We start from the raw sequence: 101,707 nt of genomic DNA, 5'->3' as shown, positions 1-101,707 counted from the left end.
GAGTGAGGACTGCATTCGACGTTGTGATTTTTTTCTAAAAGTGTGGAGGACGTCAAATGCAGTCAGTGTCCGTCAGTGGGTTAATACATCACAATAATATGATTACGTACTATAAATTTAGATCTGAATTGAAATCCAAAATATGTGTTTACAGCATAATTAATTTAAACAAATCGTGCTTATGCTTAACCTATAGTATAACTAAGCAACTAAAAGACTAACACTAAATAACAAAAATGGTTGAACGAAACCAGAAATGGAGAAAAAAAAAAGAAGAAAATAATAATAAAATTAAAGGTATTTGTTTCTATTTAGTCTATGCGTCTGAGCGCATCTGCCAAGGATCCCTTAAATTTAATATAGTTCGCAACATAAATATCTATATTAGAGTCTATTGACACAATGCTGTTGTAGAGTCTGCACATTCGCACAATAGGGTTGTAAAACGAGGTGTTGTTAATATAGGATCTAAGGGCAAACGGTTTAAAAGCTCGAGTTCTATTATTTGTGTTGAAAGACAGTAGTGACAAAAGATAGCTGGAGTCAATACCATTGTGTATGATTTTATAAAGATATAGTAAGTCACTTTGATTACGACGATATTTTAATGACACCATGTTAAACTTTTCTAACCTTTCCTAACTACTTCTTGACCGACCAGCTTTACACTTATAACTTAAGAATCTTGTGAATTTGCGCTGTATTCGCTCAATATTATCTATATGTACCACATAGTATGGCGACCATATCACAGATCCATATTCCAATATAGGACGAACCAGGCTTTGAAATAAATATATGGAACTTCTGTACTTTTTAAAGTGTTTGGAGGCTCTTATAATGAAACCTAGTAATTTATTCGCCTTACCAGTAATATTTTCATAATGATAGCGGAAGGTCAATTGCTCATCAAAATATATTCCCAAGTCCCGTACAACCGACTGTCTTTGTAGCAAATGACCCGATAACTGGTAACTATACATTAATTTGGTTTTTTTATTTGTGAAAGACACCACAAAACATTTTTTAACGTTAAGAGACATCATATTGTTTGAACACCAGTTAGCTATTTTATTGATGTCGTTTTGTATGGAAAGGCAATCATTTACATCATTTACCTTGCGAAAGACTTTTAAGTCATCGGCGTATAAAAGACAAGGATTTTCAAGACATTCCGCAAGGTCGTTAATAAACAGAATAAAAAGTAATGGCCCCAAATGTGATCCCTGGGGTACACCAGAACTTACAAATAATGGCTTTGATGTATAGCCCTTCACAGCAACTAATTGACTTCTTTGGCCAAGGTAAGAGGTTATCCACCTATGCAGGCTCCCGTGTATTCCGTATTCCATTACTTTATGTACTAACAGAGAATGGCTCACTTTGTCAAAGGCCTTGCTAAAGTCAGTGTATATACTATCCACCTGGCCTCTTACGGCAAAAGATTGACACAGGTAGTTTTTATATTCTAGTAGGTTACTTATGGTAGACTTACCCTTTACAAAACCATGCTGTTTGTCAGAAATAAGAGGTTGCAGATGATTAAATAAATATTTGTAAACCAGAGATTCAAAGAGTTTAGCCATGCAGGACAATATACTAATGGGTCGATAGTTTTCACAGTTGCTTTTGTCACCGGACTTGTGAATTGGAATGATATGTGCCAGTTTCCAACTGTGTGGAAAAATACCAGACTTCAAAGATTTATTGAAAATTATACTAAGTGGATAACATAATTCCTTGCCACAAGCTTTAACAAATAAAGGTGGAATTTCATCAGGGCCAGCGCCTTTATTAGAGTCTAACTGCTTTATTTTGAACTCTATTTCCCCTGGAGAAATTTCTATGCCGGATAAAATATTTTGACTTTGAACAGGTGAAGGTAATGTGCCATGAGGGAAATTTGTTTGAGTCTCAAATACGGAGCTGAAATAAGCGGAAAAGAGTTCACAAACTCCTAATCCGTCAGATGCGGTTTGTGAACCATAAGTCATGGTTTGGGGTATGGATGAGAAGCCTTTTTTGTTATGTACGAATCGCCAGAATGACCGAATATCTCCTTCAAGTGAATCCTCGACAGAAGATACAAACTCTTTGTAACAAGACTCTGTTAAAGATTTACACCTTGACCTTAACAATGAAAAAACATCATAATCTCTCGGATTGCCGAACTTTTTATATCGTCTATGGAATTTATTCTTCTCTTTCAGGCACCTCTTCAGACCATAGCTGTACCAAATGGGATACTTATGAGAGTCGTCCCTTATTAGTGGAGTATGTTTCTTTATTATATCATAAAGATGCCGGTAGAAGAGATCGAGGCAAATATTGACATCGTCTGAGCTTAAAATACATAGCCAGTCGAGATTACACAGCTCCTCTTTTATTTTATCAAAGTTGCTTTTGTAGAAGTTATAACGTTTCTTTCCTTGATTAGGTTTTAAAGCGGTGGGCTTACATATATTTGGCATCTCTATCGCCAACGCAGGGTGATGCTTATCCATACGAGACATAGGATCAGCACCGTAAACTTTGATCATATTCACCGTAGAGAACACCAAATCGAGGTAGCGGTTGTTTTCATTAGAAATATTATTGAACTGGGATAGGTTACAAATTTTAGCATTATCAATTAGTAGAGTGGCTTTTGTGTCCGATGGATTATTAGGCGAAAGTTCTGAACTATTTAAAGAATGTGACCATGTTATATTTGGAGTGTTGAAGTCCCCTACCAACAAAAACTCATCAGTTTCCTTGGCCTTTAAAACAATGGATTGATAATGTGCGTAAAAACTAGACATGTCGTGGGTGGGCATATCGGGTCTTAGGTATACCAGACAAATATGTAACGTAGGCATATTAGGGTTACTTGGCAGAATGCTGACCCAGATATCCTCATATTTACTTTCCCATGTTGCTTGACGGATAACATTCCAATCTTTTCGAGTTGCAATCAATACGCCTCCACCATCTTTTTTATGCGATATAATTGACGTCTCACTTCGGTCTCTACGAAAAACATTGTAACGCGTATCAAACAATTCACCGTCAAAAACCCCAATATTTAGGTTAGTTTCCGTCAAGCATAGGGCATCATAATTAGTATTTAACAGATTTAAGTAAAATTCTGAAGTCTTAGTTCTGATTCTGTTGACATTTTGGTAGAATATGATAGACATTTTTAATAACGGGAAATTCACAGAATAAATACAATTTTAGTTTTATATAAAAGAAGAAAAGAATACAATTAACTAACTTAAATTAACGTAAATTGGCGAGAGTGTCCAGATTTCTTACTAGTATTGCATCTGAGTCATCCGCTTTTCGTAAATAAATGCGTCCAAATCGCACCCATACATAACGATAATTTAGCTCTTTTGCTGTTTTTCTAGCGGCGGCATGAAGCTGTTTGGTCTCTGCTGAGAGATGCTCTGAAACATAGATCCTGCGCGCTGTTCCTGTTAAACCAATGTGTGTAGAGTTGAGCTTGTCGTTGGTGTGTTGCTTGTTGTAGCGCAGCATCGCGGATATAATTGTGTCGCGTTGCCTGGGAGAGGCCAGTGTCACAACTATATTGCGCGGTCGGTCAGAGGCAGGATTTAATTTAGCGACTCTACGATAGGCTTTGACATCGGCTTCATTCAGAGGGGTATCAATGACTTTACATAGATTTTGCAAGATGGTTAAAAGATTTTCTGACTTGCTCTCTGGAACTTCATGAATCTCTATATTGCAATCGCGCGAGATTTTTTCCATAATAGCTAGCCGCGTACCAAGTTTTGACACTTCAGCGTTTGATTTTATTAGCTCCGCTTCTAATTGTTGTATTTTATGGCACTTTTCTTTAAGCTCACTTTTAATGTCCACTTGCTCAGACACGATAAAATCCGTAGTCTCAGTAAACTCATCTTTCAGTTGTTCTACGGCCATTGTAATTTTTGAAGAGATGATTTTCTCTATATCCTCTTTAAGTGAAGAGCGCAAGTTCGTCATGAATGATGAGGAAGGAGCCAACTTGTTGTCTAACAGCTTACTCATGTCTTCTAATATTTGTTGGCTATCAAGAGATTTTTTTGTCGATTGTGAAGTAGATGGCGACTTGGTACTAGGTTTTGGCTGGACTGACGACGCATGCATAGGGGAACCCTTTGCCAAGGGAAAAGCACCCACTGGTGTATCTGCTGTGTTTCTACGCCGGGTAACATTGGTACAAGACGGGCACTTCAAGGAGGCAAGACTTTCCTTACTTAACTTCAATAGGTTTTCCGGCGAGATATTCAGGCATTGGTAGCAATAAGTTGATTTGCATACATTGCATGAGAGTACATTGTTGGGTCCCTCGCTTTTAGCAGTAACACCACATCCATGACAGTTCATATTTCTAGGTAGGTAATTATACAAGTTACGTAGGCGAGTTAGAAATGGATCGATATTTTCGAAGCCCAGCGCAACTCCAATCTGGTGTAAGCGTTAAGGCGGCCGCCCTGTGATCCAAGAGACGCTGGTTCGATCCCACGTCGCGCAACCGTCACTTTTGTGATTTATTAAGATGTTTCAACTCACGTCTTCAGTAGATCAGGGTATTAGCGACGACGTCACAACACAGGAAAGAGAAGTCCGACACTCTTCAAGATGGCCGCTGGCTCTTACGGCGGTTGCCTCAGGAAGAACAAGGAGCCACCGATAAATCAGTGGCAGCGAAACAAATATGAACAATTTAAAATCAAATTTAAAATTAATAATCAGCAGCAAAAAGCACGTCCGCACAGTTGAAATCCGAGGGAGGAAAAAAAAAAAAAAAAACGTATGTATTAAACGTTTGTATGTATTAAACGTGCCGATTGCACGACAGCTCTCGTTCGTTCGTTTCTCATCAGTATAGAGTAACGCTCCTGTACTTACCGTGCGTCACCATTCCCATGAGCAGTCCAATGATCTTTAGGCAGTTTAGAACAAAAGCTGCATTAGACAGTTTCTTCAGCAGAGACATCGAAATAAAAAAAAAAAAAAAATATTGCACAACTATCCCCAGGAGCAGTCTACAGGTCACTCAGAAGAAAGCTGCTTTAACAGAATACCCTACCTCAGTGGAGGCATAAAATTGAAGTGCTATAACACTTTTAGAAGCGGTGCACGTTACCCGATTTGTCGTCATCCATGCCGATGCGGCTACGGCGACTGCAGGTGGTTACTCAGGCTTCGTTGGTGTGCCCTTGTATGGCTAACATGACCAACCTTGGCAGTAAACGTTCGTCTGCATATGCCAAAATCACTGATGAATAGCGCACGTTACTCGATACCTTCTAAATAAGTCACTCATAATGATGGCTGATGATGATGATGATGACCGTGCTAGCAATAGTGCAGGCGGTTCTGCTGAGCATAAAATCTCTTCCCAGACAGGGGGCGTTTGGATCTGGCAACCAGAACAGGAGTGCCAGGTGTGCGCAGCGATGCAGGTGGGACAACACAGCCGCCAGGGCAGGAGTACATGGCTGGGTCTATGCAGCGATGCAGGTAGTACAAACCGGTGGCCAGGGCCAGGACCGGGTGTACGCTGCGATGCAGGTGGCACAAAACGGTGGCCAGGGCCAGGACCGGGTGTACAGCCGCCAGGGCAGGAGTGCATGGCTGGGTCTATGCAGCGATGCAGGTACCACAAACCGGTGGCCAGGGCCAGGACCGGGTGTACGCTGCGATGTAGGTGGCACGAGACGGCGGCCAGCGCAGGAGCACAGGGCCGGGTGTATGCTGCGATGCAGGTGGCACGAACCGGTGGCCAGGGCAGGAGCGCAGGGCCGGGTGTACGCTGCGATGCAGGTGCCACGAGCCAGCGCAGGAGCACAGGCCCGGGTGCAGGTTACACGAAACTTCAATTTCACCGAATCGGCCTGCCTACCCTCAGCGGGTAGGTACCGGCGGATCAAATTACTCGCCGCACATGCCACAATGTCCCAACATACTGAAACTCGGAGCCACGTGCTTCCTGTAAAAAATCCTATGACGGTCCTGGAAAGCTCCTGTTTGTAAAGCCTTACATAAGCTATAATCAAGTGCATTATTGTAATAGCAAAGTTTTTATCAACTGTTTTCTAAAAATATTAGAAATTGAGGGTAGAAAAATATATTTTTATAATTTTTTCCTGTATAAAATTAACATATGCTTTACTTAAAGCGGTCATTCATGTAAGTATCTAGCTCAAGCGCCACTAGTAGGACCGGAATATGTGATCAATCATCACCATGACTATTGAATCGGACCCTACTGCGTGGTATAAAAACCCCAAGCGCCGGAGCATTATGACCAGTGGCTGAGCTTTTAAAAGCAGTAAATAATAGCATTTTACTCACGGCTTATCAACTCAAACCTTCGTTGCGAAATCCTCAGCCATTGCTACAGCTCCCGGCAGCGAAGACTCCGCAAATTCAATATTATATTTTTCCCCGTCGGAGCGAAGCCGACGAGAACCGTGGCTACATTGAGCCATTTTGCCGAAGTGTTCACTTCAAAAATCAAAAACCAACTGAGGCGCGCGGGCGACTCACTCTATTTATATAGGCACCCGCACCTTGCAAATTAAAGGTGGAGAGAAAAATTGACTTTATTTAACTGTCACTGTGACCCTTATGATGCCGAACACGGAGAAAGTCGAAACGCCATATCTCACAATGTTTAACTAGGTTTCAGATAGGCTCAGACTACATAATAATTATTTTTATGATCGTCATCATAGTGCTTCGGCAAAGAATCCATCAATCTCGGCAGACGTTGACTCATCGTGGGTGGCCATTGCTAACAACCTATCTCAGGCCGTCACTGAATCTCTCACCCCACCATCTAAGAAACACCAAGATTGGTTTGATGAGAATGACCCTGAAATTAAAACGCTGCTAGCAGAGCATAGACGCTTTCTTAGGAACCCAACTATCACAACATCTGAGAAACATAATGTCCAAAGGACTCTAAAACAGAAGCTTCGGAGCCTAAAAGATAAATGGTGGCTTGAAAGAGCTGAAGAGCTTCAACGTTGGGCTGATACTAAGCAGATTGGAAAGTTTTATCAGAGTCTACAAACATCTTCGGACCAAAAATTAAAAAGGTTGTTCCTATGCGCACGGCTGATAAATCCAGACGTCTTAGTAACAAACAAGACATCCTGTTCAGATGGACCGAGCACTTCCAAAGCGTTTTTAACCCTCCAAGCTACACCTATAATGTATCTTGTCTGGACGGTGTACCCCAGAGGCTAGAAATCGCCGAACTTGACGAACCCCCCACCATAGAAGAGATGCGAAAATCCATCCACCGGCTTCAGAATGGAAAGGCACCTGGAGCTGATGGCCTACCTCCAGAAGTATTTAAGTACGGTGGTCCAGCAATCCATAACAGTCTGCACCAACTTATTCTCAAGATCTGGGCTGAAGAAAACGTTCCGCAAGCATGGAAAGATGCCTCCATTTGTACACTGTACAAAGGCAAGGGTGACGCATCCGAATGCGGCTCATATCGGGGAATCTCCCTTCTTTCGGTGGCGGGAAAGATACTTGCCCATATAATTAACACGCGGCTGAGTGCTGTAGCCGAAGAAATCCTACCTGAGAGTCAATGTGGTTTCCGGCCAAACAGGGGAACAATCGACGCGATATTTGTAGTAAAGCAGATTCAGGAAAAGAGCCTTGAGCAACACCGACCCCTATACCTCTGCTTTATAGACCTTGAGAAAGCCTTTGACCGTGTTCCCCGGGAGCTACTCTGGGAAGTTCTGAGGCGATCCGGCTGCCCATCTAAGTTTGTGAATATTATACGCCAATTTCATGACTCAATGCTGGGAAGGGTGCAGTTTGATGACTGCCTTTCTGAAGGGTTTCCTGTGGTTTGCGGCGTCAAACAGGGTTGCGTTATGGCTCCAACACTTTTTGGAATATTCTTTGGAGCTGTGGTTACTGATGCTCTTCAGCGGTGCGACGACTCCATCTCTATAACCACACGAACAGATAAAGGGATCTTCAATTTATCTAGATTCCGGGCAAAGGGAAAATGTCGCCAGCTCAGAATTCTTGACGCACTCTATGCAGATGACGCCTGCTTCATGGCCGACAGCCACACCGCACTTCAGTCATACCTAACAAACCTCCATAACTCCTGCAAAAAATTTGGTTTGACAATCAGCAATTCCAAAACCCAGATACTAGTTCAACCTCCGCGTGGAAGCCCAGCTGAAGCACCCAACATCTTCTTGGGAGATGGTGCCCTGGACGTGGTATCTCACTTCCGTTACCTTGGAAGTGAGATCAGAAACGACAATCGTCTAGACACCGAGATTCCGGTGCGAATTGCCAGAGCTGCTTCTGCTTTTGGAAAACTAAACCAACGGGTGTGGAAATCTCATGATTTAAAACTGATGACTAAGTTGGCTGTATACAAGGCGACGGTCCTTCCCATTTTGCTGTATGCCTCCGAAACCTGGTGCCTCTATAGAAGAAATATAAAGCAGCTTGACATCTTCCACATGAAGTGCCTGCGTACTATCTTGAGGATAAACTGGGAAGACCGAGTGACAAACACGGAAGTGCTAAGGCGTGCACAAATGCAGGGTATGGAAGCCATGCTCATGAAAGCGCAGCTAAGGTGGTGTGGTCATGTATGGTATGGAGGACGATCGACTACCAAAAGCCGTCTTCTACTCCCAGCTCTCAAAAGGTGCGCGAACAGTTGGCGGACAGCACTTGCGATACAAGGATGTTCTGAAAAGGCATATAACTGCTTCTGGCATTCCACCTGACAGCTGGGAAAAAGCAGCCCACAATCGCAACGAATGGCGCTCCACAGTCCACTCCAGAGTAAATGAGTTCGAAAAAGCCCGACTAGAAACTCTTGACTCCAACCGCCTGCAGCGCAAGACTCGTCCGAAGCCCACTTACAACTACACCTACAACGGCCGTGGCGAACTATTCTGCAATGCTTGTAACCGGACCTTTGCCACGAAGCTGGGTTTCGCGAGTCACATTCGCGCCCACCGCCGAAGAAGTCCTACTAGCCCCTGAGGTCGCCGTCATCGGATCACGATGAGGAGGACATCATGCTGATTAAAATCTAAGTTCAAAAATAATTTCCCAACGCCAAACATGTGCACAACTGCACATACTGTACTAATTGATTTTGGCATTTGACATAGCAAATTTAACTGAAAATTAACTTAGGTAGGTTAGGTACCTACTTACATAAAATATTTTTAATACAGTAGAGGTGTAAATCTTTACTGGACATAAATTCCACAAAGCGTGATGTGATGCGATGCAATGCACGACTGAACTTCGACCAGATTTGCATATAAAGTATCTTTCAGCGATATCGCTAGAGATCGCGAATGTAATTAAAATTCCACTATCTTTTAAGCTTAAATGGAAGACTATGGAAATGAAAAAAACAGGGTTTTTTCGTATAACATGAAATAGGTACTTAGGTATATAAGTAATTGAATCCTTCTTTCTTCTTCTCAGCAGTGCTAATAGTCATGATCGTTTGTTTGTTTACGTCCCCGCTTAATATAACCTACCATTAGTGTCGTTTGAGTTTAAGATATTTTGTATTATAGAGAAACTTTAATGTTTTCTCTTCCTAAAGATGAGAATTAAAATACAAATGTTACAAATATTACGGTTAGTCAACGGAATAGCTCATATTTATGTCAATTAATAAAACAAAACACTGATATAGAAAGCCATCCTCGCTTACATTGAGTCGTAAAAATTTATTACTCTTATATTTCAGTTATTTTTCCAAACATTGATCGTAATTCCTGCAGGAACACAAAACTCAGCCAAAATATTTGAACTAAAAAAAAAGTAGAAACGAAACATATAAAATATGGGGAGAGAGAGAACGTTTACACCTACATACAGTTGCGAGCTATAAAACAGTTCCAGTGTCGTACTGTTTTCGATATACTTACTTACATTTAATAATAGCGCATAAGAGCATTATGATACCAACTAAAAAAAATTGAAAAAAATAGTTTTGTTTGGTATCGGCATTTTTAGAGTGGAACTTTTTCATTCCGCGCGTGAGTGTATATTTGTGCAAAAACAAAGGTGATAAATCAATAAGAAAAACTGTCTAAAACAATAATTGTAAGCTTCAATTTCTGTGTTAACTTGCCAGGGGTTAAACTTTAAATTATAAATTGCCAGAAGCAGTAAGGTAATGAAACTCTTTTCAAGAGAGTTTTTAATTTTCATTAAAACAATGATACAAGTTTAATTTAATATAAAACAGAAACGCTGTTAGAAGGAAGCGTTTAAAAACATTTTTATTAAATGTTCCTTTGATACGAGACTTCTGAAGCAATTAGTAAGATTGCGCTATGTTTTAGCGGAAAGAAAATAATAATAATAAAAACGTTTATTCAAATAAATACAAAATGTGTACACGATCTGTGTAACACAGCGAAGATTGAACTGTCCAAACAGAGTAGAGTTTTACCAGTTAACTTCGCGAAGGTAGGTTATTGTTCCGAAAACCCGTCACCCTCTGAAAATACGTGAAGAATTACAAGTGTAGGTACTTACTAACGTGCGAGCAATGTAAAAGTTCCACCCACTGTGTAGGTAAGTTGCTATGACATTGGAACTTTTTGATGTTAAGTTGAATCAATTTTTTTCACGAGATATTTACCTGTATTGTATGCAGCAGCGATACAACTTACTATAGACTACTTTTTATCAATGAGCGAATATCTTAGTTACGGAATCTCTTAGCAAAGATTTTTGTATTTCAAAGGCTTTTGGTTGGTTTCGGATCCGAATTTTGTGTATTTAATCATTATTAGCCTGGAAATGTCATAAAATAAAATAGGAACTCGTAATAAATCATTTTATTATTTACAAATTACTTCCAAACTTACACATTAGGTACAGAAAAGATTAGTACTTATTTAATTTGGCACAGATATAGCCCGGTATTTTTTTATTGAAATTTCTTACTTATCTATTTCAAGTTATAATATAAAATATGTTTCAGAAGTATGGTCTTTTTCTATTTAGATACATAGATAACCTATTATTCTAATTGTAGCCTTTATTTTACGAATCTTAACATTTCTATGATTGCTTTTAGAGATATAATTCTTTACTAGACAAGATTGTTAAATTAATAACAAGACATTTTGGCAGTATATAGTAGCTATTTCAAAAGTTGTCAAATCAATTTTAAAATGTTAGTGCCATAGGTATGTAAATAACCATCAAACATAATATATTATGTAGTTTTATTCAATAGGGACTCAACATTATGAGCTTTACAATAATTCATTTATAATTATTTCCTAGTAAATTATATTAATTAAATTGATAAAAATATCTAAGTACTACAACATCGTCCCGTATTGGCACTTATTAACAAATTGGCACATTATATACAGTCTGATAAAATAAAATTTATGTACTATATTAGCTTTAACAAATCAGTTAATGGTAACACAAAAAAACTGCTATTTTCGAATCCACTGAAATTATTGTAAGTAAAGTAGGTACGATGAGATATTATGCAGCTATTTACAATAATTTACGTTAAATATAAATTAGCACAACAAGAATCTCCATAGAACAATATCCAAAACAAAACAGTCCCAATTCGCGTTAAATTCAACAGATCACTTACAAAAAGTCATATCGTGAATTTCATCACAAAGTCCATAGATCGATGAGAATTTAGACACGGCAGCGGCCTACACATCGCTCGGTGGCGAGGAGGCGCAACTCGGGCGTTAGTGTAGCTGGCTCTTAGTGTTGAACCCGTAGTGCAGGTAGGGGGAGCCAGCGCCGTCGCGCGCCCCCCCCGCGCCCCCGTTGCTGCCCCCGCTGCTCGGGCACTTCAGTGCAGATCGCAGCTCCGACGCCATCTCGGAACACAACGACGCCTGAACACAAAGGCTCAATAGGTAGAATTGCAAAGGAAATCACAAATTTAGATGGGTATTAGAAAAATTGTACCTCTTCCTTCTGTTGTTGTTGTTTCGTGGTGGCAATGGAAAAAAATATTTAAAGTTTCATTATAATAATGGTATTATAAACATTTATAAATAAAACCTGATGGCTGAGCTTACTGAAAAAAACAATTTCACAATGGCAGCTAACTCTCACTCTAGCATAAATACCAAACATTGTATAAAAACCAAACGAATACCTGATTCAAAAATAAACCTAGAAAAAAAGATAACTTTAGTTCAGAACATTTGTTGACAAAAAAATAATAATAAAAAAAGTTTTTTTTTTAAATATTATAATAACGTACCCGCTCATCAACAGCGACCTTACGCGACTTCCACACGAACTCGCACACGGCGATGACGCAGGCCACGCCCATGCCGCCCATCAGCACCACGAACACGCCGCCCACGTTGGCCAGGCCCAGCTCGTTGGCAGTTGACGAGGATTTCGATGTGTCATCCTGTGATAATGAGACATATCTGTACAGGGGGTTGCAAAAAAGGTAAGCCGAAAGGGGTGACTCAGGGGGTCATTTTGAACAACTGAAAGCTTCCCTAAAATAAAAAAAATTAAATAAACTTTTGTTCTACAAGATTTGAACATTCACAAAAAATACTTTTCTGCAACACTCTGTATAAACAGGTATATGACCATGACATATGGTATATTAAAATGATTTGAAATATAATAAACCATGTCCAGTCTACGCGTCAGTTTATCCTATGGCAATAATCGTTTCGCCCTACTATTAACATTCCAGTCATACGGATTAACGCTAAACGTATTTGATATTGAAACTAAAAGGGATATTATTCAGCTGAAGATCTCTCGATCATTTGACTTTCAAGTGATGTAAATGAACACTGTTTGTAGAGTCTCCTTGCCAAAGCACTTTAGACCTCAACACTCAGGGCTGAAACACGAATCTGCTTTGAGCATACTAATTAAACGCAAATAGGGACTAAAGTTGTTCTTACCCTGCAGGATCCTCCGCCGCGCTTTTCTTTCCACCATTTTGTTTTCAAGATGTGGAGTTTTCCTTCTTCTTGCAGTTTTAATACGGCCCCGCTTATGGCCGTTCGGTACGGAGAGTCTAAGGAAACATGAAAGCAGCTCGGGTTACTGCTAATTAAACGACGAACTTATTGTTGTTAACGTCTTTGAAAATAGGTATTGTTACCTGTGTAAACAGTATGGTTCTGATTAAGAACAAAAGGAATCATCCTGCCTACGTAAAAAGCAAAACAGGGCTCATAAATCTGATACTACTATGAAAATATTTTCTAGTCATTTTCCAACATACATTCGTTTGAGCAAAAAATGCACCTGAAACACTATGTATTTACCGCTGAACAGGCTATTTACCGCTTTCTTTAGAAAGCTTAGGTATTGATCAGAGTGTCAGATCATTGAAAAAGTTAATAAACTTAAACTTTCCACAAAAAAATAAATCAATACTCACTTGGCGGCATAGCGATTCCGTATCCCTTCGAGTCCAACATGCCCCCAACCTGCGTCAGGTCGCAATTCCTTTCAACCACATACTCTATGGTCGTAGACTCCATGAGGTATGCATACGCTCCCTTCCCCCGCATCACCCGCTCCTCGCCCTCCTTGTTGCTGCTGGTGAACACTGACGGTCGGGCTGACTCCATGAAGGACCACATGCGCTGGTAGGTTGAGAAGTTTGAGTCCTGTTAACAATGGAGGGAAATAATTTAATATAGGTGTTTCGAAAAGGGTATACTAAACTAAGGAAACTTTGTTGGTCACGTGACTTTTTACTATGGGAGATATGATAAGTATCATGTTTTTACCCTTTTTGCAACACCCTGTATAATCTTTTATGGGCACTTATATTGTGTTCCAAAAATGATATAGAATTTTGAAAAGGGACTGGTAAAACTAAAATATGGAGTATAAAAATATAGTACAGTTAATTTAGATTCAAAATAAAATAAAAACTACCTATAAGAAACTTTATCTTCGGGGAGTGTTTTACGTCACTACAAGGACGCAACTAAGAAACAACAACCACAATAACTTAGATCCTCGAGTGGGTAGTCATCTAGATAGGCTAGACTGTGAAATGAATACTTTTTTTCTTTTTATAGATTGCTTTGACAAAGATAAGCTCAATGCCAGACAAGGTTGCTTTAAATAGTATTTTATTTTTCTATGTTACATTTAAAAGACGTAGGTATAATTTGTATTATAAAACGAAATTGCTTTTAGTCACAATATACGAGTATATTTAATATTTCATATTATGAACCTTTGATAACATAGAAAATATTATAACTGTATTTACAAGAACATTATTCAGAATTTTCACAAAGTGTATAAGTATACCTAGCTCCACACAAATTGGCTATGTTTGAATGAATGAATAGGTGGTTTGTCGAGTTTGCCAAGGTACAAAAGTACCTATTTACTTATGAAACTGACCGTACGCTGCGTATAAAATGTATCCTATGAAAACTCCGGTATTTACCTATACTTCTAATGCCGCAACGAAAACAACATGGCTAGCTGGGGTACAAAAATCCATGTATGAAGTGTGTCCCCATTATATAATACACTCACGGGCAATAAAAAGGTTCCAATGAGAAAAAACACCAAATTACTCTTTAACGGAAAAGGCTAGCTAAAGGCCTTCTGCAACATTGAAGTACATTTAACAGAGCATCAGGATATTACCAAAAAAATACGTTAAGATTTTGTAAAAAAAATTAATTAAATGTTTGAAAAAATTGGGGTCGTTTGGTGTCGGCATTTTGTGAGTGGAACTATTTCATTGCCCGTGAGTGTAATAACTTTTAAAAATAACCATACCCTGAAGAAAGCCGCCGTAGATCCTCCTTTCAGAGCTCCGTACTTGATCTTGGTCTGCTTGGCCAAGTCTTCAGCACTCTCAATGGGTGAGTCCATGCGCTCTACCGTCAGGAAGGCGGCGAGGTTGGCGGTGTACGAGGAGATCATGATCAGGGTGAAGAACCACCACATACCGGCCACCATCCGGGTGGAGACCGCCCTGGGGGGTGGCAGGCATTAGTGAGGGGACTTTGAAGTTCTGGAGTTATTTGGTAGCGACATGGGGTTGGAGGTCTTAGTGAGGGAACTTTGAAGTTAAGATGTTATTTGGTAGTAGACGACATAAGGTTTCAGCAGACAATACAATTGTGTCGCCATGACACTAGTAGTTCAATAGAATTCATTAGGCAGCTATTGAAGCTCGGCGTCACGCGTCCTTTACTGAAACCTCATGTCTAGGTCATTTTGGTGCAAAAACTTAATGTGGCTGTCCATAACTATTGCGGAGCTGATTTTAAATCAACCAAAGTATGACAAGAGTGTTGGTATATTCCGACATGGTATATAATTTAAATTTGATTGTTTTAAAATTGCTCGCTATACCTCCGATTAAAACCGTCTTTAAAATTGCTTTTAAACTCTTTATTCTGTCACGATAAACATGTACAAAAGAGAAATTAAAAATACGTTCATAAGTGTGATTAAAGAGGGTTTCAACTCTTTTCTAAGTAAAGTGTAGTCGTACTATAATTATTACTTGTGATTAAATTGATTGTGACATGAACGTGACAACTTAAATTCTAAGTGATTTAGTAGCAGAGTTCAACATTATGTTGAGTATTTTAGTTAGGTAATAAAACTAGGAGTAAACTTATAAACTTTATACTCATAGAAAATGTTCATAAATTTCATGGAACGTGTGAAACTGGCGTCAAACTTATCCTACAACAATATCAAACTTTGATGCAGCAAGCTATGGATACTAGGCAAGCAATAGTCATTGAACAGTCTCCAAGTGAATTACTGAAACACTCATCTAGCTAGAGAATCAATCAGCGAATTAAACTACCAAGTCGTTAGCCAACTAGAGAAACCAAGCTAGGTTAAAATTTCCGTCTCGTCTTCATTGAAATAGTGAAACAGTATGGTCGAGCTCTACCAATGCTTGAACACACAAAGGGTCGTAACCACTTCCAAACTAATTAGCCAAAGGTTCTCCGTCAAAACGGCGTAACTGTAACAGAAGGCTACATTTCCCTCCGCAGTTTAAACAATCGAAAACAAACCTACGGCCCGGTCTAATTGGGCCCTTACTTCCTGGAAGTGATCGCACGAGTGGAATTGTAGCCCTCGGTTGTCTCGGACGGGACTTACTTCGGTGCGATATCCGAACCTTGCTGCATCAAGGATCCGATAGTGAACCACAGCGAGTTCAACAGGGTGAACTGGTTCTCCAGAACCGGCGGCTCGTCAATACAGTTCCTCGGACTGTCCCACTCGTACGGACTGAACCTGCGCGCAAACACGCCCGAATCACTCACACAATAGAGGCCATGTCGACAGTCGCTGGGGTTCCTATGCGCACGGAACCCGACACACTCCATCGCATCCGCTGACACAGAGCTTCTTCAACAACCCAATTTGTTCCCGAATAGGCATCGAAATTGATGCTTCCCGATTTTCCATAAATGTTCCACTTCGAGATTTCTATCATTTGACCCGGAAGTTAAATGGAGCAGAGGCAATATACGGTGAGCAGATTAGCTGCTAAAAGTTACATTGTAACGGAAGATTTGCGATGTTTGGCAAAATGCTGCAATTTTATGGCAGTTTTGGATTTTCGTTTTGTATTTTATAGCTGGTATGTCGGCAGAGGGCAAAGAGTGTGTCAGATTCCTTGAATTTAGAACTAGGTATAGAAATAAAAGTTTGGTAGTAGCATTCCTGCAAGTTCTAAATCCTCTTACTTGGGCAAAAAGTCGCAGCTCTGCTGCATTAGGGATCCGATGGCAAACCACAAACAGTTGGCAAGAGAAAAAATGTTGACCATTTTTTCGCCGTCGGCCGATTGCGTCTGGTGCCATTCGTACGGGGTAAACCTATTGGATTCATTCATTTAGATAAAGTTAATATAAGAATGGGAAACTGAAAATAAATACTTGTTAGCACATATTGGATACAGAGGATGAGTCACACAGTTGGGTACCCAAGATTAAAAGAAAAAAACGGTAGTTAGATAACTACCTATAAGTACATAGAAATACAGATAAGTAGGTGTACTTTTTCTCCACTCCAACATCATCCACATGCATTGCCAAAGGGTATTACTATTACGTAATTAAGTATTGCTCTTGCTTATCATCCCCGAACACAATTTACAAAACAACACTTACCGAGCGAGAATGAACAGAAGCACGGAAACCCCCAAGTATGCGGTGGCCATATAAATCCATACGTCCAATGACAATGGAGATAGGAAGGAGAACAGGTTGGGGGGCTGCTTGATGGGCTTGCGGTAGAGGACTGAGATGCCGAGGTTCATGAATGGCATCGTGAAGTCCACTACTTGCTCTCTGGGGGTAGAAAAGGCATGTTTTATTGGCAGTTCAGACTTACAATAAAATTACACATAGGTTCAGTCAGCTGCATAAGTAGCTATACACTTTTGTACCTTATCAATCTGAAACCGCCTATCCATTCATTGAAATATTGACGGTTCATCAGTTTGACAAGGTACAAAAGTATATAACGACTTATGCAGCTGACCGTACGTGTACATACATAGGTATAGTGTGTTAAAATTCAATCATACAGGAAAATTACTAACTCTCTACTTCGTTGTCCTACTTTGTTGTAGTTGTATCGGCTTTGAACTAAGAAGTTAGCGATTAATAATGAACTATCACACAGTTTGATAACTGTTTGCGTTATGTACTCCAGAGCTAACCTCATTAGATTTTTTTTTGCCTATGCTAGACTAATCGTAAATTTATATTTTATTCAACATCATGTAATTGTACTAAGGGAAAAAAACAATGCCTTCTTTAATTCTCTCCTCTTCTTAGAATCAAAGTATAATCTCTCAACAACTGTTAATAATTCAATTCAACCCTCCCAAGTTTCCCAAACCTGTCCCCAATCGCATTGAAACTTGTAATCTGCGATCTGCCTCAATAACTCCTGGCCGAACACCGGCCACAGTCCGTGCTTAAATCATTACCTGTCATAAGTGATGGTGAGATCGGCGATCGCTAGGTCAGCTCTTTGCTCCAACAGTTCTCGTATCATGCCATCCCACTCTCTTGTTTCTCTGTTGTAGGAGCCGTATCGACCGTCGGGTGCTAGTTTGAAGGTGTAGTTGAAGCCGAGGATCTTGGATATCTCGTGGATGAGGTCGATGGCGTATCCTTCGAACTGAGCGTTGCCTGTCAGCTTCTCGCTTGCTTCCTTCCGCATGCAGTAGGGTGAGCTCTGTTGGTTGACAGGAATGATGTAGTTGGTGGGTTTTGAGAGTTGTTTCGCATAATATTCTTTATGTGTGTATCTCTTTAAGGACACTGTGTAGATAAAATAATAGTGTTCAGTTTAGTTTATTGCTAATAATATACAGCTACATGAATACAGCATATGTGTATGATCGATTCACTGAATAGCATTTTAATTTTAATCTGAACTTTAACGAGAGTTTACAAATATATTTTCAAGCTATAAAAAAATGCCTTTTATACATAGTGGAACTCATTGATATTTAGTAGGTACCTAGCCGTTTGAATAAACGCACGGACGAAGTACGGACGGCTTAGTCTGTCCTAGCACTACGTAGAAAAACTACTGATTTGAATTGTTAAACTACCACTCAACATTATCTCGGCTTCCTCCATCCCTTTTATCGAGCCTACGTGAGCATAAAACTTATATCCCCATTCACGGTGTATATTGAAATAGTAGTCGTAAACGTAAAAATAAAAATACAGGGCCTAATTTATCTTTTGTGGCTCACGGGAGAGTAGTAAAATGCTCAGCGTGAATGCCTCTGTCTCTGGAGGGTTACTCTATACTGACGAAAAACGAACTAACTAGAGCTGTCATGCAAACGGCACGTTTAATACAACGAGATAGAGTTTTGGCTCGCACAGCAAAGCTCCAAAACTTAGTTTTTCGTCATATAGAGTGACCCCTCTATGCCTCCTGGTTTTGTTATCGTCTACTCATCTCGTTACTTTTTTTTATAATCCTCCCGTTTGTTCCGTCGGCTCGCGGCTTGCTCTATCTTGTATGAACTAGACAGATGGTAGGGCCGTAATATTCTTGAGGTACGAGCGTATGACGTAAAAGCTACAAAGGGTATTCAGCTTAGCGCTGTATTATGCTGCAGTGTTTAGCTTATAGTATACTTAGAATTTAGGTTTAGCTATCTGTTCATAATCTTCATTGTTATGTTTAATGAAAGTCCTGAAACTTTAGCATAACTAGGTACAATCCAAATAAACAACACTCACCAAAATAGTAGTAACAATCAAGGTCTTGTTCTGCAAAATCTCAACAATCTGCTTCTGGTTTTCCCCGTAAGACCTGGTGTAGTTGACCCCCTCCGAAGAGTTCCAGGTGCCAGCCTTCTGCAGGCCTTCGCGGGTCAGCTCGATGATGTCCAGGGAGAAGTCGCTACGGAACCCCTGGTGGTCGAACTTGATCACGCCGGTCAGACCTTTGATCTCCACCTGGTTGAAGAAGATGAGATGGATTTTGTTAGTGGAAATTAGGGGTGGCCCTATTGAAAATCTGCGCTGTGGCTTTGGCCATCACAATCGATTTTCTTTTATATTTATATTTGTATTGTGCGGATTGTACCCATGTGTACTTATTACATAGTTAATAATGGTAATGTTATATTTGTACTGTTATTGATATGTTACTGTCATAAAAAATATATTTCATTTTGAAAATAATGTAGAGCTAGTTAAACCCAGTCACGAGGATCGTCGGTTCCGAGATTTTCCCAATTTGTTACAGGTAACTCAATAACATTAACACCTAGTTCTTGAGAACTCAAGTTTCAATCAAGATTATAAACTTGCGCAAAGTCTCTAACTTTAGACGGACATAATCTAGGGAGTTGTGCTCTGCCTCAAATGAAATCTTCCTTAAGTTTGCCTAGATAGTTTATTCAGTATTCAGTGAGGATTTGGTATGTGTATTTTGTAAATAATAAAATATGAAAATTATCAAAATCACTTAAAAATAACAAATGAAGTTACAAGATAACTTCCCTATATGGAGGTTCATCTTGGATGAAATATAGTATTCATGCATATCTTTATATTTTTCCTTATTCCACATGGCCTTGGTACGCTTGGAGAGAGCCTATTCTTATCAAATTTTAAAGTTTTTTGGGATCAAAAAAATTACTCTATATATCTAAGAAGGCACAATAACAACATAAAGAGAATATACATAAGAACAAAACTATAGTTACGCCAACCAATAACGCAAGATGGTCTTGCCCTGTCACAACTCAGATACGCTGAAACCAAATGACGCAACTACGCTCAACGCTCAATAGCTGCGGCTGAAATGAACAACAATGTAAGCTTCAGAACTACACAGTTTCTCTACAAGTTTATCCGATAGGCCTTGTTCCACAGACTGTGGCAACCAGTCCTGTACTATTCCCACTGTTAATCCGTTAGCTTTGCAAAGTACAATCTCGTTTATACACTTAATCCTTCTGTTAATTGCCGCTTCCCCATTTATTAATTGCCTTATAAACGTTACTTTGCAACTTAATAGCTTTACTGTGCTCTAGGCTTTCAGCGAATATTTTTGAGCCATCAATTAGGGCGAAATTAAAGGGTTCGTAATGGAATTTTTGTTCCAGTGCAAATTGGTTTGCGGTAGCAAGCTACGATTAATGAGACCGCCTCGGCTGGTTTGTGCTTCTCGGCGCATGCGAAATGGTCAAATTTACATAAACATTAAGGATGTTGAGAAGGCTTTTAAATTTAGAACTGCCAAAATGTTCTTTCTTTATATTCTAGACGAATAAAAAACCCTGGGTACACGAATAGAAACAACTATACTGGAAGCAAAATTTAGAGTAGAAATTAATTCAAAATAGGCAGAAATCGTCCTGTCAGAAACAGGTTTACTTTGTGTTTTGCTTGTTTCCATTATTACTTAGCGCTAGTTACTTATTATTGTATTTCTAGAAATCGTTAACCGGGCTGAGTTATCTTTAGCTCAAATTTCACAATAGTCGGTTAAATCGTAACCAGGGAAGAGTTGATCAATTATACGTCATGTCCATATTAAATTCTTGACAGATGTGTCAAAAGTCAAGCAATAATCCCTGGTTATGCTCTTACCCACAATGGGGAAATTAGCACTTAATACTTGTTTACGGAACAGTCAAACTAGAGAAAATCTTCGTAAAGAAAGATTCAGACGCAGGGAAGAGTTGACCAATTATACGTCATCTCCATATTAAATTCTTGACAGATGTGTCAAAAGTCAAGCAATAATCCCTGGTTATGCTCTTACCCACTATGGGGAAATTAGCACTTAATACTTGTTTACGGAACAGTCAAACTAGAGAAAATCTTCGTAAAGAAAGATTCAGACGCAGTCTGTGGTTGTGTTCCAGACGAATATGAGGTACAGTTGATACGTCACTCGATCAAACACCTTGTATGTACCCCAGAGTGACCTCGGTTAAAAACAAAACACTCACGATCTTCATATAGTTGATGAGGCTGTATCCGTGAGGCCACGTGTCCTCGGCCTCGCAGGACAGCGGGCGCACGTCGATCTGCTGCGACGTGTCCAGGTCGTGGAGCGCCTTCAAACGAACGAAGCGAACGCAACGAAGCGAACAGATGCACCGCGTCGTACATCAACGCCGTCGTACATAACCTAACCTAACCTAACTTAAACTTACCAACGTAAAAAACCCACGACATTCAACACTAAAAGTAGTATAACTTTTGAACGGCTTAGCCGATTTTGATTAAATATGGCTAAGATCACTCGGGGTAACATTAGCTATGTCACAAAAGAAACAAATCGAAAATAGTGTGAATCGTTTGGGAGCTACGCTTCCACACACAGATACACAAACAAGTTAAACTTATAACACCCCTCTTCCCTCACCCCTATTTTAGTCGGAGGTTAAAAACAAAACACTCACGATCTTCATATAGTTGATGAGGCTGTATCCGTGAGGCCACGTGTCCTCGGCCTCGCAGGACAGCGGGCGCACGTCGATCTGCTGCGACGTGTCCAGGTCGTGGAGCGCCTTCGCGAACAGGTGCACCGCGTCGTACATTAGCGCTGTCTCTGTCTGTGGGACGAAGCGTCGTGAGAGAGAGAGAGAGAGAAATCATCATAATCATCATCATAACCCATGACGTCCTCACTGCTGGGGCACGGGTCTCCTTCCAATGAAGGAAGGGTTTTAGGAAAAAGAGAGATACATGGAGAGAAACAAAGTTTTTTTAAAATATAGTGCGTGGTATTACGAACAGAGCTGACTCTAAATAAGGAAAAGGCTAGGAAGAAGAAGAAAGAATAAATAAATAACATAGGTAAATATTTTTTTCCTTGTTAAATGAAATCAGTTAAATAAACTACTCCTAATTCGGAAAGGGCCTTTTCGTAAAGTGAGGGTTTCATGGAAAGTTTTCAGTGGATAAAAAAGCTGGCCCTTAGGTACTAAAATAATGTCTCTTTGCTTACCTTTATAAACGTCATATTTTCCTGCAACAAAAAATTTACTCTTAGATTTTAGGTATTAAAAGAGTTTACGCCCTCCATCTCTTTCCACTAATTGAGCTATTCCAGTCGTCAGTTTCACTCCGAGTTATGGTACGTAATAATAATAATAATGTTTCAAGTAATTACTCCAAAACAACTTCCATAATCTCAGTACAACTTCAGTAATACTAATGTTGTCCCAGAAATTGCCTGTACAGATGTGTGACCCAGTTGCCATGTTTACCCTCGTGTTGAGGCCAGAGGAAGCAGCTCTACGGAAATGAATCCTAACTGGTAATTTAACACGTTTACTCCAGCATTTATGCCATTTATGTATTATGTAGATGCTTGAGTGCGATAACGCTAACTTTGCCATAGAATCCATTAATGTCAACAACAAAAAAATTGATATCAAAATTATTCTTTGTCATTTCTGACACCAAGTTAATGCACAGTGCACAGTATAAATCATGGTCATCATAATCATTGGCCACAACATCTTGAGCAGCGTCATGCAGTGCATTGGGAAGAGGTTTGTGCGCTGTTGGAGTGATGTTTATGAGCTATGTCTTCTTCTTTTTTTTCATTAATATAGGGATAACTACCCAATGCATCTATTTAATAACTTTTATTAAATATAGCAAGGTGAGTCAGGTGAGATTTCATAATGGTTATCTTATAAATCCATAGTAATGAATTGGATTGTTATAAAATGTGTATGTTCACTTACCTTGGCAGATGTATGGGCGAGCTGTAGTTTCCGTCCTTTTCTCGCTTCATCGTACACCCAATCTCTTATCACCCTCTGCACGTCAGTCCGCTCTGGGTCCAACAGCCGTAGAGCTGTTATGTTGGTACCGCCGTACTTGAACTCTTCTAAGTCTACGCTATGGAGATCCTGGTGAAAAAGAGGTTTAGAGTGAAGTGTAAGGCCATAACTTCCGTTTGAAAGCATTTTTCCCAAAACTACCACGTTTCACGCACTTGTTATGCTAAATCCATGCTAAATCAAATTTTTAGAACCTCCCAATATCCAGTAGGTACCTAGAATGTAGAATTCAATGTAAAACACGCTAAAGACGACTGTTTCTAGCTGAAATTACATTAACTTCTACTTGTGTTCTAGGTGTGCCTACATAATCGATTTTTAATTTCAAGTTTATTAATGATTATAATTGAATATATTTTGCTTATAAAGTTTACATTGAATAATAAGTAAAACAATGTAACTGGAAATTCCAACAGGATTAAAGATTAAGAATAGCGGAACAAACTCCCTACTTTAATTTTAATATAACAGTTCCAAGAAAAACGTTTGGGAAATCCTTTTGTGAAAGTTACAGAGTTCAACTTATTACTGAAAGAGTTTCTTGGAATATTTTACTCGGCTTCTTAAACGTCAGCAATTTGTTTATTTTTTTGAACGTCTTTTAAATTACGCTGGTAATATATCTGGATATTTTAAATGGGCAGTTAATGTAATTACACAAATTAACTAGCTTGGAATGGATTTAGCACTTAGGCTGCGTCCCCAGTAGGCAAAGGCGCGCTTATCTCTGCATATAGGCTCGCATCCACCTTTCGGCAACTTACGCGACGGACGCATCGCATTCAGTATTCTTTGCACTTATAGAAATATTCTTTATTAGTATTCTTTTCTGTAGAAATTCACACAGGTGCGTCCACATCATCGGCATTGTCGACGCCGTTTCACCATACATTTGTAACAATCCGTTTGGTGCGATGCGTACGATACCGATAGGTGGAGTCTTACCTAACAGCGTATATTTAAAACCAATGTCACTAACTCACTCGGCAGCAAACAGTTTGCGAACAGCCTTATGTCTACCAGTTCTATTACTTAGCTCACGCTTCTAGTGCCAAATTATACTTCGTTTCTCTCTCGAAGATGATTACGATATTACATGCAGCACGCGAGATGATGCTATCCTAATCACACTTTTAAAGCCCTAAAAATAGTTTTATTTTTAGCACTAACAAATTTGTGCCTGTGTAGCAGGGCCTTATATTTGTCTATGGCCCTCACCATTTCCGTTGTCTATGGTGCCGCCGTTTTGTTCGCCATTACTCGATTTTGTGTTATCCGAGTCACGTCGCACAAGGAAAATTAATAATTAAAAAAGCTAGATAAGAATGGGGAAAAGAAAAAGAAGTAAAAATGAAAGTGAATTACTGGAAAAGGTAATGAAAAAAGTGAAGAAACTTGTCAGGAAGAAAAGAAGAATTTCCTCCTCGTCGTCGGATGGATGTGAGACACCTTCACAAGGTGTGTGTCTATCTCCTGCGCAATCGCCAGCAAGCATGAATCTCTGTGATTATGTCCCTGATGAAGGCAATGAAGGTAAGTTTCAAGTGCATATCGGGTCCAGATGTTAAATACAAATTGTGAAATCTTCTTGTTAGAACTTGGTTAGAACACGTGGTTGACTGATCTTTCCTTCATAATATCTCGACGTTTATCGTGTGTAGATATATGGATTTCATGTCATGATAACCATGTATAATGAGCGTAATAAAATAACGCAAATAGGTATTTTCTTTCCCGGCGTATATCGCGTGTGGAAAAGTTAACCTACAAATGTGAAACTGACCGGTTGTTTTTCTGTACAATTACAGATGTTACCACAGCTACCGAAAATGTGAATCTGGTTACGGAAGAAGAAAATAGCCAGCTGGACCCCGAGGTGCTGGAGTTACTTGGCTCTGACCCCACTCAAATTAAGGAATTCGGTGACGACTTGCACAAGGAAGTCGCAAATAGATGGAAGCACATTCTGCTAAACGGGCTCACAAAGGAGGAGAAATCAGAGTTATCTAAACATTACTTACCAGCAGAAAACTGTGCATTTATCAGGCCACCTAAACTCAACCCAGAGGTGAAGTCGGCGCTACATGACCTTAATATAAAGAAGGATGCCTACTCTGAGAAGAAACAAGATGTCATGGCTAGTTGCCTCTCAGCAATTGGAAAGCTTTAAATATGACACTAACAGAGAGGCATAGTGATCCAGAACTTATAAAAATTCTAAGTGATGCCGGCCGCCTATTATGTGATATCCATCACAGGGAGTCTGTATCGAGGCGGTTTGCCATTATCAATGCTGTTAACAAATCTAAAAGAGACACTATAAAGAACACTAAAATAGACCATAACCTATTTGGGTCCAACCTGACTGAACACCTGAAGACTTCAAAGGCCATATCTGTATCAGCTTCCGAGTTGAGATACAATTCTAGCAACCATCAACATCGTGCACAGCTGAACACTACCATGCCTCGTAGCCAACCAGCTTTAAACGTACGGGGGGCACCTCGGGCACCAGTCGCCGAGCCGCGAGCGTACCCCCGCCAGCCTCGGCGACCACCGCCACCGCCGCCGCCAGCGCCCGCGCAGTGGGAATACCGCCGTGCGCCGCCGCCGCCGCCGCAGGTGACTCGTCCACGGAACTACAGCCGCCCACCGCAGAACCGACGCCGTTAAATACTCTATCACAGGTACACAAACCTATACCTACTGCAGGCAGGCTCCAGTATTACATTAATGAATGGATTAATATTACCAATGACACAACTATCCTGTCTTGGGTTAAGGGATACCAAATACCATTTGATAATGAACCATATCAAACAGTTTCAAGTCAAAGTAAATGTTATAGTACCGAAGAGACTCTAATTATCAATGACTGTATTAATGACCTGTTAGAGTCGGGTTTCATATCTCCATGTAGTACATGCGAAAATCAATTTATTTCACCAATTTTCACAGTACCCAAGTCTAATGGAAAGCATAGGTTTATCTTAAATTTAAAGGAACTTAATAAATTCATTAATCCCACCCATTTTAAAATGGAAGACTATCGCACAGCTCTAAAGCTTATTGATTTTAACTCTTACATGGCAACCCTAGATTTAAAGGATGCATATTTTTTACTGCCCATCTCTCCAAGTGATAGAGTTTATCTTCGTTTTACCTGGAAAGGTGAATTGTTTGAATTTAATGTCCTACCCTTTGGTCTCTGTACAGCCCCATATGTATTTACCAAATTATTAAGGCCCGTCTTACACTACTTACGTTCATTAGGATACCTGTCTGTCAATTTCTTGGACGATTTTATGCTTATTGGAAACACATTCAAAGACTGTCTTGACAATTTAAAAACAACCAGAGATATACTTTTAAAACTAGGTTTTTTGATTAATGAGGAAAAAAGCCAGACATACCCCAGGAAAGAATGTACCTTCCTAGGCTTCATATTTAATTCGGTTAACATGTGCATATCGTTGCCAGAGGAAAAGAAAAGTCGTATTAAAGCTCAAGCAACAAAATTTTTAAATATTAAAAAATGCTCGGTCAGGGAGTTTGCTAAGTTTTTAGGCTTGTTAACATCAGCATGCCCAGCTGTTAAGTATGGCTGGGTGTACACTAAACAATTTGAGAGAGAAAAGTTTGTAGCTCTCAAATACTCAAATAATTACAACAAAGCAATGGTTTTGCCTGCGCATTTAAATAATGATTTAATTTGGTGGAGAGACAATACTGATTCTTCATATTGCTCATTTCAAACAAATAACTATGATATTGTAATATTTAGTGATGCTTCAACGACAGGCTGGGGCGCTGTCTGTAATGATAAAACAGCTCATGGGCACTGGAACGGTTCCCAATTATCACAGCACATCAACACCTTAGAATTGCTAGCAGCATTTTATGGACTTAAAATCTTTGCATCACACCTTAATAATTCCAATATCCTGTTAAGAATAGATAATACCACAGCTATTGCCTATATCAATAGAATGGGTGGAGTACAGTTCCCACATTTAAACAATATTGCACGGGATATATGGCAATGGTGTGAGGTGCGCAATATTAATATATTTGCATCATACATACAGTCTAGTAACAACAAGGAAGCTGATTTTGAATCTCGTCAGGCAATTAATATAGACACGGAGTGGGAATTGGCTGACTATGCTTTTAACCAGTTGACAGTTGCATTTGGTACCCCTGAATTTGACCTGTTTGCTAGTATTCAAAATCACAAATGTATTAGATATGCATCATGGAAATTAGATCCGAACTCAGAAATAGTTGATGCTTTCACATTTAACTGGGAGGGATTAAGATTTTATGCTTTCCCACCCTTCAGCTTAATTTCTAAAGTTCTACATAAGATAAAATTCGATAAAGCAGAAGGAGTTTTAGTTGTGCCACTTTGGCCAACTCAATCATGGTTCCCAGTTTGGTCAAAGTTACTCATATCAGAAGTTTTATACTTCAAGCCTAATAAAAATTTGCTATTTTCCCCTTTCAGGGAGTCACATCCGCTCCATGCATAGCTAACCCTGATGGCCGGGAGATTATCAGGCAGGCACTGATGAAGCGTGGGATCCCCATCACCTCACTTAACATTATGATGGCTTCATTTTCTCACAATACACTGAAGCAATACAATGCGTCACTCAAAGCGTGGTGGGCATATTGCAGTATTAAAGGTATAGATTATTGCAATTCCAATACTAGCCAAGTAATAGAATATCTGACAGAAAAATTTAATTCTGGAGCTAATTATAGTACACTTAATAGCCACCGCTCAGCACTGTCAATTTTATTAGGCCAGGAGGTCACCTGTAATGAATCCGTAAAGAGATTTTTTAAGGGCGTTTATCGTTTAAAACCACCAGCGCCAAAATACAATAACACTTGGAACCCTAATGTAGTATTAACCTATATTACTAATAATTTACCCAATGATTCAATCTCAATTAAAGATTTATCACATAAAACAATTACTTTGCTGGCTTTAGCATCCGCACAAAGAATGCAAACATTAAGTTTGATTAAAATTGATAATATTACATTTGATTTAGATAAAATTATTATTAAAATTGATGACTTAATTAAAACATCTAAACCAGGATCGTCTCAACCATTGATTATGTTGCCATACATTAAAGAAAACCCAACAGTTTGCCCAGCCCTTTGCCTTAAATCATACATGGATAGGACAGCTCATTTAAGACTCCAAGAAAAATATCTTTTTATTAGCTATCAGAAGCCTCACAAAAGAGTTGTTACCCAAACACTATCCCACTGGGTCAAATTTATGTTACAGAAGAGTGGCATAGACGTTAAAGTCTATGGCTCTCATAGTACTCGCCATGCGTCTACATCAGCAGCTCATAGAGCTGGGGTCAACTTAGAAGTAATTCGGAAAGCCGCAGGCTGGACTAAGGATTCCAAGGTATTCTTAAGATACTATAATAAAGACGTTTGTAACTCAACAGACACTGATTTTGTTTTTTATTTTGTTCTGATTTTAACATTCTCCATAGAACATGTTGATTTTGGATTTATATGAGTAAGTAGGTAATTAAGTACTTATTGTGGTACATAATTTGAATATGTTAAGTAATAGACTTAAGTTTATTTTAACTTTTATAACATTTATCGATTGAATTCTCACTATGAGAAGATGTTAAGTTTAATTAATATAAGCTATGTTAAATTGAATGAATAATAATTTTTTGGATAATTGTTGATTATTCATGTGTTTATTTTTATTTTATTTTTCGATGCTCTGAACATCTGCATGTAATATCGTAATCATCTTCGAGAGAGAAACGAAGTATAATTAAGAATCAAACGAACTTACCTTGTGAAGTTTGATGTCTAATTATACGAGTCTCTCGAACGAAGATGATTACAATCCCGCCCTGCCCTATTAGGTACCCAATGCTTAAAAAATAAAATAAAAAGTTGCTCTGAAATAATGGCGAACAAAACGGCGGCACCATAGACAACGGAAATGGTGAGGGCCATAGACAAATATAAGGCCCTGCTACACAGGCACAAATTTGTTAGTGCTAAAAATAAAACTATTTTTAGGGCTTTAAAAGTGTGATTAGGATAGTATCATCTCGCGTGCTGCATGTAATATCGTAATCATCTTCGTTCGAGAGACTCGTATAATTAGACATCAAACTTCACAAGGTAAGTTCGTTTGATTCTTAATTATTCTTACCAATGACGTGATGAGGTAGCTGTGGTAGTCAGACATCATGCCGATCTGCTGCGCCTGTTGCAACACGTCGCGTATCCTGTCCGTGGCACAGTCCAGCACTATGTGGGACTCCGCTGAATTCTTGATCTGTTTCAGTAATGGCCTGAAACAATATATTTTGGTACTAGGATGGAAATAAGGGCCGAGAAGAATAATTAAAGGCAAATCGTTTACCATTCGCTTACATTCAATGCAGCTTTAATTATATCAAGAAATAAAGGACAGTATATTTTAAATACATTTCAAAGTTTAGGTATAACGCAAACATCATAACACCCCCACCTTTTACGTGCTTAAATATATAACAAAATTTTCTTATTTACATCATGTGCTAAGATAAATGTGTGGTAACCGGATATTCCTAGGCCTAGCCATCAAATTGGATAGTTAATTAGAAACTAGAGTCATATAATTGCTCACCTGTAGTCATGTGAATCAGGTAGTTGTCTCACGGAGACGGGCAGTTCCGAGGGTCCATGTGCCTTCAGCAGTTCCTGAAGCCTCACGAGCCCATCGCTGTTCTCGTAAACTATCGTAAATGACTTCCAGCCCCAAGCCCTCACCAAATCCACGTAAGCCTAGAAAAAGAGCCACTTTGAATATGAAGCGATATAGCTGAAACGGTCAGGTAAGCCAGTATACCTACTTTATATCATTTTACGGAATCATTTTAAGGGATTCCAAGAATACATGATTACATTCTAGGGAACCTTTTGCACAAAATTATGACGACGTAAAACGCCAATTTATACAAAAGGCACCTAAGCGCGAAAACCTACGTTTTTCACTTACTCAATTCAGCGAATATTTCGAGACAATAACGTAACAGTTTCCGCTACATTCTCTGCTGGTTTTACGTTTCGAGCTTCAACCTGAACTAACTTATTATTCTTTCATCATAAAGTTCAAAATAGCGTATGGTGGAGAGGAACAGAGGGGTCACTCTATTATGATAATAAACGATGTTTCCAGAAGCCACGACTCTATCTCCCTGTGATAGCCGATTGCACGTCAGTCCCATTTTTTGTCAGTATAGAGTAATCTTCCAGCATTATCCTAGAATATTCTATGCACTTACTCGGCTCAACGCTGCCGGATGTGGGTACAGGTTCACCAGACAGGATTCCCTCCTCGTGCGGTAGTCCCAGCGAGTCTCCAGGTGAGGGAGCTCCATGGTGTCGCAGATGGACTGCACGTGCGCCGCGGCCGGCGCCGACTGCGGCCCGAAGATGGCTGCTACCCCGCTTCGGAGTAGGTGACATACTGGGAGAAACATTGTGTTTTTATATACTATTCGTGCGAATTAACTGTGCACCTGGCCAACAAGAACCAGTGGTCACGCCGGGTACGTCAAAGCTAGTTAATATGACATCTGGCCACTTTTGTCAGTCAGGTGCACAGTAGTAGAAGTGCTTTCTTAGGTAATTTGTGGTCGTAGCACGCTACGAAACTCGTAGGTAGTTAATAAGACGGTTTATATTAGCCAAATTAAAGACAATATAAGAAAAAGGGTACAGCAATATGCCTAGTTTGCATAATATAAAAAAATGGAATCAGCAATGATACTTTTGAAAGTGTTATACTATATATAGGTAATTTTTTTAAACGTATTATAGATTTTAACAATTACCTATTTGTTAAAATCTATAATACGTTTAAAAAAATCGAAATTATCTTTGTTAGATTTGAGTTATGTGTCTTTAAGCAGATATCAAGATTCACATTGATACAAGATAGACTATGATCCAATACGACACGGGTTCAACAACCTGCGGCATATTCTAATCACGCAACATCACCGCCAACATAATTGATTCAATGTGTCTGTCCTGAAAGCACGAGTAAGCAAACGTACCCACCTGTACAAGATTACGTGTCAAACATAGAGACGTTTCCCATTTGGCAGGTTATTGTTCTGGGAAAATGTATTAACCGTACTTAGATGTTACGGCGACCTACATCATCGTAAGTTAATACTTAGTATGATTCCACATTAAGCCGGCGTTTCCAACCTTATAAGTAATTACTGGCGTCGGTAGCCCTGCAGATAGGCGGTTTTGATGAGCGGATAAGACGATGGGAGGGAGTGTAATAATTTTGCATGTTGTAGTATCAGACTTCCGAGAGTGTGGACTGAATGAGGATATGACAGAGGATAGGGTAAAATGGCGTGACATGAAGCACAAAGCCGACCCTGAATAAGAGAAAGGCCAGGAAGAAGAAGAAGAAGTATCAGACTTCCGTTATTTCACACTCGCTTCAAGCTCATCTTACAGTTTGTATGTGGAAAGTTTTTTTTTTATCCAGCTTAATTGGGAAAGACGGAGTCTTTGAATATGACTTGTGACGTGGACGTATAATAGCATCGCTTTATAAAACAAAGCTGATATTCTGAGCCATACTACGTAAAAACGGCTCACTATATCGACTTTATGTCACTATATATATATATATACGATTTTACTCTTTATGAAGCTTCTCATTCTTGTATCAATATATTATTATATGTTTTAACTTGACCGCGACTGTATGTTTAGTAAATAATCCTGGTTCCAGCCACAATATTGCGAGTCCTTGCAACGCATCTCACTTGTATGGTTTGATTGAAGACCGCAGACTGAGTAGGGTAAGTCGTATAATGTTTCCTCCTTGCTGTCCTTGGTATTTCATATTTCCTTATTGCTTGATGATAATTAATGCGCTTTTCCAACCAGTCAGGAAAATAAGTCAACATCGTGAATATATTTTTGATATTAGTTGTTGTATAAATATATTTTTTGGAACCCTGATCACTTTGTTGTCCGTCTGTCTGTAAATACTTTTCTAGTGAATTCATAACAATATTTACACAATAACTACGAAGCTACTTTACCAACAAAATAATCCTGCCGAAGTGAGACCCAAAATAAATATGTATAAGCAGGTACCTATATATCTACGCGACACAAATAAGCAGCAATATCATAATAAAAGAATAACAACTAAATTTGTCACACTCTCGCTTAGTAAAACACGCGATATCACTCAACTAAGCCCGTCGAGTCTAAGCACATTACGTTCCTCACACAAAGGAGACCTAGACGGATAACAACCCAACAATAACACCTTTATATTCATGTGTTTTTTTTATCCGACGCGAAGATCTAGGCCTTACACAGAGATCTCTAAGTACGTGTTAGGTTCTTAGTACTAGTATTGTTAGAATAAGTCGCGGATTATCTTACTGTAAACATTGGAAATGGAACGGTCAGCTCTCAAGTACGAGCTTTAAGTAATTTATTTTCTTTTCGCATTGCATAATACATTAAAATAGCGCTGATGCCTGAAAAACAGGTCTTTGGCCTAGTTCAGGCACAGAGGCATAATGTAATTAGTAATAAGCTTATTTTATGAATAAACATATTTATTATAATTACCAACCTATATCCTTAAAGCAAGGATAAACAAGACGATAGAATATAATTATTATAATTTCCAGCAATCAAAAAAGATTCTAGCTCAGAACCACCAGATTTTTCAGGAAACTTTTTATGCACCTTTTATAGCAGCCACAATATATTATCCCTTACATTATCTAAGGGATGTTTATTTATAAGCAGTTCGATAAACGGATAGGTATAAGTATGCTCTAAAATAATTGGTTTTACCATAGAACAAGGGCTAATTTTACACAGAAAATGTTATGTCTAATACAGACAAATTATTCACCAGAAAACTCTTATTGGACCATTGAAACATCAGCCCTTAAACGTTTTTTTTTTCCTGTAGCCAATCACAGACCACAGATAAGCTAAAACTCCTCACCTCTCTTGGACGCGTGGAAGCTGTCCTGTGCCGATATCGTCTCGACCTGTGCCAGAAGCTTGGCGCGCGGCAGAATAGCCCTGTCCGCGTTCACGCGTTCTACCGCGTACCGGAACGCCACTTCTTGCTTGTCATCTTCGGGGTGGAATAGCCCACCTGATTGGAAGAAGTTAAACTGTAGTTGGTGTCTGCTGCCGCTGCACGGGTTTGTTATCGACGAAGATAAACGTCACTTTAGCGTGATTCAACATAAATACAGCGCAATGATTGATGGAACGCGATTAAATAGAGTTTATCGACGTCGATAACAAACCTGAACAGCCGCAGGGATGTTAAACAAGTATGATAGTTTATTTAAGTTATGTGAGGAGGAGCTCATGACTTTTGCAAATGAATAAAAACTTTGTGTAACTTATAAAGATTAAATCGTCTTATTTATATTTGAGTGAGCTTTCGGTGTGCATACACACTCATTAAATTGACGCTTAAAATTGGGACCTTGATGAAAAATTTTTTTATAAATTAGGTATGAGAATATTTTTCTAAACATCTAAAAGACTTGAGATAGCTTTCAGAATTTAAATAAACATTAAAGTAGACTCCAGCAAGCGAGACTAGCTTTTTTAACTCGCTAAGCTTACGGAATTTTATAATGCAATCTGCATATTCATTGCAGACTGCAAACACAATGTCCTGAGATAACGGGATGTAGTTATAAATAGAGCACATACCTATTCTTATCGTATCCGGCAGAGCGGAAAGATGTCCGAAGAACAAAATAAGGAAGAACGCCCACTCGCCCATCCTGCAACAAAGTACGCCATCTTTAAAAACTTTTACAATATCGCCAAGTTTCTATTATTTGCCCCATCAATGGTTCAAAGTAAAGCGGAGTGGAGCAACTATTCGCCGCTCTTCTTTGTTTAAAACGTAACAGATTAATATTAGAGTCGGTGACTCGGTTACATTTTCTAAGTTCGCTTTGTTGTTGAAAATAGAATTCCGTTCCGATCTACAAAAAGGTAATTTGGGAACCTGTACAGATTTTCCAGTAGTTTTCAAAATACTTTGCTAAATGAAGGTTTCTAATTTTATAATAATACCAAGTGATTTATCACACCAATCATCGCCAAAAATAACCACTTTCTCAAACTTCAAAATACATAAAAAAACTCTCCGTCGGCGTCGCCTTCCGAACAAAACCTTTATTCGTGATAGCTTTGACTCAGCCCTCGTTAAGGACTCCAGAGAGGCGAAGTTAGCAGGCGGTTGCAGGGGTGGCTTTAGTTGCAGAATACGCAGCAATTGCTTTTCACGAACACAAGATCTGTTCTGTAGTGGAGACCGCGACCGGGCAAATGAAGTGTAGGACGCCCTCCGGTTAGATGGGGTGACGACTTGCGAAAGGTACGTCGTGCCGGTAATGATTGCATACGGAAAGCTATACGCATCCAGTGGCGTGCTTTAGGAGAAGCCTACGTGTAGTGAAATGATTAGGCTAATGATGAACGCAAGATGATTAAGAAAACTAGACATGTATTGCAAAAGCGGAGTAGCCGCAAGGCGGTGGCCCAGGGTCTCGTTCTTGCCAACTTTTGGAGCATTACTGTGGCAATTATGTGTGTAACTTTTGGAGCCTGTGGCAACTAAGTGCAAATTATGGATCAACATCATCCGAATTCGCGGGAGACTCCAAGAAACGACATAACACTCTGATGACAAAAAATATAGGTAAATCTACTCTCTTACCTGTTGTGGTTAAAATCGGAACGCGCAATTATGAAATGCAAAGAACTAAGACCAGAATCTACCACTTACTACCTAGTCAGTTTGCCGGAAACTTTGAAAGTCAAGAGAGCTATTTAAATGCTCTTAGTTATAAGGTGCAATAATTATTTATAGTTCGCTATGCATATTTTTGGCAGTCATGATAAAATGAAACATAACCTCATATAAATACATAGAATCCATTGTAATATTGTAGTCTATAAATACTCGTAAATTTGTTTTACCACAGTTTGGCAGTTAATTAGAATAAAACAATACTCGTAAATGTTAATTGGCTAAGAAGGGATGATGATTTGATTAATTTTATCTGTTCATATTTTAATGTAAACTATAACTAAGGGTGGCTTGCACAACAAAGTTACTCAAAATTAAATTGTTTGTCTCTAGCTCTGACAGTATAATGTCAGAGCAAGAGGTCATAGATTTAATTTTGATTAACTTTGTTATGCAAGTCACCCTAAATCTACATTCTGAATGACAAGTATAATATCTGAAAAATACCTTTACTGATAGAAAAGAACTAGCGCACTAGCAGAAACTACGATGAGGCAAAAGTACGCGTGAAGTGAGTGGAACGCCCCTTGACTCATCTGGACAACAGCCTTGGACAAGAAGCCGGTAGTGGCTGGAGAAGGGCTGCCGATGACAGAGTGTTGTACCACTCTCTGCGAGTACCAGACGAATCAAAGTTGCTTCTCCTGGTTCAGTGATTGACTGGTATACTGATGAAATGAGAGCCGATTCTGAAAACACTAATTTTTATTCTAGCATTTTAGAATCGATACCAATATCTATAAAATATTTACAGTCTATTCTGAAACTGTCATTATTACTTAAAGCCAGGTATGTTTATAACCTTAAATTTCATGGGGAAAAGATTTTAAATATGTACATCTCTATAATTATCTTAAGGTGTAGGTACTCATTATCATTTCAAAATCGTAAGTACTCATTTGACCAACAGAATATTTGGTTCATGGATTAACGGAAGCCTTATAAATGCACTCAATAACACCGAGAAAGTATGCGTGAACCGCGGAGCTAAGTAGTTACAGTTTCATGCGTTTATTACTCTTAGCATTAGAAGATACATTTCTATATTTTAATGTATGTATGAATATTTGATTACAGCTCTTAAAAGGTATTTAACTTAATAATTGAACTTGAATTTATCAGTTACTTTTCCTTCAGCATCCCAGAGCCCTACTGAAGTATTCCCAACGGAATATTGCAAGCTAATTAACATACTCTCCTCATGAAACTTAACGACAGTCTGACTAATTGATATAAATTACGTATACTACTCAAAACGTACCTGAAAATCATTCACAGCTCACGCACACACATCTAGAGCACTCATTATCACACAAACATCACTCCATACGCACAGAACTTAATGAAAATCACATGGTGTATTTGTGGCTGGCCGTTAACAATGGCTCGGTTTTAAAAACAAGGGTTCTAAATTCAATTTTGGCACAAAAAGTTGTCGTATCGATTTGTGTTTTTGAATTTGGAATGCGGGTGGGGGCGCGACGGCGGCCGCTCGCGGGCTCGGCGACATACAGCCTGAGCCGAGCGGGGAAGGCTTTGGGTGATCGGGAGCGCGCATGCGTCGTCCCACCGACACCCCGATCATAGTCCAGTCGTTGGGATAAAAGTGTTGGCCGAAATTGTATTTTTGCGAATAAGTATACTATTATTATGTTTACCCTGCCCAATGCTTGAATAATAATAATTATCAGTCCAATTTTAGTCAAAGCAAAACAAACATGAATTACTTACCTATAATTAAGTATTTAATAGATAGATAGATAGATAGAGTACTCTTTATTTGTACACCAAGAAATGATTAACAATTTTACATAGACACTTAACTAGGGTACAAAAGGCGGTCTTATCGCTTATAGCGATCTCTTCCAGACAACCTTTGGATGGATGGACTAGAGATATAAAAGGGGTACAGTTTAATATGATTGATAAAAAATAATTTCTGTTCTTTTTTAGTCTATTATTAATAATAATTAATTGACTTATTAATTCTACCTCTATCTAATATCCTTTCCAATCCATCCCTTAGATTTTTTTGTTTTTAATGCTTTTTTGAAGCCTGAGTTTTAAATAAAAGATTTCACCGTTAAATTTCCCCCAGCGCCTGGACTACTATCCAGCGTTCACAGCGTCCGTAGCCGGCGTCCGATGAACCCGGGCATTTCGCAACGCACACAAATTGTCTTTTCATTATTCACGCGGCAATTCTTCTCGCCTCCATCATTCCTCAATGATAGGCCACTTCGTAAAAAATAAAGAGTGCACGCTTAATCAGAGGACAGTGAAATAGGCCTCCGTGAAGTCTCCATTTGTCCCCCTCAAGTCGAGAACTGTGTCCGGGTCAAACGAAATGAAAAATGCGGGGTCGGACGCTACATTTCACACACCTTTGATAAGGGGCTTAAATAGAAGTGAAAAAAGATACCTTTTTCAGCTCTTGCTTCTTAGCTGTATTAATGGCCGACGTCTAAATATTTCTGAAAGCTGAAACGGATAGGGTTGTCTTTTACATAAATTAGGAGATTTGCTTTATAAAGGCGCCTATTATAACGAGGCGAGAAAGTTGGAAAATTCTTGAGTTTGTAGAATCATTTATTTATGTTCTCATGACTTTTGACTATAGTTGTGTTGTGATGAAGTTGCTAGGTTCGGATACCGGCCGGCATTAGTTGGATCTCCTAATATAGTATATTATACGTATACATAGATTCTGCCAACGTCCAGCAGATATTCATTCATGCTACTCCACGCTCTTTGATTCACGCTGTTTGCTGGCCAGGCCGTGCAAAGAATACAAAAAAGTGGGCCGGTATAACATGAACGAAGGCCCGGTCGTGACACAGTGTAACGTAAATCATCCTTTACAGTGTTCTACCTATATAGGTGTTGGTTTAGATAATGATGCAGCATTCATACACATAATACGAGTATGAACTAATGGTACAGTCCTTTGTCTCCGTATAGCAGGTATTCTCCAGGCATGATTCGATTTGAAGCGACAATGCGGAGCGCCATCCAATGTGATACGGCTTATTTGGCTAATGTCTCCATTTGGGCCGCTGATGTTTGAGTAGCCTTGGTAATTAATGCATCGGATATCATGGGGAAATGGGGTCGTGAATCAAGTTACCTATAGGCAGAGTACACAGAGTAGTTAAATGTGTGTTGCGGATAGAGAATCATTATTATCTGTCTGACCAACAGAACTGTAGGTGTAGTGAAGTTTCGTGCCGGCTCGTTACTAACTTGTTATACAATAATTTTCCAAGAGCAACATAAAGCACCAATTAATAAGATAGAAAGTTAGAAACTTATTATAAATTTTAAAGTACCTATTGATATCCAATTTTAATGATGGATGGATGTGGGATGGGAGGTATAGGTACCTAGCATCTTTCTATATAACTTTTATTACCGACTTATACGATTTTTCCAACTCTTAACACCACTTGTAGTGGATGCCCAGTATATGGCCTCTATTAGATTTATGACAAAACGATAAATATTTTACCAAATAATAACTAAGTACGAATCGTTTTAATTGTTTACGTTACAGTCCTCGTGTTTGCGGTCGGCAAGTGGCTTGCGCTTCGGCGGAACCGCGCTTGGACCTCGTCCAACAGATAAAAGTCAAGTTGGCCTCAGTATGACAACATAAAGAAGCGTTTTATCAATTCCTTGGAAAATTCTTAAACTTCGAGGATACTCAATTTATGAGGTCCATGAGCTTTGCCGATGCCGATGTAAGAATTTAAACACAGTTCGATTCTTCTTTGAAATATCGTATTGTGTTTTAAAATGAGATCGCTGAGGTTGTTGATATAATAAAAATGTTAATACTTCGTCGCTTATTAGTCAACATGATGCCAATAAAATATACAAAAAATACTTAATACAAAATAAACGAACGAGTATCCTAACCAAAAACTAAAACAACAGACAGCACAAAAATATTATTTATTAATATTATTAGTAAACTTAACTCCTTTTCATCGAAATATCCTCCCCACCCAAAGGTTGCCTGTAAGAAATCGCTTTTAGTATCAAAGCAGAGTTGGGGTAGAGGAAAATGCTCCCCATAAATTGCACTTCCTAAACTCCGCAACGTTTGTATATGTCGCAGGCAACTGGTTTAATCTCCTGTTTGATTGAACCACTAGCCCGTTCATTGGATGGCGCTGTTCAGTTGTATGACTAGGCCGAACGTTGATTGTACAAGCGTCACAAAACGTCCAACTAGTTAGCTGACTTAAAATCAGTCAGGTGGTGAATAAAACAAATATGGCACCTAACAGCTAACAGCTGACACAAAAAGCACCTATATTGTTAGTTTTTGCAAATAAATTAGCTTTAAAATGCGTTATTTGTGTTAAAATAGTGTGACAACATAGATTTACCTATTATTACGCCGCGGGCGAATAGTTTCAAAGAAAAAAAATGGCGAAACTGGATAATTATGAACAACAATATGAAGGTAGGTACGTTTATTGTTATTTTTTAGTTAATTTGTGAGATAAGAGCTTTGTAACATAGTCTTTTTGTTGACTCTTGTCTGGTGATGTTCACCCTAACCAGACATTACAAAGTTGCTATACTATATCCCATTCAACGACTTCGCTGAATGACGTTCAGTCAAGACGTCGAACGTTACATTCAACGACTTGACGAGTTGTCCTTTAGTCATACAACTGAATAGCGCCATCCAATGAACGGGCTAGTGGTTCAATCAAACAGGAGATTAAACCAGTTGCCTGCGACATATACATTTTCAAAACTGATACACTCCCGAGCAATGAATAAGTTCCAGTGACAAAAGCTCCTAAACGGTAAAGACTAGCTTAATGACGCCGTCTGCAATTGATTTTCATTTAACAGCGCATCAGAATATTATCAAATATATAGGTAAGATCTGAAATATTTTGTCTGAATTCTAATTTTTGACAAATTGAATTGTTTATATGTTTATATGTTTATATGTTTATTGAGAACACCAACAGCGTAACAATATAATTTTAACAAAACTTAAATCTTAATAGTAAGGCCAATAACAGGTATCCCTAAATTAACTTAGTGCATTTCAACTAGGTAAATAATAGAAATAACTATAACTATCTAACCAAAGAAATTAATACTACTTACAAACAAAATGCTAGAAAGAACTTAATAGGAATCTACCATTGATGATAACAGTTACTGAGGTTACACTACATCGAAATAAATCTAAAATACATATTTTCATGCACATACACACATATACCATACATACGCGTACATATCATAATAAACGTATATACCTAATACAAATCCAAGAACGCTGAAGAAAATCACTGCAATTATTTATTTAGAGAGGTCGCAAGATAAAATAATATTATTTTATTGTATTAAGTAATTTGTGTATAATAAGTCTTTTAAATGTGTCTTTTGAGTTGTGAAACATATCTATCTCACTGAAAAGCTTGTTGTATGTGGCGGCTGCACGCGTGAGAGGCTCGTTACTGGCGTAGTTGGTGGCATGCGGCGGCACGTGCAGCAGCGGCGTGTGGCGCGTGCGGCGGCGCGGCGCGCGGTACGTCACCGAGCCCACCAGCGAGCCGCAGTCCACGCGACCGAGCATCAGATCGTATAGGAACCCCATATCCAACAGAATACGGCGTTCTTCTAACGTAGGGATATTATTTTTACGGCATCCATCCAAATATGTATTTACAGAGTAGCGCTGTCGGTAGTTTAGGTGGTTTATAAAAGTTTTTTGTATATTTTCTAATCGGTGTTTATATATCAAGTAATTAGGAGACCAAACAGGGCTTGCATATTCTAAAACGCTACGGACATATGCATAATAAACGGATTTTATTGCACTTATGTCCGTAAAAGGCTTGCAGGAACGAATGACAAAACCAAGACCTCTGTATGCTTTGGTAGTGATGTAGTCAACGTGGTCAGAAAATAAACATTTAGAGTCCATTAATACCCCGAGATCTCTAATATTATTTACTCTTTGTATTGCAGATCCGTTGAAGTTATAGTGGTAGTGAATGGGTTTGGGCTTCCGCGTAAAACTAACACACGCGCATTTACTGACATTGACAGTGATTCTGTTCCTGACATAATAATCGCATAACGAGTTTAAATCTGCCTGAACAGCATCACATTCCTGTTGATTTCGCACTTTAAAATATACCTTTTTATCGTCTGCGTATAGAAGGTGATTAGATGTGGCCAAGGCCTTATTTATATCATATATATAAGCATTATAGAATAAAGGACCCAAATGTGAACCTTGGGGTACGCCTGTTGGAATGGAAACCACATCTGACCTGTAGCCACCCAGTACCACAGCCTGCGAGCGATTTGACAAATATGATTTGACCCATCGAAGAAGGTCACCATGGATTCCTAGCTGCTGAAGTTTCTGCAACAGGATGGCGTGATCCACCCGGTCGAAAGCTTTTTCGAAGTCCGTGTAGATCACGTCAACCTGCCCACCGCGTTCCATGTTACACAACAAGAACTTCGTGAAGCAAACTAGGTTAGTAACAGTCGATCTTCTCCTCAGGAATCCATGCTGCTGTTCAGGTATCTGTCGAGAAATGAGCGTATAAATCCCATTATATACCATTTTTTCAAATATCTTTCCGACTATGTTTAATATTGATATTCCCCTGTAATGTTCGACTCGTGTTTTGGTGCCCTTTTTATGTATAGGTACTATGTTTGCTTCTTTCCATTTAGATGGAAATGTGCCTTCGACAAGAGACCTATTAAAAATTATGGCAATCGGTGGTGCAAGGGAAGCTGCGCATTTTACCCAGAATACGGGTGGGAGGCCATCACTTCCAGCACCCTTGTTTATATTGATAGCACCAAGATATGTCTCCACTGTTGACGCAGAGAACGATAGCCTCGATATCGAGTCACTGTGGACCTCAAACTCCGGAGACGGGATATCATCGCCTAAGGGGACCCCAAATACACTCGAGAAGTAGCTGTTAAATGCATCACAAATGTCCTTGCCGTCTGTAAATTTGTCATTATTGTAAGTTAGCATTTTGGGGTAATTCGAGCCTCCACGCATTGATTTTATGTAGGACCAAAAAGCTTTAGGCTGATCTTTTACAATTTGTTGTATTCGACTTATGTATTTTTTATAACACTCATTTTGAACACGACGCTGTCTCGTTCTTAGTAACGAAAATTCATCGTAGTCGAGCAAATTATTATGTTTTTTCCATCGTGCATGAGCTTTCGACTTTTCTTTAATTATTTTTATAAGCGCATCACTGTACCAGGATGGATAATTATGCCTTGTAGATCTTTTTGCGAGGGGGACGTGTTTACTAATGATTTCGTTTATTACGCTGTATAATGCATCGACACACTCATCCACCGTGTTGGAATCGCTTAATATTATTTTCCAGTCGATTTCGTTAAACTCGCTATTCATGCTAATATAATCACCGCGGAAATAGTTGCGTTTAGATGTCAACGCTTCCCTAAGGGGGGTTATTTTTAAGTCTAAAACTTCAAACGTGAATTGGCAAAGGCCTCCCCTTTTTCCTTCCACATCGTTCGATCCTGCTATTTGTGCACTCTCAGCCCAGTTATTATTATTAAATTTGTCCAGGTCGTCTAAATTACTTACTTTTTTTTAAGTTGGTTATTTGGTGTCGACATTTTGTAAGTGGAACTTTTTCATTGCTTAGGATATATTCAGCACTCTAGTTAAAATAAAAATTACTCGCGAATAGACGGATGACACAAGTGACTTCCTAAGCTCACAACTCACATGCAACTTGCAAAGTAAACTGCAAGCTTCAAGTGAGTTGCTAATTGCTTTTCGACACTCCAGTCGACAGTTTCAGTAGCAGCTTGCTGTTGATACAGACAGATATAGGATTATAGATACTTTAATAGTACTAGGTATCTCCTTTTTAGGATGCATGGAAATGACTCTTGATTAAGAATCTAAGTAGAAGTGAGTTGAGAGTAAAGTTAAGCGATTGAGTTTGTATCAGACGTATACGTTTTTGATAACTATTTTTTACACGAAAGCGAGTACTTACCTAATTCTTGGACTTACTATTTTCTACGTTTGAAGCGTTGTCTTTTTAAACACCGAATACCTACTTAAATACTATTACGACATATAATCATTATCTCGTCGATGTTTACCCTTGTTAATCTATAGTTGAATATGGGTAACACATTCACTTTGTCACATTACTCACATAGCTACGAAACTCGTAAAGTACATACTTATCACTTAGAAGTTCAGTGCTCACAAAGGAGTAATGGCGGACTAAGTTGTAAGAATATGTATAAATTCTTCAACTTGCGTTGCGACAAGTAGCTTTTCAGAGTATTTACTAACAAGCGGGGATCGTATTTCAAAGCCTTCGCTCTGACTGTAACAAATGACGGCGATGTTTAGTCGAAGACAAATCGACGTAACGCTATCGCTGTATCGCTTCGATCTTATCAACCCGCTCTTCAGAGCTCTGATTGTAAAGGGAATAAGGTACCTATAGCATTTGTGTTGGGTTATCATCATCAGCCATCACAAGGGAAGTCCCTGTCTTCTTCATAACTTCGTACCGTCAGGCTACGTTTATTTATTGTCATCTTCACCGTTATGTAGAAAGTGCCTATGTTAACCGTTTCAGTTCGGTTTGCATACTTCCACAGCATGGAAGCCGTGGTATCTATTTTCATAATATTCAAATACATATTTCACTTCACCTGTGTTATATAATAACCATGCTGTAACCTGCAGTTTTGATTAAAATCTTTATTATTATCATACCGGAATGGGTTTGCCGAGCTGAGAGCTAAAAGGATTCCAAAACTCATAAAGATTTATGGACTCTGCCAATTCTTAGACGCAGTAGCATGTCATCCATAACCCAGGTATAGCCCAACTATTTAATGCATCCATCTCCCCTATATTCCTGTAATAAATGCTGGAAGTATCCGAATCTGTGCCAAGTTTCAATAAGATGCGAGTATAATTTAGAAGTGGTTGCATGAAACTCGTGTTCAGTGCCATTGCCATATCGGCCGACACAAACTGCAGTGCGCTAAGCGAAATCCACTAAATTTTATGCTCTTTTCTTACTTAGGTCATTCTAGCATGCTGGGTTTAATGCCTAATTCTGTAGATGAAAGTTTTTAGCTTGAATCTGCTAAATGGTTGCGGATGTTTGGCTAGAATAACACATTTTGTGCAAGACCTTTGTCTTGAAATTATACGGGTATATGTACTAGTTCATTTGTTAAAGTCAAAAATACTTTATAGGAGTTACATATTATTATGTGCATAAAATATTGTTACACAAAGGTGAATTCTCATTGTCCTTGCTAAATAGTACCTACATGGAACACGGAACTAACAAAGTATTCATGTAAGCTCTCAAAGGCAGTCGGAATTAGATGGCTGAATATTTGATTATTATCCGCCATTGGGGATAAGTGCTGGATATTTCTACGTTGTTTTGTTTTGACCACTTAGCCATAATCATCGATATCCTTTGTTTGGATTCTGTATTATATGACACGATTTCACCTAGTTCTCACTACCCCTGCTCTTTCTATAACAGTGTTTTTTATAATTGAATCATGACATTGCTTATAAATACCTAGTATTATACACACATAATGGGAAAAAATATGTAATATAAACTATGTTGAAAGTAAGAAAATAGTCACCAACAAGCCATGGGACCACTATATCTAAAACGAGGTCGTAGGAAGGTTAAATTCTCTTTCAAAGTTATTTGTTTGAATTGAAATTAAAGGAAGACTGCAATAATATTGGCCACTATGAATCGCTAAACAATAAACGATGGCACTGGTGTTGATGTCCAAAGAAATTAGACTCGCCAAGCTTACCAGAATCCGTCCATTGAACATCAATACAAGAATAGTTCGGCCCGGAATGTGGACCTTTATAAAGTTGGTGTGGTCACTAGATAAGGGTATACGTACAGGCGAGCATTAATTAATACGGGCTTGACCCATATAACCTAGTCGAATGCTCGGGTTTCTTTGAAGTTGGAAAGGTTTACTTGATATTTACAAATATAGGTACGGATACGGTAAGCTGAGGTACGTTTATTTAATTAGGATGTGTCGCTAAATATTCCAATTGTTATATTTGGATGTAAATATTTAAATGCGTTATAAAGAATTGTGTTCCATTTGTTATCATCGATTTAAATATCAATTATGGAAGCTAAGACCTGGTTTCTCATGATTCTGTTAGTTACAGTCTCAATAACGGATTTGCTGACGACGCGTTTAAGGATTATTACCCTTGTTAATTGCATGAGTCCCATGACGAAAATCTAATAGACCATTCATAAATCAAGCATTATGTGAATCATTCACTCACACTTCATTCAATATTCTGTCATATTCATTGAAATTGGTGTCTATGTCTCTATAATGTCAAACAACCTCAAACAACCAAACTTTTTGGTTTTGAGGTTGCCATGGTTACTATTTCTATCGAGGTTGTTTTTTGACATCCGTCATTGAAAATAATATCATTACGCCATGCCCTTTGAAAAACAATACAACGAACTAGATGGAGTGTCAGTGCAAAAGAAAGGACTCAACAAATAACACCTCAATTTCTAAGTAAGGTCTTATTTTAAAATATTTTGTTAGAAGATTTTTCACTTAATTCAATAGTTCTCATTAAGTCATTAGGTTTAACTTCTTATATCTACTTCTGTGGTCTAGTGGTAGAAGCTCAGTTTCATCACCCAGGGATCCCGGGTTCGATTTCCAGGTAGGGCCATCAATTTGTGTTTCTATATTGCGGTTCCAAGTTAGGTTAGGACATTAAATTAAAACTTTTATCTCGGTTTGACATTATATAAAACCCAGACAGTATTTCGCTTCATTTTTTATGTCACACAACATCTAGTTCGTATATTGTTTATCAAAGGCTCTGTTCATTTTTCCATCTTGAATTCTTGACAGGTGTGTCAAAAGTCAACAACTCGTTGCCTGGTTACCGGTCTTAACCAAGTCTTAGCGGAACCCCACAGCAGCAATTAAGTTTATCACCCGATCAAGGGTGTTAACCCCTAGATTTGGCATGGTGGCGGACACTCACTATCCTTAACGGTCCATGATGTAACCAAACCGAGGTATTTTTAACCTAACCGAATGGTGTGAAATTAGGCCTAGCCTTCTAAACAAGTTCATAGAGAATAAAAAATGAAATTATCTCATCTGCTCATGAAATTAAACATTTCAGTTCTGGGATGATTGTCCAGACTATCCAGATCACTGGGTCATTTTTAGGCGCTTGTACTTCGCATGAATTCCCAGATAACTACATTTACTGCCAGTTTCGGGGTCAAAAAAATTGTAAAACTTAATCATCATCATCATCACAAATCACTTTTGATTAAAAAAACCCTGTTACATGGATCATCCCATTTTATCACTTCACACATAAATCCGCCGTCACACGCGCACTTGTAAAAATGTACATTGAGCACAAAACGTGATAATGTCATAACTCCGTTTTATCTAGGGCTGCTCGAAAGCATACATCTGTAACTTAACTACCTATCGATAGATTATGATGAATGTTAAAGTAGATATAGAATTTCTTCAAAATAACGCTTCTTAAAATTGGAATCTAATAATGTTTCCATTGGTACTTAAAAGATTCGTTTTAAACTTATTTCTGAATATAAACATGATAAAAATTTAATTTAGTTATTTTATCAATAATCTTGTGATATAGTTACAAAAACCAACACTTTGCTATGATTTTTACGATTTCACGCTACTAATTACGAATGAAAAAGTAGGCATAATAGGTATAAAGTTGTTGCTTCAAAAATTATTAATCGGAAGTTTCAGTGAGTTTTATATCCTGTCAGTTGACTGATGACGATCTACATCAATAATGTAAGTACATGCATATTAATTAGAATATTATATCTATCTATCTAATTAGGTATTTCATCATTTAGATACACAAATATTAATTCCGATGTAACGATAATAAACGACACAGAAAGTTCGCGTCACTAGCCCGGACACCGCGCTAGCACAATTCTCTGCGCTACATAAATTCGTTGAATCTTGCGAAAGAAGACAAGTTAATATGACTTTTCATATTTCATCTCAGTAACGCAACGGGGTCTGTCGGATAATGAATAGATACATTACTTGCAAGCTTGCATTTGTCTGAATTAACTTTGTTTATTTATAGGAGCTTTTGTTTCAGCCACAAATTGAATAAGTTTCTCTGAAATATGATTGCATACCTAATTGAAATAAAATGTGACTGTCTTATTTTGTAGCGGTTGCCGTATGATTTAAAACTGTAATAATTGTAACAAATATCAGCGGCAGACTTTTAATGAAACGTTGCCGTTAGAGCTAATATTTTATCAAGCGTTGTTTTACTTCAGTGAGGGAGCCGTTTACATGTGTGGTACATTATGTACTTACGTAGTGAAGCAGAATGAACACGAATAATACCAGACAATGTAGGGAATGTATTTTTCACAGAACACATCGCATGCACTGGGCACAGAGCTGCGTAAATGTAAACACTGTTGTCCCTAAGCTGCCTATCCTATTGTCATCGTAATATGATACCGGAAGTTAAATAAAGTAGGTCCCAAGTTAAGTATTTTGTTAAATAAAATACATACTTCTAGGGTCGGAAGGGGCGGAAAAAAATAGTTTTAACATAAGTACTTATTTCTTTTTTTGTATCCCCGGACGGAACCTCTTAACTGTGGGGAGGCTGTGGTTTAGAGAGGCACAAAATATAACATAATACTATTGTCATACTTATAAGAAAGCCTATACAGCATACTCACATAATTGTCACGGACACATAGATGTACCTACGGCATTAAAATATGTATGATGGTGATGTTTATGAACATGGTTAAGAACTGACCGGGATTATCTATTCTGTGAAAAAAAAACATTGCTGTATTTTATACTCTTCATACATTCACTACTGAACATTTAAGGCCTAACAAAGCGCCAAGGGCACTAGCGCTCTCAATCGCTTAAAAATCTGTAAAATTTTGTTTTAAACACTTGCTCAACAATATTTAAAGTTTGTTCTGGTAATAAGTACAGATTATGTTTCCTGTGAAAGCAATCAAAACATACAAAATCTGTATCAGCAATCTCACGAACCTCAGTAGTACGATGTGCGCGGCCGGGTCACGTCCGGTGCACTAGCAGCAGTATCTCTCGGCTTGCAATCGTAACCACTGTCGCACAGCTGCTCTCCTGGTACCTTATGTTTTATTTCAAACAGCTTTTCCTTGGATTTTTTTTATTTTGCTTCCGATCATGCAAGATATTTCAGTACCTCTGAAAAATGTTAAGCTGTACATTAGGAAAATTTGGTTACACGTATAATTTTGTTTTATATGGTTAGCATTTTAGACGGCTTTTACTGAAGAGTTTGTAAATAAAATGGCTCATTTTAAAAGCCACTCTAACAAACTTGACTTTCAAAGTACAAAGCAAGCGGAACTGAAACGCTGTTTAAACATTTCCTGTGAACAAAGACCCTTGATAATAGAATCAGAGGTGAAAAGATTGAAAAATAAACAGCTAGAGTGCACGTTACTCTTCGATCCTTGGAGATTTCCTTTTATTTCCATATCAATTTATGCTAAACATGTGATGTATTGGGGTTCGGGCGATCGCTCCAGTGCGCCCGAGACATTCGTATGTAAAACGGGACGTCATATGTCGAGAGTCCCACCTTTGTTTTTCGTATTTATTGCGTGTCCCTTGTTCTGCTTCTCTTGGTTTTTTGAGGCACGACCGGGGTTTACAAAGCGATTTTTTGTTTGTCTTGAATGTTGCCTAATATAGAGGTAACGTTGTATTGCTGTATTAGATGAATGGTTCATCGATTGTTTTTCTGTCTATTAAACAAAATCTTACCGTTATCAACGCAAGGAAAAAAGAATTATCAAATCTATCAGGTAATTATAGGTACTAATAAAATTTTTGACTTGATCCAATCATTCTTATGGATCCCATGCATGAAAACGAAAGGAACAAAGTACCAAGATACCTCCTAACACATTTTAAAATAAAAATACGAAGAGAAGTTTGAACACATTCTCTGGACACAAAGAAAATAGCACATTACGAGTAAAGGCACAATCATACATTCTAATTTCAATGTTGGCGTGCCCACAAAACCCCTCTTATTCCAAACTTTATGTTAAGGCGACGGAACAAAATCTTAGGACTCGAGCCAAGAACTCTTTAAAATATGTATTGAAAATTTGACACAGCTAAATATTTTCAAAAGTGGGTGCAGCAATGCACCTCTGCCTACCCCGCAAGGGAGTACATTAGTACAAGGCGTGAGTGCGTGTTTTTTATTTTTTTATTTTCAATTAGTATGAAACTCCCATTTCATAAGCTAAATTATATTTTTTTGTTATCTTCCTTCACAAACAACTTTATACGAATTTGAACACATAATAAATATTATTGTTACGCATAGGTTGTCGCGCAGTCTTTGGTATGAAGTTAAACGACAGAGAAACTCGTACTTGACTGCACAAAATAAATACAAATGTGTATAAATAAATAAACCAAGGTAAAAAATGTGGGTACTAGAAGTCGACATGTTTCAGCGAAGTCGGTGATCATTAATCATTGTTTTTGTCTCAGGTTTCTTGCCGACTATCACAACGTAAGTGCGTATGTGATAAATCAACAGGAACTCACAGACCTAATAATAATATATTAGATTAAGTAGTACATAACAAAAAAATTATAAAATTATTAGTCAGATTCTACTTACATAAGTTACCTAATAACGCAAAATTCGTATAGATAATTGACACAATGAGAATGATCAATTTCCAGACGATATCAAATCTTGTTCTAAAATTCAAGTCAAGTGAGAGAAATTAATATATTAGAAAAAAGAAAGAATGATAACATTCAGCGCCATCTACTTATTTCACTCTCAAGCACTGCCATTGCTCTGAAACCAGCAGTCTCTTGGCACGTTGTGGGGAAAACATAACGTTGCGGTGGAAAATATCCGAGACTTTCCAAAGGGTGCGCTACAAGTTCTCAGCTTCCTTCATTTTAATAAAGATGTCGCTAACCAAATGATGCAATGATTAAAAAGTATTTGGATGTATGTGAGTACCTATAGATAGTCATACTACATATTAAAGGTCTAATAGAACTTTTAAATACAGTTGCACTACATAGAAATTTGAATATTTATGTCAGTTTTACAGATATTATGTCTGTCTACTCACTGTAATAAAATTTGCCTAACATTTAATTTACCCAGCGTTTATTTCTCTTATTCGGTAGTTTCAATTTTACGGTGATACAGTCATATTAGAATGAACTCACGCCACAGTAGTTGTCACCGCTCTCTGTGATGCATGCAGAACACAGAATCAAATCAGATTACTGAAAACCAGAACACAAGTCTATTTCTGGCTGATACTAACTGTACCACTGTAGATTGGAGCTTCGCTCGACGGGCAAAACTTAACTCTAAACCCTGCGTTATAAGAGTTAAAATTGCCGAAGAAAATATAGAAACGAAGTCGAATTGTATGGTCTGCACTCGTGACACATATTGTGTTCTAAGTGCATTTGATACAGCATAACTGCCTCCAGTTTCTAAATCAAACATTAATCGGAATATAAATCTGGATAATTAGTCATTTTAATGGAATTATGTTATCGCATACCGTAGCTGATTAATGAGGTGGAATACAATCATGCTAATTTGTGAAAATGAGATTTTGGTAAACGACACCGATTGAAACAAACGGTTAATAGCATTATGCAGTGGACATTGAAATTAAATCGATTGTGCGTATTAATAGTTGCATTTTTCTACTGTTTTGTTGTGGGAGATAAAAATATTGGTGAGTTTATTACTCTTCTTCTTGCTCTTATGATGTTGAATGCCTCACTTACTTTGTTAATATACTCACGGGTAATGGAAAAGTTCTACCTGCTACAGGAAAGTTTTCATTGCTCGGATAAATATTATGGCAATTAAATCTTCATGTTTGTAATAGGTGCAATATTCGATGACGGTACTTTTCTGGTACAAGCGGCTTTCAAAGTGGCTTTAACGGATGCCTCTAAAGATCAAGAGAATCCATTTGTGGAAAATGTTGCGCAGACGCCACCTGGCGACGTGTATGAAGCGGAAAAAGGAGTTTGTCAACTCTTAGAGGTAAAGTACCTAAAAGATCTACTTATCTTGTTTTATTAACATAATAATAATAAAAAAAACATCTTATAAATAGACAATTAGACATGCTTAAAACTATATTATAAAACTTCTAATTATAGTTCCTATCAAAGTAAATAGAAGATATATGAGCCAGATCTTGTTTTAGCTTACGGCATAGTTTTCTTGAACTATTAATTACCTACATACTTATACTTAGATCAATATTGTTATAAATAAATAAAATATACGACAGCTTAATAATCTGTTTAACAAATTAAAACATACCTAAACACTTTCTGTGATCCTCATGAAATTCTTTAATTTCAGAATGGTTTACTCGGAATCTTCGGTCCGTCGAACCGCGCGTCGCTGACGCATGTACAGTCGGTGGCAGACTACCTCGAGGTGCCCCACGTCATCGTGGAGCCGATGATACTGCAGACTCGGAACTGGTCCGTCATCAACCTGTATCCTCATCATGATGCTTATTCACAGGTACAAGTGATATCCTTTCTGATGATGTTTTTTTCTCTTACTCATGCCAGTAAATCCCATACGACGGACTAGGGTGTGGGATGAATATAGGAGATTCGCACCCCAGGCACCAAAACCACAGTTTTGGAACCTTTGCAAAAAACTTAGGTAACAATGTCAGAAAGATGTATTGTTTCCTAGCAAAATACGAGGAGAACTAGATTCATTTGATAAACTTTTTAAAATATAAATTACAGGTGTTTGCTGACATAATAGTCATGAAAGGATGGTCCGAGTTTACCATAATTTACGAAGGAGCTGAAATCTTGCCGTTTCTTACAAACGTCTTGACTATTCAAGACTTAGATTCTGATGATGATATCCTAATGAACGTAGTGCAGCTACCAGACAATGATGACTTTCGGTAATTATTTCTTAATTAATTATAATACCCTAATTATAGTACCTTAATTTGAAGAAGGTCAAAAAATATAAGTACATGATTATATTATTATATACTTATGTGTATCGCCAGTGCTACACTGACGTTGATTCGTTTTCTGTTCATATGTGTGTTACTCGGTTCTACCTTTTTTGGCCTAAGATTTATTTGCCTAATCTCGTATTGCATAGTAACGTTTGGTCAAAATCTCGTTTCGCCGAAAATCGTATGGCATAAATCTCTTTAAGTAAAAAGTTATTTCGCATAATCTTGTTTAGCCTAATAATGGTATAGCCAAATCTTAAAATCAAAGCTATGGCATAGGTTATATAAAGTAATCATATTCGTTTGGCTTTAACTTTGATGGAGCGTCTCCCTACATAGCGCAAACTGGTGCCTTGTATTTGTGGCCGCTATGTGGGAAACGCTCCGCTCCGCTTCGCTGCGCTCCGCTTTGCTTTTGATGATAATGTGCACCTAACACGCTCCTCCTCGCTTTGCTCGTCGTCGCACCTATCTTTAGGTTTCGATCCCATGGGGTTTAATGGCGTTTGTAATAATTATAATGGTTATTCACTTTTGATATTTTGATCATTTAATATCGTGATTTTCGGGATGTAGGAGAAAAATACCACAATTTGTACATTTAAAACATACTTAATTTAGTATTTGTAAAGATAATATTAGGAGAAACAAGATTATACCAATACGAACAATTAGAGCAAACGAGACTTAGGTGTTTCAAGTTTGTGCCAAAAGAGTTTTAGACGAAACGAGTCTTATGCCACATAAGTCTTGACGAAGTGATGATTCTACCAAAAAAGTTTAGACCTTACGAGTTATGCGAAACGAGTTTAGGGCAATAAAGATTAGGCCAGATGAGGGGAACCGGTGTTACTCACATGAAGTTCATTTTCAGGTCTTTCTTACAAACGATAAAGAAATCTGGATCAGTAAACTACCTGGTGGCCTGCACAATAGCGAAGCTCCCAACATTTTTACTGCAAGCTCAACAGGTCGGAATCATGTCTGATGATCACAGCTATCTCATCATGAATCCTGACTTCCAGACTATAGACATTGAACCATTTAAGCACGGAGGATCCAATATCACAGGTTTGTGTATTATTTTTAAGTAAAACCATAGCAGCGTCACAAATTTCAATTGCTATCACCAGTTAACTTTGCAGATAGGTAGGTTACACACATTTAAATAATTTTCAGGTGTGCGGCTCTTCGACCCAAGTTTAGAAGAAATACAGACATTCGTCAAAGCAATTAACGAATACGTAACTGAGCTATCTGAAGGGCAAATAGAGAATGCTGTGACGGAAGCTACGTTGAATCTTAATTTAGCTCTAACCTATGATGCTGTGATCCTGTACACAGCAGCGTTGACTGCTCTGGGTCTTGAGGAAGGTGCTGCGGTATCATGCACCAAAGATGACAGTTGGAGCTATGGATCTAGTGTTATCAATTATATCAGAACGGTGGGTAAATACACTCACGAGTAATGAAAAAGTTCCAGTGATGAAATGACCAAATTATATTCCTAAACGAAAAAGGTTTGCTTAATTACGCCCAACAAAAAAAGTAAGTAAATAATAAAATCTTAAAACGTGAATATTTTGATCAAATTGTAAACGTTTAAAAGTTAGAGTCTTTGGTGGAACTTTTTCATTGCTCGTGAGTATATTTATAAACGAGCATAAAATTAATAAGTAGTACATAGTAAGTAAGTAAGTATAGTAAGTACATAAAATGAACTAAACAAATTTTCATGTTTGCAGATGGAATTGGACAGTCTGACTGGATTAATAAAATTCGATGAAGATGGCTTTCGGTCAGATTTTGAAATGGAAATCGTGGAACTCATGCCTCATGGGCTCGAAAAGGTATTAATCATTGATACGACAGATTTGTGTAATATAACGATACAATATTTTTTTCTGAAAGTTTTATATAGGCGATTACCTACCTGAATTCCATATGTTTTAGGTTGGACAATGGAGCGAAGAAGATGGATACTTACAGACCCGAAACATAATACCACCAGCAGACCTTGAAGGATCTGATGCTATGAAAGGAAAACATTTCATAGTATTGATATCTTTGGTAAACGAAATACAAACTTACATTTTATTATGGTAAGAGTGATGAATACCGTAGTAAGGCTCATGATTTTACTATACTTTACAGACAGCTCCCTATGGTATGCTGAAAGAATCTGCGGACAAATTAGAAGGTAATGCTCGATACGAGGGTTTCGGTGTTGAGTTGATCGACGAATTGTCTAAGATGAACGAGTTCAATTATACTTTCGAAATACAAACGGATGGTGTGTACGGCTCTCTGGATAAAACTACTGGAAAATGGAACGGCATGATGGAAAAAGTCATGGATGGAGTAATTATTATTGTTTATTTTGTTTTCACATTTTATTAATAATATCAAACGTTTAACCTTTTAATTAAATTGGCTTCTGATATTCAAGTGGCCATTGAAATTTGCCTATGAGAATATTGGAAAATGTAATTAAGGCTGCCCTACAACATACTTTTGATTAATTTTGTTAAGTGTCTTATTTTGTTTCAGCGAGTCGACTTCGCTATAACAGACTTAACTATAACGGCAGCTCGACAAAAGGCCGTGGATTTCACCAGCCCTTTCATGAATCTCGGAATAACAATTTTGTATAAAAAGCCCACCAAACAACCACCGGATTTGTTCTCATTTATATCGCCATTTTCTTTAGAGGTAATATCAACCAATGATAAATCTAACCAACAATTTTTTTATTCCCTAATATTTATGCTTTAATATTACTGTTTATATTTTAGGTCTGGGGTTGGGTAGCTGGTGCATATTTTGGTGTATCAGTTTTGCTATTCATTCTTGGAAGATTTGCAGCGGATGAATGGCAGAATCCATACCCATGTATTGAGGAGCCTGAAACCTTGGATAACCAGTTTACTATGGCCAATTCATTTTGGTTTACTTTAGGAAGTCTCTTGACTCAGGGATCTGAAATCGCCCCAATGTAAGTCAAGCAAGATCTATAGGCATATTTTTTTTTATATTAACTATCTAATTTACACTGTATAATTTTTATTTACTTTCAGAGCTGTATCTACACGTATGGCAGGCAGTATGTGGTGGTTTTTTACATTGATCATGGTATCGTCTTACACTGCTAATCTAGCCGCCTTCCTAACGGTTGAATCAAAGTTTTATGCAATCAAAAGTGTTACAGATCTTGCAGCTAATCCTTATGACATAACGTATGGAGCTAAAAAAGGAGGTGCTACCTTCAGTTTTTTTAAGGTGAGTATTCTCTATGATCTTAATTAAAGAGGAGCCTACCCAGGTCACGTAGATGAAAAATCTACACAAAAAACAGATTTGATACTTAGCTCCATTTCACAGGAATCTGATAACTTACTGTACCAAAAAATGTATCAGTATATGGAAGATCATCCTGAGTACCAAACTGCTAGTAACGAAGAAGGTTTAGAAAGGTAAAATCTTATTTATTAAACATAGATTCTTACAAAATATAGCAAGGAGTAACTAAGATTAACATTTAAAATATTATAGGGTTAAATCTGATGATGAGAACTACGCATTTCTGATGGAATCTACATCCATTGAGTACATGGTAGAGAGGAACTGTGATGTAGCCCAAGTTGGTGGACTATTGGACAGTAAAGGATATGGAATCGCTATGAAAAAAAGTAAAGTACTTTTCCATATTATAATTAATTTTTATTTTAGCTTTGAAGATTGACATTATAGTAAAAATTTAATATTTTTTAACTACAGATTCTCCATACCGTCAGCCTATGAGTGAATCTATTCTTCAACTGCAGGAACAAGGGACCATTACGAGGATGAAAGACAAATGGTGGAAGGAAAAAAGAGGTGGCGGTGCCTGTGCGGTAATTAAGTTGTCTTTATTACACTCACGAGCAATGAAAAATTTCCATTGACATATGAAACTGCAATGGCAGATGGAACTTTATCATGCTCGAGACCGTGAAGATGTGTGTATGTACTGTGTTGATAAATTATTAATGATTTTGGAGAAACTTTGAACAAAATATTTTCTTTAAATCTAGGATGATGATACTGGTAGCGGTGAAGCTCAACCGCTGGTGTTAGCAAACGTTGGTGGAGTGTTCATTGTGCTAGCGGGAGGATCCGGTATGGCCGCCATTTGTGCGGTGTTTGAAATGCTCTTCGATGTCTGGGCTACTTCTAGACGAGAAAAGGTAAGATTTCTTCTTACAATCAATGAATTATTAAGGCTTGTCTTTCCCGATCAAATCATATTGTTAAACCTTCTTCACTAATTATTACTTACTTGATTGGATTACAAATATTTTGTCCTTAGTAAAGCAAACCCATCTGTTAAAAATATTACCTTCCGCTTTAGATTTTAAGACCCTTTTATAGTTGTTTTATTTCCTTTTACCAGAATTGTTGCATGATCCAGTGTGACCCTTGCTGCATTATATTCATTACGCTGATGATCAACCTACAAACCAAAGGTAAATGAAGCAGAATAAATCAACTTGTATCCGCACAATAACTACAACACAAATTTTATTGGATAATGCGGCCACAAATTTGCAAAGAAGAAAGAAAAACTCATCTAGGCAAAACTTACAAATATCAAATAATAATTGTACCATTGAAAGTCCCTTATGTTCAAGTACTTTTAATTTTGTTTCATTAACAGGTGCCGTTCAAAGATGAGCTAATAGCCGAGCTTAAGTTCATCCTGAGCTTCAGCGGTGACATCAAACCAGTGCGTCATCCACGCGAGTCCACCGGCAGCGGATCCTCCAAGAAAGAGAAAGAAGAAGAAGACGCAGAGGAACCCGATGAAACAGAAGACCATCGCGACAGAATGCCAACGCCAGCTAGATCTGAAAAATCTACGCATTCTCATCACACTCTCCACAGCAGAAGGCAGAGCAACAGCCTGCACATGGCCCGAAGTCGCAAGTTCAGTCGACCGTAACAAATCTGACGGGAAAAGTGTCACGAGAGACGTCGTCAGATATATTTCATGTCGAAACCCTAATCTTGATTGAATTGAAATAGATGATTTCACTGCTCCGTTGGCTGAAGTTTTTATCTTCACATCTTTTGCTGATTTTATTTTTTATTAAATTTTGACAGCAAGTATTTTTTCGTTGCAAAACTTAATGTTTCGTTTGTTTTCGATATCTTTGTGCCTCGTTTCTATATAGGGAGGTATGCGTATATATAAGTAGGTCATGAATTTTATCCACGAAAAATGACCACTTTATTACCTTTCTATGATACGTTTCATACGCCGGTGCAATGCACTTATGCTAGGATCCCAGTAGGCAAACTATCCGCCCGTTACTGGACCGTAAATTACGTAGACTGAGCGCAAAACTATATAGCAAACTGTGACCACTATTTGCATACTAAACCAATACACCGCCGCGCCGGTAACTCAGTCGGTGGCGAACAATCTGCCTACTGGGGACGCAAATTATAGCTTTTACGTATACTATCATGAACTTTTTGTCAGAAAATCTATGCAGATGACAAACAGAACAATATTGTATTTGAATTTAGTTTTTTATAAAGTATAAAACCTGTAGTAACCATACAGCTCTGAAAATGCAGAATGAATAAACTCTGGTAAACCGACACATGATGTTTTATTATCCATCAATCCCCGGCGACCCTCGCCGCGTGGACTCGTGTCAAAGCTTAATTAGTGGCGTTCGAGTGAAAAATGGACGCTCACGAAATTAACAGACAAAATAAGATGTAGCCTGACTGAAAATAAAAATAAGTCCTGGCCTGGCTTGGGCGGCTTGGCCTTTTATCCAAAAATATTGGATAGAATTTAAAATAGTTTGTTTTTGTAGCACTGAAATGAAAGGGAACTATTGCTAGCTAGCACATCTGTGGCACTGTCACAGCATGTATGTTATGTGGACAGATACAAGCAACTAGGGTCATGTTTAATTAAATTTAACGATTCTGGGACTGTATTGGGTTAGATTTTGGTCCTTACACGATATACATACCATACGATATACCTACATATAATAATGCTGGCATACACAATATACATATGTATATCTAATGTTTAAGTTTATTTGAATTTGGAAATATTTCTAACATTTATACGATGATTAGAATTCCGTTTCAATTTGTCTGCATTAAATTCGCACCATTAGGTCTTAACGACTGGTTGCTAGTCATGAACAAACACCCCATGATTTGTGCCTTCTTGCTTAGTGGGAAGGACCTAAGTCAACAAAATAAGTTTCAGGGAAACCCTGGTAGACGATCTATTGAGGCTATTCTAAGAAGAAACCTAGGAAACATCCTGTGATCTACATTCAAGATTAATGTCTAAGAAATTTGATCACTCCCACGCTACTATAAGGTTTCCGCGCTTTTATGTGTAGGTAGATACTTGAATAATAATCAACAGCCAAATAAAAACATAATACTGGGTATTTTCGTTTTTGTAGCCACATATCACTGTAATTATACACATTATACATACATATACATATGCACTCACGACTGTAATTCCTGAAGGGGTAGTCAGAGGTGGCTCACAAAGCGAGCCACCCACTTTTCGCAGCACATTTGTACTCATGTGATAGGTTGCGAATCATATCGCCCCGTTTTGGGATAAGTACAATGCGTGGTATTATTGTACTTAAACTGCTTAATTGAAAATACAATTCAAAGAATTCATTTGCAACGGCCAGGATTTGAACCCACGGCCTCTATATTGAGAGGACGAGGCCTTATACATTACGCTATCACTGCTCCTTTATACATTCTCGGTATCTACAACATAGAGTTACCTATAAGGGTAAAGGAAGCTTTCAAAATATAACTAATGCTTTCCAATATCTCTCATAAATAGGGTATCGTTAACTGCGCCCGTCCTGAAAGGATACCTCCCTTCTGGAGCCTGCAAGATTCCATTAATTGATACACTTTGATTCACGGAACATGACCAAAATTCCGTCACAATATTGTCAATAGCAATTCGTTAGACTAATACCTAATACATAGATTGTTTGTGTCCAAATAGTGTCCATGGCACGTTCCGTTTTATGCATATATCTGCTGCTGTCGGCTAACTTTGCTGGAAAATGTGGTCAACTTACGTGTATCGAGCTCTACATCGGCGATACAAAGTTAAGAGTCAAAGTTCACACTCAGTAAATCTGCTGTGTTGGTAACTCAAGCTCAGATAAGACTAATTTACAAAGTCTCATAGCTTAGTTTATGGACGGACATTATTTTGCTACAATGTTTTGTGTAAACTGTAGTGTGGACATGCACCAGTAAGGTCCAAGTTTTAGTTGTATGATTTACATATTATCCATACGCGAATTCGCCCAAGTCCTTTACGGAGACCGGTATAGAGTCTATTGGCCTGTCCTAGGTAGGTAGGTAGGTACCGAGTTATGAGATTATGTGCTTTAGTGTGGTGATATCTACTTGAAACCCGTTTTCGTAACTATAGTATAGGTAGTGCGCTGAAAAAAAATACAACATAAGAATACGGTATCATTTAAAATGTTAAATCCAAGTGTAACTTTTCATACATATATATGTTTATTTTTTGTTTGGTAAAATTACTTTTAATAACGAAATTCACATTTATTAGTGAATTACTCTATTCTACATAAGTATTAGCATATTTCGTACGTCTTTATGGGCCATGTAAATAAATACTACCTACATTTAACCCAAAAATACACTTAAAAGATAATGTGAGTGCTAAAATATTTCTTATTGATTATTCAACCCCAAATAGAAGGCGGTCGACATTTCTCATATTATTTAACTATAACAATATTTCTTTTAGTACACGGCAGTAAGTGGAAAAATATAAATATTTATTGGGCCTGTGAAAATCTTTCGTTCTTTACGCAAACCTTGACCTTATATAACTTGGAAATTGTGATTATTTTGTCAGTGATATCTATAATATATTTTTCACAATATATTAAATAACAATACTAATTTAATTATTATTAAATACACTTGCTTGACCGTGCTTGACTAGAAACACCTTGTAGACTATAATTTGGCACGTACAAACCTCATTTATCGTGAAAACAACTTAGGTAAGAATATAAAAAATCATGATTTAGGGACGTTAATAAATACGTCTAGTCTAAACTAAATTAATTCTATTAAAACCTAAACTTAGCCCAAGTTAATTCCCACATACTAAAAAAACTTTTACCCTTACAACAAATAATGCCTCTCCAATAATAAAACAAACTATTAATCTTACAATAAAAACAAGAGCTCCTCTAATCATAACTCCTCATCCGTGCAAATGCCACACTCTGGCTCCTAGACGAATGCCTCGAGCTATGCGAGTGTGAGTGGTGGGTCCGGTGGGTGTCCGACGACCGCACAGACCTCAGCGACTTCAGCTCGTCCTTCGCCTCTGGGTCGTCAGCTAGAGCCTCGGACGAACCTTCCGTGAGACGCCGTCGGACCGGCTTCACGTCGCCGCTGAATGTCAGCGCGAATTTCAGCTCTTCCACTAGCTCGTATTGGAACGTTGTCTGGAAAGTTGGAGATGTGTCAATGAATGGGAAATATAGGACGACCAGGAATTTTTAAATAGCTGCATGCAAATTAGTTTTTTTACTTTAATACCTTCTTCTAGGATGTCTGTAACACTATACATAAATATAGAAATAGATTAGGGTTTATCATAGTGTTAAAAGGATCAGACAACCAGATTATCATCTGCCGCTGCCTGTCCATGGTGCGCAGGACGTATGGCAGTTCCATACATTCGGTAGGTATACTCGAGCAGGCTTCTTTTTTAAACTATTACCTGGTACTTCAGCGATCTCTTGAAGACCCCCCACAGCATGTCCAGTGTGGAAATCAGCAGCCCCAGCAGGCACCCCACTCCGAGCACCACGAATGCTCCCACCATGTTCCTGAGTGTCAGCTGTTTCTGTTCTTCATCTCTTTTCACCTGAAACAATGCCAAAAATTCACCCAAGGGTTGCCTGGAAGAGATCGCTTTTAGCGATAAGGTCGCCTACTGTACTCTCTTACTTTGTTATGTGATTTATGTAGGTAGTTTGTTTTTCAATTTAGTCATATTGAATTGTATTGCAATGTCTTCATATCATTCAGGACTCGTTGTTCTAGAAAGATGCTTACTTACGATTATTAGGTATATCATTATCTCTTAAATCTCAATCTCTGATGGAATGAAGATAATAAGCAGCATTTTCTGCTTTGTATTTCCATTACGGACCCACCCCATACCCACCCCAGGTGGGGGTGACACATGTGTATCAATGACTTAAATGGCTTCCATACCAAAATATATATTTTTAACTATCTTTACCACTGGGCATATAAAATTTTAGATATTTACCCCACATTTGCCGCCACCACGTTTCTCTTTCCACCAAATGTCTTTCAGTTTCTGTATGTCTCCTCTTTCTTTCAGTGTCAGCAGCGCATCATCAATATGCTTCTTGTACTCCGATCCTGTATTAATGTATTAAATTTAATTATAAGAACCAATTAATATATTAATATATTCGGGGTGGCCTTTTTGAGTGATTTTTGACGAGTCATATTGCTGATAACATTTGTTATATAGGTTAATGAAGAAGCTATTTGTGGATCGTAGATTTTGAATTGATTTTGATTTATGACTTTCTAGGAGCTCAGAACAATAATTAAACCATTAATATATTTAAAATATGTACTTTTATTTATATTACACTCGCAAGCAATGAAATAGTTCTACTTAAATAATATCGACAACCATGGACCCCAATTTTTTAAATATTTTTTTTTAGAATTTGATTTAAGTAATAATTTGTTGCTTGTGACACTTGAACTTTTTCATTGCTCGCGAGTGTATTAAATAATTGAGTAAACTTTACCTTTCTTCATGCCAATACCATAACTCTTGGTATCCAGCAGCTCTCCGATCTGTAGTAAATCACAATGTCTCTCTTTGTAATATTCTATTGATGTCGACTCCATAAATGCAGCATAGTTTTTCTCTTCGGCTCTAGAAATAATTTTAAATTTTTATATTAATGAACTTAAGTAGTATTTATCATTAGGTATATTGTTTCACAACGTTGTCAAGTCGTCGACACATTGTATTTCTTTTATTCAATTTATCACAACGGGAAATGCTATTTAGAAACCCTTATTTTTTTTCTCGATCTACGAAGATGGACTGGCGATAACGATGGAATACAAATGAGTATTGGGCCTCGTAAGGGCTTTGTACTGTAGTAAGAAAAAATATAAAACTAGGTATTTGACTGATATACAAAAAAACAAATCGATAATCGGTTCACACAGTCAGATATAAACACACACAGATACACAGACACGTTAAATTTTATAACACCCCTCTTTTTTGCCAGGGGTTAAATTTGCACTCACATGGACACGGCAATGTCGTTGTGCGTCACGAGCCAGCCGGGGTTGCTCTTCATCTTGCTGTACATCTTCTGGTAGATCTCATTCTTTGAGTCCTGAAACATTATATACTTTGGAGATGGTTCTTTTATAATAATAAATTATTAGTGAATATAAAATCTAATAAAATAAAATATAAAAACTAATTAATTAAAAGCTGGAATTCAGTAATTAGATTGTTAGCAACAACAGAATGAATTTGGACGGAAAATTGCAATGAATTTGAACAGCTGCTCTACCTACATACCTATCAAACATTTGAATCTATGAATCCAATGAGGAGGCAGAGAGGCACTGAGGCTTTAGGCTGACGCAACAAACTTACAACACTTATCTATCACATTAACCTAACTTCAAAAATGCATCCATACAAACCCGAAAGAAATTTATCGTCGAGCCGTCCTTCTTAGCCCCGTACGAGATAGACTTGTGCCTATACAGCTCCTCGACGTTGGTGAACGGGAGGACATTCTTCTCGACGGTGAGGAAGGCCACGAGCGTGCCGGTGTAGGACGCCACCATCACCATCGTGAAGAACCACCACACGCTCGTGATCATGCGCGGGGCGAGCGCGCTGTAGCAAGAGTTAGAAGGCGTCATACAGGGTGTTTTAGGGTGTTCTATACTCTAATTTTTAATTCCGCGGAATTCTGACATTTCATTAGTGATACCACTAAAAAAGCTCTTCACCGAAAAAAGGAAAAAATTGGATCCATTTCAGGGCAATATTTTTCAAAATGTTTTCATGCAAAAAGATCTAAATATTTACTTGCTCAAGTGAGAGTTACTATAAGAGTCTATTACTATTAAATATACTCGTTGCCCAATAGACATATAGTCAATGTGAATCCGTTGCCACGGACCGGGAGCGCGCGGCCAGGCGGCGGGCGGCGCGGCGGGGGGCGCGGGGCGCAGCGCGCTGCACGCTGCGCACGAGGCTATCCAGCGCTCGATGTCGCCATCGATTCCCGGCCACCACATTTTACCTCGCGCGATACTTTTAGTTTTTACTATTCCTAGATGTCCTGCGTGAAGGTCCTCAAGCATCCTATTTCTAAATATCGGAGGAATCACTACTCGGTGTCCCCGAAGTAGACACCCGCCTTCTATTTGCAAGTCGGTTTTGCAGCGGAAGTAAGGCAAGACTTCCTCACAACGGATTTTACGTGGCCAACCTACTATCATATATTTCATAACAGTTTTTAATGTTTTGTCACTTGAGGTGGCATCTAAAATATCCTTTGAATTTATGGGCGCAACATTACTGTTCAAGAAATTTAGAACCGGTTCCACTATGTCTAGCCCCTCCTCCATATTACTTGATAACGGTAACGGTGCCCTTGAAAAGAAATCGGCTACGACATTGTCTGTGCTAGATACATATTGAATTGTATAGTTATACGCTGATAGTATTATTGCGTACCTCTGCAATCGTGACGCTGCCATAACCGAGATGCCGTTTTTATTACCGAATATGGATAATAATGGCCTGTGGTCTGTTTTTAATATAAATGGTACCTGGCGACCATATAAATATTGGTGAAACTTTTTTATACCAAAGATTATCGCCGTAGCCTCTTTTTGTATTTGGCTATAATTCTTCTCACTATTAGACAAGGATCTAGAAGCAAAAGCTAGAGGTTTTTCAATGCCGTCGGGCCCGCGTTGTGCCAACACTGCGCCGAGCCCGCCGGGGCCCGCGTCTACGCACAGCACCAGCTGCGCCGCGCTGTCGAAGTGCGCCAGCACGCGCTCCGACGACAACTCACCCTTCACTTCCTCGAACGCCTTCTGCTGGCGCTCGCCCCATGTCCACTGAGCATCAGCCCGCAGCAGCTCGTGAAGAGGACTCAATAGAGATGATGCGTTAGGTATGAAACTTCGGTAATAATTAACCATACCTAAGAATCTTTTCAGTTCCAATGTATTTGACGGTCGTGGAATGCCTAATATAGCCTCAACCTTCTTAGTGCTAGTTCTTAATCCATGTTTGTCAATCACATAGCCTAGGTAGGTGACACTATCCCGGAAAAATTCACATTTTTCCTTTTGCAGCCGTAAGCCCGCATCTTTTAAACGTGCGAGTACTTCTGTTAACCTTTCCAAATGAATTTGTTTACTAGGCCCTGTGATACATAATTCATCACACCATACACTAACCCCTTCTATTCCTACCAGTAACATTTCCATGGCGCGTTGGAATATAGCAGGTGCGTTCGCTAAACCATACACAAGTCTCGTATATTTATACAAACCTTTCTGAGTATTAATGGTGGTCAGCTCTTGAGAAGACTCTGATAGTTCCATCTGATTAAATGCGTTACTAAGGTCTATTTTGGTGTACTTTTCACCCCCGCCTAACTTAGCAAAGACCTCTTCAATCCGTGGCATTGGATATTTATCAATATTTAGAACTTTATTCAGAGTAACGGAGTAATCACCCGCTATTCTTACTTTTCCACTTTCTTTTAAGACTGGTACAATAGGTGAGGCATATTTTGAAAATTTTACTGGTACTAATATACCTAAATGTTCCAACCTGTCTAGCTCTTCATTGACTTTGTCCTTTAAGGCGAACGGTACAGGCCTAGGTTTAAAAAATTTAGGCTCAGCGTTTTCTTTTAAAGTTAAATCGACTTTAAATTTGTTAAAACGCCCTAATTCATCATTCCATAGCACACTAAATTCGTTAAAAAGGTGTTGAATGTCCTGCCCTTGATGTTGTAAGCTAATATTATTTAATGACGTATCAAAGTACATATTATACATCGACATAAAGTCACGTCCCAGTAAAGGTGGTCCGCCGTCCTTTATAACGTAGATTTTAATACTTTTGGTTACTGATAAATAAGTTATGTCAGCCTCAATATAACCCAAAGGTATGATTTTATGTCCTGTATAGAAACAAAGTTTCAAATCACATTTATGTAAAAAAAGTGATCTAAAGTATTTATTATACACATTTTCTGAAATAACTGTCGTTGAAGAACCAGAATCCAATTCCATGTCTATCGCAATATTATTTAACAATACTGATAAAGTAACTGGTTTATTGGTAACATACCTCAAATTGAATAAATTGCATTCCTTACAGTCATGATCATCCTGATCCTTCATCACTGCAGATCCTTCGGAACACAAGTTGTGTAAATTATGCACTTTTTTATCACTGCACATTCTTTTTAAGTGACCTTTAGCACCACACTTTTGGCATTTATAGCCTTTGTACCGACACTTTTCTTCCGAATGACTTTTTAGCCCGCACAATGTACAACGTCGCTGGTTAACGGATCCCGCTCCGTCAGCCTGCCTCGCCTCAAAATGGCTGCCGCTGCCGCTCGCACCGTGACCTCGCCCGCTGTTGCCAGCCGCCATTCTGTAGACTGGCTCCTGCTTCACCAACACAGCTTTAGCCTGGCGTGCACAAGCTGCTTGCTGTGCGACCTCCAAGGCTTTTGCTAACGTGGTCGTAGCCAAGTCCATCTCAAATAGACGATCGCGCTCCGGTCCATCGTTCATTCCGAGCACGAATTTGTCTCGAAGAAGTGTGTCCAGCTCACTGCCGAAGTCGCAGTAGACAGCCAGCCCCCTCAGCCGTGCCGCCCACGTCTCGACGCTCTCGCCGTCGCCCTTCGACGCTCCATAAAACTTCGCCCTGTCGGCGAATGACGACCTGTTTGGTGTGAAATGATCGTCGAGTTTTTTTACCAGGTTTTCGTAGGTTGTCGCTTCTAATTCGCTCGGATAGACCAAATTCCGAGCCAAGCGATAGGCTTCATCACTCAGGTGCGTCAGTAAAACTGCACTTTTGTCTCCTGCTACGATTTTGTTAAGCTTAACAAACTGCTCCAAACGACTTTTAAATATTTTCCAATCCTGACTAATGTCGAAAATTGGAATATTCCCGATAAAACTCATTTTTTTCACAATTTATACAATTTTTACAACACGCGGGTAGTCGCCTAGTCCTCGCCGCCAGATGATATATATGGGAGCGTAGCAATGAAACACGAGTGTCTTACGAAAGCCGGTTTATTACTGCCCGCTCCAGTGTCGCGTGCGTATTCATATACCACAAGTAGGTAATACAAAAATAAGAAATATTTCAATACTAGCTGTTGCCACGAGCTTCGCTTCATCTTAATAATCGTGGGAATTCCGCGATAAAAAGTAGTCTATGTGTTAATCCAGGGTATCAGCTAACTCCATTCCAAATTTCATTAAAATCGGTTCAGCCGTTTAACGTGAAGAAGTAACAAAGATACACACACACATACATACATACATACTCACAAACTTTCGCATTTATAATATTAAGTAAAATCATGACTCACGACCATTGTTTCGAATTAATTTTAATTACTTTATTTTATTCTTTAGCATGGCATCACTTGCTACTAAATTCAGGGATAACAAACCTTTTTAATCGATTTCAAATAAAAGATTCTCAATTCGGTAAGTACATAATACTATGTTCGGTATGTAAGTATGTAAGATTATTGGACCTGCACCATATTCACATATGACAATCCATTAAGCCTAATAAACAAATATGATTTTTTATTGTATAAGTATGTTTATATGTTTGTTGGTATATATGTTTGTCCATGAATATCTCGGAAACAATTGATCCGATTGTTACAATTCTTTTTTAGGGTTCCGTACCTCAAAAGGAAAAAAGGAACCCTTATTGTTGTCCGTCTGTCTGTCACCACCCTTTTTCTCAGAAACGGTTAAAGATATCAAGCTAATATTTCGTATGATGTACATAATTTTGAAATTAAAAGGAAAAATATCTATAAGTAGACTTGTACGGAACCCTCAGTGCGCGAGTCCAACTGGCACTTGGCCGGTTTCTTATTGTTAACCTTTTACGTTGTGATCATTTGTTGATTTTTATAAACGTTATGGAGCCACAACCTGGCCCTTCCCGGGAAGCAGCCCTATCTGAAAGAGCACAAGAGTCAGACTTTCTCTCTCCCAGACGAAGCGTCCTCGTGGTTCTTTTGCGTCTAACGTAAAGACCCTCATTCTAAATATTTAAAAATATAATATAGAAAATTGACTGAATACAACTGATGTTCAGACTCGTATTGAAAAAAGAACCCATCCAAAAAAAGGTTTGTGATGTCTGACATGTCAAAAATTGATAACTGTCAGAATTCCGTGGGATTAAAAATTAGAGATTAGGGTATAGTGTAATGAGACAGGATGTTCTAGGGTATAGTGTAATGAGAGACAGAGTGTTCTAGGGTATAGTGTAATGAGAGACGGTGACTTGGATCAGGAGATCATTATACATTTTTTTTTTTTTTTTTTTTTTTTTTTTTTTAATAGTCTATGTGTTTTCCCACTGCTGGGCAAAGACCTCCCCTTTAATTTTCCACTTCTCCCGATCCAATGCGGCTACCTCCCAATCCGGCAAATATTTGACGAGGTCGTCCCGCCACCTCCTTCTCGGCCTGCCTCTCCGCCGGCGCCCGTCGCCCGGCACCCACTCGGTCGCTATCTTGGCCCACCGGTCCGGGTGCATTCGGCAGACGTGGCCGGCCCAGTTCCATTTGAGCTTCGCGGTCTCGACACCAACATCGATTATGCGGGTTTGGGAGCGTAGTGCGGTGTTCCTGACACGGTCTGTCAATTTTACACCTAGAATACTACGCTCCATCGCTCTTTGGCAGACCTTCAGTCTGGTCTTTTGATGTTCGGTCAGTGACCATGTCTGTGCGCCGTAGGTTAGGACGGGCAAGATACACATGTCAACGAGTTTGCGCTTGAGTGACAGTGGAAGGTTGCCCTTCATCAGCTGCTTCATAGACCAGTAGCTCTTCCAGGCGTTATCGATGCGTCTATCGATCTCCTTGTCTTGCCTGTTTTCGAATGAGACTAGCTGGCCTAAGTAAATGTACTCGTTGACATATTGTATATCCTGACCGTCTACCGTGACCCTATGTTTCACGCTGTTAGACATGATCTTCGTTTTGGACCGATTCATCGACAATCCGACTTGAAGGCTTGCCGTGCTGAGATCTTGCAGCATGCGTTCGAGTGTTGATGCCGACGGGGAAAACAGCACGATATCATCGGCGAAGCGAAGATTGGTTAATCTTCTGCCACCGATGTCGATACCTTTGCATTATACATAATTTTTGCATAATACAGTGAAGAGGAGCACATAGCACATGCTGAGCTGGTGCCTTTTTTACGCTCTGGACAGCAACCATTGATTTTTTTGTTTTACTTTGTTTGTTTTGTATTATTTTCTGTATTTTGTTATTTTTGTTGTTGTTTTGTATCATTATCTGATTTGTTGAGGTCAGTTTGTCAAATAAATGTTTTCTTTCTTTCACACTCTTCTCGACGGTGAGGAAGGCCACGAGGGTGCCGGTGTAGGACGCCACCATCACCATCGTGAAGAACCACCACACGCTCGTGATCATGCGCGGGGCGAGCGCGCTGTAGTAAGAGGTAGAAGGCGTTATGCAGGGTGTTTTACTGTGTTATAGTGAGTTGAAAGACGGTGACTTGGATCAGGAGATCATTACACAATTTTTGTAATACGGCATTTAAAATTTTGCATAAAAAGATACGAATCTCCGTATAAACTGTTGTGGTTACGTGACTTTAATGTGGTTGGTTAATTGTTTTTCTTTAAAGGATTTCTAAAAGAAGTACAACAAAAGTTGTTCAGAATAACCTGCTGAATCATCCCCTTACGGCTCACTATAGATGCCAATTTTGCATCCTGTAGAATCAAAAGCATTCACCCGAGTATCTAGTACAACTACAAGTATATTTCTCACTAATAAATTGCACTTCCTGTAGGAAAGAAACGTAGTTTTGCCAAAAGTTTTAGCGGCACCTATACAATTACACCCAAGTATTTCGACGACGAGTATTTCGACGTAATTAATGCATGGTAACTTACTTACTCAAAGATACGAACAAACTAACTGTGCGAATTTCGCTGCCGTTACATAAATTATGTTATAGTTATTACGTACTTTTTAAATAATACAGGATGTTTATAAAATCATGCACACGCCACTGACTCCCACTGCCCCGAATGCGTGAAATAATAAATAAGTCATCAGCTCGTAATCATCTAGTAAAGGCGCTTCTAAAGGCCCTCTGTACCACTTTGAGGTACTTTAGGACAGCAACAAAAAACAACAAAAGAATAAATACCCACATGGGAGCGATCTCCGACCCCTGTTGCATGACAGATCCGATGATCAGCCACACGGAGTTGGCGAAGCTGAACTGGTTGCTGAACTCGTCGGGGTCCTCGATGCAGGGCACCGGGTTCTGCCACTCCTTGTGCGAGATGCGGCCCACGAAGATCATCACCACGCCGAGCCCGATCTGCGCGAACAGCATCCATATCCATACCTGGGGATAGGTTAAAAAATGTTTTTGTGAAAAATCTCTGCTGAAGAGCCTGTTTAACTATGTGTAACGGCTATCTGTCGGATAAGACATGCTGTCACTCTCTTTAATTATGTTTTAGACAGTAACAGCAAGTCCTTTATCCCACAGGTAGCCATTATCCAGACAGTACTTACAAAAATGATCTTTGGTTTTGTGGTTACTAAAGCTTATGTTTCGGGACTACTTACCTATACATTAATTGTCCATCGAACTACATCAACCACGAATAATCAGCTATCGGTTGCAATCAAATGCGAATGTAGCGCCAAAACTACCATCAATAATTATGAGTTTAAGTACTTTACAAATATAAGTTAACAGACTAACGTAAAGTAGGTACCTCAGTAGAAAACACAGCCATGAAAGAGAACATTTCAGGCGGTTGCTTGCTCGGCTCCTTGTACAAGATGCCAATACCCAGGGTCATGAAGGGCACTGAGAAGTCGATCGCGCGCTGCCGGTCCGATGTGATGGTGAAGTCACAGATGCCGAAGTCAGCTTTCTAGAAACAATTTAAATTAATAGTGCTGTACTGATGGATTTACTTTTAGGATCCAATGCTCATGCTCAGCCCCACCCTTTTGAGACGTGCGCCAAACCAAAGTTCATTGAATTCACTATTATTTTTATTTAGAATAACTCGCTACTGAAAACCCATTGCAAATGCGAGTGCTAACGCTACAAGTTGGCTACGGCCTAAAAGCTCATGTGGAACGACCAACATTATAATAATACTAGAGGTTGCGTTGTGGCGCGGGCTGCAAGCAGCCGCGCGGTGCTTTGATGCTTTTGGTTTAGGTGGGAGACAGTTTTCAGTATGAATTTCAGTTTCAGCAGGGTATTGACTTGAATATTCCGTAGCAAATCTTTCTTGCGTTTTGTTATGCCTTAAAAACTGTGTTCACTATATTTTTTTTAATTATAGGGTTACAGACGATTTTGTTTGACGTGGGAAACAGTTTTCAGTAAGAATTTCGGTTTCAGCAGGGTATTGACTTGAACATATCGTAGCAAATCTTTCTTGCTTTTTGTTACGCCTTAAAAACTGTTTTCAGTATGAATTTCATTATAAAAGGGGTACTGATGATTTTGTTTCAGGTGAGATACTGTTTTCAGTATGAATTTCGGTTTGAGCAGGGCTTTGACTTGACCATGACCATACCGTAGCAAATCATTCATGCGTTTTGTATTGCTTTAAAAACTGTTTTCAGTTCGATCGTTCTTTTCGTTATGACAGGGTACTGATAATTTTGTTTTAGGTGGGCTACGGTTCTCAGTATGAATTTTGGTGAGATACGGTTATTCACTTGACCATTTTTATGGGGTTAAATTTTCTCTTGAAATCTAATTCAGTATTAATATAGGTATAACGTAGATAGGGAAGCATTTAACGTAGCTGAAAAATGATTTCACTATGAAATTTGGTAACAGATGGGTATTGACTTTGCCATAATACAACGGATATTTCTGGCATTAGGGTTTATATTAAAAAAAAAAAACTCCACAGGAATGTTAATATTTGCCTTGAAAACCATTATCATTGTGAATTACGGATAGTCTTCGCACAAATACGGTAGAGAAACTGATCCTATATGGTCATTTTATGGTTTCGTAAACTTTTCTTACTTTCGTTAACTTATCGAGCCGACATAGTTTTGTGTACAAATATTGGGTTCTTTAACACGTCATTAAAAATCGGACTCACCTCCATTCGCGCGTTTTTCTAGCTTCTCGATTATTAGTTTACTTTGTCCTGAAGAGAAACTTTTTCATAGCAACGAAATTTACAGGCTTTTTTTGATTCATTAATTTCTTATGTTTTGCTGTTTAAGTAAGTAAAATAAAGTGCGTTTTTTAACATTATAGAACTATTCTTTACTTAAATTTAATCCATAATTGGTTGCACACGTATGGAACTATAAACGCGCCCAAACTTACACTTTGGCTTTCATTTTATTCATTCAAGTTATCGGCCACAGGTTATATAGTTGTGTTGACGAGGGTTTGAGTAGTGTTGCCTCGCTTCGCTCGGCTCTCCAAGGTTTGAAGTATGGTGGTTCGCATTGTTTTGCCTCGCTTCGCTCGGCTCCTCTTTTACGGTTAGGTTATATTACTTGAGTTGTATTGCCTCGCTGCGCTCGGCTCTTCAGTGGTTGTGGTATGATGTTTTGAAATGTTTAGCCTCGCTGCGCTCGGCTCTCCAAAGTTTAAGGTATGATGGTTTTGATTGTTTTGCCTCGCTGCGCTCGGCTCTCCAGTTAAACAGGCAGTTGGTGATTAAAGTAGTTTAGCCTCGCTTCGCTCGGCTCCTCTCCAGGTCTCGGAATGGTAGTTTCGGTTGTTTTGCCTCGCTTCGCTCGGCTCTTCGGGTTTTCGGATGTTGATTTCAGTAGTATAGCCTCGCTCCGCTCGGCTCTCTAGGTTTTGGATTGATGGTTTCGGTTGTTTTGCCTCGCTTCGCTCGGCTTTCCACTTCTTAAACGGGACTTTTCCCGTAGTTTTTCTTTATTGATATTAATAATTATGATACGTAATGCCTCGCTTCGCTCGGATTTCTTTTCTTTATGGCAGGGTTACATTTCGGATGCCTCGCTGCGCTCGGCTGGTTTAATTTTGGTATAGCTTGTAGAAGGACTAAGGCCTCGCTGCGCTCGGCACTTAAACTGTGGTAAAGTAGATTTACATTTTGTATGTTTTAAGGGAAAAATATCTTTTCCCCTAAAAGTGGGGAGTTTTTATTTTAAATAGTGATTGTTTGTATTTATCTACACAGATGCGCCATATACCATAAATCTGTCTGACCACTTCAATTCAAATGGGTGATATTGCTAATGTTGGTAATTTTTTCTACGTTTTTAGGCAAATTTTGATTTTTTTCCCTAAAAGTGGGAAGTTTTTATTTTAAATTAAAATTCTATGCATTTATCTGCACAAACGCGCTATACATTCGAAACCCCTCAGACCATCTCAAAGGGATACAATTGCATATTTATGTTAAATTTCCCATTATATTAGGGAAATTTTGATTTTTTTCCCTACAAGTGGGGAGTTTTTATTTTAAATAATTATTTTTTGTATTTATCTACACAAATGCGCCATATACCATAAATCTGTCTGACCACTTCAACGGGGTGAAATTGCTAATGTTGGTAATTTTTTATACGTTTTTAGGGAAATTTGGATTTTTTCCCCATAAGTTGGGAGTTTTTTTTTAAAATTAAAATTGTACGCATTTAACTACACAAACACGCTATACATTCGAAACCCCTCAGACCATCTCAAAGCGATAAAATTGCATATTAATGTAAATTTTCCCATGTTTTTAGGGAAATTTTGTTTTTTTTTCCTATAAGTGGGGAGTTTTTATTATTAATTAAAAATCTATGAATTTAACTACACAAATGCGTCTTACATTCAAATCCCCTCAGACCATCACAAAACGATAAAATTGCATATTTATGTAAAATTTCCCATGTTTTTAGGGAAATTTTATTTTTTTCCCTAAAAATGGGGAGTTTTTATTTCATAAACAAACTAAATGCATCCACCTACACAAACGCGCTCTACAAGTCAAAACTGTCAGACCACTCAATACAGGTGAAATAGCCTTAAAACATGTAAAATATCTCTTTTACAAAATGGCTGCCACTTCATCCGCCATTTTGATTTTTGCAGTTTTCGGAATTTTCCCATGAATTTCACCATATATCCAACCATGTACAACAAAGAACAGCACCCCACCTCCCCCCCTTCTGGGAGATCAATTCACCTCAACTTGAATCGACGTCGAACTTTTTCAAAAATATAATCTCCCGTATTTCTCAGGGTTGCCAGCCGAAAGTGATAAAAATAGTCAAATGTCATTAGTATGAGCCTTTCTGACTAAACTGCATCATTTTTAAAAATCCAAAACGGTTATTTCTATTTTTCAGGTTATTGGGGAAAATCTCAAAATTTTCCCTAAAAATGGGGAAATTTTATTTAACTGGTATAGTCTACCCAACAAACTACACAAATGCGCTATACAAGACAAATCTCGCCTACCACTCAAAACACGTGAAAAAATCAATCAAAAATCGTGAAAAAAAGTCACTTTTACAAAATGGCCGCCAAAGCAGTCCGCCATTTTGTTTTTTCAACTTTTCGGAATTTTCCCATAAATTGCAACATACAACAGACCGTGTACAAAAAAAATCATCACCCCACCTGCCTCCCTTCTGGGAGATCAATTCACCTCAAGTTGGGTCGACGTAAAAAAATCGGAAAAAATATAATCTCGCCTATCGCGCAGGGTTGCCAGTCGAAAGTAATAAAAATGGTCAAATGTCATTAGTACGGGTCTTTCCGACCAAACTGCATTAAATTTTAAAATCAAAAGTGGCCATTTCTACTTTTCATGTTTTTGGGGAAAATCTCAAAATTTACCCTAAAAATTGGGAAAATTCTTTCACATGGCAACTCTACTCGTCAAACTACACAACCCCTTCATACATGTCAAACCTGTCAAATGCCCCCAACACAATAAAAAAATGCATTGAAAATCCCCGAAAAAACACGTTTTTATAAAAAAATCTCCCCTCCCCCCGCAATAAAAAAAAAATCATTTTTTGGAATTTTCCCTTAAATTTCATCATGTGCCTCACCCTTTACAAAAAACACCATCCCCCCACGTCCCCCCCTTCCGGGAGATCAATTCACCTCAAGTCGGGTCTGACACGCCCTAAACTTTGCTTCACCGCAACTCGGCCGCCATTTTGTTTTTTTATTTTTTTATATTTTTTTTATAATCTGTCAGACATTCTTAACACACTGTCAAAATATAAAAAAATGTATGGTCACCAAAAAAGAGGAGCAAAAAAATTTTTTTTTTTTTACAACTTTTTTTAAAAAGTCGAGGTTTTTCTCTACTCACCCGAGCACCCTGTACATTTCCCTAAAACATTTTCATATCAAAAAATGGCTCCTTCTGGGAGAACTACTATGTCAGTCAGTGAGTCAGTGGTAATCCAGCTTTATATATTATAAATAACTAGAGGTCGCGTTGTGGCGCGGGCTGCAAGCAGCCGCGCGGTGCTTTGATGCTTTTGGTTTAGGTGGGAGACAGTTTTCAGTATGATTTTCAGTTTCAGCAGGGTATTGGCATGAGTATACCGTAGCAAATCTTTCTTGCGTTTTGTTATGCCTTGAAAACTGTGTTCACTATGTTTTTTTTAATTAAAGGGGTACTGACGATTTTGTTTGACGTGTGAAACAGTTTTCAGTATGAATTTCAGTTTCAGCAGGGTATTGACTTGAATATACCGTAGCAAACCTTTCTTGCGTTTTGTTATGCCTTAAAAACTGTGTTCACTATGATTTTTTTTAATTAAAGGGGTACTGACGATTTTGTATGACGTGGGAAACAGTTTTCAGTATGAATTTTAGTTTCAGCAGGGTATTGACTTGTATATACCGTAGCAAATCATTCTTGCGTTATGTTATGCCTTAAAAACGGTTTTCACTATGGTTTTCATTATAACAGGGGTACTGATGATTTTTGTTTTATGTGGGATACGGTTTTCAGTATGAATTTTGGTGAGATACGGTTATTCACTTGACTATAACGTATCGAATATTTTATGGGGTTTAGTTTTCCCTTGAAATTTAATTTCCGTATGAAATTTGTAACAGATAGGTATTGACTTTGCCATAATACACTCACGGGCAGTGAAAAGGTTCAACTGAGAAAAGTTAAACGGAAAATCTAGCTTAATGCCGTCTTCTGCAACAACCAACTAAAAACGGTAATATTTTGTTCAAATTTTAAATTAAAAAATCTTTGTAAAAATTGGGGTCGTATGGTGTCGGCATTTTGTGAGTGGAACTTTTTCATTGCCCGGGAGTGTACAACGGATATTTCTTGAATTTGGCTTTACATACCTAAGAAAAACTCCACAGGAATGTTAATATTTGCCTTGAAAACTATTTAAATTATGAATAACGGATTGTCTCACACAAATACGGTAGAGAAACTGATCTACATGGTTATTTTTTGGTTTCGTAAACTTTACCTAGTATCGAGATTCGAGATGACATTGTTTTGTGTACAAATATTGGATTCTTTAATACCTCATAAATCTGAGTCACCTCCTATTCTATTCTATTGTGTGTAAGTGCCTACACCTGGCTCTTTCGAGTGGAACCTTTGTGCATATCCCCAAGGTCTAAACTGCCTTCCTAAGCTTGGACCATTTCCCACCACGCTGGTCCACTGCGGGTTGGTGGATTCAGATATGCAGGTTTCCTCACGATGTCTTCCTTCAAAGTGAAGACACCGTAAGAGCGATGGTATACATTGTACTTAAGGTAAAAGAACTTATTGGTACATGTCAGCGCCGGGATTCGAAGCCGTATCTCTTGCGTGAGAAGCGGGCGCTTACCCGACTGAGCTACCACCGCTCACCTCCATTCGCGCGTTTTTCTAGCGTCTCGATTATTAGTTTACCTACTTTGTTCTGAAGAGAAACTTTTCCATAGCAACGAAATACACAGGCTTTTTTATTCTTTAATTTCTTACTCGGGTTTGTTGTTTGAAACTATTTTTATTTTTTTTTAATTCTCACTCGAACACACACACTTTGAACATGTCCTATAATTGTTGTTTACAGAAGTATGGTTTATTTCAATTTAATCCATAATTGGAACTATAAACGCGCCCAAACCTTTGTCTATCAGGTTATATCTAGTTGTGTTGACGAGGGTTTGAGTTGTGTTGTTTCGCTTCGCTCAGGCGCTCCAGGGTTTGCGGTATGGTGGTTTGATTTGTTTTGCCTCGCTTCGCTCGGCTCCTCTTTTACGATAAGGTTATACTTAAGTTGTATTGCCTCGCTGATAGACGACCGAATGGCGTAGTGGGTAGTGACCCTGACTACTGAGCCGATGGTCCCGGGTTCGATTCCCGGCTGGGGCAGATATTTGTTTAAACACAGATATTTGTTCTCGGGTCTTGGATGTGCCCGTAGAATGGCAATAGGCCCGCCCCCTATTACATTGGGACTAACATAACACTCTGGCGAAAAGTGGGTGCAGCAATGCACCTCTGCCTACCCCGCAAGGGAGTACATTAGTACAAGGCGTGAGTGCGTGTTTTTTTTTTTTTTTTATTGCCTCGCTGCGCTCGGCTATTCGGTGGTTGTGGTATAATGTTTTGAAATGTTTTGCCTCGCTGCGCTCGGCTCTCCAAGGTTTGTGGTATGATGATTTGGATTGTTTAGCCTCGCTGCGCTCGGCTCTCCAGTTAAACAGGCAGTTGGTGATTAAAGTAATTTAGCCTCGCTGCGCTCGGCTCCTCTCCTGGTCTCGGAATGGTAGTCTAGGTTGTTTTGCCTCGCTTCGCTCGGCTCTGCAGTTACATAAGCACATGCTGTTTATTGTACTTTAGCCTCGCTTCGCTCGGCTCTTCGGGTTTTCGGATGTTGGTTTCAGTAGTTTTGCCTCGCTTCGCTCGGCTCTCTAGGTTTTGGATTGATGGTTTAGGTTGTTTTGCCTCGCTTCGCTCGGCTTTCCATTTCTTAAACGGGACCTCCCGTAGTTTTTCTTTATTGATATTGATAATTATGATACGTAATGCCTCGCTTCGCTCGGATTTCTTTCCTTTATGGCAGGGTTACTTGTCGGATGCCTCGCTGCGCTCGGCTGGTTTTATTTTGGTATAGCTTGTAGAAGAACTATGGCCTCGCTGCGCTCGGCACTTACACTGTGGTAAAGTAGATTTACATTTAGTATATTTTTAGGGAAAATATTTTTTCCCTACAAGTGGGGAGTTTTTATTTTAAATAATTATTGTTTGTATTTATCTACACAAATGCGCCATATACCATAGATCTGTCCGACCACTTCAACGGGGTGAAATTGCTAATGTTGGTAATTTTTTCTACGTTTTTAGGGAAATTTTGATTTTTTCCCTACAAGTGGGGAGTTTTTATTTTAAATAATTATTGTTTGTATTTATCTACACAAATACGCCATATACCATAAATCTGTCCGACCACTTCAACGGGTTGAAATTGCTAATGTTGGTAATTTTTTCTACGTTTTTAGGGAAATTCTGATTTTTTCCTTCATAAGTGGGTTTTTTTTATTTTAAATTAAAATTGTATGCATTTAACTACACAAACACGCTAAACATTCGAAACCCCTCAGACCATCTCAAAGTGATAAAATTGCATATTTATGTAAATTTTCCCATGTTTTTAGGAAAATTTTGTTTTTATTCCTATAAATGGGGAGTTTTTATTTTTAATAAAAAAATCTATGCATTTAATTACACAAACGCGCCATACATTCGAAACCGCTTTGACCATCTTAAAGGGATAAAATTTGATATTTATGTAAAATTTCCTATATTTTTAGGGAAATTTTGTTTTTTTCCCTAAAAATGGGGAGTTTTTATTTCATAGAAAAATTAAGCGTACCTAAACACACAAACGCGCTCTACAAGTCAAAACTGTCAGACCACTGGAAAACTGTGAAATAGCCTTAAAACATGTAAAATTTCTCTTTTACAAAATGGCTGCCACTTCATCCGCCATTTTGATTTTTGCAGTTTTCGGAATTTTCCTATTAATTTCACCATATATCCAACCATGTACAAAGAAAAACATCACCCCACCTTCCCCCCTTCTAGGAGATCAATTCACCTCAACTTGAATCGACGTCAAACTTTTTCAAAAATATAATCTCCCGTATTTCTCAGGGTTGCTAGCCGAAAGTAATAAAAATAGTCAAATGTCATTAGTATGAGCCTTTCTGACTAAACTGCATCATTTTTCTAAATCCAAAACGGTTATTTCTATTTTTTATGTTTTTGGGGAAAATTTCAAAATTTTCCCTAAAAATGGGCAAATTTTATTTAACTGGTATAGTCTACCCAACAAACTTCACAAATGCGCTATACAAGACAAATCTCCCAAACCACTCTAAACATGTGAAAAAACCAATCAAAAATCGTGAAAAAAAGTCACTTTTACAAAATGGCCGCCAAAGCAGTCCGCCATTTTGTGATTTCAACTTTTCGGAATTTTCCCATAAATTGCACCATATAACAGACCGTGTACAAAAAAAATCATCACCCCACCTGCCTCCCTTCTGGGAGATCAATTCACCTCAAGTTGGGTCGACGTAAAAAAATCCGAAAAAATATAATCTCGCCTATCGCGCAGGGTTGCCAGTCGAAAGTAATAAAAATGGTCAAATGTCATTAGTACGGGTCTTGCCGACAAAACTGCATCAAATTTTAAAATCAAAAGTGGCCATTTCTACTTTTCATGTTTTTGGGGAAAATCTCGAAATTTACCCTAAAAATGGGGAAAATTCTTTCACATGGCAACTCTACTCGTCAAACTACACAACCGCTCCATACAAGTCAAATCTGTCAAATGCCTCGAACACAATAAAAAAATGCTTTGAAAATCACCGAAAAAACACGTTTTTATAAAAAAATCTCCCCTCCCCCCGCAATAAAAAAAAATACATTTTTTGGAATTTTCCCCTAAATTTCATCATGTTCCCCACCGTTTACAAAAAACAGCATCCCCCCACCTCCCCCCCTTCCGGGAGATCAATTCACCTCAAGTCGGGTCTGACACGCCCTAAACTTTGCTTCACTACAACTCGGCCGCCATTTTGTTTTTTTATTTTTTTATATTTTTTTTATAATCTGTCAGACATTCTAAATACACCCTCGAAATATGAAAAAATGTATGGTCACCAAAAAAGAGGAACAAAAAAAATTTTTTTTTTTTACAACTTTTTTTAAAATTTCGGATTTTTTCTCTACTCACCCGAGCACCCTGTACATTTCCGTAAAACATTTTCATATCAAAAAATGGCTCCTTCTGGGAGAACTACTATGTCAATGAGTGAGTGAGTGGTAATCCAGCTTTATATATTATAACTAGAGGTCGCGTTGTGGCGCGGGCTGCAAGCAGCCGCGCGGTGCTTTGATGCTTTCGGTTTAGGTGGGAGACAGTTTTCAGTATGAATTTCAGTTTCAGCAGGGTATTGACTTGAATATACCGTAGCAAATCTTTCTTGCGTTTTGTTATGCCTTAAAAATTGTGTTCACTATGTTTTTTTATTAATTAAAGGGGTACTGACGATTTTGTTTGACGCGGGAAACAGTTTTCAGTATGAATTTCAGTTTCAGCAGGGTATTGACTTGAATATACTGTAGCAAATCATTTTTGCGTTTTGTATTCCTTAAAAACTGTTTTCACTATGATTATTTCATTATAACAGGGGTACTGATGATTTTTGTTTTATGTGGGATACGGTTTTCAGTATGAATTTTGGTGAGATACGGTTATTCACCTGACTATAACGTATCGAACATTTTATGGGGTTTAGTTTTCCCTTGAAATCTAATTTCAGTATGAAATTTGGTAATGACTTTGCCATAATACACTCACGGACAATGAAAAGATTCCACTGAGAAAAGCTAAACGAAAAAATCTAGCTTAATGCGGTCTTCTGCAACATTGACGTAGGTACATTTAACAGAGCGTCAGGATATTACCAACTAAAAACGGTAATATTTTGTTCCAATTTTAAATTATAAATCTTAGTAAAAATTGGGGTCGTATGGGGTCGCATTTTGTGAGTGGAACTTATTCATTGCCCGGATTGTACAACGGATATTTCTTGAATTTGGCTTTACATTAAAAAAAACTCCACAGGAATGTTAATATTTGCGGTGAAAACTATTTTCATTATGAATTACGGGTTGTCTCACACAAATGTACGGTAGAGAAACTGATCTATATGGTAATTTTTTGGTTTCGTAAACTTTACCTAGTAGCGAGCCGACATCGTTTTGTGTACAAATATTGAGTTCTTTAACACCTCATAAATCTGAGTCACCTCCATTCGCGCGTTTTTCTAGCGTCTCGATTATAAGTTTACTCTGTCCTGAAAAGAAACTTTTTCATAGAAACGAAATTTACAGGCTTTTTTATTCATTAATTTCTTATGTGGGCTTGCTGTTTAAGACAAAGTAAGTAGGATAAAGTGCGTTTTTTAACATCATAGAACTATGCTTTTCTTAAATTTAATTCATAATTGGTTGCACACGTATGGAACTATAAACGCGGCCAAACTTACACTTTGTCTTTCTTTTTTATTCATTCAAGTTATTTCTTAGCCACAATCGGCTCTCAGGTTATATAGTTGAGTTGACGAGGGTTTGAGTAGAGTTGCCTCGCTTCGCTCTCCAGGGTTTGCAGTATAGTGGTTCGCATTGATTTGCCTCGCTTCGCTCGGCTCCTCTTTTACGGTCAGGTTCTACTTAAGCTGTATTGCCTCGCTTCGCTCGGCTCTTCAGTGGTTGTGGTATGATGTTTTGAAATGTTTTGCCTCGCTGCGCTCGGCTCTCCAATGTTTGTGGTATGATGGTTTGGATTGTTTTGCCTCGCTGCGCTCGGGTCTCCAGTTAAACAGGCAGTTGGTGATTAAAGTAGTATAGCCTCGCTTCGCTCGGCTCCTCTCCAGTCTCGGAATGATAGTTTCGGTTGTTTTGCCTCGCTTCGCTCGGCTCTTCGGGTTTTCGGATGTTGGTTTCAGAAGTTTTGCCTCGCTCCGCTCGGCTCTCTAGGTTTTGGATTGATGGTTTAGGTTGTTTTGCCTCGCTTCGCTCGGCTTTCCACTTCTTTAACGGGACTTTTCCCGTAGTTTTTCTTTATTGATATTGTTAATTATGATACGTAATGCCTCGCTTCGCTCGGATTTCTTTCCTTAATGGCAGGGATACTTGTCGGATGCCTCGCTGCGCTCGGCTGGTTTTATTTTGGTATAGCTTGTAGAAGGACTATGGCCTCGCTGCGCTCGGCCCTTACACTTTGGTAAAGTTGATTTACATTTTGTATATTTTTTGGGAAAATATTTTTTTTTCCTCTAAAAGTGGGGTGTTTTTATTTTAAAAAATAATTATTTGTATTTGTCTTCACAAATGCGCCATATACCACAAATCTGTCTGACCACTTCAAAGGGGTGAAATTGCTAATGTTGGTAATTTTTTCTATGTTTTTAGGGAAATTTTGATTTTTTCCCTACAAGTGGGGAGTTTTTATTTTAAATAATAATTATTTGTATTTATCTACACAAATGCGCCATATACCATAAATCTGTCCGACCACTTCAACGGGGTGAAAGTGCTAATATTGGTAATTTTTTCTACGCTTTTAGGGAAAATTTGATTTTTTCTCCTCTAAGTGGGGAGTTTTTATTTTAAATTAAAATTGTATGCATTTAACTACACAAACACGCTATACATTCAAAACCCCTCAGACCATCTCAAAGTGATAAAAATGCATATTTATGTAAATTTTCCCATGTTTTAAGGGAAATTCTGTTTTTTTTTCATATAAGTGGGGAGTTTTTATTTTATATTAAAAATCTATGCATTTAACTACACAAACGCGCCATACATTTGAATCCCCTCAGACTATCTCAAAGGGATAAAATTGCATATTTATGTAAAATTTCCCATGTTTTTGGGGAAATTTTGTTTTTTTCCCTAAAAATGGGGAGTTTTTATTTCATAGAAAAATTAAGCGTACCTAAACACACAAACGCGCTCTGCAAGTCAAAACTGTCAGACCACTCAATACAGGTGAAATAGCCTTAAATAATGTAAAATTTCTCTTTTACAAAATGGCTGACACTTCATCCGCCATTTTGATTTTTGCAGTTTTCGGAATTTTCCTATTAATTTCACCATATATCCAACCATGAACAAAGAAAGACATCACCCCAACTTCCCCCCTTCTGGGAGATCAATTCACCTCAACTTGAGTCGACGTCGAACTTTTTCAAAAATATAATCTCCCGTATTTCTCAGGGTTGCCAGCCGAAAGTGATAAAAATAGTCAAATGTCATTAGTATGAGCCTTTCTGACTAAACTACATCATTTTTTTAAATCCAAAACGGTTATTTCTATTTTTTATGTTTTTGGGAAAAATCTCAAAATTTTCCCTAAAAATGGGGAAATTTTATTTAACTGGTATAGTCTACCCAACAAACTACACAAATGCGCTTTACAAGACGAATCTCTCCTACCACTCAAAACACGTGAAAAAATCAATCAAAAATCGTGAAAAAAAGTCACTTTTACAAAATGGCCGCCAAAGCAGTCCGCCATTTTGTTTTTTTAACTTTTCGGAATTTTCCCATAAACTGCACCATACATCAGACCGTGTACAAAAAAAATCATCACCCCACCTTCCTCCCTTCTGGGAGATCAATTCACCTCAAGTTGGGTCGACGTAAAAAAATCCGAAAAAATATAATCTCGCCTATCGCCCAGGGTTGCCAGTCGAAAGTAATAAAAATGGTCAAATGTCATTAGTACGGGTCTTTCCGACAAAACTGCATCAAATTTTAAAATCAAAAGTGGCCATTTCTACTTTTCATGTTTTTGGGGAAAATCTCGAAATTTACCCTAAAAATGGGGAAAATTCTTTCGCATGGCAACTCTACTCGTCAAACTGCACAACCGCTCCATACAAATCGAACCTGTCAAATGCCCCCAACACAATAAAAAAATGCTTTGAAAATCCCCGAAAAAACACGTTTTTATAAAAAAATCTCCCCTCCCCCCGCAATAAAAAAAAAATAAATTTTTTGGAATTTTCCCTTAAATTTCATCATGTGCCCCACCGTTTACAAAAAACACCATCCCCCCACCTCCCCCCCTTCCGGGAGATCAATTCACCTCAAGTCGGGTCTGACACGCCCTAAACTTTGCTTCACTGCAACTCGGCCGCCATTTTGTTTTTTTATTTTTTTATATTTTTTTTATAATCTGTCAAACATTCTTAATACACCCTCGAAATATAAAAAAATGTATGGTCACCAAAATGGAGGAACAAAAAAAAATTTTTTTTTTTACAACTTTTTTTAAAATGTCGAGGTTTTTCTCTACTCACCCGAGCACCCTGTACATTTCCCTAAAACATTTTCATATCAAAAAATGGCTCCTTCTGGGAGAACTACTATGTCAATGAGTCAGTGAGTGGTAATCCAGCTTTATATATTATAATTATTGTTAGCTAAATAATTTACCTCATCCATAATTTCTGCGACCATGCCATCCCACTTCCCATTTGCGTATAATGTACCATATTTATTTTGCTCCCTGAACTCATAGCTGAATTCCAAAAGCTTGGAAAGCTCCTCTATAAGATCCACTGTGAAACCTTCGTATCTATCGTTTCCTTCCAGTTCTTGCAGCGACTCCTTTATATATCCATAAGGGGCTGTCTGAAATAATAAATAAAATATTACACGACTGATAAAATCACAAAGTAAACAAGAAACAACTAACGCTATGTAGTACTTAATAATAATAAAGAATATCTATCTATCTATCTACTTAGGTAAGTACCTACGTTATTTTCTACGGTTGGCTTCTAATTACCAAAACTGACACAATAGTAGAGATTCAACGTAGAGACAGAGAGACCTTAGTGGTACCTACTAATTTTAAACAGATTTTTGTGAATAAAAAACAGAATTATGGCCGCGTGCTTACCGTAGATATAAGAACGATGAATGTCTTATTCTTCATGATAGATTCTGAAGTCAGCTGAGCAACAGGCAGGACTGGCCTCTGTATGTCCAGCAAACCATTGTTGAACTCGCCAATCTAATTATAAAACATAATTAAGCACGTAAACATGTGTAAAAAAAACTTTAAAATAACGAAAAACGCTGTTCTACGATAGGTATAGTAGAATCATCATCATCATCATCATCATCAGCCTATGTCAACCCACTGCAGGATATAGGCCTCCTCCATGTTATGCCAAGTCCCACGGTCATGTGCTACTCTCATCCAGTTTGGTCCAGTCACTCTCCTAATGTCATCGGACCAACGGATATAGAAGAATAATGGTCATTAATCATGATAATAAGTTCTAGATTTTTAAAGGGGTACAGTACAGCACATAAAAGAAAAAAGGAACTGGTGTTCTATTTAAATACAGAAACTTGATATACCATGCTGTTTATGAAAAGATGCCTATAACACTGTAATTTTGAAACCTATTTTATAAAATACTAACTGATTGGTTACCAGCGGGCGTGAGTTCCATAATCTCCAAGTTGATATTAGTTCTCTGTCCAAAACCGTCGAACAAAAGCTGCCTCGTTATACCATTTATTTTGTTCTACAACAACAAAATAAATATTAATAATGATTAAACACATTAATAGGATTTTCCACACAAAGTTTTATCAAGTTTAATTTTGTTTCCAAGACGTGGATGTCTAGAGTCTCTGTCGTAATTAATTTTGTATTACATACCGTTCTCATAAAGTTAAGCAAAGACGATCCATACGCCCAAGAATCATAATTATCACAGCTAAGCTCTTGCGGTTCTACCGCTACTTTTTTCAATGCTTCATAGAAAACTTTCACTGCATCATGAATGAGGACCACTTCAGTTTTGATTTCTTCAGGTTCCCGCGTTTGACCTGTTTCCTCATTGAGATCTGCCGTGTACTCCCACATCTTTTTGTTTTGTTTCAAATCCATTAGGCGAAACCCTGTGGAATGAAGAAGTAATGTAAACAACGAAAATAAATTGGCTCTAACTTATTCAAACGCAAGTATGCCTAGGAATCCTGACTTCACTTGATGTGTGTCGCAAGTCTCAAGTAGCCTATTTCAGGGCCCTACCAGGTCCGTAACGATTGTAGAAGAGGACTTTTATTCGTTGAGTATTTTGTTATTTTTAGAGCACAACAACGTTATACGAAACGAGTATCGCTTTCGAGACTTATCACGTCAGTAGCCGCTACAGGGGTTAATTATCGATGTCGATACACATGTTTAATGCGCGTTCCACCAATCACTGGACCATATTTATGGCAAATCGCGATATATTATCGTGACGTTTATCTACGTCGATAACGAGCCTGTGTAGCGGCAGCAGTTCCCTTCCTTACCAGTAACATTAACTCCTCCATACCGGTACTGCGTCAGATCCAGCGTGAAGAGATCGGGAGACAGGAAGATGTAAGAGTGCTCGTCAGCCAGCAAGCCGACCTGCTGGCTGTGGTTCAACACCAGCTCGATGTTCTGCGAGGGACAGTCCACCACGAAGTTTGTGAACTCTGACTCCTTGGCTTCTATTAGCACGTCTCTGAAGGCAACAAAGGCAATATATTTATCTGAAGGATCGATTGCATCATTTAGGGCTACCAGTGGTAAGCCACCGCCGAAGATTTTCAATAAACAATAGGTACGGTCAGCTGCATAAGTTGTTAAACACTTCTGTACCTTGTCAAACTGACGAACCGTCAATGCTTCAACGAATGGATAGGCGGTTTTTTAGATTGACAAGGTTCAAATGTGTATAGCTACTTATGCAGCTGACTGTACCTAAGCAGTGGCGCTTGCCTGTCAAATCTGACGTAACGTGTATGGATCTGACATATGTTTGACAAGCGAGCGACGCTGCTTATTTATTTAATTGTTACTTGCTAAGGTGTCGGTGGTAGTATGGTAGCATTAAAGAAAAAGACATATTTAACTACTTGCAGAGTTAACGTTTTTGGTCTCTATTTACCTACCTGTAATCTTCTCCACTCAATTCTCGTACTGAAACAATCATGTCCGAAGTTTCGTTTCCAAGTCTGAACAGATTGTCGACTCTGCCCAGAATGTGGCCCTTCACATACAGCACCGTGAAACTTTGCCAGCCCTTGTGAATGATCAATTTCTCCAATGCCTGGAAATAAATTAGAAGTGAGTTTTTAGTATTTTATGTAATAGATATCTTTCATTTCATTTATAAAATATAACTCAAAGTAGGTAAAAAGCAATCGTACAGGATTCAATTTCATTAAAAATTGCTTTCAGATAGATTTCAAGACTAACTTATAGGTTGGGTTTTCTTACTTACCTAACTACATCATGTCACTTTCCTCTAATGTTCGTTATATTAGGTACAATAAAAGTACCATAAACTTTCTCAGTTATTTTTAGTACACGGTTATCTTATCAAGTAATTCACCTGTACGAAGAAAGTTTTGCGGACTGAATTACTGAATTACACGAATCAATTACTATTACTGTGTACTGAGTCACCTTCTTTTCGCTTACTATACCACTTTTTCCACTACCTGTATAGTTATTTTTTCTCACTTCTAACAACAACTCACCGTATTATAAGCCTCCCCGCTAGGATAAAGGTTCAGTATGGACCAGTTGGCGGTGAACAAGTCGTTGTGTTGAACGAGGACGTGTGGCACCTCGAGCATGTCACACACAGCCTGGATGTGCTCGCTGGAGCGCCCGCCTGTGCCGTCGATTATGCCGATCAGGCCCTCCTGAAACGCAGTAGTTATAGTAAGAAGGGACAAGTGGAAAGCTGACTTGAGCAGTGCTGATTTAACAGCGGTCTATGTGCAGACCACCCTTTATGGACTTTAATTGGCGACCTACCACACTTATTAGGGCTGGGTCGATACATAGTAAGATAGTGACAGATCGGCTCCAGCGAGATGCTGCCACACCTACACGGGTTCGTTATCGACATAGATATACGTCACTATATCGCGATCCGCCATAAATACAGCGGCAAGATTGGTGGATCACGCATTAAATAAGTTTATCGACGTCGATAACTAACTCGTGTAGCGGCCGCTGGAGCGGATCGGTCAGTTGTTGGCAGCAACAGCAAGAAAAGTTAGCATAAAATTAATTTGGTATCAGAGATAAGGTGAGATGTGAGAGGGAAATGGCGCGATGAAAATATACACCAATTTCAATGGTATCACTTTGGTACACATACTTCATCAGATATTTGTAGATGTTGACTCGCACTCTGAGGGTTCAATATGGGTGCAAGTGAGCTCTTAAATATGGAAAGGTTGTAAAATGTGTTATCGGAATATTTTATTCCGAATACATAGGTACATGAAAGCATGAAATGTGTAATGCCAGTATCACCTATAATGACCTACTGACTTCTAATTCTATATGGATAATGGTAGGTGATAAACGACGTTACATTTGAACAGTCTGCAATCTGAATCTGCTATCTTACTCGTACGAGTATTGCAGGTATTTTTCAGACACTAATCTAAAAGAGAGTAAGAATGAAAATGCCATAAAATTATATGCCCGCTTTTTGAATCATTCAAACCGGACTAGAACTATGGTAGAATGGTAGAACTAGACAATGGACTAATTACAAAATCGATATCGGTAAACAGTAATTTACACGTTAATTCGACTCTAGCAGGGACTATTTTCGTTCAGCCTCACAAAGAAAGCACTGTTTCCCTGCACTTTAAAGTCATTATCGCCATCATTACAAACAAACTTATGACTATCAAAACATGGTTAACTTTTAATTTCGTTTAAACTTTTGGTCTGTGTTTTACCTACGAAAAATTGGGGTGCTGTAAATAAAGTTTAACATGCCTATGTATCTGTCTGTGGCAGTGTAGCTCCTAAACGGCTGAATCGATTCTAATTTTGTCATTATACATCTACAAAATATAAAAATACAAAACAGTATAAGTGCTATAATATACTACATTGGAAGAGCTTTCACTTTCAGCCTGTAATCATTGACTTACCGAAGTTTCCTATAACATTAGTAACGAATTCACAAAGTTCCGTAGTTGACCGTTCTAGTCTGTAATTATTATTTACGCGTAAAATTACAAAATTGTTGCCATTATTAACTTTGCCATTGGCAGAGAGTTGGCTCTGCGTTTTTACTGTTACTGTCAAAACTGCCGTCAGTTTAAAAAAAGTGCTCGAATATCGAACTAACCCGTTAGAAATAGCTCGCAATATCAACGTTGCGATTACATTAAAATTTACTATAGAGTTGTAAAAAAGCTAAACGTATAGTAAGCCAAAAGTGGGTACTCTGAACCCCCTGCATTGCGATTCTATAAAGCTAATTGTCAAAACTCGATTCTGAATCCGGAGTGAGTTTTCAAATTGGCATTCTGTAATTTCCGTAGAACAGCGAATTCGAGATTTTGACAAATAATGTATGAGATGACATATAACGTCATAACTGTACGAACGTGAAGTGAAAGGTGAAGGGAGAATGAAGATCGAAGTGAGATGCGAAGTGAAGTCTGATTTTACCGAATCGCAATTCTGAAACACAGTGGGGTGTTTGACTTACTATACTTAGGTAAGTACCACTTTTAAAACACCCTAAACGCACCAAACCACTAAATTTTGATTTAAGGCTTTATCAGCATCTTACCTTAACAAGATCGCAGACATGTTCGCTGACCTCCAGTATCTGCCCCCGCTGCACGGTCCGCATGGAAGAGGTGAAGTTATACATGCGAGTGCTCAGGTTGAACGCAGACTGCATGTCCACATCGTCCTCGTAGAATATACCACCTGCAATACATTGCTCGGTTGGTTCGGAGTTTACAGTGACTGTTGGTGCGATATGTAGGGTGAAGCGGCAGTGGACCGGTAATATTTACAGCACAGGATGTCTAGTGTAAGTTTGGATATTTTACAATACAATACACTTTGTTTTGCATAAAAAAAACATAACAGAACAGTAAAAAAGGCGTCTTATGCAAACGAAAAAGTGAAGATTCTTTTTTTAATTTTAGTGTATATTATTATTTTCTTACAAAGAAGCGGTCACTAATACACTAGTATAAAACAAATTTCAGATTCTGTTCAACTTTGGGATAACATCGCAATCACCTCTGTTTGCGTAAATTATCGAAACTTACACCTCACCCTATAATCGTTACGGAAAATAAAGCATTCGACTATATACCTTTTGTATCGAATAAAATACTACTAGAGCCGGAATGGTTGCCGACAATACGAGATGGCACTCAGAAAAAACTATTCAGAAACAACGAAAATCAGGATTGACTGCTAGGTATATAATAGAGCTTTTAGGTGAGGAAGTGTCTTGTCCGAGGAAATTCTAAGATTTAATTTTCGGATTAAGAAATCAAACGTTAAGTTTTCTCACTGCCCTGCAGTATCAATATTTGGTCCATTGATTCTCTCTGTCTACTCTTTGAGGCTTGAGTTATTACGGATACATGATTATGACAAAATATCCATGTGCAATTGTGCATACGCAATGCACATATCCAATAGTCTCATTGTCGGGCTGTATGCAATTATGTATGTTGGAGCATTTATCTAAAAGAGATTAAAATTAAATTTTCAGCTAAAATCCGAGTTCAAATGTCTACTGAATATTGAATATTGATATAAAGTAGGCAATGGTTTTGATTCAATATAAGCCTAATCTTCAATATTATATTGAATAGCCCGATACTGTCATGGATTTGCATTGTCCTGTTACTGATTGAAGAGAGGTCGTAACGCCTAATGTCTTTCATGAGATGTGAAATGGTTTTCCAATAGCGTAAACTTAGCATAATTGTGTCAGCATCAGCAATGGTATTGATTAAAATTATATTATTTTCTAGTATTAAATATTTTAGCCGACTTTGAAAAGGATTTAACAGTTAAATAATAGTGTCCAAAATATCTTTGCAGATTTACACATTTTGATTAACACACCACCTTATGTTTTGTATCATAGACCTATCATAAGAAGACAATATGTTTAGTGTTCTTTAATACCTACATTGAGTTTTTTTTTGTATCACTTTACTTACCTAGCGTCATATCAGCACCAGCACCGGCCGACACCATCAATAAACCAATCCATAGTAGCGTCCCCATTGCTCCCGTCAAACACACCATTGCCACTTAATCCTTGTTTTATGTTCCCATGTTCACTTCCGAATGATGCGATCACACAGCGTTTTATGGCCGCACTAGCGTAATTAGCAAGAGTTTGTTATAGTTAATCAATGTTTAACTCAGTGGTGTAATAAACGTTCAAAGCGTAGAGGTTGCGAGACGGTAATGTGTTTGGATTCTGAGTTCAGACGGTGGCTGCGTGTAGCGGAGGTATAGTAGTGATACTAATTATAACTCTATTTATACTACAAAGGTAAATGACTCAGAAAAGCTAATGGTTTCATTGTTATTGCAAATTAAACATAAACGAAGATATCGTGAGATTTTTGTACAATTAGCTAACAAATTAAATTATAAGTACTTAATCAATTTTGGGCAGTTGGCACTCTGGGCAGTCAGAAACTCGCAACTTATCTTACTGCTAATCCCTTCACTACTTTCCTTCAGAAAAACTCTAGACCATTTATTTTATGTCGTCGACACGCTAAATTGTAGTTACCTCGTATTAAATTCTCAAACAGTGTGACTGTATGTTGTTGTAGTCTCTAGGCGACTGTACCTCCGCTACACTCCACATGCGGTCTGCAAGCGACACGCGGCGTCAGCTGAAAATAGTTCACGTATATTTAGGTCCAGTATCCACAAACGACACTCTTCGTCCAATCACACGCCAGTGTTCACTTCTCTATGGAATCTCCGCCATTTTCATACACAAATACAGGGTGCAGTTTTATCAGTAAGCTTTGAATTTTTCCGTCGGAAGGTAAATACATCTACTCAACAACTAAAGTTTAGACAGTCTAAATACACCTTCTCAATCAGCATTAATTGTCGGAATAGCCGTATTTCTGCTATTTCAAAGTTGGACACAAATTTAAAGTTGCGTAGTAAGTACGTATGTGGGAAAGTTCAACGGTAAATTTCCAGGCTGTATTACTTACTGTCTTACACAAAGAAAATATATGTATATTGACAACATAAAAATACACTGACGCCTGTAATCTCCCTTTTTGCCTTTAATTGCTGCAACCACTTCACACTGTTGTTTTAAGGGACATAGACTGCTGAAAAAAGTACACAAAGAGATATTTTACGGTTATGCCGGTAAAGCCTGAAATATTCGTAGGGATACATACCGGCTAGGTTGAGTGGGATGGGAAAGGTGGCTGGTAATAATGGACGCGCTTGAAAGCTACAGATCGCATCCAATGCTTTGGCAGAGGCTTATGTCCAGCTGTAAGCTGCTATAAGGCTGATGAAGAAGAAGATTCCATATTTAGAAAGCTTGTTAATTTTTACTGTTTCAAATTGTGGGAGAAATATAAGCTTTTCCTGAGTTACTTCCCCGTTACACTTATTCCTTAAAATATATTTTTCACTCGCCAAGTCGCAACCAAATATTATTTAACAATCTTCGTGACCTTTGGGGTTGGTCAGGGTCAGGTTAAATATGGTTTGAGCTGAGGTTGAAAAGTGTCCACTAAAAATTCACGCGTCATAACTAATTTATAGCAAATCGTTACACTGATCGAATATGTCCGATAAGATACTCTCACGGGCAATGAAAAGGTTCATTCCACGCCTTGTGGAACATTGAAGTACATTTAAAAGAGCATCAGGATGTTACCAACTAAAAACAATAATATTATTCTGTTCAAATTTAAAATTCGATGTTTTGAAAAAAATGGGATCGCTTAGTGTCAGCACTTTGTGAGTGGAACTATTTCATTGCCCGTGAGTGTAGTAGCAAACATCTGATCTGATCCGCATCACAAGAGCAGGGTAAATGTATTCATCGTTACGCAAAATATTATTTAGTATTCATGTGCCTGAACCGACCGAAGCGATAACTTTCGCAACTCAGCACACTAGCAGATAGAACATTCTGGAATGCTAAACATAGTTATTGGTATTTCATTGAGACATTCAACAACGCAATATTACATACCACACGCACCTTTAGCCATAGCCAATATCGTTCTATAATATTCGCTGAAGCTGAAATTCTAAATGCAATTGCAATTTAGGTATATTATATATAGTTAGGGTAATCATCGTAAGATTTTTTAAACTAATATTATGCAACATGGATGAAGCACAAAAGGACCATTATACGTACGTGTGAAAAATACATTTGTAATGTAAGCAAATGCATTGCAAGAGAGCACTAAAAAGATAGGTCAGTTTATGCATAAATATTGAAATAAATTATCCAGGAACTTTTCTGAAAACAACGTTGAAATGGTTTCTATGTTACAGTTATCACTTGTTTATACTTCGTTGGTGAAGTATTATTACCTAAAATATAATGTTCCATCAACTTTGATGGTTGGATAAATTAAATACCAAGTTAAATTTCCAATTCCATTCCATTCCGTAAGTTAATTATATTTTCAGACTCATTACAATATGAGATGAAACTCAATATTGTAATGAGGCTCTATAACATGGTCGTATGTCATCTCATCACATAAGACTTTGTAAGTGAAGTGGAAGGTTGAATAAAGGAAATTAGGGTTCATTCATAACTTCTTATATTATTCATAAAATATTTACCTGGGTATACGTAATGAAGAAATTGACTGCCAACCACAAAATTATTTACGACCGACATTTGGAAACTTCCTCGCAAACTCTCTTGCTGAAGAAAGGTATTATTTTTATACACTTTGAGCACTAAATCCTGGCGATTATTGCATTACCACTAGTTTTAGTACACTGAAAGTTTTAAACTAGATGTGTCAGTCGTTGCAGGGGCAGATATAAACCGGTATATCGTCGGTGTTATAAAATTTATGAGATGGAGAGTGATTCTTTGTACTGGGTCTTACTGGGTCCCGGTCGCCTGGACGCTTGCTGATTTATACTGTTCTAGGTAGCTCTATATTTACAGGCTATATGAAAAAACTATTTTCTGGAAGAAATCGCTTTAAGCCATTTGTACATACGTGTTAGATTAAGTTGTTTGTAATGTTATCAATTTTTTTCTGTACAAATAAAGAATATCTATCTATTTCTGAACTTAAATTAGGTAGGTAAGTATTCATAGTTGCTAAGCCTAGGAGAAAAATACAAATTTCAAAAAAACCTCGTCTTGCCTTCTCTTTTCGCTGGTAGAAACACCACCTTAATTTTTTTGCCAAGTTTATAATGTTTATACACGTAACACACTAAATACCAACACAAATTATAAGTATCATGATAATATCTACATATTTTCAATAAATATTAACTTCAGTATTTTATTACAATTCTGCCTACCAGTTAGATAGTACGTATGGATTAACATACAAACGAAACCTAATAAGTACTTATAGGATTTATTAAATAAAATGCACAAAATCTACTTGCTGCTGTAACTACTCTTAAAGTTATAACGTTTAGATATAAGTAAGTACCTACACATTTGCTAAAAGAATCCCTCTTATCAACTGTCTTAAACTTTGCCGTGTAACTTTTAAAACAGTGTAAACCTCGGACGCTGCTAAAATGTTGCCAACTCTAAAAGTATTTTTCGCTTTCCCTAATCTGTCGCCACCCGGCATTCCGGAACAACATCTTATCAATGGACGCTATCATCATTCAGGCAGTTCTGCAGTCTGGCCAGTGGTGGCGGGCGGCCGGTCGTGTGTCGGAAAATCCCGCCAGTTTTCGGCACCCCTAACTTTCGTGGTTCCGAATTTGAATGTGTTCGATTGGACTTTATTTTTAAAAAGTGTCAATGGTTGGAGCGCTTTCCTGTAAGTTTTTCTTTCTTTTGTGCCAGTCTTTGATATTTTTTTTCTGGAATGGTTGTTGTCATTGTGGTTTTTAACGATGTTTAATGGTTTCGTCTGAGGAACGAAGTAAGTGCCCGGGATAGAATTAAATAAGTGTTTTTTCATGTTACCTTTATTTATGTAAATAAACAAAAATGCAGACGACGTACCTAATTATAAAAACTTGACACACAATAACAGAGACGTGATAGCACTCATGTAAAGGGAAAAACGGCGTAAAAGGAAAATTCAATTAGCCTGTTTCGAATAAAATGGTCCTCTGTTATGTTTACAAAAGTGCCATAAACCAATTTACTGATTGAAATATTGGCCACCTTACTTCCAATAATCTGTTGTTGTTTTTTATTATTTTTCCCAAAAATGTGGCAATTGATCATTGCTTACACTTATAACGATGTTTAAGAAATTACAATAATTTAACACTGTTTTCATATTTAGGTATATACAGTATTCAACGGGTGGTAAATAGGGTCCGTCCTCGATACATTTTGGCTCTACATTAGTGTTCATCATTAAGGTAAAAGCCTATATTGATTCAAGTTATATTCCGGATAAAAAAAAATGTTATAATGTTAATCATTACAATTTAATCCACATTAAAATTAATACTAATAACGCAGCATCCAACACAACTTGTCGCATGAAGTCTCAACAACTGGCCAGTGGTCTCAGATAAACGGGATATTCAGGTCAGACATGCTTCAGCAGCGAGTGTGAGAAGGTTCAATTCAATTTGTAGTCTTCTGGAGTTAAAAGCTTGTGAAAAGTAAAACACTTGGAACTAACCGACGAAGAGTTTAGCTGCTTAGCTATTAGATGTGGCTCTGGTCAGAGTTTGACGAAAACCACCCTTAAAAGGTTAACTTTAAATTCACGGTGTAAATCTGGTTTAGTACTATTTCACATTGCAAATGCGTTGATTTTGTTCTATGTTAGAAGATCTAGAGTGTCCAATGAAAACAAGAAAATAAATAGGTAGGTACCTATTTAAAAGCAAACAATAAATATTATTTATACAAACCATAAACGCAGCGAAAAATTTGCAGAAATTCGTCAGTAGAGTTCCAAACTTATAATTCACTAGCAGTCCCCGCGAGCTTCTTTTCGCCTTAAGAAGTTTTCCCGAGGGAACTCCGTGATAAAAAGTAGCCTATGTTCTTTCTCAGGGTTTAGACCATAATTATGTAAGTACTTATACCAAATTTCATTCAAATCCGTTCAGTAGTTTTGGCGTGAAAGAGTAACAGACAGACATACATAGTTACTTTCGCATTGATAGTATTAGTTAGGATTAGGATAAATAAGCCTGCAATCTTCGTTCGTATCAAACTGCATACACATTAAAAAAACAATTGAGAACTTATTAGTATTACACAAGATAAACTTAAAAACATTGTAGGTACCTATTAGGTACATAAAACACTTACTCTCATAGTATGTAATACGAGTAGGTACTTGGCCTAGCGATGCTAAGCGAGCATCAGCTTTTCAAAAATACAAACTCAAAAATGTGGTTTAAATTCACATGCGTATTAAAACCTACGTAGTACAAGTACCCAAGTAAATTAGGTTCATTATTTGAATACTTGTATGCATAAATTAAGTTTATTCCGTAGAACTAATTTGCATTTCTAACTAGAGAACTAGCATATCCAAGTAACATTTGAGATTTAACCTAATATTTCCGGCTAATACTTGTGACCACTCTCATACCCCGAACCCTGACCTATACCTACTGCTGGACTTGCATTTGAAATGTCCAGTATTTAGAGGTGGTCATAATACATACCTCAATTTCTAGCTAGGTTGACGATATTCCAAAACAAAAACATTTAACAGCCAAAACCCGAGACTCGGTAAATAAATAGACTTTTCTACTGCGGCCATTCCACAACGGAAACCTTCATGACAAGGGGTCGCCTTCAGTCTTATCACTCAAAATCATTCCTTCCAGACAACCTTACAAACTATCATGACATCCTGATATCAACCACGTCGAGACATATCGACCCACACGTCTCGTATTTAAGATTTTTTGACAAATATTAGAAAAGGTTAGATAAGTACTGTTTACTCAGACTCAACCGTGATAGAGATATTCGCCAATCTCTTTAATAATGTCAACACTGCCAAAAATACACGTATCCTAGATCCAAAGTCAACAAAACTCAAAGATCTGTTTCAAATATATTATATTCTGTAAGGTTTGAGCGTCGAACACATATATATATATTGGGTAAGTATAGCTACCTATCCTATATCGTATAGCCAATTCGAAGTTTTCACCATAAATTTTAAATATCTAGAATTGGGATATAATGTACCTACTCTATTTACGATCCTGGATAATTTATGCAATTCAAAATTAGCAAATTACTTTAACTTTTGGTTAGTAGGTAGGTATATTTATAATTACTAAATAGACATAAATAGCTTCTGTAATACTACTGCAACGGTTAATGATTTTATTTTCAGGAAGCCAAAGTATTGATTTGAAGTATCCTTCGGAAGTGGATAAGATGAATTATATTTTGTACGTCCATCTTGACCTACTTGGAAAAAACTCATCATCATGATTAACCGATTATTATTATCAAGCAATCAATCAATCAAATAATTTGATTCATTTTGACAGAGGCCCATTGGCATCATTGTGCGTTATTAAATTGCAATTTATACAGAGGGATTTAAAAAGGGGAAAATCTTCAAGGAAGGTTCTCCAAGGGAAGCCTTTAAGTAATTCTTTGTTTTTACACACTTTAAACAAAGAAAGATAATTAACTTTATAACCATTGTTTTAGTAACGCCACTATGTAAGCTGAAGGCTCAAGTTCAAAGTAAATCAGTGTGATCAATCGCATCTATTTCCTTTAAAACTATACGAAATCTGCAGAAATTCCAACAATTATGAAAAATACTTTATTTTTCTCTTTTTCTAACAACACACATAAAGCCGTCATTTTCACTTGCGATTTATTTGTGAATATTTAGCGTTCATCTATCTTTGTGGCATCTTGGCAATGTCTCAGTCAGTTTTTGTTATATTTCTGTTTGCCGGAACAAAACAAATTAATGGTGATCTGCGCATGATGTGAGCTTTATCATACTTTGTAAAAATATGTAACGATTTAGATTGCTACCATACTGTAAAACTTTTAAGAAAATTATTGACTTGAATTTACCTATTAATTTTTTAGGAAATTTATTGTCTAGTAACAATAAGATTTTTTATTAATAAGTTACAATTAATGTGTGTATATATTAGACAAAACTTGATCTCTTTCAGAAACCCTAACTTGAAGATGTATGCATAAGTAATTAGATTGACCAGAAGGTGAAAAAGTTTGCCTTTGCTATTGCTTCGCCATGATTTAAAGCTCGGGCATGTGTGTTATTTTATTGTTCAAAGCAGGCACCAAAATGGGAAACCACCTTTTTGCTACAACTTCAAATTGGATGTGACAGCTTTAATTTGTAGGAATTTGTATTTGCCATTTTAAGAAATTCTCGAGTCTGGTGCATGTCAGCTGAGCAGTAGTAAGACATTTATTCAAAGTATATGCACATAAATTTAGATTAACAAGATGTTGGAAAAGCCTCTTATGGAGAGACAAGCAAACATAAGGAGCACTAGATCCTGTCAGTGATAAGTGAAATTAAGTGTACTGCTTATAATAATATGCACTGATAAGAGCCCTATGGGCATATTGACATATTCGAACACGTAAGGTATTTTTTGTATCCGCAAAACTACTTTTTCTTGCCTCTTGTCTGTTATTTTGCTTCATAGAACAACGCGGACTCGGGTTTTGCTTAAAGCATTTATCATGGATAATTTACCACCTAATGCCACAATGTGACTTGCAAATATACATATCGCACCCTCAGGATAATAGAGGCGTAATTCATACTCACTGTATCTATGTATATATTATGGTTAGGTTATTTAAGTAGGTATATTAGTTGTAAGATTTGCTAAAACAAATGTTAAGAGCGCGTCACGCCAACAAACTGTTGTACAGTTTGGCGTTTTTGTTTTTTGTTAAGTGTGTTTATTTCTACTGAATAAATAACTATTTAAAAAAAAAAAAAACTAAATTGTTGGCAAATCGCAAAAAACTATCCGGAAATTTTCATTTTCAACTTTGATAGTATTGATTTAACTAATATGGGTAAAAATGGGACTATGTTATATTTTATTCATGAAGCCTGGGATGTCTTTTTTTTGTTAATATAATAGACGTAAAGCTCTTGTACTATAAATATTATTTTATGATTTTTTAACCAAAACTAGTATTACTTAAGCCTTTATTGTTCTGAACTCAATACTTTTAAAAAGACTATTTTATACTTAGGCCTTTTTAATTCTATTTTTTTTTAATAATATTGCTATAAGTCTCAAAATGTCTATTTAACACTAAAATAATTTAATGATTGATGGATGTTTTACGATATGAGCCTATTTTCTTCTAAAGGGTGAATTACAATACAATAGAAGTACAGAACTAAAGAGGAACAATCGGTTTTAAACCTGTATAAATCTAAACCTTTGACGACCTGTCCATATCACATCGGATAGAGCATACCTTTTTTGGTCTTTCTATGACTGTAACTCAGTATCGTGAAATTTAGAGTTAAGCCCCTTTTATACTGAAGATGCGATATAACTAATCATATTTAAAATTGAATATCAAGTACCTATTTATAATTTTGTCATGTATGGCCAAGAAGCTAATAAACTTCACCAAAAAAAAGTAGTCCGCATAGAAATAGCAATAAGATTCAGCGATGAGCAATTGAGCATACGAGAAATTTATAACTTTATATACTTATCACCTATAGCCAGTTTTCATAAAATATGAAACACATAATAATATGTTTCATGTGCTGAAGTACGAACAACTCCAGTTATTCGAAGAGTTTAATATCCCCATTTTATCACGCGTCAATAAAATTGCCACCGACATTATGTACATAATTTAATTTTAACAAGGTCCTAGTATTCCGTAAATGGAACAAACCCTTTATACAGATAGGAGACACGCATGGTCATGTCACATAATAACTCGGTGGTCCAAGTGCTAATGAAGGAATTTAAAAGCAAAGAAAGAAAGAAAAATATTTTGATTAGTCTCAATAACATATATTATGTTAAAATAAAAATAAACTAAAACTAATAATAAGTGGAGACAAAAGGGTCTGAGCTGCAGGGCAGCAACGCAACGCTGTTTTTCAGCCTGTCCCTGTGCATGCACTTACATGTGTAATTGTGTAGCATACGGCTGTGTTTAAAAATTTGAGGCTCATAGCCAAATACTTCCATAAACTTGACTACAGCTTAAAAAAAGTTTTCGTGAGATTTCGGGGATGAAAGGTAGCCTATGTGTTAATCCTGGCTACATACAAAATTTTATGAAGTCCTATTTATATTATTTTTATTCTCGTTTTAGACGGTGACGCTACGGAATGGCTCTCTACACGTGCTTTCATAGTAGTAGAGTAGTCATAAACGAATTTGGCAAAAATATATGAAATAACATTTGGCTGGTAGGATTTTTTTTCTCTTTTAGGCTTGCACAACAAAGTTAAGTCATCATCACGACCCATTACGTCCCCACTGCTGGGGCACGGGTCTCCTTCCAATGAAGGAAGGGTTTAGGCCTAGTCCACCACGCTGGCTAAGTGCGGGTTGGTGGACGGCCAAGTTAAGTAATCAAAATTAAATAAAAATATGATCAAGCAGTATAATGTCAGAGCAAGACGCAAACGACTTAATTTTGATTAACTTTGTTGTGCAAGCCGCGCTAAATCTTGTCCCGGTAAGCCTGTAACTTGTCCCACACGTCAGTATGCAAGTCGCGTGGTCTCCTCGCCTCTGTTCCACTGTGATGTCGCTAGGATTATTACCGCACATATTGAATATGTTATCATGTGGCGGAATCGATTCGTTAATCGAGTTCTGTTTGTTAATCCTGATTAAACTTCCCCGGTTCTGTTAATCGAATCGTGTTAATGGGCGGCGAAAATTACAGCTGCTTTTTTAACAGTCCGATGAGCTTTTCCGCGCATATATTTAAACGTGTATCGCAATTTTTTTGCTTAAATACTTTCAGAAGGTTTTGATAAAGGTTAAATGTGGCATAACGTTAGTTTTATTACTTCTATGGGCACATAGAACAACCTGGACTCGGGTTATGGGCATAACAATCATGCTATGCCATTCTCTGAAATTATGAGTAACAGACTTTTTTTTATCATATCCAAATAAAATATGGTGGAAAAGGCAGAAAGTCTGTAAATAGGATACTGTTCATATTATTATAATTAATTTTTCAAGCCACCACATAACATTTCAGCAGGTAAGTACTTAAATCATCATAAATGATAGACTTTCAAAGTACTCGTACTTCCTCTTAAGTATTATCGTGATCTAAAACGTTCTGAAACCACAAAGTAATATCTAATATATCAGGATAAATGTGCAAAAGCATTATGATAGATAGGTATTTTCGCTCAACTCGTGGCGCGTGTTTTTCTCGTCTCCGTATGCAAATTCATCCTCAAATCTATGATGGCGGGATCATAAAATTTATGAGAACCTCAGCCATGTCAATAGTGCATCTAAAAGGATTATATCTATTTTGAACGGTTTAGCCGCTGGAATAGTTTGTAGATAAATAAATCGTGCATCGAACTTCATTCGAATTGTGTTGTGTTTTACAATAGGGTAACGTAACGTACCTTGGGACGCTTGTACCTCGGGACATTGA

At 37.9% G+C, this 101,707-nt stretch overlaps 4 protein-coding genes across 5 annotated transcripts; 2 read left to right on the top strand and 2 right to left on the bottom strand.

The window, feature by feature from the left end:
- Positions 1-11,471: 11,471 nt before the first annotated feature.
- LOC105386287 (glutamate receptor ionotropic, kainate 2) lies at positions 11,472-36,845 on the bottom strand. The gene is made up of 19 exons (XM_048629560.1): positions 36,544-36,845; positions 34,172-34,245; positions 33,441-33,596; positions 30,715-30,899; positions 30,057-30,214; positions 29,598-29,739; positions 23,282-23,449; positions 22,534-22,554; positions 21,986-22,138; positions 19,302-19,520; positions 18,023-18,273; positions 17,196-17,375; positions 16,770-16,901; positions 14,824-15,022; positions 13,451-13,682; positions 12,966-13,081; positions 12,293-12,448; positions 11,992-12,000; positions 11,472-11,918 (listed from the first exon to the last, which is right to left on the bottom strand). The coding sequence occupies exons 1-19, from the start codon at positions 36,552-36,554 to the stop codon at positions 11,766-11,768; spliced, it is 2,715 nt and encodes a 904-aa protein (XP_048485517.1). The 5' UTR covers positions 36,555-36,845; the 3' UTR covers positions 11,472-11,765.
- LOC119691190 (arp2/3 complex-activating protein rickA) lies at positions 24,715-26,901 on the top strand. Its single transcript, XM_048629558.1, is given in 3 exon segments — positions 24,715-24,913; positions 25,189-25,542; positions 25,545-26,901. Coding segments are annotated over 3 exon segments (1,020 nt in total). The 5' UTR covers positions 24,715-24,756; the 3' UTR covers positions 26,054-26,901.
- Positions 36,846-50,909: 14,064 nt separating the features above from the next.
- LOC105386289 (glutamate receptor ionotropic, kainate 3) lies at positions 50,910-58,132 on the top strand. 2 transcript variants are annotated; one of them, XM_038113624.2, is made up of 18 exons: positions 50,912-51,208; positions 51,365-51,525; positions 51,853-52,020; positions 52,257-52,423; positions 53,361-53,557; positions 53,666-53,931; positions 54,232-54,336; positions 54,440-54,556; positions 54,641-54,847; positions 55,037-55,198; positions 55,282-55,481; positions 55,564-55,765; positions 55,868-55,959; positions 56,039-56,175; positions 56,264-56,379; positions 56,560-56,712; positions 56,919-56,991; positions 57,183-58,132. In XM_038113624.2, exons 1-18 carry the CDS (start codon positions 51,124-51,126, stop codon positions 57,197-57,199), a joined length of 2,625 nt encoding a protein of 874 aa, XP_037969552.2. In that variant the 5' UTR covers positions 50,912-51,123; the 3' UTR covers positions 57,200-58,132. The 2 variants fall into 2 exon arrangements, with proteins under 2 accessions (XP_048485514.1, XP_037969552.2); XM_048629557.1 differs by lacking the exons at positions 56,919-56,991; positions 57,183-58,132 and having other exon boundaries at positions 50,910-51,208; positions 56,311-56,379; positions 56,560-56,701.
- A 1,241-nt stretch (positions 58,133-59,373) lies between these two features.
- LOC105382557 (glutamate receptor ionotropic, kainate 3) lies at positions 59,374-91,342 on the bottom strand. Its single transcript, XM_038113595.2, has 17 exons — positions 91,071-91,342; positions 89,666-89,808; positions 87,591-87,758; positions 87,000-87,157; positions 86,373-86,569; positions 85,729-85,970; positions 85,487-85,591; positions 84,955-85,068; positions 84,486-84,683; positions 70,728-70,889; positions 70,149-70,348; positions 63,332-63,530; positions 62,921-63,012; positions 62,404-62,534; positions 61,884-61,999; positions 61,326-61,472; positions 59,374-61,047 (listed from the first exon to the last, which is right to left on the bottom strand). Exons 1-17 carry the CDS (start codon positions 91,156-91,158, stop codon positions 60,787-60,789), a joined length of 2,721 nt encoding a protein of 906 aa, XP_037969523.2. The 5' UTR covers positions 91,159-91,342; the 3' UTR covers positions 59,374-60,786.
- Between the last annotated feature and the right edge of the window lie 10,365 nt (positions 91,343-101,707).

The sequence above is a fragment of the Plutella xylostella genome, chromosome 23, assembly GCF_932276165.1.
Source record: "Plutella xylostella chromosome 23, ilPluXylo3.1, whole genome shotgun sequence".
Taxonomy (NCBI): domain Eukaryota; kingdom Metazoa; phylum Arthropoda; class Insecta; order Lepidoptera; family Plutellidae; genus Plutella; species Plutella xylostella.
The sequence above is the reverse complement of the archived record's forward strand: the minus strand, read 5'-3'. Positions and strand labels throughout refer to the sequence as shown.

What these genes read in the sequence shown, in the direction of transcription:
- LOC105386287 (XM_048629560.1), bottom strand. An exon ending in CTTCCACGCGTCCAAGAGAG is followed by an intron (nt 30,900 to 33,440) that starts GTGAGGAGTTTT and finishes TGTTTCTCCCAG; the next exon opens with TATGTCACCTACTCCGAAGC. An exon ending in CCTGATTCACATGACTACAG is followed by an intron (nt 29,740 to 30,056) that starts GTGAGCAATTAT and finishes ATATTGTTTCAG; the next exon opens with GCCATTACTGAAACAGATCA.
- LOC105386289 (XM_038113624.2), top strand. Translation starts at nt 51,124, where the DNA reads ATGCAGTGGACATTGAAATTAAATCGATTGTGCGTATTAATAGTTGCA. An exon ending in CTACCTTCAGTTTTTTTAAG is followed by an intron (nt 55,766 to 55,867) that starts GTGAGTATTCTC and finishes TCCATTTCACAG; the next exon opens with GAATCTGATAACTTACTGTA. An exon ending in TGGAATCGCTATGAAAAAAA is followed by an intron (nt 56,176 to 56,263) that starts GTAAAGTACTTT and finishes TTTTAACTACAG; the next exon opens with ATTCTCCATACCGTCAGCCT.
- LOC105382557 (XM_038113595.2), bottom strand. Translation starts at nt 91,158, where the DNA reads ATGGTGTGTTTGACGGGAGCAATGGGGACGCTACTATGGATTGGTTTA. An exon ending in TGCTTAACTTTATGAGAACG is followed by an intron (nt 85,592 to 85,728) that starts GTATGTAATACA and finishes TTGTTGTTGTAG; the next exon opens with AACAAAATAAATGGTATAAC. An exon ending in TCGCAGAAATTATGGATGAG is followed by an intron (nt 70,890 to 84,485) that starts GTAAATTATTTA and finishes AATTGTTTCTAG; the next exon opens with AAAGCTGACTTCGGCATCTG.